This window comes from Pan paniscus, chromosome 1, assembly GCF_029289425.2.
Source record: "Pan paniscus chromosome 1, NHGRI_mPanPan1-v2.0_pri, whole genome shotgun sequence".
NCBI classification, from domain to species: Eukaryota; Metazoa; Chordata; class Mammalia; order Primates; family Hominidae; genus Pan; species Pan paniscus.
In genome coordinates this window covers 44639361-44761256 of record NC_073249.2, presented here as the reverse complement: position 1 = coordinate 44761256, position 121896 = coordinate 44639361, and the positions used below count along the sequence as shown (strand labels likewise).

The 121896-nt window shown below is 49.3% G+C and overlaps 1 protein-coding gene and 1 non-coding gene across 5 annotated transcripts; one reads left to right on the top strand and one right to left on the bottom strand.

Moving 5' to 3' along the window:
- Positions 1 to 574: 574 nt before the first annotated feature.
- LRRN2 (leucine rich repeat neuronal 2) lies at positions 575 to 69100 on the bottom strand. 4 transcript variants are annotated; one of them, XM_055109272.2, is made up of 4 exons: positions 68660 to 69100; positions 48417 to 48514; positions 16576 to 16678; positions 575 to 3605 (listed from the first exon to the last, which is right to left on the bottom strand). In XM_055109272.2, the coding sequence occupies exon 4, from the start codon at positions 3377 to 3379 to the stop codon at positions 1238 to 1240; it is 2142 nt and encodes a 713-aa protein (XP_054965247.1). In that variant the 5' UTR covers positions 3380 to 3605; positions 16576 to 16678; positions 48417 to 48514; positions 68660 to 69100; the 3' UTR covers positions 575 to 1237. The 4 variants fall into 4 exon arrangements, with proteins under 4 accessions (XP_054965247.1, XP_034800522.1, XP_034800532.1 ...); XM_034944631.3 differs by lacking the exon at positions 16576 to 16678; XM_034944641.3 differs by lacking the exon at positions 48417 to 48514.
- A 44090-nt stretch (positions 69101 to 113190) lies between these two features.
- On the top strand, positions 113191 to 113307 carry LOC112438564 (small Cajal body-specific RNA 20). The gene has a single exon (XR_003026974.1). It is a non-coding gene; the product is annotated as a small Cajal body-specific RNA 20 (non-coding RNA).
- Positions 113308 to 121896: the final 8589 nt, after the last annotated feature.

Below are 121896 nucleotides of genomic sequence, written 5' to 3'. Positions count from 1 at the left end.
TGAAATGGACAGATAGAATGCAGTAATTTCCTTATCCCATAGCCCTCCCCTCCCTAAATCCTCTATCACCCCATGCCCTGCTCCTGCCCTAGTGAGCCAAAGTTCTTGCTGTTTTGATGATTTGCAATTCTCTGCATGACTCTGCCTCTTGGGTTTGTTTAATTAGAAATAGGCTGGGAAGTGCTTCCTATGCTCTGGCATGTTAATTGCTTATCAGAGAAGGAGAAGGGGTGACGGCATTTGGTGATGGAAATTTCCGCTCTCCCCATCTCAGGTTCGTCTCCATGGTTCTCTCCCACCCCTCTCCTTGCCTCCTGCGCTCTGCCTCCCTCCCTTCCTCACTCTGGTCGTTGTCACAGCCACAGAGACTCTTGGGGGTCAGAAGCAGGCCCAGGGGCCAGAATTCAAACCGAAAAGGAAAAACTGTCCCCTCTTTCACTCTATCCCTTTTCTTGTCCCTCTTCTCATATCCCAGCTGGCCCCCATGCCCATCACCCTCCAGGCTCTGAGGAGAGTCCAGAGCAGAGCTCCTTAACCACACTCAATACTCAGAGGATTATTTTCCTTTCGTTCCTTTCCCCCGTATTATTGTTATTATTTATTTTTATTTTTTACAAAACAGGAGAAAAGAGTGAATCGGGTTGGGAGAGGTGACACATTTCTCCACAAAGGTACAAAATTGCCTATAGAAAGTCAGCTTCGGAATGCCGAGCCCAGGCTGCTGAGATGAGGCATTCCTGGGCATCCCTCTCCCAAATGTCCTTCAGATCTGGCTGGGGTCACTCCCACATTGAGGGCAGCCCCCCGAGGTGAGATGGAGTGGCCTCCTTCAGCCCTTGCCCAGGAGGCACAAGAGCAAGCGACTGAGACTGTACAGAGAAAGAGAAGAGGAAGGGGTGCAGCCCAGGGACACAGGTAGGGGACAGCCAAGCCAGGCCCAGGAGCCTCTGGGCAGAGAGAAGATGGGGAGGCGGGAGGCTCTAGCCAGAGTCCCTCCTGTTCCTTGGAGATGTTCCTCAGAATGGCAGCAGAGGTGACCCTAGGAGGTAAGGGCAACTTTTTCGAGGCTGCAGAAGCACCCCCAGGGCCACAAAGCCCCATCTGTCTTGGCCCAGCTGCCAGGCCTCAAGCACGTGGGTCCATGTCCCTTTCCTGGCAGGGCATCTGGCCCAGACTGCTTCTCTTTTGGTAAAAAGTAGTCCTAGTGATTTCTCTACTGCTGAGAACAGGCTGAGCTTCAAGAATTTTGAGACAATGGTGGCAACAGTGTCTCCCCTTCTGAGGATCTGGGCAGCTTCCTCCCTGGATTCCAGGGCAGGACGAGGGGAGCAGACACAACCCGGACAGAAGGGGCACTCCAGCCCCAGAAAGCCCAGGCTGGAGGGAGAGGCCGCCTCCCACCCACACCCTTCCTGGGTTGGCCTGTGCCAAGGTGGGCCGCTAGCCCAGCTGCCAGGAGAAGGACAGCGAGAGCCAGGATGGCAATGAGCCCAGGACGGTCCCCTAAGGCTCTGTGGCAAGAAGTGGCCTCTTTGGTCCTGGCCCATACACAAGCCAACTGGGTGTGGGCATCAGCAAAGGCCACTTGCAGGCAGGCCCAGTACTCCGTGGCCTGAAGGAGGCGGGTAATGTTGTAGCTGTGGGTTCCCCGAGGCAGACGGGCCAGAGCTGTGGCCCCCTGGCCCCGGAGGGAGGAGGCACTGGACCAGGTGAGGTTGGTGGACACTGTGTTGGGTGGGGTGACCCAAGATAGCAGGATGTGATAGGGGTGGGTCTCCTGCACCCGGAGCTCCAGCCCCTGTCCTTCGTCCCTGCCTGGCTGGAGGAGAGCACGGCCCACAACCACACTAACCGTCTTAGTGTCAGCCCCCACCAGGTTCTGGGCCACACAGGTGTATAGCCCTGCCTCTTCTGCTGTCACCCTCCGCAGCTCCAGGGTCCCCTCGGGGTACACCCGGTACCTCCTGCCTGCATGGGCAGGTGTCAGTCGAAGCCCGGCTGGAGTGACCCAGTAGATCTCGGGTTCGGGTTCGGCCAGTGCCCGGCAATGCAGCACCATGCTCTCTCCACTGGCTACCTGGAGGCTTGGGGGGAAGCTTCGTGGGGAGATGAGGGGCAAACAGTGGTCCGTCATCTCCCGGAAGGGCACCTCACGGACCGGGAGGCGCTGGAGGTCCGGAGGCTCCGCACACAGGGTGGATTGTGGCTCGATGAAGCGGACACGGGTGCCCGTGGCATTGGCCCAGCGGATGACACAGTCACAGCGGATGGGGTTGCCGTGGAGACCTACCTCCTGCAGGTTGGGCAGGGACTCCACCGTCTGCTGGTGCAAGGCACTGAGAGCGTTGTTGTTGAGCATGAGGGTCTCCATCTGGGGCAGGTGGTGGAAGGCGCGGGGGTGGATGAAGGACAGCCGTGGGTTATTGGTGATGTCCAGCTTGGTCAGCTCGGGGAGGTTCACCAGGGCAAACTTGTCGATGGAGACCAGCTCCTCCATGTTGTTCAGCCCCAGCTCCTTAAGGTGCAGCATGTTGGCAAAGTCCCCCGGCCCTACCCGCTGGAGCGGGTTCTTGTTGAGGTCTAGGAACTTGAGCCCGGGCACCTGTTCCAGTGCCCGCCTGGGCACCCGGGCCAGCTGGTTGTCATAGAAGGAGAGGCTCTCCAGGCTTTGCAGCCCCTCCAGGGCATAGTCGGAGATCTCCCGCAGGTTCATGCCTGCTAGCACCAGGCTACGCAGGTTGGCCAGGGGCCGGAAGTTCATGTCCAGGATGGCATCTACCTTGTTGCCGCCAATCATGAGTATCTCCAAGTTGGGCAGCATTTCGAACCAGCGGCTGTCAATGGCCCTCAGGAGGTTGGAGTTGAGGTGCAGCCGCAGCAAGTTGCTGAGGCCAGAAAAGGCCCTGGGGGCGATGCGGTAGAGCTGGTTGTGGTTGAGATAGAGTTCCTGTAGGCTGGCCAGCCCTGCAAAGCTGTGGTCCTCCAGCCGGGTCAGCTGGTTCTCCTCTAGGTGCAGGCTCAGCAGCTGGGGCAGGGCATGGAAATCACAGTCTCGGGCATCCGAAAAGCTGTTCTGGGACAGGTCCAGCTCTGTGAGATTGGCCAGGTAGCCCAGTTCACTCTGGTCCACACGGACAATGCTGTTGCTCTGCAGGAGCAGGGTCTGTGTGCCTGCGGGGAGTGCCGGGGGGACTGCCGTCAGGAATAGGTCATTGCAGTCCACAGTGGTAGCCTCGCGGTAGGACGAGCGGGGCGTATACCAGGGCCGGATCTGGCAGGCACACTGAGGGGGGCAGGGAACATGCCAGGGTACCACGGGCACAGCGGCAGTGGCACCAGCCACCCAAGCTAGCAAGAGTGGGGTCACGAGAAGCCTCATGGTGGAGCTGCAGGGCAGGGGACCATTCACAAGAAGAGTCTGGAGTCCTGCTCTTTGTGTTTTGCAGGGTAAGGGTCAGCAACCCTGCCAGGGCCCAAGGAACCACCCTCCCAGGGCAGTCATTCTACACCGGGCGTCACTTCTTGCCCTCCTCAATATGGCTTCTCTTCCTTGTCCTCTGGGGCTGGGCCTGCTCAGTCATTGCCAGGCCCCATCAGGGGCAGCCCTGGAAGAAGAGGATGCAGAGTTAAGGAGGTTGCAGAGAAGCAGTATCTACCCCTCCTCCCGTGTTTGTTTGTTTGAGACAGAGTCTCATTCTGTCACCCAGGCTGGAGTGCAGCGGTGCACTCAGCTGACTGCATCCTCCGCCTCCTGGATTCAAGCGATTCTCCTGGCTCAGCCACCTGAGTAGCTGGGACTACAGGCACCTGCCACCACTCCTGGCTAATTTTTATATTTTTAGTAGAGATGGGGGTTTCTCCATGTTGGCCAAGCTGGTCTCGAACTCCTGACCTCAAGTGATCTGCTCACCTCGGTCTCCCAAAATGCTGGGATTACAGGTGTGAGTCACCGTGCCTGGCCCCTCCCATGTTTTTTGACTCAACAAGCCAAAGGAGCTGCAGAGGTAATGGCCAGGCCTGTCCTTAAGGCTTTAGTGTCCTTTTCTATGACCTGCTCACAGAGTGAGTGACTGTGAGTCTTCAGTGAAGGAGAGGAAGGTGTATGTGTGTGTATGTGTGTGTGTACATGCACATGTGTGTTTGGGAGGGAAGGAGAGTGGATGGGCTGAAATTATTGTTATCTTCAGAGTCCTTCTGAGCCCAGAGAGATGTGAGGTAGGTTCTCTAACCTTTCTTACCTCTTTCCTCCCAGCCTCCTTGGCTCACTGGGTAAATGGAAGATAAAATCATAAGTTTCCAGAAATTCCTCTGGCAGTGTAGGTGGGAGGTGGGTGAGGGTTGGTGGAAATAAGTACAGCTTCTAAAATCTGGGATGGGCTCCCCAGGACCCTAGAGGTGAAAGGCAGCAGACCTGACACATCCAGGCAGGCTGGGGTGTTCTGCTGCCCAGGATCTTCTGGGTGGGGATATTGCTTTGGTGTTTGCCAACTTCCCCACCCTGGAGGCAGGAGTTTTTCTCCTTTCCCAACAGCCTGGCAGAGTTGCCCAGGAGGAGGCAGTGGAGTTAAGAAGCCTGGGTCTGAGCTCCTCAGCTGTGCAGGTAAGACCTTCTGTGACCTGGCCCGGCCCCTTCACCTGGCTTCTCTTGTCACCACCCCACTTACCCGCTGCACACAAACCTTTTGGGTTGAGGTTACCGTGACATGCCACCCCTTCTGATGTCTCCTCCTCATTGTCTTCCAGACAACTCCTACTTGTTCTTCAACGCTCAACTTTAAGTTCAGTCACCACCTGCAGAAATCTTCTCCAAAACCTCCCCACCTGGCTGACTAAGGGGCTGGCTTTATGCTCTTGCAGTACTCATGCTTCCTACTGTCACAGTTCTGACCACACCATGGGAAAACATCTCTAACTAGAGACCTGTCTTGCCTCTTGTGCCTGTAGTACGGGATGGGTGCCCAGTGTGTGTTGATTGTATGAATCAATCTCTGTGACTCCAGAGTTCCTTTCTTCAGGAGATTAGACATCACCCCTGCAATCAACAATGCAAGCCACTGCTGTTTCCTCCATCCTGAGCATGAGGAACCTATCCAGTTTCTCTCTCAGATGCCAGGGCCATGAGGCAAGTCCAGCCTTGGCCTAGAACCAAAGATGGAAACAAAAAGGGGCCAGACTGTGTTGCCTTCTTGAGCCTGGTCTGACTCCTGAGTGGAAGTCTGATTCCAGGTAAGTTTTTAGCTACAAGTGTCAAGGAAATGCACAAACACTTACTGATCACCTACCATTGCTCAGGACTCTTTGAAGACTCTGAATGTCTTTTTTCATATGACTCTCATAACAGGTACATGAGATAAGCACTAATACCTCCAGTTTGCAGATTAAGAGACTGAGGTCCTGAAGAGGTTAAAGAACTTGGCTCAAGTCACATAGCTGGTGAGCAGCAAGATACAAGAATCAACCCAAGTCCAGAGGGCTGTGTGCCGTTTACACTTCACATCTGTGCTGCCAGGTCTGTCTGATCTGACCCTGCCCTGGGCCTCTGGAGGGTCTGGGATGCACTGAATGCTGCAGCTGCAGGCCGTGTGCCTGTTCTCGTCCCCTGGGGTGATGACTCCTTACCAGGCAGCTGCAGAAAGCTTGGAGCTATGTCTCCTGCCACCATCCAGGCAGGTGCCTCTCAGCGGGCCAGAGGGGCTCTTCACCTACCTCATCCTGCTTCCAGGATGCTAGGGCTTGGGAGGGGAGCAGCTGGAGGCAGGGTCCCCTTCCCTGAGCAGGAACACAGCAAGCCTATTTACATTTGACTACTTCCCACTTTCCTCTGCAGCTGTTTCTGAAGGTGGGAAAAACAACCGTGACTTAAAAGGCACAGAGGTTTTGCATAGGGGTGTGTGTGCACTGACACGTAAAACTCAGTGTAAACAAACACATGTGTACACATGCATGCATGCCTGCATACCTGTGCAAGGGGAACCCAGCTACCCAAGCCAGTGTATGGGGGTCAGGAAGCAGGGAGGGAATTTTGTGGTGGTCTATGTGGGTGGAAAGGATGGAGGGAACAAGCTGAGTCTCCGAGAGGTCCCTGTTGTGGAACTGGATCTATGGCCAGTAATCCTGCCACACTTACATACCAGAGACCCCTGACTGCCACCTAGACCTGCTGTGAGAGAGCAGACCTACCGGCAAATAGATCAGGACCCAAATCGCGGCCCTACCACTCACTACCCAAGTACCTGAGGCAAAGCTACTTGACTGCTCTGAGCAACCATTTCCTTCTGTATTACATGAGATTGTCATTGGAATTAAATGAGTGTGTTGCACACAGAAAGAACTGGACAAATGTTAGCTCTCTTCCAGCTCCAGTCATCCCTCAGGGTCAGGAGGTTCTCCAGCTATAGGACTTCTTAGGGGACAATAGAAGTTGGCTCCTAGGGCTCCTAGGGCTCGATAAGTTAGCAAGTGCCATGCTAGTTGGGGAGGCAGGTTCAAAAACACGAAACAACTAGGAGAGCCCAAGACATTTCCCAAGTGGAGAGAAGGGTGAGGGTTGGAGGAGGTGGAGAGGGGTCTTCAGCTGGGCCCCAGCATCTCCCTGACCTTTAGACCCTACCCGAGTCCAGTTTCCCTTCTTCATCAACACTTGGTTCTAAGCGCTGAGTCAGTGCTCAACTGCACTGAGGGGATCAAGGAACCATTTAAAACTTCATTGAAACCCTCCAGGCACTTGCCTTTCCCCTTCACCCCAGACTGCTGCCCCTTCCTTCCCTCCCCTGGTTGGGCTGGGTGGATGAGGCAGAGGTCGTGGCTCCTGGGCCAGGAGCCTGGGGCTGGGCCTCGGGATCCAGAGGCAGTGACTTGATGACTCACGTTCACACTGCACCTCTGACCCCAAGGCTTGGCAAAGGCCCAGACAAGTCCACCCCCTCACTGCTGAGCATGCAGCCCTTTCCAGGATGCAGCTCAGAGCTGCCCACTCACCTGCCATCACCACCTAAGGCTGCCTTGCACATGGCCCGCTCATGCAGGCTGATTAGCAGTTTCTACCGGGGAGCTGCAGAGAAAGCTAATTGTCTTTCATCTGTAATCTCCAGGGGTGATCAGGAGTTCAGACTGTCACGTGTATACTTTCCCCAATTGGATTCCGAGCTTCTTGAGGCAGGGGCCATATCTTACATGCTTTTTGTGTCCCCAGAGCACCAAGTGTAGGATTGAGCATGTAGCAGGTGCTTGAGAGTGGCTATAGTGAAATGTGTAGAGAACACGCATTGCATTTAATCCCCCCAACAACCCTGTGTGTAGGCAAGAAGGGATTATTTAGCCCCATTTTGCCAGGGAGGCAACTGAGAGTCAGAAACGTTAGGTGATTCATCAGAGGTTGCACAGCTTCTATGCAGTGGGGTCAGGATTCAAACCCAGGGTCTTTGACTCTACATCCTGCCTCACCAGCCCAGCCAATGTGGATCAGCACCTGTTTTACAGGAGCAGAGGGCAAGGCTGCCTCAGTTGCAAATCCCTTCAGAGAAAACCTGAGTCCTCAGCTCCTCCACGCACCTGCCCCCTGCTGGGCCCCTCAGCTCCTGTTCCTTGACTCCTGCCTAGAACAACCTCCTTGGGGGACAGTGTGGGGAAGGACACTGTTCCTGTGTGTGTGTGTGGCTGGGCCTGGAACCACAGGGACAAACAGAGCCAGCTGCTGCACACAGACCTCAGCCTGCCTTCTGAATGGGGGCTGGGGGCTGCTTTTTGCGCAGCCAGTGACTGCTGGCCAGCTGTGGGCTTCAGGGACAGGAGACAAAAGCCCTAGAGCCGTATTCCAAGAAGCAGGGTTGGTTGCCCACTCCAAGGGCAAGTTTCTCTCTTGGAAGGGCTGGTGCTGCAAACCCTGTCAGGTCTATGTTCTCGGGGCTGTTTCTGTGGATTTAGCGGAAACTGTGGAATTAATCCACAATGCCCCTGATTAAACTAAGACCTTTGGCAAAGGTCTGAAGGAAGAGTTTTGGAGACGCTGTCGCTACTTTCTCCCTTCCCTGCTTCTCAGGCCCCCGGCCCCAGCACAGCCCTAGTGCTCCTGCCTGGTATTGGTGGATGCAGAGTCTCCTCTCTCCTCTCCTCCTCCCTCCTCTCCCTGGCGGTTCCACCCCCAGCCCCACCGGGAGCTGAGGGTCCAGAGGGAGGGTGGCAGGCGGTGATCGATTGCCTGGCCTTGGCTGCTTCAGTGCCAGGACACCCTTCTCCCCACGAAGCTGCGGAGACAGATGGGCGGCATAATTGAGTGTAGCGTTGATAAACTCCGGCCTCCTCACCAGCAGATAAGCGCTGGGTGGGAGGGATGCTGAGGGTGAGGAAGGCCAGTCCTCCATCTGCATACCTGGCCTCCAGCTCCTCCTGGGAGGTGAACCTGGCCCCTCACTTCCACCTCCCATTTAATCACACACAACCAGAACCTCAGAGCTGGAGGAGACCTCAGCCTCAGCGTTTATCTGCTCTTCCAGAGTCTGAATTCCATAAATAACTTATGTGAAGGAGGAGTGGTGGGGCGTGAGCCTGGCTCTGCTGTTCGCTGTGTGACCTTGGGCAAAGTACTTAACCTTTCGAGCCCCAAATCCCCGAGCTGGGAATGGGGATAATGCCTGCACCCCTTCTGGAATTGCTGGGAGGAGTACGGGATGGAAGGTACATGAAGTGCCTGTTAGTTCCCTCTGTTGCTTCCCAGCATTGCAGCCTCTCCTTTCATCTTACCATACATTGGATTGGAGCAAAAGTAATTGCAGTTTTGGCCATGAATTTTAATACTAATACTAATACCTAATACTTCTCATCTCTCAACTTTTGTAATAAACTTAAAAAATATTGTTGAGGTATAACATATGTATGGGAGAATACATAAATGTCCCTGATCCCAACATGCATAGGTACAAGTACAACCACCACCCAAATCAAGACATAAACATTTCCAGCACTCCAGAAGGTTCCTACGTATGTGCCCCTTCCCAGTCAATATCCAGCCCCCACCTGGAGCTAACCACTGTCCCGACTTCTATCGCCGCCAAGCAGTTTCATCTTGAAAACCCAGCATTCCCCTTCCTTTTCCATGACAAGTTGGGACCAGGGTCTTTGGAATTAGGTTACTCTGGCATTAGGGAACTTTAAATCCACTTCATTCCTCCTCCTACTTCGAAGTGGGCTATAGCGTCTCAGAGTCTCATGTTTAACCAGTGATCTCCAGGAAGAGAGGCTGATTCTTCTCTCTCTTTCTAGAGTTCCCGTATCTAAAAATTGCTCTCAGCCTTGGGGCCCAGCTCTGGCCAGCATCCTCATGGCCTGGGCCTGGGAGTGCCATGCTGCCTTGAGGGAGGATGATGTGGGTGACCTCCTGGCCCCCGTGCCCTCTAGGCCTTCTCATCACAGAGTTCTGGGGCACTAGGCAAGAGGATGGATTGGGGGTGGCCAGGAAGGAGGGGCCCAGACCTGCACTCCTAACCATCCATCCCCTGGGTCACTCTACTCGGCAGTCTCAGAGGCTCCTCCCATTCTGCTTGTCCTAAATGCAACATCTCCTCCCACTGCCTGGCTGTGCTGCATTGGTCCCATTGCCATCAGCACCACCGTCCACCAAAGGCTGGAAATGCCCGCCCTCTTCATCTGCCCTCTCCCACCTCACACCCCCCACCAAAATGCTCACACCTACCTTCTCTTTTCACTTCTGGCCTTGTCCTGTACGGTGGCCTCTTTTGGGCTTTGCTGCTCACCTGAGAGAGGCACACTTCCCCTCACTGCCTCTCATTCCCAGACACACCACACCCTGGCTATTTTTCCTTCCACACCTTGGGCCTCTCACTGTGCCTGCCATGCCCTTCCCCAGCTTCAACTATTCAACTCCTCTTCAGCCATGAAAACCCATCCCAAATGCCACCTCCCCTGTGACGCTTTCCCTTAGAGAAGAGTGGTTCCTCCCACAGCTGCCCCGGAGACTCTCTGAACAAACCACAGTGGCAACTTCCTCACTGTTAGGCCATGAGTCTGTCTTCCCAACCAGACTGAGAGCTCCTCGAGGAAAGGATGGTTTGTTACGGATTTTTGTGTCCCTAGAGCCTAGTACTGTGCACTTTCCCTTACAGGACTGAGGGATGCTCTGCCGTGAACTGTGAATCACAACCCATTAGTAGGTCATGAAAACAATTTAACGTGGGTCACGATCTACATTAAAAAAATGAATAGAAAATATCAGACTGCATTGTATGCAGCCAGACTAAGCATTGTTTTGAGATGCTGCCCCCTATTTTATACACACGCATTTGTGCACTGGGACAGATACAAGGCTTTTTCTTTTTTCTTTCTTTTGGCCTAGGGCTGTAGCTGTAAAAGCTTGAAAACCATTACTCTGAGAATCTCTCTGTTGGGAAAATGAGTCCCTTCAACTCTAGTTGTTGCCACTGGGATGCTAACAGAAAGCAAAGTCTCAGAGGAAAGATGTGGCATTCCTGAGTGTCTTCCATGTACCAGGACTTCTATTTGCTAGCCACTTTATGTTCCTCATCCCATCCTTCTGTGAGGGACATACTTTTCAGATGAGAAACGTAAGCTCCGCGAAGCTAAGGGGCCGGACTGAGGTCCCACAGCAAGAGTGTGGAGGAGCCAGGATCCGAACCCCATCGCCAGCCCTTGCCAGTTCCATGATTCCGGTGCCAGCGCTCGCCTGACCTCCAGGGCTGTCATGGTGGGAAGGGACTGGAGGGCATCTGCTGGGCAAAGGTGAGGCTTCTTTGTTCATACTTGCCCTCCCCTCGTCTCTGGAATGAGAGGGGTCAGGGTTCCAGGAAACCCCCCTTGTTGGGCCTGGGAGGGGAGGGACTGTCCCCAGGCAGGAATCTCTGTCTTCCCAGGTCTCCTGGCTGGCCCAAGCAGAGAGTGTTAGAGCTCTGCTGCCTGGAAGGCAGCCTACCTCATTATTTCTTAATTAGGAGTGGAAGGTGCCAGTAGGTAGCACAGAGTCATTGCTGTCTGCGTGCACTGCACCAAAAAAGGCTGCAGGGGAGCCGAGCCAGCCTGTTGGGGGCACGGAGGCAGCTCCAGGCTGCATCTCACTGCCGCTTGCTGCCAGTCATTTGCTGATCCTCAGGGAAAACTTTTCTGACCCCCTGCACCCATTTCCTGGGCTCCCATGATGCCCTAGTGTGCCTCCATCCTAAACTGGCTGGCTTGCTGTCTCCCCGACCAGACTGTGAGCTCCTCTGAGGCAGGAACTGTACTTCAAGTTGCCAGTTCTTCCAACAGTCTGGACACAGTGGTAGCTCAGAGAATATCCGGAGAAGGAAAGAAAGAGGGAGGGAGGGAAGAAAAGAAAGGCAAGGCAAGTGGGGAGGGAGGGGGCTGGCTGTCTCAGAGCTCAGGTGGCTCCATTGCCTATGGGGTGGGCAGTGTCTGGGCTCAGACCCCCTGCCTCCTTCCTTCCTGACAGGAAAGAGACAAACATCATCCCAGAGCCTGTCTTCCCTGGGCAATACCCGGGCCACTCCAGACATGGCGTCTTTAGCCCTTCCTTGGTCACTGGCCCCCAGGTGAAGAGAGCATTTTTCTCTGACTCAAGTTCTTTCCTCTGGATTTGCCAAGCTCCTATGACAGTCTTCGCCCTTCTGAAGCTCTCTCAGGCTCCCCTTCCAGAAATCCCACAGGTTCCACTGACCTCTCTGAGAGCACAGGTGAGTGGTTGAATGGTGGGCTTTAGAGACAGCGCGGCACCAGAGTCCTGTACTGGCTGTGTGATCCTGAACCTCCTCACTGAGATTCTCATCTGCAAGATGGAGACAGACCTGCCTCATAGCGAGGGGGAATCTGAAAAAGATGTCTAGAGAGTGCCCGGTGCTCATTAGAGTTTCTGCCCTTTTTATCCACTTCGATTTGTTGGAGGCACTTTCCCTGGGGGGGCTTCGAGACCGTCTTTGTACTAGGCCAGCATCAGGCTGGCCTATCAGGGTACTTGGTCTCTAAGGCAGGCAGCCTCTTCCTTGGAACCTTCCCAGTGCAGGTGACACTCCTTCCTAACGGAGCTGCCCTGTCCGATGTCAACTATAAGCACTCCCTGCAGTCTCCAACCGGGGTCCTAGTTCTAGTCTTCCGGACAGCTCTAGGACTCAGTTCATTTAAAGATCATTGGTGTTGGACACAACTCTCACCCAATAAACAACTCAGCACCAGCTCCTCCTGGCTTAGGGGAGCAGCTCCTCTGCTTCCCCACATGCTCTCCAGAAGGGTCGAGAGCGCCCCTCCCAGAAGAGTTCTAAATGTCCCAGCTGATGGCCTCCCATAGACATTCCATGCTGGCCACAGTTGCAGGCCTCAGATGGGCAGCCAAGCCCAGTGCTGACCCATGAGCTTCTCCACCTCTCTGCGTCAGGAGTCAGGTGGGGGTGATGAACAGACCCTGTAGCATGGCTCCTCTAGCAGTCTGGGCCCCAGGACATCCCTTTAGCCCCAGTGGATCCCTGGGACAGAGGCAAGGGCAGGGGGGAAGGGGAGGGAAGACCCAAGAGCAATACAAGCGATAGTCTCTCCTGTCCCACGCCTTCGCACATGCAGGGACCTTGCCACAAGTCCCCTTCCTCACCCGCATATCTGGGGAATTCCTTTCCATCTCTGAAGTCATAGTTTATGCTGTACCCCTATGTGGTCTTCCCTGACGACCAGGCTCTACCACCAACTCAAAATAATCAGTCCCTTGCTCCTTCCTCCACCCTCAAGGATCCACATCCGCAAAGAAAATGTGCTACATATACACTGATATGGTTTGGCTGTGTCCCCACCCAAATCGCCTCTTGAATTGTACTCCCATAATTCCCGCATGTTGTGGGAGGGAGATAATTTGAATCATAGGGGCAGTTTCCCCCATACTATTGTTGTGGTAGTGAATAAGTCTCACAAGATCTGATGGTTTTATCAGGGATTTCTGCTTTTGCATCTTCCTCATTTTCTCTTGCCGCCACCATGTAAGAAGTGCCTTTCACCTCCTGCCATGATTCTGAGGCCTCCCCAGCCATGTGGAACTATAAGTCCAATTAAACCTCTTTTTCTTCCCAGTCTCAGATATGTCTTTATCAGCAGTGTGAAAACAGACTAATACATGCACCATGGAATACTACACAGGCATCAAAAGAACATGGCCTTTGCAGCAGTGTAGGTGGAGCTGGAGGCCATCGTCCTAAGCAAATTCACGCAGGAACAGAAAACCAAATACCACATCTTCTCATTTATAAGTGGGAGTTAAGTATTGAGCACACATGGACATAAATATAGGACCAGCAGACACTGTGGACTACTAGAGGGTGTGTGGGGGGGTTAAAAACCTATATATCAGGTATATGCTCACTACCAGGGTGACAGGAGCCGTACTCCAAACCCCAGCATCATGCAATTTTCCTCAGTAACAAATCTGCACATGGACCCCCTATACATAAAATAAAATTGAAATAAAAATCCACATCAAATACAATGCTCATCTTCTGTCTCTCAGACTGCAAGCTGCTCGAGCACAGGGACAGTGGCTTTATGGCCCTGGATGAATAGAGGGAAGCACCACTGCTTTCCAGGTGAATGGGGCCTTAGTTAAGGAGGTTTGGGTTTCCTGCCTCCAAGTGTCAGTGGTACTGAGGAAAGGACCCTCAGGGAAGGGCCGGGTGGGGGTGGGTGAGGCCTGGTCAGAGGGGCTGGGCTCTGGCGGCTGAGGAGACAGGGAGGCAGAGAATGGGGAGCAGCCCAGTTAAACATGGAGAAAGGCCAAGCCCCTTCTAATGGAAAAGGAAAATAAAATCAGAATGAAAATTGATGAGGCGGAGAGAAAAAGAGACTCATTTCATCAGCAGGTTTGCCAGATGAAGCTCTAGATAAGTCACGCCGCGGAAGGAGTCCTGGTCTCGGGGGCGCTGCCTGCTCCCTGTCAGCTGTCCAGGCAGCCCGGAGATAAATGGCTGCAGCTGAGGCCGGGGTTTGTCTTTCCTCCCCACTAACCGCAAGACAATGGCCTGTCCGTCCTGGCCACCTCCTCCAATGCCCTGGCCATTCCCTTCCCCAGGACCTCTCCTGTGCCCCTCCCCAGTCCCACAGGCCTCTCCCTGGGCAGTCCCTCTGCACTCCCCCTTGCCAGGGCAGGCCGGTGGACAGTGTTTCTCAGAGGCTGCTTCCTGCCTTCCACTCCTTACCCATCTCCAAAGCCAGATGGGGGAAGCAGGGCTGGTAGATGCAGCATGGGACAGGACTGGCTCTACTCCTGGCCTGGGGACAGACTTTGGATGGTGTCTTCTTCCTTCTCTAGGTCTTGGGTTTCTCATCTGCAAAATGAGGGAGTTGGGCTACAGCAGCGGTTCTCATACTGTAGTCCCCGGACCAGTAGTATACGCATCACCTGGAAACTTGCTAGAAGTGCGAGTTCCTTGGCCCACCCAAGACCTCCAGAATCAGAAACTCTGAGGGTGGGCCCTAGTCTAGTCACCTGTGTTTGAACAAGCCCTGCAGGTGGTTCTGATGCATGCTGAAGTTTGAGGATTGCTGGCTAGCTCATCTCTAACCTCCTCTCCAGCTCAGATTAGAAGTCTACAAACCAAGAAGAGTGATACCTAGAGTGTTCAATCTAATATATATATATATGTGTGTGTGTATATATATGTGTATATATATATATGTGTGTATATATGTGTGTGTGTGTGTGTGTATATATATATATATAGAGAGAGAGAGAGAGAGAGAGAGAGAGCTGCTTATACCCTGACAGATTAGGTTGGGTATTCAAGACTCCCTTCACCTCCTCTGTCCTGGCCACAAGGGAACTCTTATCCATTGAGCATGAAATAGATCCCTGACCTTATCCCAGGCACTGTAAGTATGTGAGGGCTGCAAATACAAAGTTATGAGGAGGGCAGGTGGGGATTCACAGGTTAAAAAGAAAACTAAACCAGTGTACTAGAGGATGATAAAAGTTGTCACAGAGCAAGGGCAGCAGGGCACAAGCTAGGGGAGACAGCATGATTCTACCTCGTGTAGGAAGTTAGACAAACATTCAGAGGAATTTACTAAAAAATCACTGTACGCTAAAAATGGCTGAATTTGATGGTATGCAAATTATACTTCAATAAAGCCATTGAAAAATTCACAGGGGTAGTGTTGCTGGGAATCCATAGGCCAGTAATGCACAGATAGGAGACACTAGGAGCAAAGGTCCCAAGATTCAAACATATGAAGTGAGTTCCAAGCAGTGAGTGGCTCCCCGTGGGTCTTGAGAGTGTGGGTGATGTGATGAAGATGTTGGAGCAGCAAGTCAGAGGCAGAATGGTCTGGACACAATACCCAGGCAGAGGCCAGCCAAAGGAGGCATATAAGGCAGTAACCAGCTGGGAGCAGTGGCTCATGCCTGTAATCTCAGTGCTTTGGGAGGCCAAGGGAGGCTCATTTGAGTCCAGGAGTTTGAGACCAGCCTGGCCAACACAGTGAAACCCTGTCTCTACCAAAAAACAAACAAACAAACAAAACACCTATGTGGGTGTGGTGGCTCATACCTGTAGTTCTAGCTACTTGGGAGGCTGGGGTGAGAGAATTGCTTGAGCCCAGGAGTTCAAGCCTGCAGTGAGCTATGACTGCACAACTGAACTACAGCCTTGGCAACAGAGCAAGACCCTGTCTCTAACAATAAAAGCAAACTTAAACCCAAACAAACAAAAGGCAATAGCTACAACAGCCATCAATAATAATAGGCTGTTCAGATCAAATGCACCTTGCAATTAAAATTCTTCCATATTGGCCGGGTGTGGTGGCTCACACCTGTAATCCCAGCACTTTGGGAGGCCAAGGTGGGCAGATCACTTGAGATTAGGAGTTTGAGACCAGCCTGGCAACAAGGTGAAACCCCGACTCAATTAAAAATACAAAAATTAGTGGGCCTGGTGGCATGCACCTGTAATCCCAGCTTCTCAGGAGGCTGAGGCAAGAGAATCACTTGAACCCAGGGGGTGGAGGTTGCAGTGAGCCGAGATCGTGCCGCTGCACCCCAGCCTGGGTGACAGAGTGAGACTCTGTCTCAAAAAAAAAAAAAAAAAAAAATTCGCCACGCGCGGTGGCCCACGCCTGTAATCCCAGCACTTTGGGAGGCCGAGGCGGGCAGATCACAAGGTCAGGAGATGGAGGCCATCCTGACTAACACGGTAAAACCCCGTCTCTACTAAAAATACAAAAAAAGTTAGCCAGGCATGGTGGCGGGTGCCTGAAGTCCCAGCTACATGGGAGGCTGAGGCAGGAGAATGGTGTGAACCCGGGAGGTGGAGCTTGCAGTGAGTCAAGACCACATCACTGCACTCCAGCCTGGGCGACAGAGCGAGACTCTGTCTCAAAAAAAAAAAAAAAATTCTTCTGTATTCACAATCCTATGTTGCTATGGTCTGAATATATCCCACAAAATCCATGTATTGGAAACTTATTCCCCAGTGCAACAGTGTTGGGAGGTGGGGCCTTTTGGGATGTGTTTAGGTCATGAAGAAATAAATTACTGTTTTAAAAGGGCTTGACGGAGAGAATTTTTTTTTTTGGTCTGTCTACCTTCTGCCATGTGAGGAAACAGCATTCGAGGCACCATCTTGAAAGCAGACAGCAGCCTTCACCAGATGCTGGCACCTTGTCTTGGACTTCCCAGCCTCCAGAACTGTAAGAAATAAATTTCTATTCTTTATGAATTACCCATTCTGTGGTATTCTGTTATAGCAGCACAAATGGACTACGATGTATGTGATTCTCACGGTAGCCCTCTGAAGTCAAAGGGGCCATTATCCTCATTTTAGTGGAAAGAAGATAAGTGACTTGTCCAAGTTCACACCTAAACAAGTAATGAGGCTGAGGCCAGAAGATACAGTATGCTTCCAAGTCCAGTCTTTATTTTTCCAGTGAGAGGGCAATGATAATAATGGTAGTCATTGACTGAGCACTGATTAGTAGCCAGGCCTTGGGCTAGGTGCCTCACCAGAGTGATTGTGTTGAATGCTCACAGTAAGAGCGTGATGTGGAAATTACTAGCCCCACTTCTCAGATGTGAGAGGTAAGGTACCAAGCCCAGAATATTCAGTTGGTAAAGCCAGGACCCAAACTTGCTTCTGGCTGGCCCTAACACCTGTGCTCTAAACCCCGATCCCACATCACCCTCTCCAGCCCCCGCTGCCCAGCTCTCCTTCCACTTCCTCAAGCCTGGAATAGAATGAGGAGATTTCCAGTTGACTTATTCAAGCTCCGTTGGGCCTGGGCCAACCCAAGAGAAAGAAACTGGCCCCTGGCCTAAGCTCAGCAGCCCTTCTTCAAGAGAAGGCCCTTTCCAATCTGGCAGAGGCTTCCTCTCCTCCACACCCATCCACGCCTTCCGAGCCCAGTGCAGCCGCTGCAGGACCAGCGGCTCCCAGAGCCCCCAAGCCTGTGGAAGGAAATGCTTCCATCTGTGATCAATAACAGGCATAATTCAATGACTGTGGCAAGTACAAAAGAGTGTAGGTTAAATCAATATTTAGAAGCTTTGAAATTAAACTAATTAAGAGCAAGCCTTAATGATTTTTACTGTCTGGGAATAAAAAAGACAAAAAGCCCACCTATATTTCATGATTTTACTTTAGTAGCTTGTAATAATTTGGGAAGAGCAGAAAATGAAAAGTGCTCTCAGCCAGCCCTACATCCTGAATTGCAGGGGAGGGGAGCACCTAGTCCTTGGGAATAGAAGACGTGGAGGAGAGAATGAATGGGATGGAGCCCGCTGTGCAAACAGCATGTTGTAAAAGGCCCTTGGCTTGGAAGTCAGGGACTGTTATGGGTTGAAGTGTGTTCCTCAAAAAGATATAGTGAAGTCCTAACCCCCAGTACCTGTAAACATGACCTTATTTGGAAATAGGGTCTGAAGATGTAATCATCTGATGATGAGGCTGTTACGGAAGGCCCTAATTCAATATGACTGGTATCCTTATAAGAAAAAAAAAGCCATGTGAAGACAGAGGCACACAGGAAGGTGCCATGTGCCATGGAGACAGATGGAAGTGCTGCAGCTGTGAGCCAAGGAACACCACCAATTGATGGCCACCACCAGAAAGCAGGAAGAGGCAAGAAAGAATCCTCCTCCACAGGTTTCAGAGCAAGGATGGCCCTGCCGACACCTTGATTTTGAACCTCCAGCCTCCAAATCTACAAGACAATACGTTTATGTTGTTTTAAGCCATCCAGTAACATAGGCATCCTGAGTTCTAGTTCCCACTCTGCTACTTACTAACTGTGCAAGCTTGGGCAAGATGCTTTATTTCTATGAGCCTCAGTTTTCTCTACTGAAAAATGGGACTAAGACTAGTACTATCCCTTTTTTACAGAGACGTACAGCTCAAATGAAAATATGAGTGTGAAATATGCATGGTGAGCTGAGAAGTGCTATACAGATATGACCTAGGCTCACTGCATAGTGGAAAAAATCTGGGAAGGGGTTCAGGAGCGATTGGTCAGGTGGGCAGGAAGTTTCCTGCCTACTCACAGGACCATTCTAAAGATCCGATCAGATCACAGGTGTGAGTTCACTCTGCTTTGTTAGAGATATATGCATAAAAGATGTTTTTGTTGTTCTCAACAAGGATCTTATTTGCTGACTACTGAACCCTAGTTTTCTCATCTGTAAAATAAAAGCGTTGGACAATATTATTTTAAGGGTATTTTCCAGCATTATTCTCTGGGCTTATATATATTTACATATAAGTAAATATTAATATATAAATATTTTAAATGTAATGTGTCTTGGCAGCCCCAACCTTGTTCTCATCCTTAAACCTCTCTCCGCAGCCCAGTACAATTGAGAGGGTGTCATCCTAGCTCATGGAGAGAGGTCAGGACTACTCTGGGGCTTTGCTCACCTCTGCTCCCTGCTGCAGGGTTTAAGGGAGAGAGAACCACAGCAGTTGTCCAGTCCTCTCTTGAGTGTACCAGGCACGAAGGGAACAGGAAACCATGCAGGCAGCAAATAAAATCTCTATCGATCACGAGATGGCTGGTATCCCAAGCCTGGCTGGCTCCCAGAACCGTTCATCTTAAATAAATGTTCCTAATGACCCACTCATACTTAACACCAGAGCTCTGTCTTAAAGTGCAGTGGAAAAGGGCAGCTGAGCAAGGAGCTGCTGCTGCTCTGCTGAGCCTCTTTCTTGGCTGCAAAGGTAGAAGGTTCTCAGGTGGTCTCAGAATTTTGGAAGGAGCTGCACCTTGCAGCAGTGACAATCCCAAATGGAAGGACCAACCTTCCTGCCGTGTAACAACCAACATTCTTCCAGGACGAGCATCGCTGCAGGGAATGAGCATCTGTTGGCACATCGCCCTCACAGGGACAGGCAACAGCAGCAGCATCACCAGGAATATCAACTCATTATCACAATGCCATCGTGAGATTTACCTTCACCATCACTACGGTCAGCACACCTGCAGCCGGCCATCTCTGTTAATGTCACCAGCCCCATCTTTGCCATATGAATCCCCTGCTCGCTGCCATGACCACACTCACTTAACACCTTCCACGAGCATCGTCATCTCCTCCAGCCACTGTCACAATCCTGGTCATCATAGCTACCCTGATCACCATCAGAACATGCGTATGGCCTCATTGCTGTGATGCGTACAGAACCTGAAACAGACGCGGCTTCTGTAATTGGGAAATACACATTGGATAATGAGATCCCCCAATAATGCTAACATGAAAATAAGTGGATTCGCATGCACACAGAGGGGCACACTAAAAGAAGGATGACCATGGACATAAAAATGACAATCATTTGCATCCTGTTATCTCTGTTTTTCAACTCTGGCTGCACCATAGAATTACATGGGGATCTTTTAAAATACACTAATGCTGGCCAGGCACAGTGGCTCGTGCCTGTAATCCCAATACTTTGGAAGGCCAAGGCGGAAGGATTGCTTGAGCCCAGGAGTTTGAGACCAGCCTGGGCAACATAGTGATCTGAAAGACTTAGGGGCATCCGCACAGAGCAGAGCTGGCCAACTGGTCTTGCTGTGGGCAGTGAGCTACAAGGTGCATGCCTATAGTCCTAGCTACTCAGGAGGCTGAGACAGGAGGATCCCTTGAGCCCAGGAGGTCAAGGCTGCAGTAAGCCATGATCGCATGACTGCACTCCAGCCTGGGAGACAGAGGGTGACTCTGTCTTTTAGAATAAATAAAATAAAATATATTGATGCCTACCTCCCACTCTAGACCAATTAAATCAATCTCTGAGGCACAGGATCCACACATGGTGTTAAAAAAACTTCCCAGGATTTCTTTGTAAATTTTATGTCAAAAGAAAAACATTGTAAGCAAAAATTGAACCCCATAGCTGTTGATACTGAAATATTTAGGGAAAAGTGTACTGATGTCTGCAATTTACTTTGAAATGCACCAAAATTAAGATGGATTGATAGATAGAGGAATGGATAGTTGGAGAGAGAGGTGATAAGGCAAGTCTAATAATAAGGTTAATGGTAGAGTCTAGTTGGTGGGTAGATGATTGCTCACTGTAAAATTCCCTTTACTTTGCGGTATGTTGGAATTTTTCACAATAAATTATTGGGGGGAAAATCCCCAAATGGTTTGAATGTGAAGCCAGGACTGAGAACTATTACTTCTGAAGGAAAAATCCATAAAGCAAATGAGCTTCTCTTTCCTCTGCCGTCCACATGTGAGAGAACATCCCTACTTTCTCATCAAACCAATCAGATCTAGCCCAATGCTTTCTAGCCCAATGCTTCCCAGCCCAATGCTTCCCAGCCCTTCTCAAGCCAGGGCACATATAGATGAGTGTATTTGTACAGTGCACCAGGGGAGAGGGTGGTGGCTGCTGGCAGCCACAGGGAGCGGCTCAGGGAGACACTTGGTTGCCCCAGGCCCCACAGGGCTGCCCTGAGTGCCAAGGGCTGTGCCTGGAGTCCACTGTCCACAGCCAGACCAGCTGACCAGCTCTGCTCTGTGCAGATGCCCCTGAGTCTCCCAGTTCTAAACCACAGCTCAGCATTCTTAGCAAGGATTAAATCCTTTCCCAGACCAGAGTCTGCCTATTGCAGCACGTGACGTGTGTGTGTGTGTGTGTGTGTGTGTGTGTGTGCGCGCGCGCGCGCGCCTGGGGGCAGTCACTGAGAGGGTGGTAGAGAGGACTCCTCTGCGGGAAGGCCCTGACCCCCGGGCCTCATCTGTATGCTCCTCCACACCCTGCTCACCCTGTGGGGGAGTGCCATGGCAACACCGTGCTCTTTAAACACAGGAGTTTGTGCTGCCATCGCAAAGCAGCATTAGGCAATTTAATTAAGGAGCTGGCAGCAGACAAACTTTGTGAGTTAAAGGCATTTTATTAAATCCCATTGTATTATGCAGCTCAATTCCCCCAGGAGCTGCGGAGCTGGGGGAGGACAGAGGAGAATGTACTAGGGTTTTCTTTTCCTTTCCTTGCTTTTCTTCTGGTCTCCCTCCCGCTTCGTGAAAGCATTCACTGAGCGTAGGGGGACCCCAACAGTGATTGCCTGCTCTCCCCCACCCCCCCACCCCCCGAACATCAGGCCTTGGCATGAGGCCTGCAGGCAGAGGCCTGGGGAATATAATCACCAGCACTGATCTCACGCATTACTGTTCGCAGAGCCAGAGCGCTGTCATGGTGATCTGGGGCCAGGCCTCCGACCTGCTTTAGTGTTCACAACAGGACTCGGCTCTGCGATTTTGTGCACCATTTCATTGAATCCCCCCACACCGTTGGAGTCAGAACTACTGGCACCCCTATTTTACAGGCAAGGAAACTGAGGCCTACAGATGTGAAGTAACTTGCCCAAGGTCTTCTTTTTTTTTTTTTTTTGAGACAGAGTCTCGCTCTGTCGCCCAGGCTGGAGTGCAGTGGTGCGATCTCGGTTCACTGCAACCTCCGCCCTCTAGGTTTAAGCAATTCTCTGCCTCAGCCTCCGGAGTAGCTGAGATTACAGGCATGTGCCACCACACCTGGCTAATTTTTTGTATTTTTAGTAGAGATGGGGTTTCGCCATCTTGGCCAGGCTGGTCTTGAACTCCTGACCTCGTGATCCACCCACCTCAGCCTCCCAAAGTGCTGGGATTACAGGCGTGAGCCACCACGCCTGGCCAGGTATTCTAAGTAGTACATAGCGAGGAAGCAATCCCAGACTTGCCAAGAGGCCATGTGGAGATCTTTAGGGTCCCATGATGCCTAATCTGTGCTAAGTGAAGCAGGGCTCAGGGCTTCAGGGCTTTCAGTGAAATCCCAGACCAAAGAAGCTGTTCATCTGCCTTGCTAGTGGGACGCCACCCCCAGGCTCCTGCTCCCAGGCTGGGGAAGGGTTTTGGGGGCTCCATGAGCCTGCTGAATGACCCTGCCCTGAGATGGCCATCGCCTGGCAGGGCAGCCTCAGTGCCCACCTTTGAAAGTCCTTCCCCTGTGAGCAAGTGGTGGCACGGCCCCCTGGGTAGCTCTGGAGAGGGCAATAGGCCTCTGGGAGGCTCCTGGGCCATAAGGGCCCTCTCAACCTCCCTAGCTGGTCAGCCTGGCTTGATGGAGAGAACCCAGGCTTAGGAGCCCAGAGCTGTGCATTCCAGTGCCAGGTCCCCACTGAGCAAGGGGTGACACGTCTTTTACTCTACAAAGATTCATTGAGCCCAGTCCTGTGTACAGGATCACAGAGATGAATAAGACAAGGTGCTGCCCTCCAGACATGTACAGAGAAACATCCTCCTGGGCTCAGTTTCCTCAATTCTAAAATGGGAGTAATAGCCAGGCATGGTGGCTCATGCCTGTAATCCCAGCACTTTGGGAGGCCCAGTTGGGAGGATCACTTGAGGCCAGGAGTTCAAGACCAGCCTGGGCAACAAGTGAGACCCCGTCTCTATAACAACTCTTTTTTAAAACATTAGCCTGTTGTGGTGGTGCACACCTGTAGTCCTAGCTACTTGAGAGGCTAAGGCAGGAGGATTGCTTGAGCCCAGGAGGTGAGGCTGTAGTGAGCTAAGAATGCACCATCGCACTCCAAGCTTGGGTGACAGAAGGCACTGTCTCTAAAGTAAGTAAATAAATAAATATAATTTAGGTAATGACATATGCCTTGTATAGCTAAAATAGATGCAATACAATTAGCTAATTTCATTAAGGGCTTACTCTCTGCCAGGCACTTGCCATTCACTATCTCTTTTAATCCTCATAAAACTCTATTATATTATTATCCCCATTGTGCAGATGAGAAAACTGAGGTTAAAAGAAGTTAAGCCTCCTGCCCAAGATCATACAGCTGGTAAGAAGCAAGAATCCATGCTCTTAACAAATCATATTATGATGTTACACACATACATACACATGTGTATATATTATATAATTATATATATTAACAACAGCTTTGAAATATAATTCATATACCATAAATTCACAATCACTTCATATTTGAAAAGTAAATTAAATAGCTGGATTTGCCATGGTCTTAGTCCATTTGGGCGGCTATAACAAAATATTATAAACCAGGTAGCTTATAAACAACAGAAATTTATTGTTCATGGTTCTGGAGGCTGGGAAGTCCAAGATCAAGGAGCTGGCAGATTTGGTGTCTGGTGAAGGCCCGCTTCCTGGTTGATGGATGGAGGGCCATCTTCTCACTGTGTCCTCACATGGCAGGAAGGGAGAGGGAGCTCTCTGGGGTCTCTTTTATAAGGACATTAATCCCACTCAGGTGGGCTCCACCCTCATGAGCTCACCTCCCAAAAGCCCTGCCCTGTAACATCATCACACTGAGGGGTTAAGATTCAACATAGAAACTTTGGGGAGACACAAACATTCAGACCATAGAGGCCACCAAACATAAGGATGCGTTATTGTTATCAGATAGAAGAAACAGTTTTCTGAAAGTGGGACTTCTCCCCCTCCTGGAAGGGCATTCAGGGGCTGCAGCAAATGGAGCCTGTAGAACAGGCTGTGCAGCTCCTTCCGAGGAGACGGTGAGGCCTGGCTCCTCTCTCCCTTCCCCACCTCTTTTCTTGACTCTCCTGTCTCTTCTCTACCCCTTCCCCATGCTTGCTTTCCATCCATCACCATCTTTTCTCACCCCATGAGGCCCTGAGGTTTCCATGAGGTTCTGGGATCTCCTCTACTCATCTCTACTCCCTTGTCCCACTGGCAGAGACTAAGCAACAGCTGCGGCCACCAGGTGACACCTTCAGAAGCCCCCAGATGGATGGTCATGTGTGTGGGGCAGGCTAGGGAGGACAGAGTTGGTTGCAGGGGAAGCAAAAAGGCTAACTCAAGACCACACAGTTCCACATCATTACCGCCCAAGTCTCCCAGGAAAACAGCAGCATTTGAGGGTTTGGCATTAAGAGAGTTAATGTGGATCTAAATCCAGGAGTTCTAATAACAGCTCTAGCACTTACCAGGGTTAAAAAAGAAAACAAAACAAAACAAAACAAAACATCCTGACAAATAGAGCCAGGGAAGGCCATGAAGAAAGGGTTCTCATGCCTGGATGCCTGATAACAAAAACTATCAAAAAGATTGCAAAAACCACAATCTTGCACAAAGACCACTGAAACCTTACACAAAAAATATTTCTGCAAGGACATCTGTCCACAGCTGGCTATCCAACCTCAGACTGGTATCACCCTTGTTACTGATCTTTGTAGCCAAGGATAGTTATTTCAAAACAATTATGTAATCCTCCTCATCTTTTCTTTTAAAAATCTTTGTCTTCTTTTACCTTCCTGAATACACACATGTAGTTTACTATGGCATGCGGATTCCCAGTGCAATGCTCTATTGCAAAATAAATATATTTTTCTTTTAGAGAGCCTCTCTGTTCATTGTTTAGGTTGACACCAGCTATAGGACAACCTCACTGACCCCAGTTTCTTTTCATCTATGAAATGGGCATAAAAATATCTGCCTTGAATTTTAATAGGCACCACTTATTGAATGTTAACTATGTGTTGGGCCTTTCACAAAGCTTTAAAAAAATTTTAATCCACACAACAACCCTAAGAGAGTAGTATTATATTTACTGATGGTGAAATGGAGGCTCAGAGAAGTTAAGCAACTGATCCGAGGTCACACAGCTAGTACATGTATTAACAAAAGCCACAATGTAAGTCTAGCTCTGTGTGATGCTGAAGCTGTCACTTTCCACCACCACACCAACTACCTGGCTGTGAGAGAGCCTACGGGATGTTGCATTTGAAAGTGTTTGTAAGTGCGAAACTCCAGAACAACTAAAGCAGGGGTCTTCCCCCACCCCTTCACATGGCTCTACTATAGCTCAGTTGGTTTTCTCCCAGTGAGGTAAGAACAAGGGCCAAACCCACTCTCCAATGCTGCAGGAGCTATGCACCCTCCTCTCTGCAGCCAGGGCTGCAGGTGTGGAAGAGTGTGTGTGTTGTGTATCTGTGCACGTGAGTGCATGTGTGTGTTAGGGGAGGTGGCAGGCAGAGGGTGCAGTGGCGGACCAGGTAAAGCAGCTTGGAGGGGAGCAGATTTGGAGGCTGAATTAGCCAGTGCTCTTGCTCTCCTGGGCACAAGGCCCAGATGGTGCCAGCTCATTTTCACAGCCATTTTCCCAGGGAATTAACAGGGGGAACATTCTCTCCTGTAATAATGATAAAAATAATAATAATTAACATGGCTGTAACTTACATTTCTCTAGCACCTCTCTCCCCAGACCTCAAAACTCTGGGCAAACAGCGAATCTACTGGCTTTATAGTCACACCCCTGGGACTGGGAAGCCTTAGGTATTGCCAGATTTTCTGTCTTCTCCAGCTTGGAGACAGATGCAGGTTTACATGGGACTGACCTGTGCCAGGAGCTACCCTTTGAATGCCACTGGCAGAGGGGTGAAATGACCCCAGGCACCCTGCCTCCCGGCTCTGTGCTCCCATCAGCCCTCACATTTGGGTTCATCCTCTGCCCAGGAGTAGCAGGGTAGGCAAGGGAGGGAAAAAGGTGCCAGCTCTCTTTGCCAAACTTTCATACAGTCCCCAATCCACCCTCTATGCTCCACTACACAGCTGGCTCTGCCTCAGGAAGGACTGCCCCGGCCTCTGCAGCCAGCAGGGACCATGTCCGGCAGGACTCGTCCCTACACGGGATAGCTGATGGCTTTCTCTGGTCCCAGCCAGAAGTCATTACCCACACAATGTCTAGTTTAAACAAGTGATTAGGCAGCTCTATTAAGAGCACACGTGCTTCCTGCCAGGGAGGAACAGGAACCTGCAGAGGTAGCTGAGGGTGAGAGGGAGGAGGACATCAGGGTCTTGCAGCAACGGGCTCTTCTACAAAGCATTTTCCAGCCCATCCCCTGGAAGGTGCAGCACCTAAGTGTTTCAAAGCCAGCATCCTGAGGGGCTCAGAGCCTGATAGACTGTTTTTCGGACATGGAGCCAAATCCTGATTGTCGGGCAGCCCACCCACACCATGACGGACATGAAGAACCCTGAGCGATTTAAACAGACAGATAACCCAAAGCTCTCACTTTGGCCAGTGCTTCAACCTCCCCACACATGGGGTTGCCAACACACTCTTCTAAAACAATTACTTCATCTGAGTTACATTTATTTCCTTTGTCTTCTCCAGGAGCTTACGAACAGGGAAGGGGTCAGAAAAGGAGACATTGTCAGAAACTATGTATTTTATAAATGTGTTCCCCCAGCATCTCCAGAGAGAAAGCCTTCTTAATCTGAAGTCCTCAGTTGGACTGCAGAGAGTCTGGGAATTATCTGAAATTGCATGCAAACATGTTTGTGTGTGAATGTGTGAGCACAGGTGCATTTTTCCGGCAAGAAGGTCCATAGCTTTTATCAACTTTTGAGAGGGGTCTGTGGCCTCCCAAAATGTTAAGTGCTGTTCTAGTCCTTGCTTGGTTCTGAAGATGGTGGGTTGGCCCCTTTCCACGAAGATGACTGCATATTTTGGAATTCAAGGTGGATTTTGAGGCCTGGATTCCACCCATTTGAAGAGGGGGCGAGGATGAGGTTGGGGTGCAGCCGAAACAGAATCATGACAGGGAGTGTGTGCCAGGCAGAGCCGTGGTCGCCTCTGATCCAGAGGCGGTGATGGAGTGCCTTCCTCATCGCCTCATTTTTCCCATTGTGACAGCTCTATATCTACTGTTCCCTGTCACCCTGGTGACAGCCTTCTAATGATGAAGGCAGCAACAATGTCATATAAATTCCTCCAGAAACCCAGGGGCTAGAGGAAGATCAGCCTCAGGAAGCTGGGAACCAAATGCTCTGCACCACAAAGTGGAAAGAACAAAGCCTTTAGAATGTGAAAGACCTGAGTTCAAATCCTGCCCTGGCCTCTTCCCACCAGTGTGACCTTGAACAAATTACTGAACCTCCCTGAGTGTCAACTTCCATATTGTAAAACGAGAATAATATATGACAGAGTTATCATGAGGATTAAATGTGATATGCTGGCAGAGAATCTGACATAGTATCTAGCATGCAACAGGCACTCGATAAATGGGTTCCCTTTCCCAGCAGGCACTGGCAGGGACATGCATGCCTCTACCCATCTGCTGCACCACTGCAATATCAGAGAAAAGGAGGTCCTGGGGGGAACAGCTGCTTAGTAAAATGGGAGTGGTGGTCAGAAGCCACATTTCCCCTACACTGTTGACCACATTCTACCAAATCCTCACACCCGGCCCCTTCTCCTCCATGAAGCTCTCCTTACAGTGCTCTTCCCTGACATTCCACAGTTGCCATCTGGGCTTTCCACCTGTACCATGCAGCCTCCCTCCCTTTCTGTCCTGGTGATGGGGGAGGTCACTTTCTCTCCTTTCTCAAAAGGTAGACCCCTTGGCTGGCCTAGCAGCTCCCCCGACAGCCCCATGCCTGCCCACCTCTTCAGATCCTCTCCTCCTCTTCTTTTTCCCCTGCCCTGGACAGGAGCTGGCTGTTCTCTTTTGTGATTTCAGGTCTTTGAACCTGTTGTTCTGGAATGTCCTTCCATTCTCTGCTTAGGGAGCTCATAATTATCGTCCAAGTGCCAGCTCAATTGTCATCTCCTTTGTGACACCTTCCTTCTCTCTTGCTCCCACAACACCTACCCTAGTTTAGCATGAGCCATGGCAAGTCCATCTGCCTCCCCAGACTGAGCTTCTCAAGAGCAGGGGCTGGCTGGGCCTCCCTCATCCCTAGCATCCCCTCACTTGGCATAGGGTCTGCACATGGTCAGTGCTCAATAAATGCAGCTTGGGGTAAAAGAATAAACAACATGGTTCCCAGGGCTAGCAGTGGGACCCTCTTAATAGAAGCTTCCTGTAAAGGTAGCAGTCCCTCCCCAAGGGTAGCTAGCTTGGGTCCTGCTGGAGCAGGCCTGTGTGTAGACTAGGTATGTGGGAGGTTGATGGTTAGAGGACTGATATGCTCATCCCATCTGGATTCCACACCTATCTACTCCAAGCCACAGGGCAGGGCAGAGGGCTTTCGCCAGCTATCCAGGTACTTTCTCCACCTTACACCTGCACAGAGAGGGAGAGGGTGAGGATGGGGTGGGGATGAAGAAGGGAATTCACAGTCATGAGCATTGACAGTGTCATAGGTCCAACTCTTGTGTGACTGGTATACTTAAATCATTATACAGATGGGGAAACTGAGGCAGCTTATTTGCCCAGAGGCATACAATAAGTTGCACTGAGCTAAAATTGGAGCCAGGTTGGTCTGGCCCTAGAGTAACAGTTCTTTTCTTTATAAGATGCTGCCTTCTGCAGAAATCACAAACAGCACCCCAAGGAAACAGGAACAGGGAAAGGCTCATGCTAAAACTTGTGTGTGTGTTGGCATCTCTCCTTAAAGAATGGGTGGAGAATGGGCTGGGTCAGTTGCTAAGGTGGCACTGGGCAGCCTTTCCTCCATCGTGTCTGGACATGGGTAAAAGAATGATTTCACAGTAGGGTTTAGGTCGACAAGGCACTTTCTCATATGTGTGATTGCATGCGGAATCATCATGGCAACTCTCCGAGGCAGGTATTACCATCTCCATGTACTGATAAGGAAACTTCAGAATGGCTGTGTATTAGTCCATTCTCACACTGCTATGAAGAAATACCCAAGACTGGGTAATTTATAAAGGAAAGAGGTTTAATTGACTCACAGTTCTGCATGGCTGGGGAGGCCTCAGGAAACTTACAATCATGGCAGAAGGAAAAGCAGGAACCTTCTTCACAGGGCGGCAGGACGGAGTGAGTGCAAGCAGGGGAAATGCCAGGTGCTTATAAAAACCATCAGATCTCATGAGATTTATTATCATGAGAAGGTCATGGGGGAAACCACGCCCATGATTCAATTACCACCACTTGGTCCCACCCTTGACATGTGGGGATTATAGGGATTACAATTCAAGGTGAGATTTGGGTGGGGAGAGAGAGCCAAACCATATCACTATGTTAGCACAGTGATTTCTCTCAGTAACAACCCAGAGCCTTTAGAGACCTGTCATCCCACCATGCTTGGCTACTTGCAATACCTGGCCAAAGTCTCAACCCCCCAAAAATGGGAGGGGGACCGGAGGAAAAAGTGGTGGCAGGGGAGGAAGACCTCCATGGAGAGAAAAGATGGGGAGGGGCGACTCCAGACACAGGTGAAATGGGAGAAGGGGCGTGGACCAGGCTGCCTGGACTGAACCAGCCCATCTCATTAGGGACCTGACTGCCTGTATTTTAGATCAGAAATATATGACCTGACAAAACTTGGGATTTATTTCCATGCTTTCTTGGGGTAGGCTGTGTGTGTGTGTGTGTTATTTTTCGTTTAGTTTTTAGTGAACATTCTTTTAAAAAAAACTACTCTTGTTTGAGTTGAAATTATGGGGAAACAGGGATAGTAGGCACCTGGGTTACTACAACCCAGGAGCAGTGCAGCCCCTCAGGGATGGCAGCTACAGTGGCAGACTCTGGGAGAGCTGGGGGAGCTGGCAGGGAGGAGGGAGAAGTTACATCCAGGGAACAACGGCTGCCAAGGCTAGATTTTCTCCCTTCATGAGAACCTGGGAGCCAGGACTCAGGCAAGATTCATGGGCCAGTCCAAACTGAGATGTGCTGGACATGTCAATGTCCACCAGCTTTCAAAGATTCAATATGAAAAAAGAATGTGAAATATCTCATTCATGAATTTGTTATTGATTGCATTTTGAAATAATGTTTTTGATATATTGGGTTAATATGTTATTAATTTCACCTGTTTCTTTTTACCTCTTTAATAGGGCTTGCATTATATTTCTATTGGACATAGATCTCTATATTCTAACATAGACTGTGGGTTAGAAAGACTTAGGTTCAAATCCCACCTCCACCACTTGCTCAAGGACACTTGGCAGGCGAGCCCAGCTACAGCCACCAAAGACAAGATGAGCCCAGCCATGGGGAAAGAGCAACTGGATTCCAAGCCAGGGTTCCGTCTCAACCCAGAAGCTTTTACCCACTTCTAGTAGGGATGGCAGAGCCTCCACGAGTGTGGCTGGCTTGACTTTTGCTGCAATAGGCGAGGGGGTGCCCAAGAACTTGGCCTGCAGTGACTGGGATTGCAAGATTCTGATTCCAGGAAAGGAAGCAAGGAGGTTAAAAAAAAAAAAAAAAAAAGGCTAGAAAGTTAAGGAGAAAAGAAGGCCTTAAAGAGACTGGTCTGGCAGGGTTAATAGTTTCTTTCCTTCAATAGAGATTTCATGCCACGTTGAATAAATAAAATACCACACAATTGCAAAAGATGCATTCCACAGTATATTAGATACCACCACACTGTTACCCACATCTGTCAGCTACCATCAGTGACTGATGACTTATCAAAAGCCACTCTGACATTTCCAAATGAGATGTTTTGATAGAGGTGCCATTCAACAGGGCCAAAAAAGCAGATAGAACTTGAATGTACATGAGGAACATTTGTCACCTTTGTCTCACCTATTTAAAGGTTTCTTGTCTGACAACAAGGAAAGGGAGAGAGGGAGTGAGGGGAGAGGAGGTGGAGGATGGGCAGGTAAGAAGGTAAAAGGGAAGGGGAGAAAGCACCAACTCCAAAAGAGCCCAAAGGAGAAGGGCTGGTCCCTGAGAGCAGTAGGAAGTGAAAGAGAAGCAAAGCCCAGATGGACGGCTCTGATTTTTATGCGGAGTCACTCTATGACTCAGCAGGAAGGAGCAGTATCAAGAACAAAGACCAGAGCTGTCCAAGGTGGCAGCCCCACATGAGGCCACTGGGTATTTGCAATGTGGCCAGTCCAAATGGAGATGTGCTGGACATGTAAATGTACACCAGCTTTCAAAGATTTAATATGAAAAAAGAATGTGAAACATCTCATTCATGAATTTGTTATTGATTGCATTTTGAAATATTTTTGCTATATTGGGTTAATATGTTATTAACTTCACCTGTTTCTTTTTGCCTTTTTAATGCAGCTTGCATTATATTTCTATTGAACATACATTTCTATATTCTGACAGACTGTGGATTAGAAAGACTTAGGTTCAAATCCCACCTCCACCACTTACTCAGGGACACTCGGCAGGTGAGCCCAGCTACAGCCACTGAAGACAAGATGGGCCAAACCATAGGGAAAGAGCACAGGGTTGGAACAGGATGGGCTGGGGTCGGTAGCATGTGTGGAAACAGACAGTGGGGAAAATGTGAAGAGGAAAATGTCAGAGAGGTGCAGCCAACTGCACCTTCCCACAGTGAGAGAGGGCCTGGGCAGGGTGCAGAAGAAGCTGTAACCTCTCCCAAGGCTGCCCTCACTACTGGGTACATCTCAATGCCAAATCCCAGCATGTCAAGAGTTGAAAGAAGCCTGAAAGAGGATCCAATCCAGGGACCCCAAGAAAATAGGCCCAGAGCCGGGAAATTCCTTCCATGTGCTTTCCACTGCTTCCCCCGCAGCACCTCCAGTTTGTATGTCCGCTGAATTGAGGGATGGTATCCAAGATGCGACCGCTGCATACCAAAAATGAGGTCCTCTTGTAGGGCCCTGAGAGTTTTATTCAAGGGAGCCTTCACCTGCATGGACTTGTTACCACACAGTTGGTCTTCTAGCCTTGCGCCCCCAGCCTACTTTTTGGTTAGGTTGGTTTGATTCATTTATCCATTTATACTCTGCAGCTGTGTGCTGAGAACCAGGCCATGAGCTAGGGATACAGAGATAAATAAGACCCATCCCTGCCCTCCAGGACCACACAGTCTAGTGGTTTTGAAATGTGGAGCTGTTCAGACCACAGCCCCCAACCCTCAAGGTGGTGACCTTCCCCACTTTACAGCTAACTGAGATTACTCAGCGGTGGTGGCAGGCCCAGACAGAGATGGCTCCTGACCAGAGCAGAGGCCTTCCCACTAGCCGAGCTGCCTCCACTGGCACATGGAGGGAGAGGCAGCTGCGTGGAGCTAGGATGAGGTCAGGCCAGAGTCACCAGAAGTCAGGTGGATGCACCAAAGCCCAGACCCTGGCTTCAGAAAGTACACCAGGTGAAGGGATTTGTGGAAGGCCACAGAGCAAATCAGCATCAAAGCCAGGACAAGAACTCAGGGTTTCTGATTCCAAACTAAACTCTTCAAGCAGTGGCGGCGACTCAAAGAGGTGGATGAGCACAGGGCCAGTCTGCAGCCAGGAGCTGCAGCTGACTCCCTTACCTGCTGCTGCTCAGGACGTAGGGTTGGTTCTCGCCTAACAGCAACCTGCTGAGGGTCAGGGGCTCTGGGCCGAACAGCCCCACATTCAGAAACCACTAGACTGTGAGGTCCTAGAGGGCAGGGATGGGTCTTATTTATCTCTGTATCCCCAGCTCACGGCCTGGTTCTCAGCACACACATGCAGTGTGTGAACGAATGGATGTGCACATGAATGAATCAAACCAACCCAACTAGAAACGAGGCTAAGTGGGGGTGGGAGGTGGTAGAAGAACATGGACAGGGTTGCTCGGGATGCTTTATTTTCTTCTTTCCTGCATCCCTGAACATGCCAGGCATTGTGCAGGCAAGAGAGGAAAGCAGTATCCAGGAAAGAAGACAGACAATTAAGCAAGCAATAAGAAGAAACATGAAGGGCCGTGAGTTCCTCTTGGGCCTTGACCCCTGTGTGACCTTGACCAGATCCTTCTCCTCTCTAGGCCTTAATTTGTTTAGAGGAACTGGAGTTAGACTAAATGGTCCAAGGTTCACTTCCCACACTGATCCCCATGACTGGCAGACATGGACGTGAGCCCTCTCCCGGCTGCAGAGAATCATGGCCTCTCCCCACCATGGCAGTAGGGGGTATGGGGAGAGCAAGGCCAGGCAGAGGCACCCTGGCGTGAAGAAGGCAAACAGACACTCCTGGAAGCAGGGTCCCCAGAGACTGTGCAGCCAGAGGTAACTGGCTGTGACAAGGAGTGAGCCAGTAGTCAATTCCATTCAATAAAACTTTGATTACCTATGAGCCTTGTAAACAGGCAGCTCCCCTGTGGGCCGAGCCGGAGGTGCTCTCTTCTTCCCTCCCTCTGTCCTGCCAGCACCTGCCCAGCCTGACCCTGGGCCCTGTGCCAGCCCAAAAACTTCCTCAGCCTCTGATGCAAGGTGGGCAGCTGAGGGTTAAGTGCCCACTGGCAGGTGAGTGCTCAGGGCCTAGGGGCAGTGGGAGGGGAGGGAGCAGGAATCACTTAGCCCTCATTAGTCCAAATTAAAATCAGGAGTGAGATGACAATTCCAATTTGCAGTGGGCTAATTGTTTTCCCTCAGAAGCTGATCATTTTGCAGATTGGGGAAATTAATTGTTTGAAGTCCCAGGTGCATTGGCTTTGAACCCAGCACAGGCCAGACAGGCTCTGCCTTTACCTCGTCACCACCCCTCAGGGACACACTCAGCAGTGGCTTCTGCCCTTTGAGATTCTCAGGCAGGGAGAGACTGAGGGTCAGGGGTGAGGGTAGGGGTCCTACTAGTCTTACCCTCAGGTGGAAAGAGGGAAGAACACTGGCAGAGAGATAGGCTGGGGGATGCCAGCAGCTGGGGCCTGGCATCTAGGAGGGGTGCTTTGCCTACCTGATGCCACCTGCTCTGTGGAGGGGTGTATGTAGGAAGCCTCCTTGGACCTGCCAGAAGTTCCCACTTCCACTCTGCATCCAAAAGTCCCTGTAAAGTTCACTCACTCATTCAACAAACATCGACAACCCACTGTGTGCCAAGTGTTGCTTCAGGAGGGCTGGGGACACGGCACTGAACAACTCAAACACAATCCCTCCGCTCATGGATTTTACTTGGGGGGATAGATGGACAATAAATGTGTAAGTAGACATCAGAGAGTGGTAGGGGCTCGGAACGAATGACGGACAGCAGGAGGGATGGGGCTCCAAAGACTCCCACACTCTAATCCCAGAGCCTATGGAATCTGTCACCTTCCAAGGCAGAAGGAATCCTGCAGATGTAATTACAGTTATGAACTTTAAGATTAGAGAATGTCTTGGATTATCTGGGTGGGACAAATCTAGTCACATGAGTCATTAAAGCAGCTTTCTCCAGCAGCAGGCAGAAGAGGGATTCCAAGCGTGCGATGATCTGATATCCTGTTGCTGGTTCTGAGGAAGCTGTGCACAAGGACTGGAAGGCACCGTCTAGGAGCCGAGGACCACCCTCAGCTGCCAGCCAGCATGGAAACAGGGACCTCAGTCCTACAGCCACCTGAATGAGCTCAGGAGCGGATCCTCCTAGAGTCTTCAGATAGAGTCCAGCTGGCTGGCACCTTGATTTTGGCCTTTTGGAAACCTGGAGCAGAGAAATCGGCTGAGCCAACCCAGACAGACTTCTGGCCGACAGAGCTGTGAGATGGCAAATGTGTGTTTTTTTAAGCTGCTATGTTTGTGGTGATTTGTTATGGCAGCAATAAAAAGCTATTTCAGGAACTAAACAGGGTCACAGGAGAGTGACTTGGTGCTATGTTAACTTGGGTGGCCTCTTTGAGGAAGGGACTGACACCTGGATGATGAGGAAGCAGAGTGGGGTGACCAGCTTGTCCCCATTTCCCAGTTTCAGCATTTAAGTCCTGCATCCCCCCAAAACCCCCCAGCCCCAGGCAAACCAGATGGCTTGTCACCATATGGCAGAAGGAATGGCCTGGGCAAAGGCTTGGGGAATGAGAGCTTTCAGGTGAGTTGTCACAAAAAGCATCCCAAGGGAAGTTCTGTCAGACACAGGAGCAGGTGATGGGGGCTGCTGGGGAATCGCTCAGAAAACTCTTTCAAATGGGGACTGAGCAACTCTAGCTGAGGATAGGTGAGAACTCCCAGCCCTCCTTCCAGAACCCCATCCTCCTGCTGTAGGGCCTAAGAATTATCAGCCCCTGCCTGCCCTGCCCCGAGGCTGCTTCCTTTCTCCCCTGGCCCAACTCCCTTCCCCAGCCGGCCCCTGCCAGGGCCCAGGTGTCTCCCAGTGCCCGGGTACCAGGTGCCTGCTGTGGCTTTCCCCAGTGGGATGCTGGCATTCTGCCAAGCAGCACACAGCAGCGGAAATTTTTGAAGCCGTCTTTAATTAGTGAGACAATAGGAGGCTGGGAAGCAGCGAAGACAAAGGTTGCGGATGGCTTCACACCCTGTCAAAACAGCGGCTGTGAGCCTGAAGAATGCCTGAGAGGGAAAGGGAGATGGAAAAACAGAGATGGGCCATGGGACCCTTCCCCCTCCTCTCTCCCCTTCTCCCTCTCCTCTTCACCCCCCCTCCCCCACCACCGCCTTCCTCCTTGCCTCCCTGAACCATAGCTGCAGGCGCCTTGACATTAACCCACCCCTCTCCCAGTTCAGCTGGTCACCTCCCAGCGCTGTTTCGAGTCAGGTAAGAGGCAGCTGTTTAGGAGCTCAGCAAGGAGGCAGAAGAGCAAAGAAGGACCTGAGCTAAAGTTTTTGCTCCTTGTCTCATTATCTGGATGATGCCTGGCAAGTTAATTGCTCTGGGTCTCAGTTTTCTCTTCTGTACAATTAGAGTAATAGTGCCTACTTTGCAGGGTGGTGGTTGTAAAGATTAGAGATGTCAAAAAGTGCCCCACATGGAGTAGGTACTGGATAAATGGCAGCTATTTCTAATATGAGAGCTTGCACCTCCCATCCTGGATCCCAGCCCTCCAATCCAATATTTCTCAAACTCAGAGCGTGCCCAAGAATCACCCAGAGAGCTTGTTAACATGCAAATACCCATCCCACTCCTCAGGGTGGAGCCCAGACACCTGCAGATTGAACAGCTTCCAAGCAGATGATTCCAATGCAGGCAGCTGGGTCTGCCTCCTGGGAAAAGAGCTAGCCGAGGGCAGTCCTGCACCTGGGTCCATTTCAGAAGCCATTCCCCTACAGATGGAGGGCGCTGGCAGGGAGGTGAGGTCTTGCCTCTCCCACCAACTTGCTACCTTCACGTGGGGGGTCTGTCCCGGGTGCAGCCTCCACATCTAAGCAAGGTGAGTTGGTCCTCAGGTCAGAGCTTCTGCGGAAGGGACCTCGGTATCCACCTCATTCTGCTTCCTTTTCAATAGAAGAAGCAGAGTCCCAGAGCGGGGAAGTGACTAGTATTAGATGGTGCAAAAGTAATTGCGATTTTTGCCATTGAAAGTAACAGCAAAAACCACAATTACTTTTGCACCAGTCTAATATTAATATAAGGGCACACACTGAACTCTGGGCTTCTGATTCTCATCTGCAAGATACAAGTACCCAGCTACAAGATGGCTAGTCCCTCTCAATTCAGAAGCTCTAAGTTTCTCTAGGAGTTGCTCCACTGACCCCAGGTTGGGAAACCGTGAAGGAAGCCTGAGGCTGATTGCCTTCTTGATCTCTAATCAATTTCTTCACACCTCTCTGATTTCTGGGCCAGGACGGCTGCTTCTCCCTTGCCAAATAATGATAGGCTGACCCTTACTGAACACTTGGTATGAACTAGGAACTGTTCTAAGCACTTTACTTGTATTAACCCATATCAGCCTACAACGACCCTGTGATGCCTTTATCCTCATTTATAAATGGGAATCTAAAATACAGAGATTGGCCCGGGTGCAGTGGCTCATGCCTGTAATCCTAGTGCTCTGGGAGGCAGAGGCAGGAGGATCACTTGAGACCAAGAGTTCAAGACCAGCCTGGGCAACATAGTGAGACTCTGTCTCCACAAAATATTTTAAAAATTAGCCAGGTGTGGTGGTGTGCAACCTTAGTCCCAGCTACTTGGGAGGCTGAGGCAGGAGGATCACTTGAGCCCTGTAGGTCAAGGCTACAGTGAGTTAGGGTAGTACCACTGCACTCCAGCCTGGGCAACAGAGTGAGACCCCATCTCAAAAAAAAAAAAAAAAAAAAAAAAGAAAAACTATTTAGCTGGGCATGGTAGCATGCACCTGTAGTCTCAGCTACTCAGGAGGCTGATGTGGAAGGATCACTTCAGTCTAGGAGTTCGAGGCTGCAATGAGCCATAATTCTGCCAGTGCACTCCCTCTTTGGTGACAGTGTGAGACCCTGACAAAAAAAAAAAAAAGGATCTAGAGATTAAGTAACGTGCCTGGGGTCAAACAGCTGAAGCTGGGATTTGAATCTCGGCAGTCTGGCCCCAAAGTCTGTGTGCTTAACCACTGAGGAACATTGTCCTTGAAGCCATACTTGTAAGTACATGATATACTGCCAACCCAAAGTCAGTAAGGACTGGTGTAAAGCGGACTGGATTAAGAATTAGAAGACCCAATTACCTGAGAAGGGGTACGAGGAGCCTTCTGGGTACTGAAATGTTCAAAGCTGTTCACTGAAGATTTATGGGTTTGAATACTGTAGACAAGTTTAATCTTAATGAAAAATCAGAAGGCTTGGGTTTGTCCCAACGGTGGCCTATTTATTAGCTGTGTGACCATTAGCTTGCTAGGCCTTAGTTTTTTCATCTGCAAATCAGAACAATTAGAATGAAAGCCTGCTTTCTTAGTTGATAAGGAAGTTGTACAAAGTTCTTTCTTTGTATAGCAGGTCCCATCCAGCTGTCTTGATCCTTTTTGCATCCCCTGATCAAAAACTCTCCACCAAACTCTCCCTGGCGGTACGCATAGCACATGTGGCTACTTCCATCCTTCCCTGGACCAGAAGCTCTTTGATTCCATCCAAACATCCAAGTCATCCAACTTTGTGCTCATGCAGAAGTGGCACTTGGTAGTTACATCCATCATTGGCATTAACCAGTGCGTGCTGGAACCAGCTTGCCCCAGTCCATGAGAGCTGATGGGGCTCACCTCTTCCCAACTCCACCCTCAATAACATTACATAGGAGGTTGAAATTGGCTGTGATGGAAATACTGAAAACTATGAAAATTGGCAAACACTACAAATCAGGACTTCCCTTCTTGCCACCCCCCCCAGCACAACACCCCTGCCATGAACCCAAAATGTTCCTCTCAAGTAGGCCCCAGGAGGTTTATAAGAGCTCTGGGACTACCAGTAGCTGGGGAGCTGTGGTCTGAGTGTAGTTGTTCTGAAACTTTAATGTGTGCAAAAGACATTCTCCATTCTCTAGCCCCTGTGGACATTCCCAGCTCCCCCAGGCCTTGCCTGAAGAAACAGCTGAGTGGCAGTGGGACACAGGTGGCTGGACCCAGCTGAGGTAAGTTCTCTGAGAGTGGAAATGAGGTAAGTTCTCCGACAGCGGAACTGACCACCCCAGCAAGTGGTGCTAAAACCTTGATGGCATCCCTACTTGAGGTCTCACCAAATTTATGCTTTACATTTGGTGGGTTTTGTTTTTGTTTTCTTGAGACAGGGTCTTGCTCTGTCACCCAGGCTGGAGTGCAGTGGCGTGATCTGGGGTCACTGCAGCCCCTGTCTCCCAGGCTCAAGTGATCCTCCCACCTCAGCCTCCCAAGTAGCTGGGACTACTGGCATGTGCCACCATGCCCAGCTAATTTTTTAAAAAATGTTTTTGTTTCTTAGAGAAGGGGTCTTACTTATTTCCCAGGCTGATCTTGAACTCCTGGGCTCAAGTGATCTGCCATCCTAGGCCTCCCAAAGTGCTGGGATTACAGGCATGAGCCACCATGCCCAGCCAGGTGAGGTTTTTTTTTTTTTTTTTCTCCTCCTTCCTTTCTCTTCCTCTCTACATTCATTCAAGCACCAATTCCATGTATTTTCTCTGCCAGGCACTGGGAATAGATACAAGATGAACAAGATCCAGCCTCTGTCCTGAGGGAGATCTGTACCTAGCAGGGCAGACTGACAGACTCACAAATATGACTGTGGCCCTGGGGGCTGCCGACAGGACAAGGGCACCGAAACGCAGGATAATTGTGTTCAGAGCAGCACAGTGGCCCCCAGAGCTCCACGCTCCACATCTTTCCTTCCCTCCCTTTCCTTCTCTTCTTTTTTCTTTTCTTTTTTGAGACGGAGTCTCGCTCTGTCGCCCAGGCTGGAGTGCAGTGGCGCGATCTCGGCTCACTGCAAGCTCCACCTCCCGGGTTCACGCCATTCTCCTGCCTCAGCCTCCCGAGTAGCTGGGACTACAGGCACCCGCCACCACGCCCGGCTAATTTTTCGTATTTTTAGTAGAGACGGGGTTTCACCGTGTTAGCCAGGATGGTCTCGATCTCCTGACCTCATGATCTACCCGCCTCAGCATCCCAAAGTGCTGGGATTACAGGTGTGAGCCACCACGCCTGGCCCCCCTCTATTCTTTCTTTGTCTCTTCTCTATCTCTGGCCTGCCCTTGGCTGTCTGCATCCACGTGTGTCAAAGATATAGTAACTGGTAGGTACAGTATGACATTCTTATCGAAAAATTAGAAGGTATAGAAAAACATGGAGAACATTTAAACAATCCCCTTTTCTACCTCCTGGTGCCATAACCACTGTTAACATTTTGATGCATATCTTTTCAGGCTTTTTCTTATGATAGTAAATATTCTTAACAATTTGTCTCTCCCTGAGGTTCATGTCATCTTTCTTGTTTTCCACCTTGTTTTGGTAGAGTACATCTTTTTTGAGTTGCTTTTGAAAAAGAGCTAAGTTTCTTGAAAGTCTGAGTGTTTGAAAATTTTTGCATGAACATTTTTGCAAATGTTTGCATGTCTTTATTGAGCCTCCATATCTGACAGTTTGACTGGAAATATAATTTCAGATTGTAAATAACATTCCCTCACATGTTGGAAGACACAGTTCCACGACCTATTTGCGTCTAGGGCTGCTGTTGAGAAGTCTGCTCTATCCTAAAGCCTGTCTTTTTCTTCCTGGCTTGTGGAATCTTCACTTTATACCTGACATTCTGAAATCTCAAAATGTTGTGTCTTTGTGAGGGTCTCTTCTTCATTAATTGTGCTAGGCACCTAATGGACCCTCGCCATCTGCAAAGTAATCATCTTCATTGAAGGAAACAACATATTTTAAGTCTCCAAGAACTTGTTCTCTGCATCTTCCTTAAAAAATAAAAATCACCCAAATGTCTACCAACTGATAGATGGATAAAAAAATACGGTATATCTGACGGGCGTGGTGGCTCACGTCTGTAATCCCAGCACTTTGAGAGGCCGAGGCGGGTGGACCATCTGAGGTCAGGAGTTTGAGACCAGCCTGGCCAACACGGCGAAACCCCCGTCTCTACTAAAAACACAAAAATTAGCCGGGTGTGGTGGTGTAGGCCTGTAATTCCAGCTACTTGGGAGGCTGAGGCAGGAGAATCACTTAAACCCGGGAGGCGGAGGTTGCAGTGAGCCGAGATCACCCCATTGCACTCCAGCCTAGGTGACACAGTGAGACCCCATCTCAAAATATATATCTATGTGTCTATATATGTATATATATATACACACACACACACACACACATATATATAGTATATCCATACAATGCAATAATATTCAACTACAAAAAGGAACGAAGTAATGGCACACGCTACAACCTTTGAAAACATGCTAAGTGGAAGATGCCAGACACAAAGGCTACGAATTGTATGATTCCATTTATATGACACGTCCACAATAAGCAAATCTATAGGGACAGAAAGCAGACTAGTGGTTGCCAGGATCTGGGGGAAGGGGAGAATGAGGAGTGTCTGCTGATGGGTATGGGGTTTTTTGGGGGCGATAATGAGAATGTTTTAGAATTAGATAATGGCAATGGATGTACAACCTTGTGAATATATAAAAAACTACCAAATTGTACACTTTAAAGTGGTGAATTTTATCTCAATTTTTTAAAAAGGCCCCATGATCTTCTTTTGTGGGTATAATGTCGTCTCTCAACTCTCTGAGGATATAAATTGAGGTGGTGATGATGGTTTTTATTTTTTCTTTTGCTCCCTGCATAGTATTTCCTTTCTTCAAGTTTTTATTTATTATTTTGGCTTATGCTTTTTAAATATTAGACACCTCCCTCAAAATTCTAGTAAGCCTTAGCCAATGGTTCTTTTTTTTTTTTTTTTTTGAGACTGAGTCTCACTCTGTCGCCCAGGCTGGAGTGCAATGGCGTAATCTCGGCTCACTGTAACCTCCACCTCCCAGTTTCAAGCCATTCTCCTGCCTCAGCCTCCGGAGTATCTGGGACTACAGGCACGTGCCACCATGCCTGGCTAATTTTTATATTTTTAGTGGAGACGGGGTTTCACCATATTGGCCAGGCTGTTCTCAAACTCCTGACCTCAAGTGATTTGCCCACCTTGGCCTCCCAAAGTGTTGGGATTACAGGCATGAGCCACCGTGCCCGGCCAGTGGTTCGTATTTACAGCCGATTGGAACGGGCAGGGCTTAACTGAGAGGAAGGGGGTCTCCCAAATATCATCACTTGTCCAACTACCAGTATTTTTAGACCCAACTGGAAGAAATGACCAAAAGGCTTCCCCATTTGGCTTGGAAACTTTGAGCAAATGCTCACTTTTCCAACATACTGCCTCATCTCTACCCATACTTGTACCCATATCCCCAAGTCAGCACTTTTTGGGTTCAGTCTCTTTGGAGAGCAAAGTTTTCTTCAGGATGCTCTAGGGTAAAGCAGGGACAGACATGGGGTGACATGGGGTGAGGAAGGGATCTGAGGTATCACTCTCCTGTTTCTGGCCCTACTCCATACCCTGTCTTCAGATGCCAACCATTTCTCAGCCTCTCTGTGGTTTTATAGCAGGAATCTGCCCATTTCTCATTGACTCCCCTCTTTGGGAGTCTCTGGGTTTTTCTTTCTCTATCAAGCCAAGTCAGTTACCTTCTCAAGTTCCAAAATTGTACTGACATTTCTTATTCGCTTTGATCTCCTCCCCTGCCCTTGTGGGCCTGCATCTTTTTTACTCCTTTACTTGTAGTGTGGTTTGGGGAGGCAGCACAGAGCACCAGAGATGTTAGTCCATCATGTTTAAACAGAAGTCCCTCCTTGCTACTGTCATTCAAAAGTGGCAGTCACTGGTATTCTCCGTTTATCATAAGGTAGCTTCTGCCATTATGACCAACCTCAGTCTGACATGAAATAGTATGTAATGCTGACTTGCCAGTGCTGTGAGACCAGCAGGGGAACCTCCTGGCAAGCTGAGAGTTGGGTGACTTTGCCCTCAATAGCCATCCTCATTACATTTCTCAGTCATACTTTACTGCATTTTATGGGGGAAATTATGTGGTAGTCTCTAATCCACGGATTCATGAAGGGCTATGATGTATCCCTTGAGAATGTCAAGGGCCTACTGTACCTCTGTCACTATGGAAACTAGTTCCCTGGTAGCAATTAGGCTTAGCAACATCCACAATGGTGCAATGCACATGGATTCTGGCTCTGGTAATGGACAGGGAGCAGTCCCGGGAGACAGGGCCACACTTACCCTAATGACAGTCTCCGGGGTCTTCATCCAGCCTGAGCACCGTGCATGGAGCCTGGCCTGAAGTGCTCCAGCTCAGAGGAGGAGGAGGGAGAGGGTAAGCCTGTTTGGCCCACTGAAATCTGGAATTATTCAAGTGCTCCTGGAACGGCTTTCCAAACCAAGCCTCCCAGGACATCTGTCTTACGGCCACCTAAGAGAATGAGGTTTAAGGTAGTCAACAGTTCATAATCCACTTTCGGGTGTGTGTGTGTGTGTGTGTGTGTGTGTGTGTGTGTGTGTGTGTGACGGATAGTTCAAAAGTCACTTGTGTTTGGCTTTGAAATGCATTGTAGGATTTTTTTCCCCAGCGTATTTACTATGCAAATGAGTTCATATGTGTGAAGTGTTTAAAACAGCCTGGCTCATGGTAAGTGCCTTATAAGTGTTTGCTATTATTATTATTACTAAAACTGTATTTAGCTTGGATCCATACGAAAACAAATTTGCATTCCTGGACTCTTTGAAACTCACTAAATTCAAGAAAAAATAGTAGATAAGACAGAGACCCAGGGACTAAGAACTCCTGGCTCATTGACCCCTCTTTACATAATAGAGAATAAGCCATCATCCAGATATTTTGTTTATTGGTTTGCCCCATTCACTGGATTGGTGAACTCCCTGCCAGGCCCACTCCTTGACACTTTACCAAGAACCAATGAGTTGATGCCTGTAAAGGCATCTGTGAGCTGTCTCTTTCCAGAGGACTCTCAAGGCTGCTTCTTCCTGGTCCAGGGGGTGACAGCAGGCCAAGCTCCATACCCTTGGCTTGTTCACAGGACTCCTGCTCCTCTCCAGGTCTCCCGTCCACCCTCGTTTCTCCTTCCAGCTGTCCTTCCTCCTGTTTATAGATGTGCCTCCATCTCCCCTTGCCTTTTCTGTTGTCATCCCCATCATCTCTCTTTCTTTTCCTCCTCTGGACTGGGAGTTCCTTAAGGGCAGGTCTTGTTCATCTTGTCAGTCTGAACACCTAGAATGGGGCCTAGTAAATAGCAGATGTCCAAAATATTTTTTTCCTTTTTGGAATGATAAATCCTCTTTCTTTATTGCCTTGCTTCTGAGGTATCTGCCTTGTGTCCTCTACTTTCCCTCTTCTCCCCGCCTTACACAGACACACACACACACACACTCTTTCTCTCTCTCTCTCACTTCGTCTTAGAGCCTCTTGGGCTGCTCTTCTGCCTGGCTGTGCGTGTGAAGGAGGTGGTGTTTCCCATCCTTGGGAAAGCCCTTCTGACCTCAGTGGTGGCAGGGAGAGGCCTAAATAAGTTGCACAACTCAGAATGTCAGGACTGATACCTCCTGATGAGAAGCAGGCTTGTTCTGTGCAATTTCCATCTCATTTGTCTTTTCATTTGTAGCTTAAATTGGCCAATTTCATCTGGAATGTGCCTGGACTCTCTGGCAAGCCATATACTACAAATGAGTGTCCCAGTAGCTGTCTACAGAGGGACTGGCAGGGGAGTGGGCCCAGGTCCTCCACAGCAGCATCGGTGACGGCTCCTGGGCTTCTGGAAGCACTAATGCTTGGAGGATGGGGGCCGAATGTGATCTCCCCAAGGCCTGAGGAGGGGAGGATGGAGGAAACTGCAATGAGAGGGAGTTAGGGCTAGGTCCTGAAAAATTTGGTTGATTGATTGATTGATTAATTTTTTTCTCTCTCTCTATCAGAAGAGGGTAAGGTACATGGGATGGAAGAGCAGTTGTTTGTACTTTTAAGAGTGGGCAGAAGTGATACAATGTGGAGCAAAAGAATACAAATACTCCATTCACGTGAATTTCAAAAACAGGCTAAACTAGGTCGACGCTGCTAGAATGCTGAGTGTAAGAGAGCCTTTTAGGGGGCTAGAAATGTTCTACATGTTGTTTTATATCTTGATTTGGGAGTGGTAATATGGGGATGTTGTATACCCCATATTCAAACTCAAGTTGCCCACATGATTTGTTTGCTTCACTATATGAGTTCTACCTCAATAAAAATGGGGGGAAAAGTCACACCAATGGTTTTCGAACTTTCCTGTACATAAGAATCCTGTGGGAGCTTATCTACAATGCAGATTTCTGGCCAGCCTGGAATCTAGTTGGTCTGAAGTGCTGTCGGGAATCTGCATCTGAGTGCCCCACACCCCCAAGGTTGATCTTGAGACAGGTGTTCCACAGACCAGAAAAGACCACACAGGGGCTTGAACATCTGCCCAGTTAGATGGCCTAAGCGCCATCCTCCTGGGAGCCATGAGGGGCAGCTGGGTGGCTGAGGGCTCCCGGATGCCCTTGGCAGGGAGGGTTAGAGGTTGACTATGCTGCAGCATAGAGAAAGTACGGTGAGGACAGCAAAAGCGGTAGCAGGAAACGAGGGGCTGCTCTCTGGGCTAAGAAGGACCAGGACAGGGAGTGGATCTTCTCATCAGGGATGAGAATCTCTCTGAGCAAAGAACGCTTTCCTGCACCCCTGCACCCCTGCACCCTGGGCACCCTGCCCCAGGATGGCTGGGCAAACCTCATGGAGTGGCTTTGGCTCAGGAAAGGTAGCCGCTGCAGAAAGCTGGACCCCAGCAGATGTGGAGTTTCATGGAATAGCCTGATCCCTCTGCAGGGTCTGGAGACTGACGTGATCAGTTCCGTATCTGTATCTTCAGCAGGCACCTTCTGTCCAACAGGAAGAAGGAACCCAAGACTGAAGACCCACAGCTAAAGGTGAGACCTTGGGGAGGGTGTAGACAACGTGGCACTTCCATAGACAAATACCAGGATAGTCTGAGCATTTGAAAATGTGGGCAAATGATGACTTGAGCTGTCCTTGACTTGAGGGCCTGGGAGAGCTAGGATATAGTGAGGGGGAGCTACATACAGGGAGTGGGAAAAGGGGCAGGGGCATCTACCATATGCCAGACCCTTTACAAACACCATCTCATTTAATCCTCCAGTAATTCTCTGGCATAATTTACTTATGTCAACTTTACAGATGATGAAACTAAGACTAAGAGAAGTTCACCAACTTGTCCAAGGCCACAACTCACAGTGGAATCTGAACTCGGCTCCATATGACTCGAGTCCCACGATCTTTTCATGTTCCCTGCTACCTCTCCCTCTCAGCCTGCTACAGTGATGGGACATTTATGAACTTGCAAAATGCTTTCTTACAAATTATCTTATTTGATTTTCACAAACATGTGTGAGGCAGGTATAAGTTCTGTTCTATGGATGAACAATTAGTCTTCAGGTAAAGAACAACTTGTCCAAGGTCAAATAGCTGATAAGTATCTGGGAACTGGGACCTAAATACACATTTGATGAGTAACTTTGCCACAATATCTTATCTGGACACTTGAAAACATACTCCAGCCCTGTCATAAACCCAGGAGAATTTGAAGATGTCCCTCCCTACTTACAGCCTGGTTTCATGATCACTAGAAACTTGTTTAACTAAACTCCTTTCTGTTCTCAGGATGGCTCAGGGGACTGAGCTGGAAAAAAAAAAGGCCTCAGAAGGGAAATGGAGGCCCAGAAAGCTTTGGTGAGCAGCTCGAGATTACATAGGACATGGAGACCAGAACTCATGTTTCCTCAAATAGTTCATTTCCAGGGGGCTTTTAGGCTATTACTTCTATAATCTGCCCTCTGTCTGCCTCAGGGACTCTCCCCTCCAACCCCCATTTGGACCATGAACTGATGCCAATGGCACCAAGGAAGCATCAACTGATACTGGGCAGAAGGGCAGGGCAGTGGCCCCTGGGAGTCTTCATGGCTCCTCTGGCAGAAAGTACCTGGAGGCATCAGCTCATGGACCTGGAGCATATCAGCAAGGAACAGAGATAAACTGTACCGCATCACCACCCTGGCACTACTCATGAGAAACTTTCCCAACCATTATGCTTGGTTGACTTGGCCGGGAAGGAGTTAACACACAACATGTGAGGAGTACACTGAGTAGGGAGCTGTGTTCTTGGGTGACCTGTGGGTATCTGGGCCCATTTAATGCACCAAGTCTTCAAATAGTGGCAGCCATCACAGGCTCTCCTGTCTGCTTGTGCATGCACACGGGGATCCTTCACTTGGTGGCTTCTCCCCAAGCAAACATTTTTAGCCCATCCTGGTTTCTCCTCACTGCCCTCTCTACCCTGGGAAATGCAATCCACATTGTCCAAGTCAGACCTAATTAGACCAGCAAATCGGTGGCACTCAAGTCATCACAGCACACTCCAAGCACAAGAGGAAATGCTGTGTAGGTTATCCTGTGCGCTGCTTGTTGTGTCTGTTTGTGTTTCCTTGGATTATCCATTCTCTGCTCCCTGCCTTCCATTACCTCACTAATGGAGAGGCAGGATGCAGTCCTCCACAGGCCAGCATTCATCTTCCCAGTCTGACCCTCTCGGAGGCTATTACGCTGCTGTCGCAAGATCGACGAGGGGAGAAAAATGAAAACAGTGCACAGGGAACAATGGAGGGCAAATGGGACTCTTTTAGAACCGGATCCACTGATACGTCAGGCCAAGGAGAAATGACCACAAGCTGTGAAAAGTGGAGAGCTCCCCCAGACAGCAAAGCCAGGTGAGTGGGCTTCCCCACTGGGCTGCCCACAGGAAGAGGCCAGGCTGGTGGGGATAGAAGGGTGTCTGTCTGCAGAAGGCTGGGCAGCCTAGGCCCCACAAAATGAGAGGAAGGTTACTGAGGTCATTGCTGCCCCTGCCTCAATTAAAAAATTAGAAATCCTCCCCACCCAGCTCTGTTTGTCTCCCCACAAAGCATTGCAGAAGAAAACACGGAAGCCGCCAGCACTATTATGCATTCATGATTCCAGCTTCAACCAATCCTCTCTGCTGCAATCCCTTTATTCCTCCTCTGCAGCTGCCCCGGCACCTCTGCACAGTCCTTTTCTGAATCTGCCCCTCACCGTGCTCCCCACCTGCACCCCGTCCTCAGAACAGATTGCCTTGCCTGACCTCCTGAGGCCGATGGAGATGGTGATGTGACCTCCTTTGCCCTCCTTCAGTGTGCCTCCCACACCTCTGCGCAGCTCGTTCATTCTCTCTCCCTCCACTCTGACTTAAGGGAAGAGGAATTTTAAAACCAACCTCATCCCTTCCCACCTCCTCAGGAAACTCACTCCTTTGCTTACCCTCTCTCCACTTTTAAAAATAACGATAAAAACACTCCTTTCACCTGTGATTCCTTCTAAGCACAGACCCTTCTTGCTTAAGCCCCTGTGAGTTAATTTTCAATCTCACAGCTCTTCTCAATCCAACAGTATTTTTGCAGCTTTCAGCCTCGGGAAGCTCTTGATGGGCTCGTCTGCCACGCTACCAACTTCCTTCTTGGAAGTCCCTCCCCGTCTTCTGCGTCTGCCTGGTGCCCATTCTCCCTCTGGGGTCAGTCCTCTGCCGTCTGGCAGGCCCATCCTCCACTCCCCATTATGGTCCCTCTTTACAGCCTTATCTGGTCTCTCATTACACTCTGCAGTAGCCTGATGGTCAGCTCTTTAATCAAATCCCATTCAGTTCCCTAAAATACCAAAGTTCCCCATGAGTCCCTAGAACAGTGTCCTAAATCAGACACGTCACCCTCTCTACCCCAATACTGGCCCCACTTCCTCACCAGTCTATCCTCCCCAGCAGTCCATTTCGTCTTCCCAGGTGGGGTTCCATTCTCTTTAGGAAGATAATGCTTCAACTCCTCCTTTGAATTGCCCCTAACTTGGATCACAGATGGACATGAAAGAAAAAAAAAGAAAACAAATTTTAAAAAGAATTGCCCCTAACAACAGAGTGATCATGCATTCCCGGGGGTCTCAGGGCACAATCCCACATGGCCCACCAAAAGGCCAAAACTTCTTTAAAGTCTCATTTTTCCTTTTTATTTTTTTGGAGACAGGTTCTCCTTCTGTCACCCAGGCTGGTCTTGAACTCCTGGGCTCTAAGTGATCCTCCCACCTCCGCCTTCCAAAGTACTGGGGTTACAGGTATGAGCACCCCCACAGCCAGCCCTTAATTGCTTTAGGGGTGAGTCGACATCATTAGTAGTTGCTTGAGGTCAAGACCCACAGTTTTACCCTTTTTATCTGTCCCTCCTTCTTGTGGCCCATGGTAAGGCCTTGATTGGCCAAAACCATGGGTTCCCCTTGACGCCACAGGGCACTCTCTGTGAAAGGCCCACCCTGGAGACCCCACTTATCTCCAATGTGTCCCTGGAGGCTGGGGTTGGCTCTCTTGTCACCTCACTCTTCAAAGGGACAGTGGGAGCTGCTCGAGCAAGCCCATCTCCTGGGCGCTGTGCCCAGGACAGAGACTAGTCCAACGTGTGGTTCCTTTCCAATCACTTAATCACATTTGGCTCTTCACACCTGAGGTTAAGGACTTCCAACAGCTCCACAAATCCTCTGCAATTAAACCTCCTGAGGCCCCCGCAGAGTGAAAATAACTCACTGCTTCCACAAGCAAAAACACCCTAGTAGACTTTTCAGCTTAGCATGGACACTTTCGGAACCCAACCAATTGTTTCTGCAGACCGCGTTGGCACAGCCTGACCCAGCACCTGCTGGGAGGGTGGTGGTACAGGAAGAAGCAGGAGTTGGAAGGGTTGCTTTGCATTTTGATAAAATGAGCAACCTGCAAATTCGATGCAAAATACTATGAAAAGATGGCATATATTAATTTGGAACCAAAAGCTCTGGGCATTTTAGGCAATAAAATGCCAGCCCTGTATGTGGTCATATTTACTGCCCCAATTTTCCTTTCCTGATATTCTAAGTAAAACGGAAAGTGTAAGATATTGAGAGGGACATATTCCTCTCCTGTGAATGTCTAGGCATAGGAATAAGTTGGTCATGATGCTAGTTATATAAATATAAATTGCCATCTCATCCATATCCTCACTGGCAAACATTTATTGAGCACCTACTATGTGTAAAACACCATGCTAGATGCTAAGTGAAGAGCGTAAAGTACCCTCATTCAGTTGAGCTCGTACAATAAACGTTTGTTAGGCGCTTATTGCTAAACATTTATTAAGTGCCACTTGCTAGTCATGTGATCCTGGGCCAGCTAGCTTTCTCACTTGCAAAACGAGGTAATGCCAATGCCCTTCAGTGGGTGGATGGTTAAATAATTGTGGCATATCCCTATCATGTTATACTACATGGTGACAAAAAAGAACAAACTAACTACTGATATAGGCAACTACTTGGATGAACCTCAAGGAAATTATGCTGAATACAAAAAAAGCCACTGGGCGCAGTGGCTCATGTCTGCAATCCCAGCTCTTTGGGATGCCAAGGCAGATGGATCACTTTAGGTCAGGAATTTGAGACCAGCCTGGCCATCATGGTGAAACCCAGTCTCTACTAAAAATACAAAAAATTAGCCAGGCATGGTGGCCCGCACCTGTAATCCCAGCTACTCGGGAGGCTGAGGCCGGAGAATTGCTTGAACCTGGGAGGCAGAGGTTGCAGTGAGCCAAGATCATGCCACTGCACTCCAGCCTGGATGCCAGAGTGAAACTCTGTCTCCAAAAAAAAAAAAAAAAAAAAAGCCAACAGCAAAAAATTACAGACTCAATGTTCCCATTTATATAACAACTGTGAAACAACATAATTATAGAGATGAAGAATAGCTGAGTGGCTGACAGAGTGCGAGATGGGGTAGCGTGGCTATACAGGGGCAGCACAAGGGAGTCCTGTGATGGTGTGGTTAACTAGCTTGATTGTGGTGGATTTACACAAAACCAGGCACACACAAAGGAGTGCATGTATAACTGGTGAAATTCCGATAAACTCTAGGGTTATACCAATGTCAATTTCCTTGTTTTGACATTACACTATAATTAGGCAAGATGTTGGCGCTGGGGGATGCTGGATGAAGGGTACTGTGGACTTCCCTGTACATTTCTTTGCTTGTCCAGTTAATCCATACTTTTTTTTAAAAGGTTAAAAAACAACAATTTAAAAAATAGGGTGCAAAACATACATCATATGGTTATTCTGAGGATTCAACGAGTTAATATAAAGCACTTAAATAGCATCTAGTACATAGTAAACCTTCAATATATGTTGTGATTTTATTACTACTACATGCGGGACACTGGGAGTGCCCATATAAATAGCTCACAGTCTCTGTTTTTGAGGAGTTGCTAATCCAGCAGAAGAGAAAGACCCAGCAAAGAGAGACTTTTAATAGAATGTGCTGACTGTGCTCAGTTCATGGGAGGAGTTCTCAGGGCTTTAGGGAGGGTTTCCTGGAAAAGATGCCACTAGAGCTGAGTATTGAAGTCTGGTAAGAGTCAGCCAGGAGAGGAGACTATGAAGAGCACCCAGGCAGAAGGAACGGTCTGAGAAAAGCTCAGAGGTGTGAAGCCACATGAGATGGCTGAGCAACTGGGGACAACTGCTTTAACTTGGGCATCTGGGAGGCAGTGAGGGCTGGAGGAAGAGGCTGGCAAAGTAGGCAGAAGCCAGGCCAGGGAGGGTGTGCATGTCTCAAGAGCTTGCACGTTATCCTCCTGGAGTCTGCGGTGAGGAGCCACTGTCTTCCCTCAGCTTTGACCATCCTCATTCCTCACTCTGTGGACTCTCTGGGCACTCCTGTTCCAGAGTACTCCATTCCTGGCATGGAATGAATCCTCATAGACCTATGAAGATCTGAGAAAAGCAAGAGGCCAGTGCTGGCCCCACCAAGCTAACTTGGTCTGCTCCAAACCAAACTGCACATGACATTCCAGATCCACCTTCTTCCCAGTCCCTGTGGGTGGTGGTGTTTGTTTGTGGTGCCACTCCCCCTTCCACTACTGTGTATAATTTGAACTTGCAGCAGTCTCTTTTCTATAAAGCGTGGATATGCAGCAGTAGAGACAGCATGGAAAGGCCAGGCACGTGACTCACACCTGTAATCCCAGTACTTTGGGAGGCCGAGGCGGGCAGATCATTTGAGAACAGGAGTTCGAGACCAGCCTGGCCAACATGGTGAAACCCCATCTCTACTAAAAATACAAAGATTAGCCGGGTGTGGTGGTGCGTTCCTGTGGACCCAGCTACTTGGGAGGCTGAGCTAGGAGAATCACTTGAACCCGGGAGGCAGAGGTTGCAGTGAGCCAAGATCACGCCATTGCACTCCAGCCTGGGTGACAGAGCAAGACTCTGTCTCAAAAAAGAGCATGGAAGTGGGGCCTGAGTACCAGGCTCAAGTCTAGCTCTTCACTGATCAGCCATGTGACTGTGGGCAAGCCATCACTCCTCTCTGGGCTGCAGTTTGCTTCACCGTGAAACAGGTGATCATAATCCACACCCCAGCTTCCTCATGGGTGTGGCTCTAAGGACAAAGAAAAAAATCGAACACGATAATATATGTGAAAGAGTTTTGTAGGTTGTAAATAGTTTTTCTTCTTGTTTTTGAGACAGGGTCTCACTCTGTCGCACAGGCTAGAGTGCAGTGGTGCTACCCTAGCTCACTGTAGCCTTGACCTCCAGGGCTCAAGCGAACCTCCTGCCTCAGTCTCCCAAGTAGCTGGAACTACAGGCTCTGGCCACTACACCTGGCTAATTTTTAAATCTTTGGTAGAGATGGGGTCTCACTATGTTGCCCAGGCTGGTCTTGAACGCCTGGCCTCAAGTGATCCTCCACCTCAGCCTCCCCAGAGTTCTGGGATTATAGGCATGAGCCACTGCGCCTGACTGTAAACAGCTTTTCACATGTGAAAGATTAATGCTATTGTTCCTGAAAAATCTATTGGTGAGGAGGAGCCTACACTGGAAATTCAAAGTGAATGACTTTTGAATCTTTGGTTGGGGAAAGACAGGGAAGGGAAGGGAGCAGGAGTATGGTCTTCTGGTCTACCAATGCCACACACAAGGAATAGCTTTCCTTTCGGACTTTTTCATGGATCCTTTTTGTATTTAAAGACCTCTCATGGATGAATTCACTCTCCCAAGATTTTCTGGAAGCCAAATCTGTGCCAGACACCAATGATACAATAATACAACAGATAGGGTCTCTACCCTCATAGAGTCACAGCCTAGTGGCATAGATGGACATTTCTCTAATAAGCACCTAACTGTATAATTAGATATCATCATGTGTGTTATGAAGAAAGCATACAGGACATTGTGAGAGTGTTTAACTGGGGCCTGGTAAAATTCTGAAGGTACAGGGATGCTTTTCTAAGGAAGGGCTACTTGAGCCGAGATCTGCAGGATAGCTAGTATTTAGGGAGGAGAAGTAAGGGATGGGAAGAGTGATTAAGGGCCAGGAAACAGCACATGTGAAGGCCATGAGGCCAAAAGGAGCTCAGCAGTCAAAGAGCTGAAAAAGGCCAGGGTGCAGAGTGCAGAGCGTGAGGGAGGGGAGTGGGGATGCCTCAGTGCAGGCACAGGTCAGATGCCACAAGGAACCATCCCACTGGCCATCCTAAAGAGCATGGGAATCACTTAAGAGTGTTGAGAGTACAACATAATGTGACTAGGTCAGATTTGTGTCCTTAAAAGGTCAGTCCAGCAGCAATTCAGAGACCCACTCACCAAAGCCAGGGAACATTTTTTAGTTCTGAGAAGCATTTCCACTCTTGTTTTTTTTTTGTTTTTTTCTGACACTTTCTTTTCCCTTGGCTTCTCTGACAATTGGAGATGCAAGAGTGAATACAGCCATACCAATGAGAAGGTGATTCCAGCAGCCTGAGGAAAAGGCAAAGTCAGCCTGAACTAGTGTGGAGGCTGTGGAGATGGGGAGGAGTGGAGTGGATGGACCCAGGTGCTGTTTAGGAGGTAGACAGGGCCTGGTGATGGGCTGGATGTAAGGTGGTAGAGAAAAGGGAAGAGCTGACAGTGACTCCCAGTTGATGGCGTGCAGAACTGAGGTTTGAGGTTATGCCATTCACAAAACAGGCAGCACTGGAGGAGGATCAGGCAGCGGGTGAGAAGGCAGTGGGAGATGTAGCAGGAGAATCACGACTCTGGCTTTCAGTATGTCAAGTCTGAGGTTTCTTGAGACATCCAGCTTAGTCAACTAGGCAGGTGAATATAAGGATATGGGGCTCAGAAGAAAAGACACCAACTAGGAAGCTGGGTGTCATCTGCATGTGGATGACAACGGAAGCCGTTCGTGTGGCTGAGATGGCCCAGGGACAGAGTATCCAATCAGAAGAGAATACCTTGAGCCAGACCATAAGGAACACCAACATTTAAAGATCAAGACGGGAAGGATGAGTCAGCAAAGACGACTCAGGAGTACCAGAGAAGCCAAGAATGTGGGGTCAGAGAAGCCAAGGGAAAAGAAAGTGTCAAAAAAAAATGAGTGGAAAACGCTTCTGAGAACTAAAAAATGTTCCCTGGCTTTAGCAATCTGGAGAGCTGCTTCAGCAGAGTGATGGGGGAGGAAGCCAGACTGAAGCAGGGCTGGGGAAGGAGTGGGTGGCACAGAGATGGAGAATGCTGTTGCAGCCAACCCTTTCAGACATTTGGCTTGTACGGAGAGAGAGACAGTGTGGTGGCAGCAAGTGGAGTCGGGCTTCAGGAAGGTTTTTGTTGTTGTTTTGCTTGTTGAAGACATGAGAAACTTGAGCATGGTGAGAAGGCTGTTTCTGAGAAGGCAGAGGAGAGGATCTAGAACATGGGTGGTGGAAGAACTGGCCTGTGATGGCCATGCTGTGGCCTCTGCAGACACAGGAGGGAAGGAGGAGAGGACTGGCCCAGAGGCAGGTAGTTTGGGGGTTTGGTGGGGATAAGTTGGGGAGTTCTGCCTGGTGACTTCTCTCTCTCTGTGAAGTGGGAGGTGAGGTCCTCAGCTGAGCATGAGGGTGGAGGCGGAGGTTTGGGGAGGAAGGTGTGAAATAGTCATTGTGGAGACTGAGGGGAGACAGAACCAGAGGAACGTGGTAGGAACACCAGGCACTTTTGAAGAGCAAGTTGGGTTGGTGATGGTGAGTTTGTAGAAGTAGCAATCTGTTTGTGTGTGTGTGTGTGTGTGTGTGTGTCCCAGCGGGTCCAGATTCCTGAATGCAGGTAGAAAGAAGCGGATAGAGCAATTAATCCAGAACAGGGACTTGGTCAAACTAGGACAATAAAAAGACAGAAGCTCAAGAGAGTTTAGGATATTGGCAGGAGGATTCTTTAAAATGATGGACCATGGCCTCTATCTGGACTCAGAGAAGGGAAGGCAGAGGAAGGTAATTGATGGTTAAAAAAAAAAAAAAAAAAAACAAAGGTGCCAATGGAGCAAAGGTCCCAAAGAGATTAAAGAGTGGGGGTGTCATACAACCCTCCCACTGCTAAATTTGACTGGCTAAAAAATAAGTGGTGGTGTGGGAGTCCTTGGACAAGCAAGCTGGGAGACTAAAAGGTGTAGAAGGTGATGACCAGAAAGCTGGGTACTCTGCTAGGTAATTTTCAGGGGATGGCAGGATACAGAGTGTGAACTTGCAAGTGAGTGGCTGAGATAGGTGAGCCTGTGAAGGGACTGTTGGGTCTGGGGTAGAAGAAGCTGTCCACATCGTCACTAATCTCACCCAGGATGATGGACAGACACACACTTGGAAAGGGAAAAGGTCTATGGGCACACGCCAAAGGCTTCCCTGAATGAAGAGGGTGGCTAGTGAGAATAAAGGTGAGTGGGGAGGATGTCGCCTTATTTTGCGAGATTTGGGGAATAATCGTGTCTTAGAGACATTACATTCTCTTGCACATGAAGTAGCCCCTCCAGGGTGAAAGATCAGGAAAATCAGTGGAAGAAGGAGTCTTGAGAAGAGGTAGTAGGTATAGCACAAAGCCAGAAGTTAGGAGCTTTCTGTCTAGTCCCAAGGGCACTAATACGCTATGTGATCTCAAGTCCTTCCCCCTCCCCATTGCTTAAGTTTCTCATAGATTAAAAATAGATCGGGAGGACCGGCTAAGATAGGGCTTCCCAAGTGGGGCTAGGGAGCAACAAATGGGTACAGGTGTGCTGAGATCATGACCCTTTAGCCCTTGGGTCAGTTGGGGTCCCTGAGCCATTATCACTGTGTTTCTGTGCTATAATGTGAATGAGGACGGTGATAAAGCAGTGGGACAGATGCTCTCCAGGGCCCCAGCTATCTCTGACGTTCTGTTTGCACATCTCTGTCGCGCCGTCTTGGAGGAGGCTGCATGGAGGCTGATAGAAGAACAGACAGACTCCTGCTGCAGGCAGAAGTCCATCTGCTGGCAGAGATAGAAGCCAAGTTTCCTAGCTCCCTCTTGCTCTCCTTCCCTCCCTCCCAGCACTAGTTGAGGGAGCTGTGATCTGCTCAGATGCCCAGGTGAGAGCAGGTGCACCTTGCTCCTCTTCCAGCTGATAGTTGGGTGGTCACCGGCCCCCTCAAGCCTCAGTAGCAGCTTGCGAAAGTGAAGGAGTGACCGACCACCCACTAGTTCTATCAATCATCCGCTTCATCCAGCTCTAAAAACAGACTCACCATTTCTCAGAAGCTAGGCAGCAGCACACTTCTCACTGCACACCATCCAGACAGAGCCTTCACAATGCAGGTCTTTCTCTTAGGGCCAGCCACTTCTCAGAGATCCACGTAAGATCCACATACATGGTTGACCGAGGGCCACCCCCTCTCTGCTACTAGCCTTCCGAAGGGCCCTCCCTCTCCCTCTGTCAGATGATATATGCTTAGAGAATGCACCAGCAACTTAAATTCACCCTAATCATAAAACACCGGGAAAGACCCACTTGGCCCTGTACTTTGCGCACAGTAGATGTTCAATAAACATTTACTGAACTAAATGAAGACTATTCTCAAATATTTAAAAAACAATACCCTACCAAGTCTATCAGAATTCTTTAAATTATCCATCACATTATTCCTGTTTATTTGGGTAGATAATTAAAAGATGACTTTTTAAGTTCTTTAATATTTATTGGTACCTACTGTGTGCCAAGCATTTTACAAGCATGAGCTGGTTTCATTTTCACAACCCTGTGAACTGGGTGTCTTAAATCCATTTTATAGATAAGTGAAATGAGGCTCAACGAGAGACTGAGACACGTCCAGGGTCATAGAGCTGGGAAGCAGAAGCCACAGGATTCTAACCCAGATGGATCCAACTTTCAAGAAAATGCTCTCTTCAGCACATCAGGCTGCTTCCCACAAATGCACAACAGATTGCAGCATCAAGAGTGACCGAAAGAGACAGAAGCAGCAAAGTTGTATGCAGGAAGACTGCAGCCACACAGTAAATCTGAGGCTTCCCACTGCCTTGCCCTGGGGAAATTGTTCTGAGGTTGGCTAAGCTTTGCCGAAGAAAAGTGGAGAGGGGTCTGGCCCCTGCTCCTCTCAGCCCCTGTGATTGCTAGGCGGGTTCTCCCCCTCCCTGCTTTCCCCCACTACCCAAGTGATCTGGCATTTCATTTAGGGCTGCCCTGCTTGGTTCTTTGAGTGTGTGAGAGGCCTAGAAGCAGCAAGGATCTGTCCTTGGATACTCTACTCCCACCCCTCTCCCCACAGGACCAAGTGACTCCTGGGCCCAGGTACCCTTTTGTTCTCAGGGCCCAGGAAACAGATAGGAGAGTGGTGGAAAACATGAGTGGTCTGACCTGCCACATTTGAATGCGGCTGTCAGCCCCCCATGCCTGCCCAAATCTGCCTGACAGGTGAGCAGCTGTGCACATCTGTCTGTCCATCTGTCTCCCTCTCAGGGGCCTGCAGAGAGCCAATACTCCTCAGGGAGGGGAGGCCCTGGACCTGAAGCAGCTCCCTTACTTTGGATGTTACTCAGCAGGGACTAGGAAGGGTGGGGCAGGATAAGTGTGCCTCTGTCCCCATCCAAAATCTGACCCCCTCCTGCCACCAACTGCCAAGTCCGCCTCACTGCCTCCCCTCCCCTCCTCACTACTCTCCCAGCTCTTCCTGCCAAGCTCTGCAAATTACCACACATGCCAATAAGTCATTAGAAACCAGAACGGCAAATGTGAGGTTGCCATGGAGACCAACACCGGGGAGCTGGCAGCCCTGGGGGCCGGCCGGTGGCTCAGGTGTGTTTCAGGGAGAGCTGGGAAGGTCAAAATGCCTGGCAGAGGGTATACGCACTACTGGGGCACTGATTTTAGGCAAGGCTCTGCCTCTCCTGCTTTTCCTCTCCCTTCCCTCCCACAGCCCTGGGTCCTGCCCACCTGCAGCTTGTTATGGGTGATAAATGCTGCATAAGCTTCACGAGGGCAGGTGCAGCCTGGGCCAGTGGGCTGGGTCCTCTCCTTTCCCAGAGCTGTGTCTCCACTCAGAGCAGGTGACTGTGAGAAAGCCCACCTGGTGACCAGTTCCAGGACAAAGAACACAGACAGATCTGAGCAACCTGGGCTGGCTGTGGATGTTTGGAGAAAGCTGAGGCCCAGGAAGGGGCTGAGGTCAGGACTGGAACTCAGAGCTGCTCATCTTCCTGCGCCAGTGCTCACGTCGCCTCTGCCCAGTTCTTAGCACAGTGCTTGGGCCTTTATATGCACACGTTTGTTGAAAATGTAAAAATATACACATACAATTGTTGTAATGGATGAGTTCATGAGAGAATTCATGTAAGCATCTGGGATTTCTGACAAAACAGGAGTGGACCATGGGTTGCACTCCCGGCTCATCCACTAATTCAGCGTGACCTCACACAAAACCACTCCTTCCTGGGCCTCGATTTCATTGTCTGGAGAATTCGCAGGTTGCATTTCAGACACACTGTATTTCAAACCAGGCTTCTCGGAGCCACCGAGTTCTGAAGCAATCCCTCCGGGGTGGCTGGGAGGTCAGAAGGAGGCCAACTGGGTTCTGGTCCACCGCTTGGCTTTTGCCTTGTATTTAGTTTCCTGATGCTGCTGTGAGCAAAGGACCACAAACTTAGTGGCTATAAACAACACAGATGTATTCTCTTACAGTTCTGGAGGCCAGAAGTCCAAAATGGGTCTCCCCGGCTTCAAGCTAGGTGTCGGTAGGGTTGTGTTTCTTTCTGGAGGCTGGAGGAGAGACTCTGTTTCCTGGACTTTCCCAGCTTCTTAGACAGGAATCTAGAGGCTGCCCACAGGCCCTGGCTCATGGCCCCTTCCATCTTCAACACCAGCACTGGCAGGTCCAGCCTTTCACACATGGCATTACCCAGATGCTGACTTCTGCCTCCTTCCTCCATCTTTAAAGGACCCATGTGATTACACTGGGCCCACCCAGATAATCCAGGATAATTTATTCTTAAGCCAGATATCAGCAATCTTCTTTCTCCCTTGTCATGGAACATAACATATTCACAGGTTCTAGGGATTAGTACATGGACATCTTAGGGGGCCCATTATTCTGCCTACTATACATTGAAAAATGGATTAACTTCTATAAATGTTTGAAAGCCACAGAACCAGAGCGCTTCCTGTTGCCATCAGTTCTGATGCACTATGACCTAAGCTCTTCTCCTTTTCTCCATGGGGGATATGCAGAGGAACTCTGGGTCTGCCCATCAGAGGTGAATGTTGGCAGGCTTAGGCTGTTTTGTGGGCTGTGCAGAGAGATGGGTCTCTATGCCCACCAGAAAAGAGGTCTCCGGGGAGGAAAGAATGAGGACTGTTTTAGGGGAATGGCCCTGTCTCAGCTCCTTCACCTCCATTCCCTATATACCCTGAAATTCAGATGACCCTGCAGTTGTCTGCTCATTTTTATTTCCATGCAAGGTTACATGGAGCCGTGTGTGTGTGTGTGTGTGTGTGTGTGTGTGTGTGTGTGTGTGTGTGTACCCACCCATGCACACTTTACCTGTTGCAAAAGGCATGCCAATCTAACTGTCATAAAGGTGAGATAGCGTCTTGTCTTTCCACACTTTGACCTTCAACACTGTCCTCTTCCAAGATTCATGAACAGTCCTAGATTGTTTAGAACAAACTCTAGATACAGTAGCTAAGCTCAGAAAACACAGGATCTTAGACCTTTCTGAGCTTAGGTACTGCTTCTGCTAGCAACTTTCCAGGCCCATAATGATCAACTCTCGCCTCTGCAGGTGAGACAGGCTCTTTCTTGACCCTGGGGGAGATGATGGCCTCTCATTCTTCCATACAGCATAACCTCTGTTCTCATCTCTGCAAGACACCCTCTGCCAACTGCTTGGGACCCAGTGGGGCTCAATAACTTCTATGAGCAAGGTGCCCTGGGCATTAATCACAGCCCCGGTGTTTTATGATTTTATGCAAATTACTCACCTCTCTCAGCCTTATTTTCTTCCCTCGGTATAAACTGGCAGCTCATTCCCATTCCCACTTCTATCATATGTCCCAGGGGATCCCGGAAAAGAAATGTGATGAGGTAGGAGAACCCTATTCTCTAGAGGAGTGGCCCTGGCGAAATTGAGAAAAGGAACTAACATTTATTGAGCTTCTACTTTGTAGCAGGTACTTTACACAGATTAGCTCATTTAATGTGGTAGTTGAGAATCAGGGCTCCGGAGTCAGAAAGATTTGGGGGCTGAATTCTGGCTCTGCCACTTGCTGGCTGTGCATGGCCTCCAGGCTTTAGTTTCCTCAACTGCAAAATGGGGGAAAATAATATCTACTTCACAGCGTTATGTGGACGAAATGAGATAAATGCAGTGAAGCTTCTGGCACCTCATAAGCACTCAATAACGTTAGCTCTTATTATTATTAACAACCCTAGGAAGTGGATGTTATTAACTCAGATTTACAGATGAGGAAACTGAGGCTCGGAAAGGTTAAGATGCCCAAGGGCAGGTGGCTAGGGACTGTGAATTCTGACCCAATGCCAACTGATTCCACTTCCTCTGGATTGTGAGCCATAAGGACAAAAGCCCCAGGGTCAGCCTCTGCGTCTTCCAGGGGGTTGTGCTGGGGTACAGCGGGTGTGCCCCCCTTTCTCATGGGGGCTGGGGGCAGGGAGGAGAGCATCGCCCCCCATGTCTTGGGTGGGTGAGGGCACTACCAATGGATCCTAGTCTACTCCACTCTGGTGATCTCTCTCTATACTTCAGAGGTGAGTTCATATCCCCAAGATCCAGGGAGAGGACACACTCACCCCTCATGGGGGTGGAAGTTTGCTCATTTTGGTGCAATTTTATTTCCAGTTCACAATATCTGAAACGACCAGGAATGTTATAGGAGTAACCTACCAAACAGGAGCCCACCCAGGCAGTGAAAGGAAGGGAGAAGAGAAGCTGCTGCAGCCTGGGTAGATACATGGAGCCTAAGGGAATTCCAGAGAACATGGCTCCAGACACCAGTGAACTAAGAGGCCGAGATTCCCAGCACGCAGACCTGGGACAACGGCCGGAGCTGGAAATGGGACTCCATGAAGCCAGAGGACTTCCAAGATCAGAGATCATCTGGTCTCGGGCAGGAGAGGGCAAGGACACTGGATAATGGATTTCCTTCTGGAAAGGGTGGCTTTCCGTGTCTCTGGAAGGAGTACAGGGGGCATTGGAAACCCAGGTGGGAGGCAGGGACTGCTCAGAGACAGAAGACCCTGCCCTTGCACGTTGCCACGTGGGCTGCCTTACTCCCACTCAGTGACCTCCCCTCCAGCAGTACCACCCTTCTCTCCTCTCACCCTGCCAGCTCCAAGTTCTCCGTGCGAGAATCCTTCCCACTGCAGAGTCGAATCTACTCCATTTTCCAAGCCTAAATCAGCCGCGCCCCCCTGAGGAAGCGTTCCCTATATAACTCCCACACAGAGCTCACAGTTCTGATAACATTTATAGTCTAAATCACACAGTTTAGCACTCGGTTTTAAATACTGTCTGGTATTATTCTCTCATTATTTCTTGTGAGTGTAAGTTCTGCCTCCCCAGCTGATCAGTAGGTTTCCTTACCAGTAAAGACTGTGTCCTGTGCTTTTTTATTGCCTTCCCAACCTCACACCCCACACTGCCTAGGACAGTGCTCAGAGCATCCTTGGTGGGGATGTACTGATTGGCTGAAACAGCTCCAATGGCTGCAGAGGGCAACCAGGCAGCACTTCCTGACTAGCCGCTGAGGGAAAAGCTGGAATGGATGGCCAACGACCAGTGGTGTTAAAAAGTCAAATCATGCCGCCCCAGGCTCCAACCCTGCAAGAGCCCATCTTACTCTGAGGAAAAATCCCCCTCCTCACCAGCTCCAGACCTCTCCTAGAGCTAGCCTCCTCCTGACCCTCTGACTTTATCTCCTGCAACTCTCTGCCCTCACCACACTCTAGCCACGCCAGCCTCCACGCCGCCTCTGACTCTCCAGGCACAGCCCTGCATCCCTGCCCTTGCACCTGCTGTCCCCTCTGCCCAGCTTGCCCCGACTGTGGTGCCACCCCCTCATCTCTCCTCAGATATCACCTTCTCAGTGAGGTCTCTGTAGCCACCCTGCACAAGATAACAAACTCCCCCTCTCCCAACTGACTCTTCCATTTCCCTTCCCTGTTTTTTCTCTTTAGCACTTACCAGCCTCCAATGTGCCATTTCCTTTATGAGTCTATTTTACTGCATCCCCAGACAATAAACTAAAAGCTCCTGAAGGGTAGAGGTCTGTCTGGTCATTCACTGCTGTCTGCCCTCAGTGCCTGGCTACATGCTTCACAAATACTTGCTGAACGAAGAGACTCCAGCCCCACCCCATGTCTGAGATGGCTGAGGCATGGTGGCGCTCGAGATGGGCAGTGGACAGGATGATTCTGCAGGTCCCCTCGCAATGTAGATTCCACCATTCAACCCCTGGGCCCAATTCTGGGCAGACACTTTCTCAGGCTCGAGGCCTGAAGCTGTCTGAGCCCCAGCAAAGGCAGGGGAAGAGGAGTGGTGACAGGCAGGCAGGGTGAAGTGTCAAATTCTCTCTTTCCTCCTACACAGCTTTTAAATGTCTCGCTTCCCACCAGCTGCCCCTCTGTGGTCATTCCCCCTTCTGGGCATCACCACCTCTGCCCTCCCAAGCCAAAGACAGATACTTTCATCGACCAAGTTTGAATGCTTATTTTGAGAAAATTTTAGAGAGCAAAGTAACCTTTGCTGCCTTTCTTTTCTCTTCCTCCTTTTTCCTTCCCCCTGAAAAGATCAGATAGGACAAACTCATTCTTCCTGGGGAACCCAGGCTGGTTGCTAATAATCACTGCCCTGCCCCCTTCTTCCATATGTTTTTCCCTGAAGAAGCTGCCTTGTGAGATGTTTGTAAATAGGAACAATTGTACCTGTTCTTCCTGAAACACACGAGTCTGCCTTGTTAGAGCTATCCCACTGACAGCACAAATCCCAAGCCTTCCCCATCTCTCTCCACCTTATCTGGAGTCTAGGCCCCATTCTCACGTCTCCCAGCAAGCCACCCTCCCATTGGTTCCCACCATGTGTCCATGGGCACTGACTCTTAAGGTCCAGCTTCTCTGAGGATAGTGGCTCCATGTGGCCCCGAGGCACTTAGCTGAGACAGAAGGAAACAATGTTGGATCTTAAATATCACACCCTGCAGGAGCAGGAGGGAAAAAAAGGTCACGGAGACCCTCTCTGAAGATCCCGAAAAGGAGACAGGCAGCCACTGGCTTGGGCAGGGCTGGCTTCGAGGACTTCTTCCTGGAGGGAGGGAAGGAGGAGAATGGGCTGGATGTCCCAGAGCACCCTCCAGGCCCAAGGAACACCAGATTCTGGGGTGGTGAAGAAGCAGGAGGAGTCCTAAAGTCAGAGAGAAGGGCTGACTCCCTCCCTTGGATCTTTCCTAGCTATATGTCCGTGAGCAAGTCTGAGTCTGTTTCTTGGCTTTTTAGGTTAGGGATAATGAGAGCTAACTACCTATCTAATAGGGGTACTTTTGAAAGCTTAATGGGATAATGCAGGTAAAGCAGTTGGCACAGTGCCTGGCACACAGTAAATGCTCAATAAATGCTAGGTATCATAATTAGTGTCGTTACCATGTGAGAGGTAGAAGCTGAGAAACACTTATTGCCCCAGGAACCCTCTGTCTGCACTTTATCTTGGAACTCGCTTCAGGTCCATCAAATGCTGAGTAGCAGGGAAGGTGTGGGTGCAAGAAACACACAGAAAAAAACTGAATTCCAAACCAAACCTGGTTAAACTCACCTCCTAAAAGGCAGCCCCCTCAGGCCAAGGCGTCTCCCAGGTCCCTAGGAAGTGCCAGAAGGCAGAGTGCAAGGCCTAGCAGCTCTGGGTTTGGAGCAGAGTCTGCTTGATGCGGGCTTAGAACGTGCAGCAGCCCAAGGTCATGAGGCTAACCCCCAGCAGGGATGCACCAGGTCCCCTGCACCAAGACATGTGGGAATGTTCTGGGCGACCAGCCAGCCCCACTGGAAGCCCAGCTCCCAGCTCTGGAGACAAAGAGGCTGAGGGGGACGTGTCAGCGGTGATGGTGACATTCACAAAGAGCAATGAACACATACACACCCTGGTATCTTTTCATGCACGATGCCTGTGCCCCAAATACCCTCATCACCTGTGTCCCCAGACCCACCATCTCTGCCTGGTTGACTCCTTTTCAAGCCTTGGCCCAAATATCACATCATTTGGCAACCCTTTCCTAATCTGCAAACAGCAAACAGAGAGTCACTTTTTTTTTTTTTTTAAAGACAGAGTCTTGCTCTGTTGCTCAGGCTGGAGTGCAGTGGTGTAATCTCAGCTCACTACAACCTCCGCCGCCTGGGTTCAAGTGATTCTCCCGCCTCAGCCTCCCAAGTAGCTGGGATTACAGGTGTGTGCCACCATGCCCGGCTAATCTTTGTATTTTTAGCAGAGATGGGGTTTCACCATTTTGGCCAGGCTGGTCTTGAACTCCTGACCTCATGTGATCCACCCGCCTTGGCCTCCCTAGGATTACAGGTGTGAACCACCAAGCCTGGCCGAGAGTCGCCTTTTTATCTGCTTATCCCTATAGTCCAACACTTGTTTCATTATTGTCTATGGGACTGACTCCCCCATCTAATAATAATAACAATAATAATATTACTTACATAGCACTTACTATATATACCAGATACTGTTCTAAGCTCATTACATGTATCACCTCATGTAGTCCTCATGACAGCTTTATGAAGTAGGTACTTTTATTATCCCATTTATAGATGAGGAAACTGAGACGAAGAGAGGTTACGTGACCTGCTCAATGTCACCCAGCTAGAAGTGGTGAAGCCTGGATTTGAACTCCAGCTGTGTGGCTCTAGAATCTCTACTCTGATGGTGAACTCCTTGAAGGCAGGGACATTGATCTGTCTCTTTGTCCCCTGCACCTAGCACAGAGCCAGGCACACAGTAGGTACTTAGAAAAGATGGGTTGACTGAATAAGCAAATGCCTGATTGAGGCTAACTTGGTGAAATTTCAGCCTCTGAGCTGTAGGCCACGGAGACCCAGGCCCCGCACTGGAAAGTAACAGATAAAGGCATCTTTCTGACTCGTCCTTTCAGCAATCTAATCACATGCTGCTGTCTTTTTTGCATATCTCTTGTCTTCGGTTTTGTTTTGTTGTCTTTTTTAGCTACTTCATTTTTGTCCAAAGTGTTTTTTGTTTCTCAGTTTATCTTCTGCCTTTGTCTTCCTTCTCTTCTGTTCCTTGGTCACTCTCCCCATTCCTGCCCCATTCAAGCCTCCAACCATGGTCCTTGTCCTTCCCTGGAGTCCTTGTAGGCTTGAAAGCTTCTAGTCCCCATCCTTTATCTTGGAGCTTTTATAAAGAGTCCAAGCCATATAGATTAAGAACACAAGTGACATTTATTCATTAGATGGGCCATAGATCAAGCTTCTATATCCCGACCCTGAGTCAATTCTACCTGAATGCAGGTGGGGTGTGGGGTGAGGGACTTCCTGCCTACAAGTTGTCACATACCTGTGTAGGATGACACAGGAAAAGTCATTGCCCTCCCTGCCTCCCCATTCAGGGTCCCAGTTCCTTCAGGAAGCCTTCCTTGATCACTTAAGAAAGCTTATTCACACAACCGTTCAGCAAATCCTTATACATATTAATAGTCTAACTGGGAGATAAGGCCCCATGAAAAGTTAGGTTAGAATGTAAGCCTTAGTATAAGTGTACAAGTTACCAGATGTCACAGATATCATAGGACCAAATCAACTGCAGATATAAGTGATTTCAAAATGGAGATCTATATGACCCGGAGCAAGTGGTTTCTCCTCTCCAGGCCTCAATTTCCTTGGCTAGGAAACAGGCAATGGTAATGCAGACATTAGAAGGTTGTCAGCACAACTGAACAGAATAACTTTTGTAATGTTCCTCACATAGACTGGTGCATAATAGGTATTCAATAATAAATTTGATTCCTTCCCCCTTCTCTGTCTGAAGCACCAGACTTCTACTCAGCCCTGGGCTGCCAGATAAATGGTGAGATGTGACCTGGTCCATCCTTTCAGGTCAGAAAAGTATCCTAAGGACAGGATGACTTAAGCGGTACCTGGCATGTTAGAGGTCACTCAGTGTGATAATTCACTAGCATTGTTCATGTTCCTCACCTCTGCCCCCTCAAGCTGTGGGTCTTTGAACGAGCCTGGTGGGAACAGAGCTAATCAGCTGGCAAGTCCAGATACAAGTGTGGTCATCTTGAGACATGGAGGTTTGTTTACCGCTGTATTTTCAGCTTCTAAAATCATGAGAGGCACACAGTAGGCACTCAAGAAACAGTTGTTGAATGAATAAATTTTTTAAAAAGCCATGGAGTTTCCTTTTCCTTTCAAATAAATGACATAAGGGTGTGGGGAGTAGAAGGGGGAGGTGAGTAAATGACAGGGTGCAAGGGACACCAGGGCCAGGCAAATGCAGCTGCCAGGCCCACCAGCCCAGGCTCCTCTGCAAAAGGGACGCAGCAAAGTCAACAGTGCATGTGCTCCCACTGGCAGGATGAGCAGGAGTGCGTGCACGCCTGGCTTACGGTTTAAGCTGCAGTTTACAGGAGAAGCGGGGCAAAGTGGAGACAGAGCCTGGGAAGAAAGGGAGATATGTGGGGAAGAATGAGGAGGGTGAGAGAAGAGGAAGAGCAGTGTGAGGGGGAAAAGGGAAGTGAAGAGTGTTAGAGGAGGAAAGTGAAGAGTGAAGGAAGGAGAGGAGGATGAGGGGGAGGAGGAAGAGGGGAGGCACAGGAAAAATAGGATGGGAAGTGAGGAAGAACTGTGTTGAATTAGAGAGGGAACCTGCTGTACTAGCCTGGATGGAATTAGCAGATCTCTGAGATCTTACTGCCACTCGGTGTTTCCCCGGGAGGAGACTGCGTTAGGGAGAGGGTGTGGATTTGGGGGTGTTCCTAGGTGCCAGACCCTGGGCAGACCTCAATCTCCCAGGCACTGAGGCCTTTAGTTCCATGCTTTGCAAATAATGAGGACCCATCCCAGGTCCAGAGAGAGCCCTCCGCAAGAAGGAGAAGCCTGAGTCAGCACAGGGGAAGGAAGAAGGCCTAGGAGGCTCAGACCCCTAGCTCTGCCCTTCTGTTTCCATCGTTTCGCCACAACAGCACCTGGCCAGGAAAGTGGGTCAGGCCACCCACATGTGGCTTTTTCTGGTAGCCACAGGGCCCAAAGGCAAGGGGGCTCCAGTGCCCAGTGCAGAGCCCACCTCTACCCTCCATGCCCAGTGCTCTTTTTTGAAGGGATCTTTAAGAAGCAGTGGGCGATGGGAGGAGCTCCTGGCGTTCTTATTCAGGGACAAAACGCTGGGCCAGAGCCCATCCTAGACTGGCGGGAAAGGGGGGCACGGAGCCTGCCATTGGCCTGGGTGCATGAGGAGACCTAGATCTTTCCCTATGACAGTGACCAAACTGGCAGGGAGTCCCCTCTACTGCCCTGACCTAGGGAGACTGTTCTCCTCACCACCCTAGGTCCTGGAGTTCTCAAGCAGAGGGCCTGTCAGTCCATCTCTGGCAACTGAGCGCTGTGCCCAGCCCACCCCCTCCAACCCTGCCAGTCGCCCAATTAGAAGCTGCGTTGGTTCCAACAGATGGGAGCTGCGGCAGCCTGAGGAACAGAGCACAAAGCCCAGCTGACATTTTCCTTCCTGTTCGTTTGGGTGGGTGAGGAAGGGTAGGGAGCACAGTGCTACCCCCAGGGCCCCTCCCCAGGTTCCGGGTCTCCTGCACCTCTTTAGCTTCTCCGCTCGGCCCCAGATGGAGCTCAGTTCCCTCACCCCGCGGCTCCTCGCCGGCTGGGCAGCCAGAGCCTGCGCCACCCTTTGCCAGCAGGACAGACGGCCCACCTGTGGCTGGCCAGCCCATCCTGTCTCCTGGGTCCTGCGGTGGGCTCAGAGCCACCCTTCCGTTTCCGCTTCCCCCTGACCGAGTCCCCAGGCTGAGCCCCAGGCCGGCCCATCCCCCACCCCAAAGGTCCCATCCCAGGCTGCGGTCGGACCCCAGCCAGCCAGCCCGGGAGGAGCCTAGCTCCTGGTTCCAGATACTTCAGACAGACCCAAGGCCACCTTGTCCCTCCGCACAGACTCGCGAGCTCCAAGGAGGAGAAAGTCCCCAGGCTCTGGAGCGCTTCCAGCCTGCCAGTCCGCCCGTGTCACGCCCTCCCTAACCTCACTGCCACCTCTCGGCTCCTCCACATCTCCAGGGCCCCACTCTACCCAGCAACAGTTTGGGGGAGGTTCTGGCCTCTCCAGGCGAAGGCCCAGGCGCCCTCTCCCTGGCCGCTTCTGGGCATTCTCCAGCCCTCCGTCCCTCTGCCCCTCGGCCGCCTCCCTTTCCCAAGTCTCCGGCTCCCCCGCAGGCGTCTCGGCGGAAGGCAGCGGCCGGCCCTCCTCTAGCCCCCACCCGGGTCAGGCGGAGCTGCGGTGCCGGGGCAGGAGCCAGGAGCCCTGAGGCGGCTGCTCCAGCCGCTCCCGCCGCGTACCCCTCGGCCACGCCAGCGACCTCGGTGTCCACGATTCCCCGGCGGCGGCGGCGCTGCCCAGGTCAGCCCCGAAGCCGCACACTCACCCGGTGGGCGCCGGGCACCGTCTGCCGTCCGCTGCCCGCGCGGCCGCGCTCCGCTCGCCTTCCGCCCAGGGCCGGGCTGGGGACGCTGGTCCGCGCCCTCCCGCCGCGCGCGCCGTCTGCACAGGCCGGGGAGGCTCGGCGGGCGCCCTCCCCAACGTGGAGTTATCCTGGGAGCGGCTCCAGGGCCCAGCCGGTGAGGGCGATGGCAGAATCCCAATCCGTCCCCACCCCCTCTCCGCGCCCTGGGCGCGTCGTGGCCGGAGGCTGGCGGGCGAGAGCCAGGCGCTGCTTCAGAGCGCCGCGCGTTCGCAGGTGCCCGGAGCAGGCCCTCGCGGCGCCCGGCACCCCCTCCACGCGCGCCCCTCCTCCCGGCTTCGCGCTCGCCCTCCTCACTCGCTTCTCCGCCGCTCTCCCAACCTCCCCAGCCCACTCCGGTCGCCTCCTCCCAGTCTGCATGCCACGCCAACCCCCTCCAGTCCCGCTGCCATTTTAACTCCTGAGTGGCCAGAGGCCCCCTCTACCTAACGCACACACACCCGGGAGGAAGGAGTTGGGTGGGGCCAGACGCTAACGCTTGAGCTGTCCTTGTGCCTAGAGACACAAGGCTTGGCTGAGAGAAGGGGCACAGCCCTTGGGTCCGGGAAGAGAAGGGTTGGCTTCTCTCTTACTGCCTCGGACCCTCTTGCAAAGGCCAGGAGGACAGATGGGGAATTCAGCAGCTTTGTAAAGACGGGTGCAGCTCACAGTCACAGCATGCACCTAAGATCACATTTTTGCTTTGCATGGTGCTACCCTCCCGAAGTTAACAGTGGACTAAGGAATGTAGTGGTGTGGGTGAGTATTTGTCACTGGGCCCAGGCACCTCTCACCCTAAAGAATGGAGTGGAAGACCCCTTTAGTTGTCATACTTTTCCAGCATTGCATCCTGAGCCGTGCAGCTCTAGCATTCTGGAAGATTCCATCCTGGCTCTCAATGAAGGAGGTCAATTTCAGTCAGGAACTGGCGGGCCCAGTCAGGGGTTTGGCTTCAGGGTTCCCCACTCTGCCAGCTGGACATCATGAAGACTGGGGGAGGAAAGTAAGAAGGTGCCGAAGGTGGGTGCTAGGCTGCTGCCTGGTGGCTTAGAAAAGCTGGGTGACGGCCACTAGAGGAGGGCAAAGGCCCAATGCCCAACACCCATGCCTTGGTGGGGACTTCAGCCTGGACCACTCAGAACAGACATCACAAACTCGGCTCCATGGCAGGCCACACCCTACTGATGGGTCTGGACTAGAGCCTGCAGAACCAACAACAGGGGAATGGATGAGGTGGAGGCCAAGGTGTGGAGTCCTGTGAGGAGTGGCTTCCCTGGGCTGCCTGCCATCATCCAGTGCTTGAGCTTCTGGCCCTGTCTTTTCCAAGGGTACAGCCAGTGGTGACTGCCATGCCTGGTGGCTTTTGTGAAGTTGGCTTGAAGGTCTGTGAGTTCTGTATGCACAGAGGGGATTCTCACCTTCATATATTGAATGAGCACATATTAAGTTCCCACTAAACCACCCCCATGTTCCCACTCTCCACCCCTGCTACAGAGCATAATGGCCTCAAGGAGCTCAGAGTGACAGGTTGGAACTATATGAAACCAATTTTAACATTTCAAGGCAATGGAAGTGCCATAGAAATACAAAAAGAAACCACCTTAATGGACTAGCGTTATTCACGAAAGGTTTTTTTTTTTTTTTTTTTTCTTTTTTATTGATCATTCTTGGGTGTTTCTCGCAGAGGGGGATTTGGCAGGGTCACAGGACAATAGTGGAGGGAAGGTCAGCAGATAAACAAGTGAACAAAGTTCTCTGGTTTTCCTAGGCAGAGGACCCTGCGGCCTTCCGCAGTGTTTGTGTCCCTGGGTACTTGAGATTAGGGAGTGGTGATGACTCTTAACGAACATGCTGCCTTCAAGCATCTGTTTAACAAAGCACATCTTGCACCGCCCTTAATCCATTCAACCCTGAGTGGATACAGCACATGTTTCAGAGAGCACAGGGTTGGGGGTAAGGTCACAGATCAACAGGATCCCAAGGCAGAAGAATTTTTCTTAGTACAGAACAAAATGAAAAGTCTCCCATGTCTACCTCTTTCTACACAGACACGGCAACCATCCGATTTCTCAATCTTTTCCCCACCTTTCCCCCCTTTCTATTCCACAAAACCGCCATTGTCTTCATGGTCCGTTCTCAATGAGCTGTTGAGTACACCTCCCAGATGGGGTGGTGGCCGGGCAGAGGAGCTCCTCACTTCCCAGTAGGGGCGGCCGGGCAGAAGCGCCCCTCACCTCCCGGATGGGGCGGCTGGCCGGGCGGGGGGCTGACCCCCCCCCCACCTCCCTCCCGGACGGGGCGGCTGGCCGGGCAGAGGGGCTCCTCACTTCCCAGTAGGGGCGGCCGGGCAGAGGCGCCCCTCACTTCCCCGACGGGGCGGCTGGCCCGGCGGGGGGCTGACCCCCCCACCTCCCTCCCGGACGGGGCGGCTGGCCGGGCAGAGGGGCTCCTCACTTCCCGGTAGGGGCGGCCGGGCAGAGGTGCCCCTCACCTCCCGGACAGGGCGGCTGGCCGGGCGGGGGGCTGACCCCCCCACCTCCCTCCCGGACGGGGCGGCTGGCCGGGTGGGGGGCTGACACCCCCCCACCTCCCTCCCGGACGGGGCGGCTGGCCGGGCGGGGGGCTGACCCCCCCCACCTCCCTCCCGGACGGGGCGGCTGGCCGGGCGGGGGGCTGACCCCCGCACCTCCCTCCCGGACGGGGCGGCTGGCCGGGCGGGGGGCTGACCCCCCCACCTCCCTCCCGGACGGGGCGGCTGGCCGGGCGGGGGGCTGACCCCCCCACCTCCCTCCCGGACGGGGCGGCTGGCCGGGCGGGGGGCTGACCCTCCCACCTCCCTCCCGGACGGGGCGGCTGGCCGGGCGGGGGGCTGACCCCTCCACCTCCCTCCCGGACGGGGCGGCTGGCTGGGCGGGGGGCTGAACCCCCCACCTCCCTCCCGGACGGGGCGGCTGGCCAGGCAGAGGGGCTCCTCACTTCCCAGTAGGGGCGGCCGGGCAGAGGCGCCCCCCCACCTCCTGGACAGGGTGGCTGGCCAGGCGGGGGGCTGACCCCCCCACCTCCCTCCCGGATGGGGCGGCTGGCCGGGCGGGGGGCTGACCCCCCCACCTCCCTCCCGGACGGGGCGGCTGGCCGGGCAGAGGGGCTCCTCACTTCCCAGTAGGGGCGGCCGGGCAGAGGCACCCCTCGCCTCCCGGACGGGGCGGCTGGCCGGGTGGGGGGCTGACCCCCCCCACCTCCCTCCCGGACGAGGCGGCTGGCCGGGCAGAGGGGCTCCTCACTTCCCGGTAGGGGCGGCCGGGCAGAGGCGCCCCTCACATCCCGGACGGGGCGGCTGGCCGGGTGGGGGGCTGAACCCCCAACTCCCTCCCGGACGAGGAGGGAGGACGCTCCTCACTTCTCAGACGGGGCGGCTGCCGGGCGGAGGGACTCCTCACTTCTCAGACGGGGCGGTTGCCAGGCAGAGGGTCTCCTCACTTCTCAGACGGGGCGGCCGGGCAGAGACGCTCCTCACATCCCGGACGGGGCGGCAGGGCAGAGGTGCTCCCCACATCTCAGATGATGGGCGGCCAGGCAGAGACGCTCCTCACTTCCTAGATGGGATGGCGGCCGGGCAGAGACGCTCCTCACTTTCCAGACTGGGCAGCCAGGCAGAGGGGCTCCTCACATCCCAGACGATGGGCAGTCAGACAGAGATGCTCCTCACTTCCCAGACGGGGTGGCTGCCAGGCAGAGGCTGCAATCCCGGCACTCAGGGAGGCCAAGGCAGGCGGCTGGGAGGTGGTTGCAGCGAGCCGAGATCACGCCACTGCACTCCAGCCTGGGCGCCATTGAGCACTGAGTCAACGAGACTCCGTCTGCAATCCCGGCACCTCGGGAGGCCGAGGCTGGCGGATCACTCGCGGTTAGGAGCTGGAGACCAGCCCAGCCAACACATCGAAACCCCGTCTCCACCCTCACGAAAGGTTTAACGGAAGAGCTGAGTCTCCAACTGAGCGTAGTTGGAGGGATAGGATTTGAACTGGAAGAGAATATGGGGACCAGCAAAGGCAGGAAAGTGGAGACAAGCAGAGTAGAATGGGTTGTCTGGAGGGTAGGGGGCAAGGGAGGAAAATTATAGAGCTACTATTAGATGCCAGCCTTTTCTCATCTCTCTCATCTTAGACTCTGAGTTGACTAATATCCCCTTTTAACAGACCGGGGGATGGAGGCCCAGGTCGTTTAAGGCAGTAGCCCAAAATCTGTAGGCAGAATGTGAGACCTCATTTTCACAGTGCGACAATGCCGCATTGAGTATACAGGGTGGGAGCAGCTGATGAAGGGCCTGAATTGCCAGGCTCAGCAGTTTATCTGTGGACCCATCCTCAGGTGATTTGGGATGAAAGAGGCAGGAGGATGGGAGACTATTGAGGTAGCTGTTGCAGGAATCTAGGAGGAGGGGAGCAGTGAGAATAGAGTAAATGCATGGGCCTTTGTAAAGAAGACTTGGCAGAACTGTAAGACTGACTGATTGAAAGGGGTCAAAACTTGACTCCAAGCTTTTAGCCTGAGCATTTGAGTCCCTTGTCAAGTCACTGGAGCCACCTTTCCAGTCTAAGGGCCAATGTCAATGTAGACAGGCTGATGGTGAAAAGGAGGACATTTTAGCAGTCCTTTACCAACTGCACGACCGGAGAAAGCACTCATGTCAGCACCCCAGCTTCCCAATAACTATGCATACTCATGTGTCTTATCTCCTAACCAGAGGGTAAGCTTCTGGAGCCTACGACTGTCTTACACCTTAATAAGATAAGACCAGTCCTTTATAGTAGATGTCCAATAACTGATTATTGAAATAATAAATGGGATAAATGCAAGTAACGTTCACTAAGTGGTTGATCCTGAGTGGCAAAGCCTGTGAGATGTACTAGATGAGGCATAAGGGAATTTCATCAGCTGTGAGAAGAAAATAGGGGAAGGCTTATCTTGAGCTGACTCCAAACGTCTTAGAACCCAATGAGATTGGAGAAAGAGTGTAGCTTTTAGAGCTGGAAAGATTTGGATTTGGAACTCTACTTGTCCATTTACTCTGTCTTGCTTCAGGAAAAGTATTGAACTTCCCTAGCTCTGATTCTTTCCTGAGTAACGATATTAATTCAAGTAATAGCAGTTAACATTTATTGAGCACCTACTACATGCAAGACAAGGTGCTAGCACATTTATGCATCATCTCATCAAAAATTTGACCAATACTAGGACTCTAGTGATAGGAGAAAAACAAGGTTCAGTGTTTACCTAACCAGTATATAACAGAGCTAAGACGGGAATCCAGGGTCCTCAAATGACAGAGTCCAAACACCATGCCAAGTCTCCCTAGCACTTCTTTAGGATGAAGATAGCAATAATGGAATGGATTCATACTTATAGGTTGCTGTGAGATGTTACAGGGACTATATGGCTGGCATGAGCACAGTGGCTGGTGCATGGTATGTGGTTGACATTTTTCTCCCAACCCTGCTCCCATTGCTGCCATTCTGAGTCTCATACTTTCCTGGGAAAAGCTGCCCCAATTCACGGTCCTTTGGAAGCTCTTAGGTAATTACCCAGAGGATTTAATGGCCCTGTTATTGACCTTTCACCCTCCAAATTTAATTTCTGGGCTTGGCCATGCATTATTTCCCACCAGGAAGCCTGGAACTCTGTGACATCAGAGTGTCTTGGGAGAGGGATGCAGGGATTACATGCTGCTAGAAATGATCCTTAGCTCAATTCCAGGTGGCTCTCTCATATAGGGGTCAGGATATGGAACTCGTGGGGATGCTGTTTGTGTGGTGGGGGCTGTGAGGAGGGGATGGCTCCTACTGGTGCCTGGCACATGAGCTGAATCAGAGAAGGGAGGCCTGGGATGTGGCATGGGTCACTGAGGGTCCCTCAGTGGACCCTCCACACACACGACACTGTGTTGTGTGCAGCCTCTGCTCAGCCTCCTTGGGAGATATGGGGTGGGGTCTGGGGATTCAATGAGGACTGTTGTCCCCCACCAGTGATCCAACTAGGCAGAGAGTAAGGCACTAGAGCAGTGGTCCTTGGAATCACCTGGTGAGTGTGGGCCAATGCAGGTGCTGAGGTCCTACCCCAGAGTCAGATTCTGTAGTTCTCAGAGTCTGCATTTCAGATAAACCATCCAGGGGATTCTGATTCAGGTGGTTGGATGACCTCACTGTGAGACAGACTGGCCTGGGGGTGCCCATTGCTCTCTGACCGTCCCCTGCCCGGGCTCCCCATGTGCAGAGCCTTGTTTGTTCTCTGGGCTATTAGAGAACAAGTGAAGGCAGAGGCAGAGGTGAAGGAAATGAAGCTCAAGTTTTAGGGCTTCTCGACTTGCAGGATGGTGGGGAGAGGGTGGGCTATGAGAGCTGGGAACTGTAGAGTGTCCTAGGTGAAGAGGGGAAGCCAGTTTACGAACAGGAAGCATTTTTATGTAAGGATTTCTGGTAAATGGAATGAAGAAATGTCAGGAGAAAGGGACCCTGAATGTCCAAGGCTCATGTAAATTGTTATCTTCTTGCTGGCCATAAGTAAATATCACTGTTGTACCTAATTTTGTATTTGGAATTTTGCTGGTTTTTTCTTAAGACGGCCCCACAGAACTGGGATCTTCCCTGACCCCTGCCCTCAGGGAGCTCCCAGGATCCACAGACACCCTTGGAACACAGAAAACCGCAAAGGCAGAGAGACACACATTGCAGATGGCAGAGCTGTGTGGAACTGCAGGGAGTCTTCAAATTTATCTTGGGTTATATTCCTGGAAAAGGCACTGCAGGTAAAAACGATGTAGGTTGAACCTGTTTTTGCCCAGAAACAATGTGATCATAAAAATTACATTCCTCACCAATGTCCCAGTGCCCAACTTTTTATAGGCATAAGCACAAACACCACAGACACCATATTTAATCAACCATAAATGATACACCTCTACTCTGTTTTTTTTTAAGATGGAGTCTCGCTCTGCCACCCAGGCTGGAGTACAGTGGCAAGATCTTAGTTCACTACAACCTCCACCTCCCAGTTTCAAGCGATTTTCCTGCCTCAGCTTCTTGAATAGCTGGGACTACAGGCACGCGCCACCATGCCCAGCTAATTTTTGCATTTTTAGTAGAAACGGGGTTTCACTATGTTGGCCAGGCTGCTCTCGAACTCCTGACCTCAAGTGATCCACCTGCCTCAGCCTCCCAAAGTGCTGGAATTACAGGTATGAGCCACCACACCCGGCCCTGTATTTCTTTTTCTTTTCTTTTTTTTTCCCTGAGATGGAGTCTTGCTCTGTCACCCAGGCTGGAGTGCGGTGGCACGATCTCGGCTCACTGCAACCTCCGCCTCCCGGGCTCAAGCAGAGTTCTTTTGCCTCAGCCTCCCAAGTAACTGGGATTATAGGCACCTGCCACCACGTCCAACTAATTTTTGTATTTTTAGTAGAGACGGGGTTTCACCATGTTGACCAGCCTGGTCTCGACCTCGTGATCTGCCCACCTCGGCCTCCCAAAGTGTACTCTGTATTTCTTAAATTGGATTTGAGTATCTAAAACAGTTAAACTGGGCAATAACCAAATCCTCTTCTGTTTAACATATTCAGAAGATTCCTGAAGGAAATGCTTTAGGTAGAAGGGACCATGGGAAGGACTGGAGTGACCACCCTTCCCCCATTCAGAACCTGTATGGGCAAAAAGGAGGCCTCAGAGGTCTGAAGCTGGGGGACAAGGGTTTTGTGCCCCATGGCACATCTGAAAACAGACCAGCCAGCCAGCACCACTTGCAAGTATATCTGGCCTACTCTGAAGTGCATGACTTTTCAGTTAAGGGCTGCCACGCATACACCAAGACTGGGGGACACTTGAGAGGGCTCTAAGAGCTGAAGTTGGAATGCCATTTGGAGTGCTGATCTAGAAAGTCTTTCTGGAGGAGGAAAATCTTGAGAAGATGCTTGAAGGCAGGACAAAATAGTTAGGCTTCCTGAGAGGTCAGTCCCAGGGACTCTCAAGCATCTTTTGAGTTGACTTTTGACTCACCTCACTGAGACCCATCATAGGCTGTCAAGAAGACTTTGTCCCCAAGTGCCCATCACCCACACCTCCCTTCTGCTTTATTGGTTTTCAAATTGCAGGTAGAGACCCATCAGTGGGTTGCAGCAAGCACTTTTTTTAAAAAATGAAAAAAGGCCGGGTGTGGTGACTCACACCTGTTATCCCAGAGCTTTGGGAGGCCAAGGCGGGTGGATAATGAGGTCAGGAGTTGGAGACCAGCCTGGCCAACATGGTGAAACCCCGTCTCTACTAAAAATACAAAAATCAGCTGGGTGTGGTGGCGCCCGTCTGTAATCCCAGCTACTCAGGAGGCTGAGGCAGGAGAATCACTTGAACCCAGGAGGCAGAGGTGGCAATAAGTCGAGATCTCGCCGCTGCACTCCAGCCTGGGCAACAGAGTGAGACTCCACCTCAAAAAAAAAAATGAAAAAAAATTTTTGTTGAAATGAAAATGAAACAGGACATATTTCATGAATACTTTTTTTTTCATGTAAACACGTGTGTGTGCTGAGTCATGGTGTTCAACGTATATCTTTCCAGATGTCACTATCAAGCCTTGGTTATTTATTTCCAGAGCCTGCAAATAAAATACACATGGGGTATCCCATATGGTAAGAATAACATATTTGCCCAAATCCAGCCTTTTTATTTCTGTTGATTGTCTTCTTTTGTAATCAGATTCTATTCATTTCTGAACATTTCACTTCAGAAATGGTTCACAGGACAGAGAAACTGCGACTTCATGTATCCTAATCCTGTTCTTTTCTCTTTGTACTGTCTCCGACCTCTATATTTTCCTTCTTATTTTCTGTCAGAGAAGGAAGTCTTTGTGGTCTTATTTCCAATATTTGGATTAATTCCAACATAGATCTCAGAGCTCATGGGGATGTCTAAAGATCTTTCCTAAGGTCTTTCCCAGCAGCTACTCCATGGGTCTATTTTTTTCTGTCTAAACTAGTGTTTCTGAAACTGTGTGTGCAGAAGAACCACTTGGGGAATTGATTAAAATACAGATTCCTGGGTTTTACCCAGTAGGTCTCAAGTGGGGCTCACGAACTGCATTTTTGACCTTCTCCCCAAGGGATTCTGATGCAGGTGGTCTGAAGACCGTACTTGGAGGAACACTGTAAACCGTGGAGAAAATTCAGCTCCTTCCAGAAAGCTTTCCCCCATTCACTCTTGATTCTGGTCACGCCACTCCACTTCCCTTCTGCAGGAATAGTCTTGGTTTATGCCACTTTATGTTTATTTGCAATCATTTGCATTTTGCCTGAAAAGTTACTTTCTCTGGGTATCCTCCCTCTCTATTAAATGATAAATTCTCCCAAAGAACTGTATCATTCATTGCTATTTCCCTAGAGTGCCCACTGGAGGGCCTTGCTCATGGCAGACTTCCCATAGACTGTACCTGCATGGGAAGGAAGTCTCTCATCTACCCACTGCCCCTACCAGCCCCTACCTGCTGAGTGGGGATCCCCATCCAGGAGTGCTCAGGGCAGGGGGAATCAGTGTTATGTCCTGGATCAAACAGCATTGTTGATTGGGTGCTTTGGGTCTGACTTTGTCCGAGAGAGAGAGAGAGAGAGGGAGAGAGAGACAGAGAGAGAGAGAGAGCTGAGGGAGGTGTGGCCTGGAGACAGTCTTGTTGCTAGATGAAGTGGCTCTTCAGGCAGAGGTCAGCTTGGCCCATTCTCCTGTCCATAGGAGCTGGCCTGTATGATAAGCAACTTGGGTAAACCTGACCCTGAGTCCCTGAGTCTGTGCTGGGAGCGGTCCGTGTTGCCTCATCCGGTCCTGATGAGGCTCACAGTGCCTATTCCCCCAGCCAGGAAGAGGCCAGAACAAGCCTCAGGCCCATGTCCTCTGATGCTGAGTCCACTGGTTTTGTTTCTGTTTTTGTTTTTTCCCTTCATTTGCCTTCCACAACTCTCCTGCCTTTCATGGAAAAGAGATCCCATATCCCCAAGAGTCACTTGTCAAAGGGATTAAAATCTTGACTGTCAGAAAGCTCATCCTTATATTTTATTCTTATTGCTTCTCCTGCCACCAACCACATTCCTTCCTATTTTACCCTCAGGGAACATGAAGAAGAGCCCGTCACTGGTCACTGGCCTCAGTATGTCAGCACCTGGGGACCTTTTGATTCGTGGTCTTTTCTATCTTCTTTTTTTCAGTCACATTAATCCGTCTCCTTTGCAGAAGATTGTTCTTTCCCCCCCCCCCACCCCCCGCGAAAAGAAGAAAAATTAAAAGAGAAGAGGAAGAAAAACAGTAGGAGAAAGAAGAGAAAAACTCCCATCTCCCTGAGCTGAGGGAGACTGACTGTCTGAAGGCAGGAGATGAGGGGGTGACCCGCAAAATGCTGGGTAGCCTCCGTGCAGGCCATGACCCTGGGCAGAGTGGGCAGGAGCTCCGCCATTGCTGTGCCTGTCCGCATAAGTGGCTCTCGGACCAAATCCCTTCCCGGACCCCAGACCCAAACCTCTCCCTTGGCATGTCCCAACATGAAGGGAAGATGGTGAAGTGGCCACTGGAGAGAGGTCTCTTCCCACCTGGCTTATCTGGCTCACTCGAATACCTCTGCTATGGAGGAGTGGGATTTTCAGACCCTAGAAGAGAGAACAGAAAGCTGAAGACTGGGGTCAGGAACCCTTCCCCTCTCCTTCCCGCGGCCCTGCCATCAGAGATGGTGTGGCATCCCCATACATTGAGTCGGGTGGCTGGAGTGAATGACTAATGCATGTCATTTTCAAGCTGCTCTCTCTGAACAGGAAAGTACATTCAGATCCAGGTTTTAATTGTGTGTGATTTTAGCTGAGATGGCGTTAATTTATTTCCTTTGCTACTTCAGCGCTTCTTCCTCTTTCATCACGGTGAAATTATCTGGAATGTATCTTTTTTTTCTTAAGGACAAAGAGAAGAAGCTGATCTTGCTCCTTTTCCACTGATTGAGGTTTAGAACATTTTAGGGGCTGCCAGATGCTGTTTAGTGGGTGCTTCAGGATGGAGACCCTGTGGTCTCCTGCTGCCTACTTCCTGCTCTCCTACTACCGCATTTGGCGAAGGGAATGCTTCATGCTGAGGGACCCCTACTGCCCAGGCCGACCCCCTGACAAATCCACCAACACGGGGAAGTTTTCAGCCAGGTCTGGCTCCAGGCAGTTTCCAAAGCAAGGGGAGCTTTCTTCCTAGCATGACCTTCAGAGAATAGCAGAACAACCTGACACTCACAAAAGACTTCTTGGAGGAAGGAGACAGCATTTCAAAGACAGATGAGAAGAGAGGCATCTAAGGCCCCCTGACTGGTGTTCCGAAGGTTGCACTTTCTGACTTTGCATGGGAGAGGGTCTGTCATTTGAGAAAGTGCATAGGGCCAGGTGATTATGATAACCCCCCTAATACAATATTTAAAATCTTTTTTTCTTTTCACTCAAACTTTCTTTGTAATAAACAAAAACACTATACATACTTTTGGGGATTCTACTGCATTTTGCTCCAGAATTTGTCCTCAATTGAGAGTTGGTTCTTTTCTATATCCCTGCACTAGCTAAGACCATTTTATCAAGCCTGACTTACTCTAGTTTTTATTATAAAAATTAAATTAAAATACTTTTTATTTTATTTTAATACTAATTTCAAATATAGAATTATAGCATCATGTTGAATATGCTTTTTCAAACTCTACTTAAATCCCAAATTGGAGATTCAGCTCCCTCACCCCTCCCTACTGGAGAATTGCTGAATGGCTGCCTTAATCTCTAGCACAGGAAATCAAGAAAGCATTGGCCATCTAGGGCTGGGACTATTAAAGCACCCTTTTGTCTCTTGTCCAAGTAGCTCTCCCTATTCTGTGAAATCAGAGTCTTCTTTGGTTATTCTGGCACATAGTAGGAAATTCAACAAACAAATGTTGCATAAATTTTACCCTTTTAAACTATTGTGCTGTGCCTGGCACAGGGCAGGCACCTGGCACCTGACAAGGTGCTCAGTATTAGCCATTGTTCCTAAGGCCTTGACACCCTGCCTCATCCACATGCCCTATAACCTGCTCTGTGTTAAGAAGCTCTAGCTGGTGGGATGGTAATTTTCCTAAGGTATCCTAGGACTTCACAAGACCAAAGTCCTCAACATCCTGATTGGCACAACTTATGATTCACCTCTAAATGTAACCACCTGTTTAGATACTGGCTTCTTTTGTTTTGGTCCGAGGCCTGTGCACATAGTAGGGCCTCAGCAAATGTTTATTGAGGGAATGAGGGAATGAGCTGGTGTCCTCCACTTGGCAGCCCCTCCAGTCACGTGACACAGAGCCTGAGGGAGGCTGGGGCCGGACCACAAAACTCCTTAGTGAACAACTAAGCCTCTTTGATTGCGCTGTTTGTGTACAAGGCTCTGATTTACCAGTACACTATTATGGCTTGAGAATCATTCTGGGCAGCCTATCTTTCTAGCATGGTTAGAGGTTTATTGGAGGCCAGTGTCACTCTGCTGATTAAAATTTGTTCCTGAGTTCTCCGTAGGTTGCTTTGAATAGCTTTGGAGTTCAGATAGCTCTTCCTTCCAATTGCCTTTGGTCATGTCCCAGCTGTGTCAGCTGCAGTCTCAGTCTCTCTAGGGTGATCATTATCTGTTCCCTTCCCAGCCAGGCCCCAGCCGAGACTTAATGGACACCTCTGACCCTGCAATGGAGACCCCCTGCCATGGTTCCCAGATGTTCCTAACTGTCCATTTACCCCCAACTGCCGTTTCTTAAAAACTTAACATATACTTACCCATATGATCCAGCAATCACCTTACTAAACATTTGCCCAAAGAAATGAACACATGTCCACACAAAAACCTGTACATGATGGTTCATAGCAGTTTTATTTGTAATGGCCCCAAGTTGGAAACAACCCAAATGTCATTCAATGGTTGAATGATTAGACAAATTGTGGTACATCTTGCCACTGGATACTATTCAACAACAAAAAGGAATGAACTATTGATACATGCAACAACTTGGATAGATCTCAAGGGCATTGTGTTGAGTGAAGAAAAGGTAATTTCAAAGGTACTGCATGACTCCATTCATAAGACATTCTCAAAATGACAAAATTACACAGATGGAGAACAGATGAGTGGTTTCCAGGGCTTGGGGATGAAGGATATGATGTGACTATAAAAGGAGAGCGTGAGGGATCTTTGTGAATGGAACAGTTCCGTGTCTTGATTATGGCGTGATTACATGAATCTTCACACGTGGTAAAATTGCATGGAACTAAACACACACACGCGCACGCGCGTGCGCACACACACACACATACACAATTGAGTTCTTTAAAACCGGCAAAATCTGAATGAGATCTGTAGATTGTATTGTAACTGTAACAGGTCCATGGCCCGATGTGTGTGGCAAGTCAATATGCTGAGACACCAGGCTGCAGCTGAGAAAGAAATTTAATCTTGGGGACACCGAATGAGGAGATAGGAGAAAACCTCAAATCCATCTCCCCAATGAGTCCAGGGCTAGGGTTTTTAAGGGTTTTGGAGTGAGCCAAAGTGGGGATTGTTGACTGGTCACAGAATACAGAGTGAAGTCATGGGACAGGGAGATAAAGAAATTGTATTCTTGGGATGAGTCTGTTCCTCGGTGGGGGTCTTCAAACTGACTGACACCAGCTGTTTCACTGGAATTTGGTATCTGAAAAACATCTTGAGCAATTCTTAAACAAAAGCTGAGTGAATCTAACATCAGAAATTCCATCTATGGGAACGACGGGGATGCAAGTGGTCAGTATCCCGTGTTGCACGACTTTTGGTTACAATGAAGTGGATCAAAGTGCAGCCTGATTAATGTTTAATTATAACTCTATTTCTGTCCAGAATTCTTGTTAACCCTGTGAGGACAGATTCAGTTCAAATGTCCCTTTGCTGCTTTTGATATTTTAACCAATGAAATGAATAAATTATATTTCTCAATATAATATGGTATATTTTACTGTAGTTATGTAAGATATTACCGGTGGGGAAAATTGGGTGAAGGGTACGTGGGACTGCTCTCTACTATTTTGCAACTTCCTATGAATCTATAATCGTTTCAAAATAAATGTTTTTTAAAAAAGAAACTTCAGCTTTTATATTCCCACTGTTTGTCAGCCCCCAGTCTGCCTTGGTCTTGGCATGACGTTCGGGGTGGTTTCAGAAGAGCCAGATTCTTCTGGCATTCTCAAATATTAAGAATATAGCTAAAATGCTTTACTTCTCCTAACCTACAATGAATCCATTTTCCCCAAGTCATCATAATCTCATTTGGGAGCCCTGTATATTTCTGACTCCTGCCTCCTCTTGGGGTATTGTATTCTAAGTGGATTATCTACCCTGTGAAGTAGAACTATAAACTTATTTTGCTTATTTGTTTATCCTAAGCCTAATCAGCTTCACCTTCAAGTTTAAGGAAGATCCTGAATTCAATTACTATAGGACTTGCCTTCTGCTGCTGCTTTGTTTTTGGGCCAAGTCTGCGTTCCTTGATCCCATGACGCGCTCCTGGTGATGCCAGGCTTGGCCCTGCAGTTGGCAGGGAGTATATAATCCTCCCTGCCCTAGGCGCTGAAAGAGCCGTTCCAAGGCTTGATTCATTCAATCACCCTCATCCCCTCCCTACAACCCAGAACAACCTAGGAGCTCAGAACTCTCACTTTTCTGCCCAAATGTCTGGAAGAGAAAGACATAAGCTTTTTCCTATTCCATCACACTTTGGCCCTGTGCATCACCATCTAGGCCCACCCCCAACTTTTTTTTTTTTTTTTTTTTTTTGAGATGGAGTCTTGCTCTGTCGCCCAGGCTGGAGTGCAGTGGCCCGATCTTGGCTCACTGCAAGCTCCACCTCCTGGGTTCACGCCATTGTCTTGCCTCAGCCTCCAGAGTAGCTGCGACTACAGGCGCCTGCCACCACGCCCGGCTAATTTTTTGTATTTTTAGTAGAGACGGGGTTTCACCGTGTTAGCCAGGACGGTCTCAATCTCCTGACCTCATGATCCACCCTCCTCAGCCTCTCAAAGTGCTGGGATTACAGGCTTGAGCCACCACACCCGGCCCTCACCCCTATCTTTTGAATCCTGATCTTGTGGGGCTCCAGGAAGGTAGACAATCAGCCAGGAGAGCGTCTCACTCTTTTTCCTATCTCCTTTCAAACAGACTAGACTTACCTGGACAGACCCCACAGTGATTTAGGACAGAAAAGGTCTGCAACCAAGCATGCAACTTCATGCTGTCTCTCTTGGAGTACAAGTTCCAGAAGTTTATTTCCAGTGGGCAGTTCTGGTTTGTTAACTGGGAGAGTTTGGTGACAACAGGATGTGGGATTCTACCTGAGCTTCCCTGGCAAAAACTTGGAATCCATGCCCCACTCTCTACTTCCCATGGGCCAATTCTTCAGGAGGGGTTGAAGGGTAGGAGAAGCTCAAGAAAAAGATGTCCTTGGCCTTCTGGGAGCTGCTTTGTCTTTCGATGCTCTGGCATTTTGAAGCACTGAGTTTATACTCTGAAGGATTACCCCTGCCCAGGGGCAGGAAGGCTGAGCTGCTGAGGGTGTGGACAGTTGGTATGACACTGAGGAGTATTGTGGGCACACTGGAAACATCCCCTGATGGGTTAAACACCCAGCACACACACACACACACACACACACACACACACTCACACTCACACTCACCTGATGGGCCTGAGCATGCTTCTCTCTGCCATCTAGCCTGGCAAGCGGCTAAGGACACAAAGGATAAGGCCCATCTGACCTTGTTTGAGCCCTGACCCTGCCACTTCCTGGCCATGTGACTTTGGGCAAGTCTTGTAAACACTCTTTACTTCCATTTCTTTATCTTTAAATAGGCGTAATGAATAGCATGCATCTACCTGATAGGGTTGTCATGAGTATTAGAAGAGAATATATATAAAGTACCTAATCTGGTCCCTGGCATTTAGTGAGGCCTCAATAAATGCAAGTGATTTTGACAATGCTGATCATAATGATAGTTGAGTATGAATGTTTTGAAATCATTCCGTATATGTGTCCCTCATGTTTCAGCTTAGACACCACTTCCTCTAGGAAACCCTGCCAGACTCCACAGGGATAGATCAAGAGCCCTTCCTCTGGGTCCCCTACCACCCTATATTGTCTACCCTAACATTTTCGCATTGCACTGTTTTGCTAACTAGACTGAGTTGAGAGCTGCATCCTTGTTTATCTATTCCCAAGGTTTAGAACAATGCCTGACAAATAGTAGGTGCTCAAGAGATATGTGTTGAATGGGTAAAGAGATGAATGAGTGAATGAAAAGATGATATGTAAATGTACTCAAGAACCCCTCTCCTGGCAGGGCATGGTGGCTCACACCTGTAATCCCAGCACTTTGGGAGGTTAAGGCAGGCGGAGACTAGCCTGGGCAATGTGGTGAAACCCCATCTCTACACAAAATACAAAAATCAGCCAGGCATGGTGGTGCACACTTGTGGTCCCAGCTACTTGGGAGGCTGAGGTTGAGGATCGATTGAGCCCAGGAGGCGAAGGTTGTATTGAGCCAACATCACACCACTGCACTCCAGCCTGGGCAACAAAGTGAAACGTCTCAAAATCAAAAACCAAAAAACCCTCTCATAGTTGCTCATGGCTGCAATCCCAGCACTTTGGGAGGCTGAGGCAGGAGGATCAATTAAGGCCAGGAGTTGAGACCAACCTGGGCAACATAGCGAGACTCCATTTCTACAAAACAACAACAATAAAAAAGAGAAAACAAACCTCTTTATACTGGCACTAATCCTGCCTCTGGTCCTTGGCTCATGCCGTTTCTATCTGTGAGAATGTCTATCTGTATCTCCCCATTTTTCTATAATATTTACATTCTTCAAGGCCCATGTGGAGTCCCTGCTTCCTCTCTGAAGCCTTCCCCTGACTACTTCAACTCCCTGTGAACCTTGAGGGCCAGGATTTTACAGTGTTCTGCTACATATCCCCAGAGTGCTTGTAAACCTCAGGGACTCCATACATGTTTATAGGTTGAGAGTCAGAGCAGGCCAGCAGAGCCACAGACAGGACCGCAGGTGGGACCCACGGTGGTGCCTCTCCCCACCTCTTAGCTGGGTAACCTTAGGCAAGTTCCTTGCATTCTCTGATTCATTTTCTTCAACTGTCCTAAAAATGAAAAGTGCCTGCTTCAGAGGCGTGATGTGAGAAAGTACATGTGGAGCCTCTGACACAGAGTCTTGTTTGCTATTATCATTACCCTTCCTTCTGCCACAACCACTCCTGTAAGCTACCTACTGAATTCATTATGTTGTGCGGCACTTTCCAGCATCTTACCCTGATCCTTCTTCTTCTTTTTTTTTTTCCAAGATGGAGTTTCACTCTGTCACCCAGGCTAGAGTGTAGTGGCACGATCTCAGCTCACTGCAATCTCTGTCTTCTGGGTTCAAGAAATTCTCCTGCCTCAGCCTCCCAAGTAGCTGGGACTACAGGCGTGCACCACCACACCCGGCTAATTTTTGTATTTTTAGTAGAGACTGGGTTTCACCATATTGGCCAGGATGGTTTTGAACTCCTGAACTCAGGTAATCCCCCACCTCGGTCTCCCAAAGTGCTGGGATTACAGGCGTGAGCCACCACGCCCGGCCACCCTGATCCTTATTCTAATCCTGTAAGCAAGGCATTGCTCGCCTTGTTTTATATAGGAAGAAACTAAGACTCAGACATGTTGGGTAACATTCTAAACGTCACACAGCTAGAAAATGGCAGTGCCAGGAGTCAAGGCCAGGTCCATGGATGTTACAATATGCATGGATAACAAATCCATGCATGTTACAATATGATTCTGGGAAGAGTACAATGGTCCAGCTCCTTCGCTGCAGTGTTGTTCTCTGATGTTGCAAGTCATTTAATCTTTCCCAATGTTCTTGTAATGAGATGGTTCAGATAGGTGGTTTTTGATACCACTCTTCACCATCGTGTCATGATTTTCTACTCAACTGTGAACTCCTCAAGGGCAGAGACTAAATATCAGTCAAGGTTACTTCCCTAGCATCTATCATTCTCCTTACACGGAGTGGACCCATATGTGGTTGTTGAATGGATATTTGACTAACAGAGGCTGTGGTGGATGGATAGAAGAGAGGTGGGGGACTTATTGCTTGCAAACAAATTGACATTGAGGTGTAGGACACAAGTCTAGCAAGGACTAGTTTTTTCCAGGCACTTTAGATTTTTAGTTATTCCCTTATCCCGCAGGGCAGTTGCACTCACATCTCACCCTGGTCCAAGCTTAGGAGGTCTTAGAGAGGCAAGTTCCTGGCTGTATTAGACCAATGTTAGACCTGGTGTATATTAGATAAGTGAGCTGCACTCTTGACCATTTCTCTGGTTAAGCATGAAGGGTTGTAACGAAGGGAGATGGGTGACACCAAGTGCAGTTGCCATTGGCAGAGGGATGCCCAGGCTGGGACAAGAGGAAAAAGAAGCGGGGATTCTGTCATCCATCTGTGTCTGGGATAAAGAAGGCAGAGAGGAGAGTTGCTTAGGCTGGCAGTGCTAAGGAGAGGGATTTCTGAATGGCTCTAGGTGAGCTTGTGGTTTGGGTGGCTATGTAGAGAGAGTGGTCTTGACCTTGAGCTGTGGCAGGAGCTGGTTATCTGTGGTGGGCAAATAGGATTCAGCAACTGAGTGGCCATGACCCACCTTGCTTTTCATGATTTGAAATAGCTGTCTCCTGTTCTGTAGCCAGGAAACTCAGTCTTCTATACTCTACTCAAAGTGTTGCCTCCTCCATGATGCATTCCTGGAGGCCCTGGGAGAGGCCACCACTCTGCTCCGTGTTCCTCCAGCATGATTAATGGGAGGCTGTGCTTGACATTTGTCGCTGCAGAGAACTTTTAGAGCTCTCAGCACCTGACCAAACACATCTATGTTCAAGGCCCACCATGGAAGTGGAATATAGAAGAGTGACTGTTGGAAATGGCCAACTTCTCCTCAAGAGTCCATGGCCGTGTCGGTGGGAGTCCCTGGGGTCATTCCTAGCTCTTCCCTGGGTGGTTCCCTCACACTCCACACTCAGCACCCTCATGCCTGCCTGCTACCTTCTTCAGGGGCAATGCTCTTGCCCACCTTTTCTTTCCAGAATCGCTCAGTTCACTCCCTGTGTATTTATTGATCACCGGCTTACTGTGGACTGGCCCACGAGTGATGAGAAAGGGGAGACCAAAGCGCCCTGAGGTATCATGGTGTAGAAGACATGACTCATACACCATTCCCCACAAGGGAACAGCACCATGCCATCAAGTGCTGATCTGGCCATCAGGTGCTGACAGTGTGGTAGGGACCATGGGGGCTGTGGGTGAGCAGGGGGATGGCTGGGCTGTCCCCTGAATGGGATAGAGCCCCAGAGTGACCATCGCTACCTTCCTTCTGCCAGACATCATCATTGGCCCTTCTCCCCTTGGCACCAGGGAGAAGCTGGTGAGGTAGCCGCATGGGCTCAAGAGCAGTTTCCAGGTATGCCTGGCTAGGAGACAGCAAAGTTTGGACCTGTGCCCCTTTCTCTGGAGGGATCCTGGGAGCTTCCCAACTGGCTGTCCCATGCAGTTGGCTTTGGTTTCCCCACTAGCTTCCTTAAATATGTCTCCCACCCTCTCAGGGCCCCAAGGGAATCACTTTGGAAGATCTGTCACCAGAGGACCTCAGCTCTCCAGCCTTGGAGACAGAGGACCTGACACAGCAGACAGGCTGGGAGGGCCAAGGTGGAGGGGAGACATTGTTCCTCTGGCTACTTTATTTCTTTGGTTTGTGGCTGTTTGACAACAGCAGTAAAAACAGCTTATAAATTAGGTGCCTGGCTGTAAACTGCAGCACCAGCCATGGTGCAGGGAGCAGAAGTGCTCCCCGCCCTCCAGCTCCCTGCACGCTCTTCAGACCCATCAGGGCCTCATCCTCTCCAGCACCCCCAGGCCTCAGTCCTGAGGCTCAGACACAGACAGGGGCAGGGGTAGGAGGGCCCGTGTCTCCCCACTCCCAAGTGCTTTCTCTGATCACAGAAGGACCGGAGAGCCGCTGTTGGCTCCTCAGAGGCTCTTCAAACAGAGAGATGTTTATATCTTTTCAGGGCGATCCAAATTACAAGCAGGGAACTGGAGCCTAGGGAAAGTAAACCAAGGGATACCAGATAGAGATTTTTTGTAAAAGCTTGGTTTAAATCAACTTCCAGAAGACCTCAAATGAGGCCAGTGGGGCGGAGGAAGTGCCAGAAGAAGAAGGCCGGCAGGTCTGGCTCTCCAGAGTCCAGCGTGACCCAATGCCCAGTTCCTTTCTGCCCCGGGCTCAGTTTCCCTCTGTGTACCGTGGCCTCTTCTCTCCCAGCTTGTTCAGGAGGCCAGTTAATCTAATGGAGAAGGAGCCCTGCAGAACTGAGGTGGAGTCCTGGTGCAGCTTTGAGGAGCTGCCAGGGCAGTCCAGATCTTCTGGCAGCCATCGACTGCATCGGTGGCCACAGGAGGAGGCTGGCCTGAGGCCTATATGGAGGCACTTGTTCTACCCCTTGGCAGAGACTGTCTGTCTGGTCTCCTGTCACTTTACCTTTCTGCTCCAGGCCCTGCAGGTGCCTCGGACCCTGGGTCAGAGCCCATGGGGTCTAAGGCATCCATTCGATAGTGCTCCATGCCAGACTATGAAAGAGGCCTTGAGGCATAGGTACCAGCTACAGCTTGCCCTTAGAGTTCAGTTCCTGAACACAGAACACAGCTGCTTTGACTCAGCACCCCCGGTTCTGTTTCTCCACTCATCCGTCCGCCCCCTGGCACGGCTGTATAAAGCTTCTACAGCTGGGTTATTACTCTGCGTTTGTTTGTGTGTTTTCTTTGACGGTGTTAAGTCATTTTGCATGTGCATCCTGCCCACATGAGGACAGCTTGGAGAGCAGGAACTGAAACTGCTCCCTCTTATAGATCTGGGATTCTGCTCTGGGAGCAGGCCTGGTCACAAGGATGCCAATAGGCAGGGAGAGGACACCCGGAGTGCACAGGGAGAGGGCACCCAGGCCGTGTGTGTGTGTGCATGCATGCAAATAAATTGACATTGAGGGCTAGGACACAAGACTAGTGGGGGCTGGTTTTTTCCAGGCATTTTAATGTTTTACTTATTCCCTTATCCTGCAGGGCAGCTGCACTCACATCTGACCCTAGTCGAGACTTAGGAGGTCTTAGAGGGGCAAGTTCCAGGCTGTATTAGACCAATGTTAGACCTGTTGCATATTAGATGAATGAGCTGCAAAGCAATATACCATTTCTCTTTGATATAGATGACATTTCTCACCTACTGGAACTATCTGGTAGTATTTTGTCCAATCTAAGGAGCTATGTGACTTTAGGCAAGTCACTTAACCTCTCTGAGTTCAGAACTTTTATCTTGGAAGTTAGGAAAGGGATCCCTGTGAAATTGTTATGAGGATCAAATAGATAAGAAACAGCTCTGAAAAGTCAAAGTGTTCTAGAGTGACTAAGATTCTATAACAACCATTAAGATTAGCAGAGATGGACTATGGCAAACACTAGAAGGAAGCTAAGAACGCTATAAGGCCTTACATAGGCTGTACTTTCTTTCACCACTTGTGCTGGCCTGCCCATTCTTCTCTAGTGCTTTTTCTCTGTGTAGTGTGTGTATGTTTCATTTTACACACACACACACACACACACACACAGAGTTGTCCAGATCCATCTGTACCTACATAGATTCCCCCAAACACAGATATGTAAAATATACGCATAACTACACCTTTTCACACTGATAAAAACACCCACAAACATGCACACATAGATAAACAAAGACTCCCCCAATCACATGCAAGCCAGTGAGGTAAGTACGTACATACAGTACACACACACAGCCCCAACAGCGGATGATTGATGGCTGATCACCACCCACCCCCTGCTGCCTACGGCACCCAGGGACCCGTATTTTTCTACAGTGTGGTGTCCTGGAGCATGAGTGAAGGCTCCTGGGGCTACAGCCCCATTACTTACCACCCTCAGCCTGCACCTGGACCCAGGAGACGTTCAGGTGACTGAATGTCAACCTGCATGCATTTGAAGGAGTTTCTTGGGTCAAGAGTTCCCTTTGGGGCACTAGGCTGACATCCTGGGGCTCCCTTTGGCTATAGCTTATTCCTACTATAGCTGTCCGCAGTAGAGTGGCTCCTTGGTGGGTAACTGCTCCCCCAAGGGAGGGTCCTGAGCTTCAGGAAATGTGTTTATGGACCTCTAGGAATAGGCTCCATCTCACCGGGTGGGTTTACAACATAAGAAGTAGCTCCATATTAGCAGAATAGGAGTTAAAAGATTGTCCTCATTTCTGAGCTTTGGTTTCAGTTCTGAAAATTCTTCTAAACAAACCTGTTCAGCTCCAGATGTTCAGACCCACCTCTGTCCTCCCAGCCCCAGCTCTGGGGCCATCAAGCACACAGGCCTGGGGCAGGTGTTCCAGCCACTCTGCGACTCCCCAGGAGCAGGGACCCAGCCCTCCTCCCACCATGGTGGTCAGTACACAATTCAGTTGTGGAGCAGGGGGGTAATGACTCAACTTTGGCTTTGGACAAATTACAAATGGCAGAATACCTAGAGTTTCCATGAGGCTTCACCCCAAGATGAAGCAAACTTAGGAAAGTTCCACTTTCCTCTTGGGTTTGGAATCAAAATTGGCTGCAGGGTACACAAGAGGGGGCTGGGGTGTGACTGTTGTCTCCTTCCCTGACTTCTTGCCTCCTGCTACCTGACAGAGGCAGTGTTGGCTGGGGTGTTGGCTGTGAGTGCAGGGGGTGCGTGGGTGAGTGGTAATGGCTCTCAGGATCTCTGCTCTGGTTCTACTGTGGCAGGAAGGAAAAGGCCTAACGCCAAAACATTCCTCCCTGCTGTCCCCAGTGCAGTATTTTTCCACCTACTCCTCTAGCTTCAGTATTGATTTAAATAGAGAGAAGGCAGGTGGGGATAGAGGAGAGAGACCAAGGGAATTAGAGACAGACGACAGCGGAGAGGGGAAGAGGAAGAGGAAGGAGGACAGGGTGGGCGGGGAAAGAGGCGAGGCGAGTAGAAAAGAAAACGAGAGCGGAAAGAAGATAAGCAGAGGAAGTGGGGGCAAGAAAATGAAAAGGGAGAGAGATAAGAAGAGGAGGGTGGGGGAAGCTCAGCTTTGCGGGTGCTTGGCAGAGACTCCTCCAGCTAACTGAGGAATCTGCCTTCCTAAAATCCATCTGGAGCCCAGCGCACCCCAACCTGGGGAGAAGGAAGCAAGGCTGTGCCTCCCCTGGTGGCATGGTCCTGGTGGCGAGCTCCTGGGCTTCATGGGGATGTGTGAGCAGGGCTGTGCCACCCTCTGTGCCCACCTGATGGGAGATCTCTCCCCCAACCCCAGGGCCCCAACCATGCCTCATGCACAAACCACGTGTCTACCATTATATTCCTTTCTGTAGCAAAAGACTTGGCATGGGAAGCGTTCCTCTGTCTGCTCCAACGGAGAGGCGACCTCTGAAAGGAATCCCCTACTCCTGCCCCTGGCAGTGCCCAGCCAGGAAAGGTGCAGGGTCTCTGGGGGTGAGCCCCCCACCTGGGGATCTGTTTGTTCCTTTCTGTCCTGGGGCTTTGGCTTAGGAAAAGACTCACACACAGTGGAGTTTATGGGCACAGTTGGATGTGTCTGTGTTGCCATGACAACAGTGAGGGCTGCCCCTGTTTTCTTCTCCATTCCATACTCTGCTCCTTTCACAGGCTAAAACCTCTGTCTCTCTCCCCCATTCAAGCACTAACCAGGCCCAGGCCTGCTTAGCTTCCCAGATCAAAGGAGGTCAGGTGTGTTCGGGGTGGTATGGCTCTAGTGTCTCTCTCTCTCTCCCTCTCCCCCGTTCAATTCTCAAATCCTTCCTGTCCCCGCTGCACTATTGCTAATTTCCATAGGACTTAACCCCCCCTCCCCCATCCCTGTTTCTCTCTCTGGAAGGAGTAAAGCTATGCAGGTTTTTCTTCTAAGACTGCAGGTTCCCAAGAGCTGGTCCCCACCATTGTGGGTGGGCAAGCATCTTATGCTGTAACTGGGAGCAGAGGGGTAAGGGCCTTGGGCTAGGTGTGTGAGACGGGTGGGGCCTGGGGTTTCCAGCATCCTCCGAGAAATTGCACTCTTCTTCCTCAGGGTATTCCTTCAGCAAACCCCATCCTTGTCCCCAGGCATCTGCAAGGGCAAGCCTCTTCTACCCCAAAACTTGTTGCACTCTTTCTTGCAATTCCTGGTCAAGATTCATCTCGCACTGTGAGCTTTGCCTGTTTAACTCCACCTGACCTCAAACACCAGGACTCCTCTCAGCTTTTAAGTGCACTCTGGAATATTGATCTGCGCTTGCTTCTGTGGTACGTGCCCCCATCTACATTCTGCGCTGCGTTTATGTGTCCAGCCTCCTCGGCAGCCCAGGGCAGTAGTTTTGTCAGTCAAGCACAACTTGCTGTGCTCCCCTCCAAATCCCCTCCCCAGTACCAGACCTCTGTCCCATGGCAAACCCATTCTGTGCAGATTGGCAGGGCCAGCCAGCCTGGCCTCCTTTCTTCCACTCAGCCCCACCTGCTCACAGGGATGGGTACCCGGCCCATGCAAAGCCAAACAGTGCCTTCTCTGAGATTTGATGTTAGGATATAAGCTCTTTCTCTGGCCGGGCACGGTGGCTCACGCCTGTAATCCCAGTACTTTGGGAGGCCGATACGGGTGGATCACGGGGTCAGGAGATCGAGACCATCCTGGCTAACGTGGTGAAACCCCGTCTCTACTAAAAAATACAAAAAATTAGCCAGGCGTGGTGGCGGGCGCCTGTAGTCCCAGCTACTCGGGAGGCTGAGGCAGGAGAATGACGTGAACCCGGGAGGCGGAGCTTGCAGTGAGCCGAGATTGTGCCACTGCACTCCAGCCTGGGCGACAGAGCAAGACTTCATCACAAAAAAAAAAAAAAAAAAAAAAAAAAAGCTCTGTCTCCGGCCTGTGAACTGCAGGACAATTTAGGCTTGGAATTTCAGGGGCCACATTTCTCACTGCATGAAAAGAAACTAATACCTGTCAGGAAACAGTGTCATGACTAATACTTCATGTTTACCCATCACTCTGGGAATTTGCTGAGGGCAAGGGCTGTGTCACCTGTCTCAGACTGGAACTCTCTAGGGGCGGGAACGGGGTTTACCCCATTAAATTGGGAGCTCCCCTAGGCAGGAGTGACTCTAAAGCAGATTAGGTGCTAAAGTCCTGGTAGTGTAATTGGTAAAATATCATGCATTTAAAGCTCCTTACTGAAGGCTTAATTCCTTATTCAGATATCTTTATAAAAATTCCACCTGATCATAAGCTCTACCTGGGTAGTATCTATCTCATTTGCCATTCCAGGTACTGAGTCTAAAAAGAAAGACAAGGCCATCTTTGCCTTGGGGAATTTGTAATCCTGGAGCAGAAGGTGTATGTGCTATGATGGAAATACATAGAGGGTCCAGTGGGAGCATGGGGAGAAATGGAAACACTATCTCAGGACAGGTATGGAAAATATTCTGAGAAAAGATCCCAAGCCAAGTCCTGAAAGAGGCACAGGTGTTCGTCATCTGGGCAGAGTGGAGAGTGGCATTCCAGACCAAGGGAACCGCCTCAGCAGAGGTGTGAGGTGCTTGGGAAGGGGAGGTAGGTGCCAGATGTTGGGGGAGGGTGAGGCTGAATCACCTCCAGGTGTTTAGGGGCATCTTCCCATTCACTCCTCTCCCAGACCCTCCCTTGAAGCAGTCTTTAGTGGAACCATCTTCTGCTGTTTGGAATCCACAGTCCTTCAGGGCAGACTAAAGATCCTGGGCCATGCAATATGCTTCAAATGACCTCCTTCCTTAGCCTTCATCTTCGGGCTACCATGAGTCAGAATTCTCCACTGCAAGTCCCACTGACCAACTCTCTCTGTTAGAAGCACAAATAAAATATGAAATTTACAGAAATATAAATGGAGTGATGTATTTCATCAGCTGAGGGTACAAAGAAGGTCACAGATCTTTGAATACTTAAATCAGTCCTTTAAGCAAGCACATTTCCAACTAAGCAGAAAGTCTAGTATCTCTTAGTACCCTCTCTTCCTCCCCAGCGCTTGCCCTTGACAATGGATGGAAAAGCCCTAGGGCTTGTGTAGTGTGATGGGCCAGTAAAAAGATCACTGGAGAGCCGGCCCAGTCCCTGCTTCTATCACTGCCTCCTGAATGATGGCTCTGCATTGGTCTCACACAATCCAGAGGGGCTTCCCCATGGCGGCCTTTATGCCTTTGCCGATCAGACGCCTGCGCAGACCTGCTCATGGCTATGCCACTTCTGGGGTTTCTGATACAGTGCAAATGAGCTTTTACTCACCTGTTTTGCTACTGTCCCCACAGGTCACCAGCTAAGTAGCTGGGTCTGGGAGAGTTTCTAGCCACTGCCACACTAGCCACACTCTGTGCCACACTCTGTGCCAGAACCGGCCACTTTGCCATCAAGGTAATACAGGCTCTAGTATGAAGGCAGCTGATTGGGCTATACTAGCGCTTCCTAAATTTCACTGTGTGTGAGAATCACCCAGAGAGCCTCTTCAAGCACAGATCTGGGGCCCACACTCTCAGACATTCTGATTTGGTAGGTCTTGGATGGGGCCTAATAATCTGCATTTCTAACAACTCCCACAGGATGTTGATGCTGCTGGTCCAGGGGCCACACTTTGCTTAGCCCTGTCTGCAGTTGCCCTCAGGATGAATTCTCCCCTGGGGCCCCTTTTGTCTATTCTCACCGGTGATGTCTGAGGTCATTACCATCTCAGTCCATCAGGACCTGCTGAATTAGAGTAAATAAGAGATCAGCGTCCTGATCCTTTTCCTTTCAAGGGGCTCCCTGGGCGCCCTATGCAAATGTGTCTACACCTTCCCGGCTACCTTTGACTCCTCTATTCCAATAGTTCTCACAGTAGGGTCCCCAGACCAGCAGTATTAGCATCACAAGGGAACTTGTTATTTAATAGAAATCCCAATTCTCAGGCTCCAGCACCGACCTCCTGTCCTGTGCACTTTTGTGTGGAAAAGTGTCAGAGTGGCCTAGAGGCAGGATGGGCAGGAGTGAGGACAGAGCTACTCTTCACTGGGTTTTCCACAAGAAAGGCAAAGCAGGGCGGAGTGAACATTTTAGAATTGGCTAGTTTGGATAATGTCAACAGGCTTTAAACTACAGGGGTGGTCTCCAGTTGCCTGGTACCTGGCCCTGGGATGAGTAGGGCAGAGGAAGATTGCTTCCCGGGGTAGAAGGGCCAGACTGAGATCTGGCTCTGGGTGGGTTCGTTTGCATATAAAAGGCCTGCTCCCACTGAGCCCATCACTGTCTCTAAGAATATGGCTAGGCCAGGGAGGGGTAGTCTGTCTCCAGCCAGAAAGATGTTTAAACATCAACACATCATAATACATATAGAAAGTTAAAAAGATAAACAATACACCCACTGATTCAGAAACTCTGGGGTGCGACTCAACGCTCCGTTTTCATAGCCTTCCAGGTGTTACTGATGCAAACCACAGTGTGAGATCCGTCACTCTATTCGAAGAGCTACTAGAAGGGCAGCCTTTGCTGAGCCATAACATAGATCCTGTTAGCCCCTCTCCTAACTTTACCTACGCTCTGGGGCATTCAGTGACTTCCCTACGGTGACTGGCCGGATCAATCCAGCAGCTGTCAGCCACACACCAAGAGGCGGAGCAGGCCAAGGTGGCTGCAGAGTGCAGTGGAGCCGTGTCCAGCCCTGCACTGCAGGCTGTGTGTCTTTGGCCATGTCACTAACTTCTTTGTGTCTTCTCAGCAGAATGTGGGGACAGAACCTAATGATCTCGAAAGTTTCTTCCAGCGCTGCTGTTTCTTGATTCTCCTTATCACTCCTCAGCGTCCTTATCTGTAAAACAGCGATACTGCCCACCCTGGGATTATAGAGATGATGAAATGAGGTGATGTGTGCGGAAGCACTCAACATCTGCTACAGGCTTGATAAATGTTAGCTGAATTTTAAATTATTCTCTTGTCCTTCCAATTCTGCCCAAACTCTCCTTTTCCTTCTATCCACCCCCACTCTGTGCTTACATCAGGCCTTGGGGACCCTCTCCTCTCCAGGATCGCCTGCTCCCTACAGAATTATCATCCCTATACCCCACAAACATTATAGGGAGGATAGTCCCCCATATACTCCCTCAAGAATCTGGGGATGGAGGGGAGGACTGGAGTCCTGGCTCTGCCACTAGCTTGCTGTGTGACCTTGGACAATTTGCTTAACCTCTCTGTGCTTCCGTTTCCATCTCTGTAAAACGATGGCTCTTCATAGCACCCACATCAGAGGGTTTTTATAGGGATGAAATGAGTTAATGTGATGGGATTACATGTGATGGGATTTGAGCAGTGCCTGGCATGTAGCTGTCTAGGTTAAACAGTGCCTAAGTCTGTGGCACCCGATAGGTGGAAGGCCTCGGACACAGTGCTAGGGCTGGCCCACCGGCCTCCATCCCTCTACTCAGCTGCTTCCTGCTAAATCTCACTCCCTCTCCCGCTCCAGGTCTCAACGTGCTCCTCTGAGGATCAGCTTGGAACGTCTGCTCCGGAAGGAGGACCCTCGAGTTTCTTCACTGCCTGTCAGCAGCCCCTCTGCCTCCTCCGTGCCCCCGCCCCTCTCTGCCAGGGCGCTTCTGCCAACGGCTGGTTATTTATATCCCTGAGCAGCTGCTGACAGACAGCTGGGAGCTGGGAGGCGGCTGACAGGGACAAGCGAGGCAGAGATGACAGGGTTGTGGGCGGTGCTGTCACTCTTAGCAGGACTGCTGGGCAGAGCCCCCTCCCCTTCACCCAGGGAGGTGAGACTTGGACAGGCTGACGGGCCATCTGGGAAGGGGCACCTCAAAGGGCAGGAAGCCAGGGCTGTGAACCCCGGGGACGGGGATGCAGATGGGGTTGGAGGCAAGGACTTTGCCCTTGTTGACTTTTTCCAGAAGGGGTGGAAGCAGCTGCAGCTTAATTATCTGGGCACTTGCCCAGGGCATCTGCTGCTCACAAGCTGTATGACCTTGGGTAAGTCACGAACTCTGGGATTTTGGTTCCTCTGAGGAAGTGAGATGGTTGGATGAGATGCTCGCTGAGTTCTCTTTCAGCCACATTGATGTAGAGGTTACAAACACAAACCCTGGAGTCTTTACGTCCTGGATCTGCCACCAGCTTGCTGTGTGACTTTGAACAATTTACTTAACTTCTTTGCGCTTCCATTTCCATCTCTGTAAAATGGTGGTTTTTCATAGCACCCACATCAAAAGGTTTTTGTAGGGATGAAATCAGTTAACGAATACATGTGATGGGCTTCAAGCAGTGTCTGGCATGTAGTTGTCTAGGTTAAACAGAGCCTGAGTCTATGATTCTTTGCATGTGTCCTCTTGCTCTAAGAAGGTAACTGAGTGTAATAGAAATATTGAGAGTGAAGGGTGGGGACCTTTATATGTATATTGCCACAGAAAGGTGGTTTTATGGGCTTATATACCTTGTGTCATCAAATGAGTGAGTTGCAAATTGGGAAATGTTTAGGCTATGCCTACATTTATTCTGAGCCTGAGTCCTAGTTTTCTGACTTCTGCTTCTACCTGTAATCTCTGGGGACTGTTGTTTGCTCAAAACAGCAAAAAATTAAAAGGTTGTTGTTCTCCTTTTCTGACTCTGTCTCTGTTGTTCTCCCTCTCTTCGCCTCTCCTGTCTCCTTGCTAACTCTTTGCTGTCCGTCTATTTTAAAAATTAATACCTGGTCTTGGAAAGAACAAAATACCAAGCATATAATTAAGTCCCTGGGCACAACTGTGCCTACAGCACCAGCCTTGGCCATCAGGGTGGGGTAGGGGCTGAACAGGAATCTGGGTGGGAGCGAACTTGGAGCAGGGAGCATGTCACCCACCAGCTCTTGAGCCCCACCACACACTGACAGACACACTGGGTTTACAGCCACACCTCAGCTGTGCTGTCTGGGAGCAGTTGAGCTTGGTGTGGATGATGTCCGTTTCTCTCTTTTACTAATCTTGGCCTTTAGGAAAGGAGTATCCCCGTAACAGAGGAGGAGAGAGAGGAAGGCAATGGAAGCTAACAGGTTACCATGGAAACCGGCTGAACACAAACTCAGCTTCAGCTAATACTTGACTTGCAAGAATACGTCCATAGCCACAACTTAAATGAAACACACACACACACACACACACCCCTTTAAAAGAAGGATAAATGTTGACTCATTCCTCTCTAATCACAGCAATTAGGTTCTAACGTTGGAGTCCAGATGAGAGGTGAGGATGACATGAATCTGTTCTGTTTTAAAGAAGCCCCTTGCAATTCACTCTTTTCTTGGAAACCCAGAGCATTGGTTCCAACATCCTGACCTTGCCCAGAAGTCATGTAGGGAGGATTATGAGTCCCCACAAGTCCCTTAATTCTTTGCTGTCATGAAGGCCATATAGACCTAAGTTAAGATGTCTGGTTTGAAAGAGTCTCCTGCCATTGGCCAATCCCACTACACTGGAGAAAAAAGGAAGTGTCAAAAACGGTTGGACATTTATTAAACATTTCCTGATCACCCACTATGTGCCAAGTGCCAGAAATTTAAAATGATAATAAAAATAAAAAATCTTGTCCCTGTCATCCAGAAGCTCATAGCCCAGGCAGTAGGAGGTATGATACAAATTATCTGTTACTAATAATAAGGGATCCACATTTGCAAATGGTTTTTATATATGCATGAATATTGCATTCAAGGTGACCCCTATGATGTCATGCTTTCTTGAGCAGAGAAAGTGAGAACTGGGGCTCGAGAGAAAGAGAGACAGAGAGAGAAAGAGCTGATCTAAGACCACGTTTCCTAACACCCCTAGGCCTCCATATTCACACATGCCCCAGCCACAAGGCTGGCAGCTTCTTTCCCACCCTGGGGTTACTGCCTTCCTAACTCACAGGCTACCTCCTTATAAAGGGGGTCCACCCCGCACTATGGAGCACTACCAGAAGCAACACAGTTGTTGTAAGATGCCCATTGGGAAGGGAGTTGGGGAGGGTGTCTTTCAGATGAGCCCACTGGCCGTGTGCTTGTCCTCCACACCCTCTTCCAGCAGTATCTCATTTAAGCAACAAGCAGCCCTCTAAACCCTATTTGGCATGTGAGTTACCTGGCTTCAGGGAGATTACAGGTGTACAAGGTCACACAGCTGGCCTGGGAAAGAGCCTGAATGCCCCCCACGTAGATCTGTGGGTCTTCAGTGCTTTCCCCCACTAGTCCAGACTGGCAGATCTGAGCTGGAAACGTTGGCTTGCCAGGAGGTGTCGGCCTTGAGCCAATTAGCTCTCAGTCTGTGAGCCCTCTTTCCCACCTCCCAAAAGTGAGCCTCAATTCCGTACATTCTTTTTCCACTTCAAGGTTGGATTTCCATCTCCTCTCCCCACGTTTGGAAAGTGTCCCTAATCACCAGAGAATCTAATTACCACTCCTTCTAAGTGATTCTCGGTCTCTGTTATGCAAATGTGGCTATAATTGTGTCAGGCAGGTTTTGTTGTCAGTTCCTCTTTCCTTTTTCCGCCTCTCTCCCCATCTCCTTTCAAATGGGAGTTGCAGTCTCCCCTCTTTTTATTGTAAAGGCCTCTAAGGTCCCCGGCTCCCTGAACCACAAATCGCCTAGATTACCCACTCTGGATCCCAGGAGCCACAACAGGCCCGCCTCAGGGCAAACAGAAGGAAAAACAAACCGCATTTAGTGGAATTTATTTTATTTCTTTGGAGATGCAAATCAGAAGGTTCCCAATGAGCTCTGGGAAGGGAGCATCTGTGTGGGGTGGGAGGAAGTTGGTTCTGTGAACAGCAGCAGAGTCAGGGAAAACAGGCCCCTGTGCAGCCGGAGGGGCTGAGGGCATTCAAGGTGGGCCTAGGTGTGTGGGACAGGGGTGGGAGGGGTGGGAAGCTCCACCAAGCCCTAAACCACTGCGTTTGTTATTTTGTCTGGTTAAAAGTTTCCAGGCCCCTTCTGAGTGGAGACTGTTAGGATACTCTGGCCTGTTTTCCTCGCAGCCTTGGCAGCAGAGTGGGTGCTTCCAGCATTTCTCAGGGATCCCCCCACTTACTCCCTATCCCTAGGGAAAATTCAGGACTGCCTTCCTTAGCTGCTGTCTCCTCCTGATCCTTAGCAGGCAGAGCAGGAGGCAGGGAGGCTCTGGTTTGAAAAGCAAATCCTTCTGTTTGTTTATTCATTCTCTCACTCAACAAAACCTTAAGTGCCTACTACACTACAGGCAATATTCTAGGTACAGGGAATTAGACCTGAGCTTCCGATCTGGTGGATACAAAGTAAACAGATATAGCAGAGGAGGTGGCAAAGAATGTTAAGAAACCAGGTGCAGTGGCTCATGCCTGTAATCCCAGCATTTTGGGAGGTCAAGGTGGGCGGATCACCTGAGGTCAGGAATTCAAGACCAGCATGGCCAACATAGTGAAACCCCTTTTCTACTAAAAATACAAAAATTAGGGCTGAGCGCTGTGGCTCATGCCTGTAATCCCAGCACTTTGGGAGGCCGAGGCAGGCGGATCACGAGGTCAGGAGACCGAGACCATCCTGGCTGACACGGTGAAACCCCATCTCTACTAAAAATACAAAAAATTAGCCGGGCGTGGTGGCAGACACCTGTAGTCCCAGCTACTTGGGAGGCTGAGGCAGGAAAATGGTGGGAACCCAGAAGGCGGAGCTTGTAGTGAGCCGAGATCGCGCCACTGCACTCCAGCCTGGGCGACAGAGCGAGACTCCATCTAAAAAAAAAAGAGAGAAACCAGGATGAAGGAGATACCAAGTGATGGGGATGGTGCAGTTTGGCAGAGCTCTCTGATAAAGGGACATTGGAGCAGATCTCAGTAAAATGTAAGGCTGGAGGTCTAGGCCTGACTCCACCTGGCAAGCTAAGGTTTCTAACCCAGATGTCCTCCTGCTTGTCTGGGACCATGGGGAAAGTGTTGAAGAGCCACAAACCTGCTCTCCGGGAAAAGAGCTTCCCAGACGGAGGGACCGCAAGAGCACAGGCCCAGCTGAAACTGCCCAGGTGTTCAGGAACAGCCAAGAGTTGTATGGCTGGAGTGAGGTGAATCAGGGTAGGGTGGGAGGAGAGATCAGAGCTCATGAGGGCCTTGGGAGTCATCTGTGGGCCTTGGATTTTGCTCTGAGGTCATTGGAGGGTTTTGAACAGAGGAGTGGTATGACCTGACATTTTATAAGGACAATTCTAATTGCTATTTGGCAGACTGTGTGGGGCAAACCTGGAAACAGGGAACAAAGTTCAGGAGATTTGCAAACATAGTAGTCAGAGGGCCTAGGTGGTAGCAATGAAGGTGGTAAGAAGTCCTCCAAGCCAACAGGATTGGCTGCTGAATTGTATGTATGATATGAGAGAAAGAAAGGATTCAAGAATGATGCTCCAGGTTTAGCCTTAGCAATTCCAGCTGCCATTTACTAAGATGGGAAAGAATGGGGATGGGAGCAGCAGGTTGAGGGAGGGTATCAAAGTTCTGCTTTGGAGATGTTAGGTTTGAGGTGCCTATTGGGTATCCACATGGCAACGCCAAGAAGGCAGTTGGAAATTGGAGTCTGGGACCCAGAAGAAGATGTCTGGGCTGGAGATGTAAATTTGCATACAGATGGTACTTAAAGTCGGGAGGCTGAGGCAGGAGAATGTCTTGAAACCAGAAGGTGGAGGTTGCAGTGAGCCAAGATCGCGCCACTGCACTCCAGCCTGGGCAACAGGAGCAAAACTCTGTCTCAAAAAACAAACAAACAAACAAAAGATGGTACTTAAAGTAATGAGAATGGATAAGATTACCTAGGGAGTGAGTACTGGTAGAAACAGAGGTGGTCTAAGACTGAGCCTTGGCACTCCACTCGCTATCTAGAAGTTCTTTCCAGCAGATCTGTGGTATAGGACAGAGATTCATTTGGGTAAACTGAGGCCTGGATTTCAAATATGTTAACTCCTCCCTACAAAATTCCCAGCCTTCAGGACCTCAGATCCTTAAGAGGTGAACCAAGGCATCCCAGGGCCACTACAGGAAAGGAAGACAGAGGCCTATTTCATGTGTGACCTGGGCAAGTCACGTATCTCTCCCTAGGCCTCAGTGGTCTTTGTAAAAGGAGTGGTGAACGCTAGGTGGCTAAGGGACATTCCAGCTTGCTTGCATGCAATGAGTTTTAACTCCAGAAAGTCGGTGCACTCAGCAATTGTGACTGGCCTTGAGAGACGGTTGAGTTCCTGTCTCATTCCCCTCATCTGGCTCTCGTTGTCTACCATATAAAGTTGATCCTTGCTATTCACGGATTCTGTATTTGCAAATTCTCCTACTACCTGTAATTTATAACTCCAAAACCAGTACCTGTGGTCTTTTGCCAGTCATTCGTTGACATGCCCAGAGCTTCAAAAACTTTAGCCCGATGTGCTTGTTCTTAGCTAAGGTCAAAACCAGGCTCCATTCTGCCTTCTTGCTCCAGCTCTCACATTGTAAACAAGTGTCCTTTTCACAGTCTATTTAGTGTCACGTTTTTCCCGTTTTTATGCTTTTTATTGGTGATTTTGCTGTTTAAAATGGCCCCCAAGCGTCGTGCTGAAGTGCTAATGTTCCTGAGCATAAAAAGGCTGTTAGGAGCCTCACAAAGAAAATACCTGTGTTAGATAAGCTTCATTCAGGCATGAGTTAAAGCACGTTTGGTTGGCCATGAGTTCGATGTTAATGAATGAACAATATATAGTGAATAAAGTGTCTTTAAACAGAAACACACACAAAACAAAGCAATGTATTGATTGATGAAAGTGGTATGACCAGAGGCTCACAGGACCCTAACTCTATATTTCCCCTTGGAATAATGCTTCAGTATTTTCTAATTCAGTATTTACAGTGATTTATAGAATGTAGCCACTGCAGTGTGTGAGAATTGACTGTATTAACTTGTTTTTTCAATCCCAGTATGCACACACATAAAGTAGTTTCAGAACTGCTAACCCATACCTCTGTGAGGAGCAAATTTACTTACTACAGTACAGTACTTGTGTATAGTTCTTTTTGTTTTTGTTGTGTAACAAAAGCCACATTCAATACAGTTCTTATCTTTAGTCTTACAGCATCCATTCAAAACTGTTTTCCAAAGTTACTTCTGTTAGTTATTTTCTTTTCCATCTCTTTCAATATTAACTATATGGTTTATTTGTATTACAGTTTTATTTCTTAGTTTGTATTCCATTTTGTGTTCCCCCAATATTCGGGTCAATTTTTAAACATTTCCAGACAGTAAAATTCACTTTTTATGGTATGTGGTACAATAGGTCTTGAGAAGCATAGTTATGAATTTACTACCACAATCATGATAGAGAACAATTCAATTACTCAAAAAATTCCCTTGTCCTGACTCTTTATTGTCAGCTTCTCTCCCCACCACTAACCCCTGGCAACCACTGATCTATTTTTTGTCCCTATAGTTATGCCTTTTCCAGAATGTCATATAGAAGAAATCATGCAATATTCAACCTTTTGGGCCTGACTTCTGTCACTTAGGAAAACGCATTTAAGATTCCTGCATGTTGTTGTGTCAAGCAGTAGTTGTTCGTTTTTATGGCTGAGTAGTATTCCACTCTAGCACTGTTGGATGCACCACAGTTTGTTTATCTATTTGCCAGTTGAAGAATATTTGGATTATACCAGTTTTGGGTAATTATGAGTAAAGCCGCTATACACATTTATGTAGTGGGTTTTATGTGAACATGAGTTTCCCTTTTTCTTGAGGTGGGATTGTAGTCATATGGTAGGTGTTTATAAGAAATTGCCAATTTGTTTTCCAAAGGGGCTGTACCATTTCATTCCCACCAGTAATAATGAGAATTCCAGTTGCTCCACAACCTCACCAACACTTGGTATTGTCAGCTGTTTTTATTTATTTGCTATTCTAATAGGTTTGTAGTGGTATCTCAATGTAGTTTTAATTTAACATTTCTCTAATGACTATGATGTTAAACACATTTCCACATGCTTATTTTTCATTCCTATATCTCTTTGGAGAGGTGCTTATTCTAATCTTTTGTCCATTTTTTTTTCTAGTGGTGTTTATTTTCTTGCCTTTTTTTTTGAGACAGAGCCTTGGCCTGTCGCCCAGGCTGGAATGCAGTGGTGTGATCTTGGCTCACTGCAACCTCTGCCTCCGGGGTTCAAATGATTGTCCTGCCCCAGCCTCCCAAGCAGCTGGGATTACAGGCATGCACCACTACGCCCAGCTAATTTTTGTATTTTTAGTAGAGACGGGGTTTCACTATTTTGTTCAGGCTGGTCTCAAACTCTTGACCCCGTGATCCACCCACCTTGGCCTCCCAAAGTACTGAGATTACAGGCGTTAGCCACCGCGCCCAGCCTGTTTTCTTATTGTTCTGAGGATTCCTTCCTTCCTTCTTTCCTTCCTTCCTTCCTTCTTTTCTTCCTTCTTCTCTCCCTCTTTCTCTCTTTCTTCAAAAAGAGTCTCACTCTGTTGCCTAGGCTGGAATGCATTGGTGATCATGTCTCGTTGCAGCCTTGAATTCTTGGGCGCAAGGGATCCTTCCACCTTAGCCTCCCAAGTAGCTGAAGCTACAGGTGTGTGCCACCATGCCTGGCTAATTTTTATTTTTATTTTTGTAGAGATGGGTGTCTCACTATGTTGCCCAGGCTGGTCTTGAACTCCTAGAGTCAAGGGATTCTCCTGCCTCAGCCTCCCAAAGTGCTGGGATTACAGGTGTGAGCCACCACACCTGGCTGAGGTTTCTTTAGATATTCTGGATAAAAGATGTGATTTGTAAATATTTTCTCCCCATCTGTGGCATATTATTTTTTATTCTCTTAACAGTGTCATTTGCAGAACAAATTTTAAATTTTGATAATATCTATCTTTTTTTTCTTTTATGAATCATGATTTTGGTATTTTATCTAAAAACTCGACTAACCAAGGTCTCAAAGATTTTCTCTTATGCTTTCTTCTAGAAGTTTTTTAGTTTTACATTTTACATATGATCTGTATGTAAACTGATGCATTTATTTATTTATTTATTTATAGACAAAGTCTCACTCTGTTGCACAGGCTGGAGTGCAGTGGTGTGATCTCAGCTCACTGGAACCTCTGCCTCCTGGGTTCAACCGATTCTCCTGCCTCAGCCTCCCGAGTAGCTGGGATTACAGGTGTGCACCACCACCCCCCGGCTAGTTTTCTTGTATTTTTAGTAAAGATGGGGTTTTGCCATGTTGACCAGGCTAGTCTCAAACTCCTGGACTCAAATGATATGCCCACCTCGGCTTCTCAAAGTGCTGGGATTACAGGTGTGAGCCACCACACCTGTATAAACTAATGCATTGAAAATTAATTTTGAATTAATTTTATAATAACTTTGAGAGGCTTAGATTGAGAGTCATTTTTTTGCCTATATTTGTCCAATTATTCCAGCACCATTGTTGAAAAGACTTACCTTTAAGTGGTCTTTTTTGCATCAGTTAAGAAAACAGATTGAGTTCCACAAGGAATTGAAATGGTAGAAACCTAAAAAAAGCATATGGAAGGTGAGGGGATCAGAGAGATGGTCCATGTACCAAATAATTCAGCAGCTGCTCGAAATGAGAGGTGGTCAAGAGGACCTAAGCCACCTAGGACATTACAGAAATCGAGGGGAGGCTTTGGACTGCTCACAAGTCATTAAATGAAGAGAGGGTTGTTGAGCCAATCTTAGGCAGATCTTCACGGGAAGAATGAGCCTCCCTGATGTCCCCGTACCCGCAGCAGTGAGGTGCGTGACTTCCTGGGGCTCTGGCTCCTTGGAGTGGTGGGGTGAGGTGGATGCTGCAGCCTGGACTGGAAGCCAGAGTGACTCATCAGCCCAGGGTGAGCATCTCGGGGGGATGTTGTTTTGTTTGCTCTCGCAATGAACCCCATTACAATAACAGCACCAAGGTGTCCCAGTGCTTTGACTGTTCTCTCCCTGGGCTCCTAATGGAGATTGACAGAATCTAGAGTCCAGGGTAATTCTATTGTCAGTTTCAGCAGCCTCCTGCACCTCATTAGACAAAAGCAAGAGAAATGAACAAAGAAGGAATGTCAGCCTCAGAACAGAGGGGGCCTGCTAGAGTAAGCAGCTTTCAGGAGATGACAAGGTAGTGAGGAAATTATCTGGGCTTTCCAACTGGCCCCTCTAGGCTCTACGTGGGAAATTGGGACGTCTGTGTCACAGCTCTGCAGAGCAGAGCCAGCATGAATGGTTCAGTTTCAACTGCAGTCCCTTTTCTTTGAGGGACAGCATGAGGGGAGGCTAAGACAGACATCTTTTGTGTTGTCAGCCTTTGTGTTAGAGGCTCCTTCCGGTGGTGGGGCCTAGCAGGGGAGGTGTTTCTGGGTGGCTTGGGTTTGAGTTGCAAGTGGATGGTGTCAGGGGTCAAAGCCTTATTTGATTTATCTAGACCTTTAGGATTTCACTCAGGATGGATGAACTGTATCCAATGTATAGGGAGAGAGAATCCTAGGCCTATAGGAAAGCTGGAATCCATCATTGTCCCACACTATATCTTGTTTCCCAGCCTTGGCCAGAAACACACACAGATTTACGTAGATAAACATGTAACATACTTATCTTAGTGTATTCAGGCTGCTATAACAAAAATACCTTAGACTGGGCAATTTATAAACAACAGAAATGTCTGTCTTATGGTTCCAGAGACTGGAAAGTCCAAGACAAAAGCACAGGCAGGTTTGATATCACGTGAGGACCCACTCTCTGCTTCCAAGATGACAGCTTCTTGCTCACATGTTGGAAGGGACAAGGTTGCTCCTTTCAATCCCTTTTATAAGGGCATCAATCTCATTCAGGAGGGCACAGCCCTCATGACTTAATTACTTCCCCACAGGCCCTACCCCTTAATACATGACCTTGGGTGGTAGGTTCCAATATGAATTTTGGAGGGAAACCAACATTCAGACCGTAGCAACACCCAACACTTATATATACAAGCTCATGTACAAATACACACAACACTAATGCTTCTACTCATACTTTTTTTTTTTTTTTTTTTTTTTTTTTGAGACAAGGTCTCACTCTTTCACTCAGGCTGGAGTGCAGTGGCTTGATCATGGCTCACTGCAGTCTCAAACCTTGGGATCAAGCAATCCTCCCACCTCAGCCTCCCAAGTAGCTGGGGCTATAGGCATATGCCACCACACAGCTAATTTTTAAAAATTTATTTAGAGACAGGGTCTTGCTATGTTGTCCATGGTGGACCCGAACTCTTGGCCTCAAGTGATCCTCCCATCTTGGCCTCCCAAAGTGCTGGGATTATGGGCATGAGCCACTGAGCCTGGTCCTCATAGGCCAGTTACATATACAGGCAACTAGACCAGACGTGTGCCAGTTACACATACAGGCAACACACACAGGTCCATGCTGAAGGCATTTCGCTACAGAGTTTTTGTCTGTGGCTTATGACATCAGCCTCTTTGCTTTCTATTTACATCTTGGATATACACCGCTCACACACACATTCACACCCACCCACCATTCTCACAATGCACAGCATGCACTCAAACACCCAAGCCACAAACATGTTCACATATACACACTCTGCAGTCACATTTGCCCAAACATACATGCCTCTTCTATTTTTACCACGTGTGACCAGTTGTGGTCATTCAGATGCCTGCCCGTCCTGTGTGTCACACCTACGTATGCCTCTCTGGCACACTTGCAACAGGCCAAGCCAGTGTCTGCACAGACTAGCAGAGCAGAGAGTGTTTTCCACCTTCTTCCTGTCATTGACATGCAACACCTGTCCTGTCTTTAGTTTTTTGCACTCTGGCTTCGACTGAATTGAATGCCAGTCTGCCTGGCACAGAGCCCAGTGCAGCAGCCCAGAAGTAATTGTCCTGTGGGCATAAGCCTCCAAGAGCCCAGAATGGGTGCACGCCAACTCTGGAGGCACCATCAAGGAAAGAGGCTTCTGTAGGCGACCCCCACCCCTCATTAGTGCTCTAGAGGGCCATGGATGAGTCAGCACATGGCAACCTCTTTTCCTCTCTGCCTTTCTTCTCCTCAAAATTCTGGTCATTTGGGTGTTCAAGGCCTTTGCCAAACAGAATGAGTGAGGCTTGAAAGAGATACTAGCTTAGAAAATCCACCATCCACCATCAGAGTCTGGGCCATTGAATTTTCCATTAGCCTTTGCTTGTGCATTGCTGTAGCCTCATATCTAGAACAAGTCTGGAACAGTAAAACTTAACTGAATAAATACAAGTGTATGTTAGCCTATGAAATAGGACTAATTCTGCTTTGTCTCTCAGGACTATCTATAAATCATAAGGAGCAATGCAAATACCTTATGAGGAATTTTTGCTGTTATTGTGATCAACACCAGGTAGGTAAATCATTTCCTTCCCCTCTTCCCACGTTTCTGTCCCTACCTACTCCTAGCACCTTGAACTAGCTGTCACTGAGATAATGATACTAGTTACCATTATCGAGCACCTGTTCTGCTCCAGGTACTAGACTAAGCACTTTACAAATATCTTGTTCTATCCTCTCAACATCCTTGTTAAATAAATATTACTGTCTGTATTTCATAGTCTGGAAATTTGAGGTTTTGAGGGGCTGAGCAGCTTGCCCAAAGTCACACAGCTAATAGACAGCAGAGACAGGATTTGAACTCAGGTCTTTGCTTCTCAAACTCATGTCATCCTTACTCCACCAACCTTACATTTATCATCATCAGCCATAGAATGCAAATTCTATCCATATTTCTATTGTTTAAGCCTAAACCCCCTTTTCCGTCTATGTCCATCTCAATTTTAAACTGTAAGCCAGGCTATAAATAGCAGGAACTATGTTTATTGAATTCATTTCATAGTGTTCAGCATACTTCCATAGTGTTCAGCATACTTCCAGGAAAATATATATATATATACACACACACACACACATATATACATAGAGGTTACTTTTTTTTTAAGTAATGGTTCCATGAATTTCACATTGTGTCTGAAGCTAAGAGACTAAATTCTAGCTCTTTTCTTAGCAAAGAACAAACTATAAAGAGATGCAGTCTGAAGGGAAAACAAACTGTCTTTCACTATAGCATACTTCTGTGACCAGATGCATGGGGGCTTTTCCCTACACACCAAGAAATTCTCCAGCAGACACCAACTGGGTGTCCTATAATTCAGTTCCATTCTGGCACCATCTACTTGCAGTGAGAGTCAGATCCCACAGCTGATGGCTCAGTCCCACAAGACTGCCCCCAGTTCAGGTGCCAATCACACGACTAAGGTTGTGACCTGTGCTTTTGACCAAACAACTATAAGTTGGGGTTCCCATGACCCCCTCCTTGGTTTCAATTAATTTGCTAGAGCAGCTCACAGAACACTTACTTTACATTTACCGGTTTCTTTTAAAGGATATGATAAAGGATACAGATGAGCAGCCAGATGGAAGAGATGCATAGGGCAAGTCATGTGGGAAGGGGCGTGGAGCTGCCATGTGCTTTCCGGAAGATCCACCCTCCAGGCGCCTCCACAGGTTCAGCTGTCTGGAGCCTCCTGAACCAAGTTTTCTTTGGTTTTTATGGAAGCTTTATGACATAGGCCTGATTGATTACATCATCGGCCATAAGGGATCAACGCAACCTTCAGCCCCTCTCTCCTCTCAAGAGGTTCTAATCATACCATGGTCTTTCTGGTGACCAGCCCCCATTCTGAAGCCATCTAGGGGCTCCCAGCCACCAGTTTCCTCTTAGCATCCAAAAGACATTCTTTTGTCAGAGATTACAAGGGTTTTAGGAGCTGTATGCCAGGAACCAGGGACAGAGACCAAATCTGTACTTCTTATTGCATCAGGATAAAACACCTGGGTTTGAATCCAACACCATCACCTATTAGCATCACCTATTTGCTCCTGTCATTTTCTCTTTCTGGCCTCAGTTTACATGTTTGTAAAATGAAGTTCTGGATATGATGACCTCTTGGGTTCCCTCCAAACATGACTTTCCAAGAGTCTGCTGTTTTACATGCTACCAAACGGAAGTGGAGATCTAAAATCATTTCATGTGCTCACGGAGTGGGCCACTCCCACAATGCCATCTCCCCTCCCCTTGTGTGACTGTCTCTGGTGGTCTGCTCCTGAAAGAGTACACAAAGTCAGGATGCAAAGTCCTCTCACTGGAGAATGAAGACACCGTTCATTCTGGTGTTTGTTCTGCGGAGCTTCCCAGAGCTGTAGTCAGTCACCTCACCCCGGTGCCAAACACTTGATGTGCTGACTACTCCCGTGCTCTTAATAAGCTTATAGTCCGGAGAGATGATTGAAGGGCTGGGAGAAGAGGGCTTTGGAGGGACGGGACCAGCTGAGGACGTGGGTGGTCAGACTCCTAGATTAACAAAGTCTCCAGATGCCTGTTGACAGAAGGGAGGGAGACAGGTTCTCACTGATAGGAAGACAGCAGCAATGCAGGTACGACTCATGTGTCCATTTCCTGTCATCAGCAGGTACTTGGTGAGACAGTGTCACCGTTCTGGGAAGAGCTAGTCTGGGAGAAGGAGTCAGGATACTAGACCTGGCTGTGAGGCACTGGATGACTCCAGGTGAGTCATTCACCTTCCCCCCGACTCCAACCCTCCCAAACCTTGGTGTTCCCATCTTTATGGACCTAGGTTCTTTGACACCTCATTAATCTGAAGGTGGAACCAAAGAATGCACACCATAGAAATGGCTACATCAAAGCCTTCATCCCCAAATACATCTCTTCTGGTTCAAAAGCTTCTTGGAACACAAGCAGACCTGACCCTCCTGCTCTTCTGCACCCCATGATGTCCACCCCCTGCCCTCTGTCATTCTTCACTCTCTACTCTACTTGCCTTCTCTCTCCCTTGTGAATCTCTTGTAAATGGAAGTCCTGGTCCCAGCAGCGTCCTGGTAAATGTTTAACAAACAGCTTTGAGACCGGGGGGAATGCCTGATTTGTAGGGCTTGCCAACTGCCAATTGTAAATACTCCTGCCATGACTAATTTCAAGATACCAAATATGACATCATTGAATGCAGAGCCAGGAAAAGAGTCACAGTAGCACACTGATGTATAGTATTTTCACCATACACATAGAACAGGAGTAAATGACCTCAAGAGCACAGATAATAAAATACAGTCAAAGAATTAGGAATTGATAACATTAGAGTATTTATTGCCTTTGCTTTTAATGTCACTTATTAAATTATAAGTTTATGTAATTTACTTTTCAATAATGGTGTGTTTAACAACTGGCTCATTAAATTCCTGAAAAATGCCTGGTCCTCCCCTTTGGATCTTTCCAGATGAGACTGTACAACCCCAAATTTGCGGGAGTACATGGTTGAGGCCCTTGCTGTGGGAAGCCTCTCAGGGAAAATAGGAGCATTTATTTCTGCATGCCATTTGTCTCCCTTTATTAACTTTAGTTTCTCTTCCTGTTATATAAGACATTCCGTCTAGATTCTCCTGCCTTTGTAAGGATGGTATTGAGAGAAATGAAATCAGGGCAGTAGTAACACCTTGCATCTTATGGAATCTTCCAGTTTACTAAACCCAAATCTCATTACTTCTCACAGCAATTCTGTGACGTGAAGTATGTGGAGCAGTGAAATTGCAGATGAACTATTTCACACCAGGTTGGCAAACTGTTTCTGTAAAGGGGTAGGGGCTGGCTGCAGTAGCTCACACCTGTAATCCCAGCACTTTGGGAGGCTGAAGCAGGAGGATCACTTGAGCACAGGAGTTCGAGACCAGCCTGGACAACGTGGCGAAACCCCAATGCTACAAAAAATACAAAAATTAGCCAGGCATGGTGGTGCACTCCTGTAGTCCTAGCAACTTGGGAGGCTGAGGTGGGAGGATAGCTTGAACCCAGGAGTTCGAGGCTGCAGTGAGCCAAGATTGCATCACTGCACTTCAGCCTGGGCGACAGAGTGAGATCTTGTCTCAAAAAACAGTTAAAATAAAATAAATAAACAAATAAAGGCATAGAGACTAAATATTTGAGGCTTTGCAGGCCATAAGGTCTCCGTTGCAACTACCTGGTTATTATTGATTGAGAGCTGCCACAGACAATATGTAAACAAATGAGTTTGGCCATTTTCCAATAAACTTTATTTATGGGCTCTGAAATTTGGATTATATATAATTTTACATCTCACAAAATGTTATTCTTCTCTTGATTTTTTCCAACCATTGAAAAATATTTTTAAAAAAACCATTAACTCACAGGCCATATAAAAACAAGCCCTAGGTGCCTTTCTCCTATGGGCTGTGTGGGGGTCCCTGTTCTTCACAGCTAAGGCTGGAGGCCAAGATCAGCCTTTGAGGACTGTCATCAGAACTGCCTTGCTTTCCTGCCTCAGATGTGAAAAATAAAAACAAGCCCTAGGCAGAATTTGGCCTATAGGCAACAAAAGAGGAAATTAAGCTTCAAAGAGAACAGTGACTTGTTCAAGTTCATCTAGATCGGCAGAGTTGGTCCTGGCATGGTTCCAAGTCCCCTGAACTTTCCACTAAACCCACCTGCCACAAAAGGTGCCCCTCCTGCTCCTCAACACACCTTCTGGGACCTGCAGGTGGATTCTCCACTGGGGACCTTCTGTAACCCGCTAAGTGCTTTTGGGCCACTTTCTCTTACTGCCCGTTTCTGTCTCTTTAAGTGTGGTGAGCCTTCCCATGCATCAAAGTAAAAAAGAAAAGGCGTTTGGACATGTATAGTCAGGCAATTTGCTCCCCCTCCATTAAAGCAGAAAATAAAGAGCTCACTGTCTTTACGACTGTTGATTTTATGATTCCGTCCTATTTTCTCACAGGTATCCTAAATTTCCACCAAGCAGGGACTGCCTGTTTGTTATTCTGTGTCTTCAAATGTCTAGTCCAGCACTCTTCCTGCAGGACACTTGGGAAAGAACTCGGTGACTAATGATTAAGCTCCCCTCCAGCCTGGCATTGTATAGCAAGAGATGGGTGTGACCCACCTGTGTGATTTATTTCCCCTCAATATGTTATTACGAAAAATGTAAAAATTCAGAAGAGTTTAAAGAATTGCACAGTGAACAACCATATGCCCACAATCTAGATTCTATAACTAACATTTTGCTATATTTGCTTTACCCCAAATCTGTTCATCTATCCATCCACCAGTCTTTTCTTATATTGTTGACACATTTCAAAGTTACAGACTTTGGTACACTTTAACCTCTAAATACTTCAATATCATATTGTTAATTAGAGTTCAATATTTGTTTATGCTTCTTCTTATTTATTTTTTGACCTGGTGGAAATGTGAAAGACTCTGGAGGCTGCCTCCAGAATATAGATCCCCACCCACTCCACTGACCCCTGAAGAATTTACTTGGGCATTTCTTTCCTTATAGCCTTTCCAAAGCTTTGACAATCCATGCAAATACCTTTGGTAGAGATCACTCATTAAGTCCACTCAGTGGTGGCTGGAATAGTGGCAACAGCCTTCAGTCAGGCCTGGGTTTGAATCCCTCTCCACTCTGTCACTCATAGTTGTGTGCCCTTAGGCAAGTTTTTTTTTTTTTTTTAAATTTCTCCAAGCCTCTTCACATGTAAAGTGTGGCTAATAATAACTGTCTTGTGGTAGGAATAGTGAGGACTGCAAATTCAGAGCTACCTGTAAATGGCAGTGCAGTAGGATAATGAGAAGAGATATTAACTGTGTCCATTTTCCTGACTATGGGTTTGTCACAAAAGAATGAGAGCTACTTCCAACTTCACCCCAACTCCATTCAGGGAAGACTGTCCTAGCTGCATACTCTTCTCACGCGGGTGGAGTTAACAGCTTCTCCATGCTTCCACTGTAATTTAAAAAGACAAAACAAAACAAAGCCCACCTTACCATGCTGAGGAGGATTTGGCTCCACAAGAGAGGGGAGGGAGGCTGCTGCTGACCTGGAACTGGGGAGTGGGTTGAATCCTGTGGCAGAATGTGGGGGAGTGAGTGACGAGGCGGCGTGTGTGGGGGTGAAGACCTGCGCTCCATGCCCACACAGCCACCCAGGACACAACAGAACCCCTTCTGGGGTCTGGGGGATGATGGCCAAGTTAGCATGGAGGAGAATAGATTGTGAACAGCCCTGACCTCCTCGAAGGGACCCTATAGGTTCAGACAATGAGGAGAAGCCTTTCTCCAAGCTCTGCAAATTGAGTGACCACCCCTGTTAAAGAAAAAAATTGGCCGGGTGCAGTGGCTCACGCCAGCACTTTGGAAGGCCGACGTGGGCGGATCACGAGGTCAGGAGATTGAGACCATCCTGGCTAAGATGGTGAAATCCCATCTCTACTAAAAATACAAAAAAGTAGCCGGGAGTGGTGGCACCCGCCTGTATTCCCAGCTACTCAGGAGGCTGAGGCAGGAGAATCGGTTGAACCCGGGAGATGGAGGTTACAGTGAACTGAGATTGAGCCACTGCACTCCAGCCTGGGCAACAGAGCAAGACTCCAACTAAAAAAGAAGAAAGAAAAGAATTATCCAAACGTGTTAAAGATGGCAAGGCAGACTTTATTCAAGGGAGGCCATGGCAGTAGGTATAGGGGCCACTGCAAAGATGTCTTGTGGTGGGGGAGAGAGATCAGGCTCAGTTTCAACTCCAACAAGGGCAAGTGGAGATTTGTAATCAACCAATGGTCAGGGTTGGGGACAGAGGATGGAAAATTACTAGGAAGAAACATCAAGGGTAAGGGGTTTCTGGCTAAACTGACTTGACAGGATCATTGCTGAATGCAGGCAGGGGTGATAAAATATTGAGGATAGTCAACAAGAGTGGGGAAATTTCACTAACCTGACTTAGCAGGATTCTCGCTCAAACTGGATTCTGAAAGGACATGGGGAAGCCCAAGGTCAGGCCTCGTCAAGCAGAAGACTCAGAGGCGCCGGACTAAGATTTCAATGTGAGGAGAGAGTCTTTCTCATTCCAAACACTCAAACCACCTTAGGGAGCATGGTGGAATGTCCTACCAGCTGGGTAGGTGGGATCTCAGAGTCATATCTTATTTGGAAAATTAACAGTCCATCTCTGCAGCATTCACTCTTTCTTTTTTCTTCCAAAAAGTCTGTGTCTTGACAGATGTGCCAATGGGCAATGGTCACACGGTGAGAAGGAGGCAAGGACTCTAGAGGTTCTTCTACCAGCAGGTTTCAGGGACAGACCTGAGATCCCAGAGAGGAGAGGTGTGGCACAGAGTGCCCACCACCCCTCTGTGGGGAGGAAGAGAGCCCCAGGATGAAGCCAAATGGAGAGGGGGGAGCAAGCCAGGAACCGGCATCTGGAATCCCTTCACCTTCCAGCCGAGCCAAAGACAGCTTCTCCTGTTCCCACTCCTCTCCCAATCTGCTATTTCTTGTAGCCTGTCTGCTGGAGAGTAAAAAGACAAATGGAGCGTGAAAAAAAATTCAGCAAAAATAATTACAGGTTACAACAAATCAATTGGAAGTGTGTAAATAGCCTCAGGCAGGTAGCCGAGTCAGGATTCTGCAACTTAACACTGGCCCTCCCATGGCAGCTCCAGAGTGAGTCTCGGTGACCTGAGACTGCAAAGGAGCCCTGGATGTGATGTCGGAGGATCTGGATGTGAGTCCCAACCCTGTTCTAACCAGCTGTGTGAATTTGGGCAAATGCCTCCACTCTTCCTAGCTTCGTTTCATCACCACTAAAGCCAAGATTTTGATTGTACCTACTCAGTATATCTTAAGGGCAGTTGAAAGTCAAAGGAGGTAATAGATGCAAAAGCGCTTTGGAAACTGTATAGTGCCAGACAAATGGAGCATCTTTTTACCTTCTGAGTATCTCTTGAATCCATCCTCCTCTCTCCATCTCTCTCACCAGCTCCAGCCCTGTCTCACCTGGGCGGGCGCAATGGCGCCCCTGCCGGCTGGCCTGTATTCACTCTAATCTCTTCAGTCGGCTTGCAGCCAGCACGATCTTCTAAAATCAAAACAAAGTCTGATCACGTACCTTGGGTTGTCTAATCCCTGAGAACCGGAGGCAAAAGTGGAATTGAGGGCTGAGGGTTATAGGTAATTTGGATTAAGAGAAAGGGATAGAGCTGCAAAGAGGGGTGGGAACAAGGTTATACCAATTCACCAAGTATTCATGGGGGGTGCTGTGCTTGGTGTTGTGAGGTGATGTGAGTCTATTATAGCATCCTGTCCTTGTGTTGCTCAACAATTCTGTGGGAAGACGGTTTGCAAAGAGAAAACTGTCGTCTCAAAGACCACTAGGATGGCTAGATGTAGAAGGGAGAGCTTTATTGGCATTATTGGTTTGCAAGCCGGAAAGAGAAAGTCTCTAATGTGGACTGAAGGTGCTCTCTCTTCAAAGAGGAGAAAGACAAGTTGGGTTTTATGCCTAACAGGGCCAGTATCATACATATTCAGCAGGTTTGGGGGGGAAGCTATACATATTCATGAAGGGAGATGACACATGCGCAATGGGTAAATAGATATGTTACAGACATCCCGTGTTCACTTTGGGGCAGGGTTTTAGCATTAAAATTTGGCTCTTTACATCAAAAGGTGAACTATAGGACACAAAGACAGTTTGTGCACAGCCTGCATAAGCTGCTGAAGCCAGCTTAAGGTCTGTAACTGCTTATCAGAAAAGAAGGCTTGTAAGGCCGGCCTTCTGTCCAACCAGAGTTATAGTGGTCTGGGTTTTAAATCAGCCTGCTAGCTCCTGTTGTTAGGGAATTTAGCAGTGGTGTGGTTTTTCTTATAGTTGTAGGAATTTAGAAATTTGCCATGCCAGCCAGGCCTTGAACCCTCCACCTGTAGGTAACTTTGTTTCCTTACACTTAGGGTCTGTCTTAGCTGATATAGTGGTGTATATTTTGGCCTTTTGGATCACAAAACAAATGGAGTGAAAGTAAATGCAAAACTGTGTGCTTCTAATTGTAAAATACTTTTGTCTGTTGCAGAAGCTCAAGGAAGCTCATGGTGAAGCCCCGATTTGAAATGGGACTTTGAAGAGCAAGGTGACTACAACACAGAGGGAAGGATGGGCTTCTGAACAGGGGACTGGCTTGGGCTAAGACGTAGGGGCAGGGGGCAAGAGTGTGGGGAATATGCAGTGGAGAGAAGGTGCCAGCATGAAAGGGAGCTGGTTGGACTCTGCTGGAGAGCTGGCTGGGTGGTGGAGTCAGGTGAAGCAGGACTTCAAAGTTTAGCCTGAGGCAATGAGATCTAATTTAGACTAAATGTAGATCATCTGATGAATTATTGATTTGCTTCAATGGATAATTTCATAGCTCAGAAGTGGAAGAAGCAAGGAAGAAATGCACCACCCTGGACTTAACTCTGACTGGCCCCAGGGAATGCTTTTTGGCAATAGAGTGACCAGAGAGGGCCCGTAGAGGAAGTCACTGTGTCAGCCTGGAGTGGGTCACAGCAAGTGAGGGCACCTTGAATATGGCAGGCATTAGTGCTAAGCTTGAGGAAAAGGCATTGGGAAAGGCCTGCTTGGGAAAACTGAGAGGTCAGGCCCCTGGCTGGAGACTTAGGAATGGTAGTGGTGGTTGCACAGGGAGATTCCCAGAAAGAAGATGGAGGCTCTGAAAATGGAAATCTGCCATGCAGTCACAAATAATTTCAAAGAGAGAAAGGCACTGCCTCTTCCCTACTTCTCTCTCTCTCTCTCTCACACACACACACACACACACACACACACGACACATACACACACTGTCTGCTCCTCATGTCTGTCATTAGGCATTCAGGCAGTTAATTCTCCCAGACACACCACTGAGAGTGCTAGGAGCCTTGTAGAGTTGAAAATGGGTGTTGCAAGGCTCATTACAGAATCCCAGAGAAAGAGGATAAGGACAGGGATTCCCCCCCCCCCTCAGCCTCTGAAAGAGGCCCTGCACCTCCATTTCTACCCACTCTGAAGGCCCTGTCCATTATCCAGCCCCCAGTCCCCGGCCCCTGGCTCCCTGCCCTCCTCTGACTCTGCTCCAGGTCCATGGTCATGCCCACTCCTTCTGGGTCCCATTTCATATTCCTAATATGAGAAAGATCCTGAACCCCCTAACTTTTGGAGTAAAGAGGGCAGAGGGGCAAGGTGACAGGGAAACAGCCTAGAGAGAATCCCAAACTGACCACACCACCTCTCTTTCCCATCAGCTCTAGGCCAGCATGGCTCACAAGGAAGCTGGGTGGCATTTCTCCTCCTCTCCCACCATTGTGAAGGATCTTCTTGCTGCTAGAGTGCAGCGCCTGGTACAGAGCATACATTTCAGTGTTAAGTGAATGAGTGAATGTTTGAAGTGCTTATTAAGCACCCAGCCTGTGCCAGGCATTATCCTGCACTTGAAACGTATTAGTAAATCAAAGCCATAAGAATTCCTGCACGAGTCACGTCCACATTCTACTGAGGGGTGAAGGCCAATGAGCCAAGCACACGATAAACCAGTGCATTAGATACTATGTTGGGAAGTGTTAAGTGCTTGGGGAAAAAATACAGCAGACTAAGGGGGATGGGGGAAAGAGGGTGTTGCAACTTTAAATAGGGTGGTCAGAGCAGGTGTCATTGAGGAGGTGACATTTAAGCAAAACCTTGAAGAGGTGAAGAAGCGCTGCAGGGAGTGTGAAGAACAGGAGCGAGGACCCTGAGGCGGGAGGAAGTGTGGCAGGTTGGAGACACAGCATGGAAGTGGTGTGACTGGAGCAGGGACAGAGAGGGAGCTGGGATCAGAGAGGAGAAGGAGTGAGTGGGCAGGTCAAGCTGACTTCCCCGGAGGTCTTCCTTGACCACGCTTGATAAGGCAGCCCCTTCACCCAGCACTCTCCATCCCATTACCCGCTTTGTTTTCCTCATTACACCCGCACCACCATCTGGTGTATTCTGTTCTGTTCACACTGCCTGCCTCCCTAAGGAAGGATGTAAGGTTCGTGAAGGCAGGGACTTTACCCATTTGTTACCTGCTCTATCTAATGTCAGAATGGCTGGTGAGGGTGAAGAGGGCAGGATGCCTTCCACACCAGAGGCTGATGAGGAGCTGCAGCTCCTCATTCCTTGACTGGAGGAAACCCTTCCTGACCCAGGCTGATTATTGTCATCATGAAGGGAAATCTGTAGTGGTTGGCCACAGGGCTCTTTCATTGGCCTTGGCTGGTTGAGAGCAGGGATGAGCCGTACAGGCAGTCTTCTGTGAGGGTTGTCCCTGGACCTTCCTCACAGGCAGGCAGATGTTTTGCTTTTATTTGTTCAACAAACATTTGTTGGGCACCTACTATATGCCATGCACTGAGCTTACTGACTTAGGTTAGGTGGAGGAGGGAGGGACAGTTGGGATGATGCCACCCTAGCCCTTTCCAGGCCCTCCCAGGTCCCAAGCTTCATTGGGCACATGAGTAGCATATGCCAGGTGCATGCCAGGCCTTGGGAATGCAAAGATGAACAGCACAGTGCCTGCACTCAATCAAGTTGCTGTCACTGTAGTAGATGTGAGAGACATGTAAACAACTGTCTGCAAATCCACTGTGATAAGTACAATGGCAGTGTATCCAGGTGACAAGGGGAAGGGGCAGAAAAGGTCTCAGAGGAGTGATGCTTGAGTTGAACTCAAAGTGGAGTGATATGTCAACTTGTGATCTGGTTTGAGGTACCCCAAACCCTGTTCTTGTTGAGCCTGGAATGAGAAGTTCAATTGTATGGATTAGGTATCATCCTCTTCCTTGGTGCTGAAAATAATTGGTGTTCCCAAGAAAGTAATTAACGTAGCACACAATTCTGAGATCGCCTTCTTACATGTGAAGAAACCAGGTGCCATGTGAAAGGGGTTGATGGAGAGAAAGGAGTAAATGGGGTTCCCTCATCTCCTAGTTCTCTGTCCCCTCTCCACTTTTAGTGGTCTCTATTTTTAGGTGCCAAGGCTGTCTAGGTTTCTCTCTAATCCTAGAGGGAAGAATTGATAAACACATTAGTAAACACATTTATCCTAATAGGCTAATGATCTGGGCTCTCCTCACCGCTCTGCTTTCTTCTCTCCCTTGATGCATCTCCTGGGGGCAATTAAAAGTTCCATCTCTACAAGCCTGATGAGGCTTCTGAACCCTCTCCTCACTTCCTGCCTCTGAGTCCAGCCCCTACCTACCATGTCCTGGCCTTGTAGATAGGACCTGATGAATACGAGGTTTCTTGATTTTAGCAGGAATTGGACAAAGGCTCCCATGGCTATGTTGTGGACAAAGTAGAAGAATAAGGCAGATGATAGTATATCAGATGGAGAACTGATTGGTTTAATAGACAGAAAGAGCATTGATAATTGTCATACTGAAATATCATCAGTATTTAATCAGTGGCTTGAATAAAGACTAAATGACGCAAAGCTTAGAGGAAAAGATAATACAAAGATCAACAAAATCAGATATCTAAAGACTGGATGAGGAGAGACAAATCAGATTATCGGCTGGATGACTCTGTAGACTCTCCCTAGGTAACCCAGCAATATATTGGCCCTATAGGATGGCTTCAAGAACTCAGATTGGAGCCAATGCCGATATGCGAACTCGTCACTTGATTTTTCTGGGGAGACAAGCTATTTCTCATGCTGGCAAGGTTGTAACCAATTGCAAAGCTAAAGATCTATCCCTTCCCACATCCATCATTAATATGCAAGACAACGGAGCACAGTGACCCCTCTCCTGGATCACACAGCGCACACTTGGCACTCTAAGACACGTTCATCCCAAGCATGCCTCTTCATGGGATGGCAAGGGTCTGAAAGGACCACATCCATGCTGCCAGCCTGTGCCTGAGTACTCACACTTTGAGTCTGCATTTATCCTTGTCCCCTGCTTTACAAATTGGTATAAACAACATTTTAAAAAACCAAAAGATAAAATGTTATTCAGACAAATATACTGCATTTGTGCTCAAAATATCAGTTATGTAACTATAGGAATGGGAAGACTTGGCTCTATACCTTGAAAA

What these genes read in the sequence shown, in the direction of transcription:
- LRRN2 (XM_055109272.2), bottom strand. Translation starts at nt 3,379, where the DNA reads ATGAGGCTTCTCGTGACCCCACTCTTGCTAGCTTGGGTGGCTGGTGCC.